General features: G+C 38.5%; 2 protein-coding genes across 4 annotated transcripts; both read left to right on the top strand.

The window, feature by feature from the left end:
- Positions 1-10,310: 10,310 nt before the first annotated feature.
- Positions 10,311-77,176, top strand: LARS1 (leucyl-tRNA synthetase 1). 3 transcript variants are annotated; one of them, XM_065875632.1, is made up of 32 exons: positions 10,311-10,454; positions 17,312-17,430; positions 19,242-19,329; positions 19,727-19,807; positions 21,951-22,088; positions 24,559-24,720; positions 25,358-25,470; positions 29,430-29,493; positions 31,449-31,516; positions 31,636-31,861; positions 34,385-34,472; positions 34,554-34,630; positions 40,151-40,204; positions 40,972-41,112; positions 42,817-42,894; positions 46,916-47,001; positions 47,090-47,155; positions 47,246-47,328; positions 47,950-48,088; positions 48,793-49,005; positions 50,632-50,689; positions 52,978-53,041; positions 56,355-56,538; positions 60,205-60,295; positions 61,534-61,674; positions 63,049-63,189; positions 63,449-63,559; positions 65,763-65,873; positions 68,151-68,255; positions 69,500-69,595; positions 71,058-71,190; positions 76,769-77,176. In XM_065875632.1, the coding sequence occupies exons 1-32, from the start codon at positions 10,449-10,451 to the stop codon at positions 76,972-76,974; spliced, it is 3,531 nt and encodes a 1,176-aa protein (XP_065731704.1). In that variant the 5' UTR covers positions 10,311-10,448; the 3' UTR covers positions 76,975-77,176. The 3 variants fall into 3 exon arrangements, with proteins under 3 accessions (XP_065731704.1, XP_065731705.1, XP_065731707.1); XM_065875633.1 differs by lacking the exons at positions 10,311-10,454; positions 19,727-19,807 and having other exon boundaries at positions 17,318-17,430; XM_065875635.1 differs by lacking the exons at positions 10,311-10,454; positions 21,951-22,088 and having other exon boundaries at positions 17,318-17,430.
- Positions 77,177-86,985: 9,809 nt separating this feature from the next.
- Positions 86,986-111,006, top strand: PLAC8L1 (PLAC8 like 1). The gene is made up of 4 exons (XM_065875439.1): positions 86,986-87,110; positions 92,141-92,277; positions 109,392-109,528; positions 110,866-111,006. Exons 1-4 carry the CDS (start codon positions 86,986-86,988, stop codon positions 111,004-111,006), a joined length of 540 nt encoding a protein of 179 aa, XP_065731511.1.
- Positions 111,007-114,021: the final 3,015 nt, after the last annotated feature.

The raw sequence follows: 114,021 nt of genomic DNA, 5'->3' as shown, positions 1-114,021 counted from the left end.
CCGAAATGACTCAGCTGTAGTAAATCTGCAACACAACGTGAAATACGTTCACGTTCGACATATCGTACAGAACGAAAAATTTTACTTTTTTTCCTCGTACACTCATTTTGCTCGGCACACATACCGGTATCTTTTGCTGCTGTGCTTAAATTATGCAAAATGCTATGGCAACCATGCCTTGGACTCCAATAATCGTCATTTTTAAAACGTGGCGCAACGGTTGTAAAACGCTGAGGCCATTTAAATTTTACCAGTATTTTAAATATATTTTTTATTTAGGAAGAAAAAGGATTCAAATTTTTACAAAAATTCTCTCTTCATTGCCTATCTAAAATTCGGTGGGAGTTTAGTGCAGGGAGGATTTTCGTCAGAAAAAAAGTTTTTAAAAATAATTTTTAAAAAATTGAAATCACTGAAATAGACAGTTTAGTCTGTACTAGATGAAAAATCCCATTTGGAGTTTTGAAATGACTGGCTTGGCACTGGTGTTAGAATGTTTACTTAACAACAAATACTGAGCACCTGCTATATACCAGCACTGTGTAAGGCGCTAGGATTCCAATGGTGAGCAAAACAGAGTCCCTCCTCTTAGAAAGCTGAACAGTATATGGGATAATGCATTATAACACTATGAAAAATACCTGATGAGCACACACCTCATGTAAAAGAGACGGGTCAACCCAAAATAAGCAGGCATGCTATATATATATGGAGCAGGTGTAGGCAAATTTTTTCTGTAAAGGGCTAGACAGCAAATATTTTTGGTTTTGTGGGCCATGAGGTCTCTGGCAACTACTCAACTCTGCCCTCTTGGCATGAAATAGGCCATAGGTAATATGTAAACAAACGATTATGGCAGTGTTCCAATAAAACTCATACGAAAATTTCAATTTTAGAGAATTTTCACAATATATCGTTCCCTTGATTTTTTTTTCAACTATTTAAAAGTGTAAAAGTTATTGTTACCTTGTAGGTGTCCAGAAACAGATGCCAATATGGTTTGGCTTGCAGGCCGCAGTTTGTGGACCCCTTACCATACAGTGATAAAAGCGAAGTGCACTTAAAAATCGTCTAGTGAAACTCCTTCACTGACACCTCCTCCCCAACTTTGCGTATGAGAAAAAAAGCCCAGAGAGACTGAGTGATTTACGCAGAATTGCACATCTGTCAATGGAGCAGAAGTAACATCCACATCCTCCAACAGCAAGCCCAGAGCGTTCCCACATTCAACTGTTGCCTCTTCTTCCCTTTCACCTCCCCTTCTTGCTTTATGCTTATCCACATTTTCCCTTTACTTCTTTCCACTACAGAGATGAAGTGTTACCCCCAAATGACAGAAATTTTAAAAAGAGAAATGTAAAAGTGATTTGATTAGGCCTAGGGCTAGGCAAGAACTTGATAGCATGATTGATATGGAATAGGAATTGCCTTTATCACAGTAAATCACTCCTCTGCAAGAATTTCAAAGTACTTTTCAAATGTATTTATAGAACAAATTTTTCAAGCCTTACTTCGGAGGTGAGGGTGTTGAGATACCAACTTCCTAGAGACCAAGGGCATTATTTAACCAAACACAGAGAGTAGAACAGACATGATTACAGTAGCAATATTTGGTTTGGAGACTCTGGATAATTTATTCCTTTCCCCCTATTTTTCAAATGTGATGTTACTACTTTTATAAACTGAATAGAATAAAATAGATAGATGGATATAAACTAGTATTTTGAATGTAGATGTTGAACTCCAAACTGTGTCTTGAGAAAGTGGCATCTATAGAAGAGTTGCTTTTCCAGAAGTGGAAGTGGGATACAATACAGGCAATCCCACTCCCATGCCCGACTCACTCCATTTGCTAAACAGTTGGTTCAGATTTGGTCAGTAGCCATGGCCCAGAATTTTCCATATACTTTATTTGTTGTATGCACAGAACTGACTCATCTGAAGTCCATGAATGAATGAGGCACTGGTCCGGGAAGATCCCACATGCCACGGAGCAACTAAGCCCGTGTGCCACAACTACTGAGCCTGTGCTCTAGAGCCCGCGAGCCACACTGAGCCTGCATGCCCTGGAGCCTGTGCACCACAACTACTGAGCCCGCATGCCACAACTACTGAAGCCCGCGCGCCTAGAGCCCGTGTTCCACAAGAGAAGCCACTGCAATGAGAAGCCCGCTCACCACAACGAAGAGTAGCCCCTGCTCGCCACAACTAGAGAAAGCCCGCACGCAGCAACAAAGACCCAACACAGCCAAAAAAAAAAAAAAAAAGAATGGCTAACATAAGCAAAACACCCAAAAATACCTGACAGTGCTGAATGCTGATAAGGAGGCAGAGAAACTGGATCACTCACACTTCACTGGTGTAATGTAAAATGGTAGCTACTCTGAAAAACACTTCGGTATTTTCTCTAAAAACTAAACATGCAACTACCATATGACCCAACAATTACACTCCTGGGCATTTATCCCAGAGAAATGGAAGCATATGTTCACACACAAAAACCTGTACACAAATGTTTAGAGCAGCTTTATTTATAATAGCCCCAAACAAGAATCAGCTCAGATGATTGGCCAACCACAGACTTGGCCAACCACAGGTGAATGGTTAAACTGTGTGACACAGCATACCATGGAATGCGATTCCACGCTTCCCTCCAACAAGGAAGGAACTATTGATACATGCAACAATTTGGATGAATTTGCTGAGTGAGGAAAAAAGCCAATCCCCAAAGGTTACATATTGTATGGTTCCATTTATATAATACTTTGAAAATGACATAATTTTAGGAGCAGAAGACAGAGATGGGGGTGTGGAGGGAAACTGGGCGTGTTTTTTAAATGGCAGCATGAGGGATCCTTGTTGAATTGGAACTGTTCTGTATCCTGAATGTGGGGGTGCGTATGGGAACTACAGAGAAGGTAACATTGTATAGAATTAGACACACAGACATGCACAAATGAATACACATAAAACATGTCAATGTCAATATTCTGATTATGATTTGCAAAATCATAAAACTAGAATTTTGCAAATGTTGCCATTGGGGGAAATTAAGAAAAGTGTGCAAAAGTTCTGTCTGCATTATTTCTTACAACTGCTTATGATTCTACAATTATCTCAATTTAAAAGAAAGTTGCTTCACACATAGAGAACAGTGTCAACAGGGAGAAAAGGTTGAAAGTGGCATCTCTGGATGTGTGTGTACCAGAAATAGTCCATGCCCCATTCTCAAAGATCTTCATAGGGACCTCAGTCTGCCATCCTTACAGATTAGAAAAGCAAACAGGAGGAATGTGCAAAGCTCCACCGCAGTAGGGACTTTTTTTTTTTTAAGCAGGAAATAGCAACAGTAGACCGACCAAACACCAGTTCCCTCTGGTTATTCCTCTGATATTAGAAGACAACTGTCCTCTCTTCCTTGGATTGAATAAGCCCCTTGGGATTGGGACACATCAAATAATAATAACTCATACTCCTTGTGTGCCAGGCACTCTGGCCAATGAATTCTGCATGGATTAGCCTCTTTCAATTCCTGCATTCAGCCTTTCTTTCTTTCAAGAAATATTGATTACAACCCTATCATAGGCAAAGCGCTCTTATAGGCCCTGGGGATACAGCAGCGAATAAAATAGGCATTCTCTTGGAGATCTATTTTAGCAGGAGGAGAGTGATGACAAATAAAGAACTATATCATATGTTGGGGGCGATACATTCTATAAAGAAAAATAAGGCAACGTGATGGGAGAGAGAGTGATGGGGAAGGACTGAGCAGTGGTCTGGAGGGTGTTAGTCATGTGGATTTCAGGAAGAAGAGCTTTTCAGGGATGTGCAAAGACGCTGAGGCAGGAATTAACTTGGCAAGTTTGAGGAAAGGAGGAAAGCAATAGGGCTGGAGCAGAGTGAGCCAGGAGGAAAGCGATGGTAGAAGAGGTTAGAGAAGTAGTAAGAAGCCAGATCATGGGGCACTTTGTTGGCCATGATAAGGACTTTGAATTTTTATTCTGAGTGAAACTGGAAGACACTGAAGGTTTTAAGCAGAGGAATAAAATTGTCTGATTTAGTTTTTTATTTTTAAACACGATAACTATGGCTGCCTCATGGTCATCAGACTGGAGGGGACAAAAGTGGAGGTAGGGAAACCAGTTAGGAAGCAATAATCCAAGCAAGAAATGATGGTAGTTTGGACTAGACCAGCACTGAAAGAGATAGTAAGAAGAAGTTGGATTCTGGATATATTTTAAAAGTAGAGTCAATGAGTTTTGCTGACAGATTAATTGTTGGTATGAAACACAAAAAGGAATCAAGGATGACACCAAGGTGTTTGGCCTGAGATGGGGAAAATGAGGGAGGAGCAGATTTAGAGACTGGCTTGTAGATCACGAATTCAGTTTGGGACATGAATTAGACATCAGACATTGTCTTAGACATTGAACACAGTGGTAGCCGGCCTCCAAGATGGCCCCCAATGATCCTTACCTTGTAGTTTTCACACCCAGGTATACTTTGCTCCCACATTGGATCAGGGCTTGTCTGTATGATCAACAGAATACACTAGAAATGACAGTCATTGACTTCCAAGACTCGGATAAAAAGCATTGTAGCTCCTATTTTGGACCTCTTGTTCTGGGGAAAGCCAGTCATCATGTCCAAAGGCACTCAGTCAACCCTTCGCAGAGTCCCACATTGAGAGGAAGTGAGGCATCTTACCAACAGACAGGACTAACTGTCTAGCCTTGTGAGTGAGCCATGTTTGAAGCAGATCTTCCAGCCTGAGTGAAACCTTCAGATGACTGCAGCCCGGGCCAGCATTTCACTGCAATTTCATGAAAGCCCCAAGCCAGGACTACCCAGACAAGCTGCTTCCAAACTCCTGACCCACAGAAATTGTGAGTGATAATTAATGGCTACTATTGTTTTAAGCCACTAAGTTCTGGGTAATTTCTTAGGCATGATAGATAATTAATATAAAACTCCAAATAGAATGCCAAGTAGACAGGTGGATCTGAGAGTCTGGAGTTCATGAGAGAGATTGGGCCTTGTGTTAAAAACTGGGGATTCATTAGCATGTAAAGTGTGTTGAAACCATGGACCTAAATAAGATCACCTAGGAAGTGAGTATATCTAGATAGAAAGGCCATTAGGGCATTCTCCTATTTAGAAGGAAGGGGAATAATATCCAGTAAACTGAGAAGACTTGGCCAATGAGGCAGGAGGAGAACAGAGAAAGAAGAAATGTGCCTCAGGAAAGATGGAGTTTTCAGCTGTGTCAGATGTAGTTCTTGCATCAAGTAAGATGAGGACATGGAATTGACCATTGGATTTGGCAGCATGAAGGTCATTGATGACCTGGACAATTCCATGAAACGGAGGAGGTGAACACATGATTGGTCAGAGTTCAGGAGAGAAAGAGAAGAGAGGAATCAGAGATAGTATGACACTTCTCTTGAAGAGTTTTACTGTAAAGGGGAGTAGAACAATGAAGGTACCAAAAGGTGTGGTGGGATAGGGAGGATTTGTTTGCATTTCATTCTGGTTTTTTTGCTTGTCTGCTTGCTTGCATTAGGTTAGAAGATATGTATGAATGTAGATTGGTATGATCTAGTAGAGAAATGAAATTTGATGATGTGGAAGGTAAAATCTCTTAGTAGGAAAAGACAATGGGAAAAGACATAGTTTAGACCAGTCTGATTTCATTGTTATTGTAAAAATAGCAATCCTAAATGTCGTAAATGCACAAAAGAAATTTAAAAAATATAGCTACTGAAATTGGAAGCTCAATGATATGTTATTGGTTGTCTTTACCTATTTATTTATTTATTTTTTTTTGTGGTACGCAGGCCTCTCACTGTGGTGGCCTCTCCCGTTGCGGAGCACAGGCTCCAGACGCACAGGCTCCAGACGCACAGGCTCAGCGGCCATGGCTCATGGGCCCAGCCGCTCCGCGGCATGTGGGATCTTCCCGGACCAGGGCACGAACCCGTGTCCTCTGCATCGGCAGGCAGACTCTCAACCACTGCGCCACCAGGGAAGCCCCTACCTATTTCTTTTTTTCTCCTCCTTTTCTTCTTTTCCATCCATCTGTCCATCCTCTCCTTCCCTCCTTGTGTTTCTTAAGAAGCCCCTACTTGTGTTTCTTAAGAAGCCACTACTTCACAATGGTGATGGAAATGCTGGTAACAATTTAGATAGGTAGGTTATTTAGGAACTCAAGTGTCACATTTCCCATATGACCCTATGACACGGCTGGCAATGCTCTGTGCAACGTTGACAAGAGCAGGCTGAAGCATATGGATCCTGAGTCTGGAGTGGCATGGTATGAGTGAGTGATTTCTAATTCCTAAGAATTACAAGTATCACCACTTTAGGAGAAATCTAGGCAACAGGGGTTTCTCAAAAATTTGGTACTTGAAAAAAAAAAAAAAATTTGGTACTTGAGAAGTGCAACTTCTCTAATTTGGTTACATTTGTCTAAATATAAAAGTCTCTCTAATTAATATGGCTACTTGTTCCTAGTTCATGTCAATCAGATTTAGAATTCCCATTAATTAAATGACTGTCTTAGTCTGTTCGGGCTGCTATAACAAAATACCACAGATTGGGTGGCTTATAAACAGCAGAAATTTATTTCTCATAGTTCTGGAGGCTAAAAGTCTGAGGATCAGGGTGCCAAGCATGGCCGGGTGAGGGGCCCATTCCAGGTCGAGCACTCCTTTTTGTATCCTCACAAAGTGCAAGGGGTTGGGGAGCTTATGGGCTCTCCTATATAAGAACATTAAACCCATTCAAAAGGGCTTCACCCTCCTGACCTAAGCTCCTCACAAATCTTAATGCCAACACCTTGGGCATTAGGATTTCAACATATGAATTTTGTGAGGCCACAAACATTCAGACCAGACCACAGCACTGATCAAACTAGCTTCCAGTATTCACCACTTCTCTTTCTTTCTCTTTAGAGTAATTTTTCTTGAGCACTTAGCCCATGAACCACACATTGGGCTAATCACCTTCCTTGGTATAGCTCATTGTATTTTCACAGCAGGCCTAGGAAGTAGGTACTATCATCACACACATTTTACATGTGAGGACCCAGAGTCCCAAGGTTGAAGGAGCAGAGCTAGCACAGGACAGAGCTTCAAGTCAGACCCCGGCATCTGACTCCAAGGCCGGTGAGCAGAGCCATTGCACACACGCTTCCTCTGCTACCCAGTAACTGTCGGAGGCTGCACATAGAGCAACCCCGGGATCAGCTAAAGTCCATAAAGCCTAGAAGGATCTCCTTCTCTTTATATTCATTGCCTAGGTCATAAAAAAAGACAAAACTGTTCACCATTCAGGAAACATAAAAGTTAAGGTAGAACACTAATGTTGGGGAAAAAACCCATTTAAAAACAAAAGGTGTCTAATAGGATAGGGAAGTGACAACTATATTCATTGAGTGCCATGTCTGTGGAACAAGTATGAAAATAAATGCCCCCAATTCCTTCCTTGAACTGTGTCATATAAAGGTTGGGAGGTTAGGTAAATATGCATGAAAAACAAATATAAAGAGACTCAGAGACAAGCCAAAGCTAGTTATAGCTTTATGCATCTGAATTTAGAAATGCTGATTCAATTGAATTGAGTAGAGTGACCGGTGGGGTGGGTTTGGAAGAAAAACAAAATAAAATAAGGCGGAAGTGAGTTCTGTTGTGGCATTTTAAAGAATGAGCACAATATGGTCTGATAGTTGGTGAAGGCATACCACACAATTATATGGTGATAACTAGCTCAGTTAGGCTAGGAAAGAGATTATTATGCGGTGCAGGTAAGCTTTTTCTATTTTAATCAGATTCAGATTAGTGTTTATAGATCAATTTTCCTAAAATAGTAATAAAAATATCTGACATTTTAAAGTGCTTACTGTATGCTGGGCATATATATACAGGGTTTATACCTAAATACATATTATTTCTTTAATCCTCTATGAGGTACTTACTATTATTACCTTTATTTTACAATGGTTAATTTAACTGCCTGAGGTCACTCAGCTAGTAAATGATGAACTTGGTCTGATTCAGAGCCTGAGCTAATATCCACTATGCTACCTTTCTAATTTCATTTATCTAGAGGGGGTAATCCACATGGCATAGCAAAGAATCAATAATTCCCAATTAAAAAGCCATATTACTAAGCTGTAATAACTTTCATTTTCTAAATACCTCTTGACTCTGTTTACCTTTCTCCACCTTTACTGTCACCACTAAAGTCTAAACTACTGTCACCTCTCACCTGGACAACTGCAACAGCCTTCTGCTTCCAGTTTTGCTCCCTTTCAACCCTTCTTCAGAAAGATCTCTATAAAACACAAATGGGACCATGTCCCTTCCTTACTTAAAACCCTTCCATGGCCTCCCATCGCTCCCATAGCTTCAGTGTTTGCCTCTTCCACTAGAAGGAGGTGACTGCACTTGTCTTGTTCAAGAGTTGTATTTCCAGCATCTAGGATAGTGCCTTGTATATAGTATAAGTGAATTAAATTTTTGTCGAATGAATGAAAACCAAGTGACCCTTGAAAAATATATGTCACTTAAATAGGAAAATTTTAAAAAATGCAGTTGGAGGCATGGAGGTAGGTTTTTCATAATTTGTTATCACACCATCACTTCTTTATTTTCTTCTTTAATGGCTCATGCACTTTAGACTGTAAGTTCCATGAGGGCAGGGGCAGTGTCTGTCTTGTTCCCTACTATACCTTACCTCTATGTCATGTTCATAGGAGGTATTTAATAGATATTGGTTGTATGAATAATTTCAATAACCAACGTGGATTGGAAGCTGATGAGTCAAAGATGACAAATAGTACTGGTTAGGGCAGAATTGTAACAGGAAAGCCTAAGCCTAGTTATAAGAGCTGTGGATGATGAGGATTCTTTCATTCATTCAATAAATACTTATAAGGCACCTACTATGTGCCAGATACTGTGCTAGGCAGCCTCTGCTATCATAGAGCTTAACTCTAATGATAAATCAACAGGCAATTAAAATTCAGTGAGATAAATTTCCCAAGGGAGGGCGGGAAGGGGGTGCTTCAGAGAATATTTAGGAACAGACATTCAACCCAGACTTGGGCTGTCAGGAAGTGATGTCTAAATGGTTAGTAGCTAAAGGTAGAGAGTGTGGAAAATGATGCAGAGTATTTGTACGTGTAAGAGCCTGGAGGCAGGAGAGCTACTGGTAGGTTCTCTATAACCTAAGGTTCATTCTTAACTTCCTTTCATTCAACAAATTTTTATTGAGCCCATACCACGTGCCAGGCATTGTGTTAGGCCATCATTAAATTTATATTTCAAAACTAATTGTTGGAAAATGTAAATACAATATATATTACACATATATAATTCAAAATTTATTTTTGTTAAAATTTTTATTAAAAATTATTTTCCCTCTATTCCATTAGGAAGACACACTTCTGGGCTGGGCACACCTCCACCCCTCCAGGTGCTTTGTAGATCCTTAATGATTATTTATTGAATTAATAAAGGAATGCATGTGAGAGTAACTAATCTGACCACCAGAAAGTGAAAGTCTCGGATCAGCACTTTTCAATACATCTTTGTTTGATGATGGAAATGTTCTATATCCGCACTGTCCAGAGATATAGTAACAACTAGGCACGTGGACTTTCCAGCACATGAAAAGTGGCTAGTGCGATTGAAGAAATAAAATTTAAACTTTACTTAATTTTAATTAATTTAAATAGCCACAATGTGGCTAGTGACTAGTACTTCAGACAGCTCAGTCTTGGTTGGTGACACGGATGAAACAGTCTGAGCTTGGCACTGGGACCAGGTGGAAGGCTTCCAGCCTCTCCTTTAATAAAATGGAGATTGTTAATAAATGGCTACAAAATGTCTAAATTCTGGACTTTTGAATGCCACCGACAGTGATAAATATCTGTGCACAACGGCAACGCATAATTAGCACCTCAGTCACTGAGGACGAATACACCTTGCATCCTGACAAGACACCCAAACCAGCTCCATACGGTGAAAAGGTTGAACGTGGGCTATCCCCTCATCAGTCAGGGCGCACTCGCGGCAGTCTGCGACACCGAACTGCATCATGGGCTTTGTAGTTCAACATGCTCATGACGTCACTACCGGTTCCCCTCTGAGTGGCTTATCGGGTACACTTCCGTAGCCTGTTGTTCTCTGGGAAGTGTAGTCAATAGATGCCTGCAGGACGTGGGGTCTACGGGTCTGGGAACTACGATTCCCAGCAGGCTATGAGATGCCCCCGGAGGTACTTAATTAGTGAGCCCGAGATTGCCTCATCGGGTGTGAAGTGTGTGCTTTAGTGTCGTGGTAGGCCTGGCTTCGCAGAGAGGGAGGGGAAAGGTTGTAACCACTCCTTTGAGGGGGATCACCGAAGTCACCGTCGTGGGTTTGCACAGTCGGACGGGCGGCGCCATGGCGGTGAGTTTTGGCGGGAAGAGGGTCCGCTAGGCCAGGCCTTGGAACCCGGCTGGTTACCTGCATTCGCCAGAGTCTAGGGGCCCCATGTGGTAGCCACTGTCCTGAAGGGAAGAAATCCTTTTCTAAAGAATGGGGAGGCCTTGCCTCCCACGTTTAAGGCTTGGCTGTTGTGAGGATGTGCCTTTTCTTGCTAGCTGATGAGCGAGGCCCTGATATCTTTAACTTTGTAGACTACTTCATGTCACGTGTGTTATTTCACCAAAGTTTCTAAAAACTGATTTGGAGAAAGAGGAGTATGTGACATTGATTTCTCCTTTCAACAAAATTTTTTTGAGCGCCTCTTTGTAAAGTAGACAAACATTTACGTGTATGTGCGCTACATTCTAAAGTATGTGGTAAAATATGTCAGGTGCCGGTAGGTGCTGTAAACAAAAAAAACAGATCAGGAAGGGGTAGATCAAGAAAGGCTTTGCTGAGGTGGCATTGTGGCAGAAGGTAAGGGAGCAAGCCATGCAGCTATACGGAGGAAAAGATTTCCGGGCAGAGCCAACAGTGTGAGTGGAGTGAAAAACAAGGAGGGTTGTACGTGCAAAGGACTGTCATCCAGGGGGAGGTGATGATGATGATGACGTGTGTGTGTGTGTGTGTGTGTGTGTGTGTGTGTGTGTTGGGGGGTAGTGGTGGTGGTGGTTGATTGGTGGGTGGATGTAGGTCATATAAAGCCTTGTAGGTCCTGTTTGAAGAGTGTGTTCAAGAATGAATGGGAAGAGAGAGACTGGAGATAATGAGTATGAACAACTCTTCTGAAGAATTCTATAAAGGAGAGCAGAGGAATGGGGTAATAGATGAAGGTTAAAAGAAGTTTTTTTTGTTTGTTTGTTTTTGGTTTTTTTTTTAAGGACAGGAGAAATTATATAGTGGTTGTATGCTTATGGAAATTGTCCTGTAGAAAGGGAAAACTGATAGAGAAAAGTGATGTTCCTGTATAGAATAGAGGGGGTGAGATCAAATCTACTAAGAAGTAGAATTTTAATTCATTTGGTCCCATTCTGGAGCTCATTCTCTTAATTATTGTACTATTTGCAATTGTAAACTATGGGGAAATTTCCTTTGCAAGCACCTTCCTGTAATGAAAGTTTTCTAACTCTGGAAGAAACCTTACCAATAGTAAAGAATATAAGATAATAAACATGGAGTAGCATGGATATAAAATTAGTTTTTATATTATAATTGAATTTGTAAAGAGCAAGCAATGTAATTTCCTTCATATCATAGGAATTTTTATTTTATAGAGGTTTTTTAAACTTTTTTTTTTTTTGTGGCACGCGGACCTCTCACTGCTGTGGCCTCTTCCCGTTAAGGAGCACAGGCTCCGGACGCGCAGGCTCAGTGGCCATGGCTCACGGGTCCAGCCGCTCCGCAGCATGTGGGATCTTCCCGGACCGGGGCACGGACCCGTGTCCCCTGCATCGGCAGGTGGACTCTCAACCACTGCGCCACCAGGGAAGCCCGGTTTTGACAGTTTTAATACCTTTTAGTTACATGTCAGACTTAGAGCTGGGGATTTGTTGTAATAAAGATAATAGTCAACTTTAAATTTTTTGTTTTAAAATTTTTCATTTGGAAAATTTAAATAGTGAGCAAAGTAGAAATAATAGTGTTATGTACTTCCACGTGCCCATCACCCAACTTCAATAATTGGCAGTTCAGGGCCAATCTCGTTTCAGTCGTACCTTCCCCAGAACCTCCTCCTCCACCTGTCAGGATTCATTTTAAACAAACTCAAGGCGCTGTATCATTTCATCCATACATATTTCAGTAAGTTTTTAAAATATAATAAGATATTCTCTTAAAACATAACCACAATGCCATTTTGATATCTGATAAAAAGCACGTGATGTCTAGTTGTCTCTCTGTGATAATGGTTAGCATTATTGAGCATTTACCATGGGGCCGGCACTATGCTAAGTCCTTCATGCATATTATCTCTTAATCCTCATAATAATAGTACAAGGTAGATATAATTATTATTCTCATTTTATAGATAGAGAAATGGAGGCTTAAAGAGGTTAAGGATCTTGTCTAAGTTCTACAGCCAGTGGTGCTAGGATATGGCCAGAGTACTAAGAGAAAGCAGAAATAAAAGTCAGAAGATGAGGGTTTTTGTCCAGCCTGACCATTTGCTGGCATAATGATCTCTGAGCTTCAGATTCATCATCTTTGTTTTGTTTTGTTTTGTTTTGTTTTGCGGTACGCGGGCCTCTCACTGTTGTGGCTTCTCCCGTTGCGGAGCACAGGCTCCAGACGCGCAGGCTCAGCGGCCATGGCTCATGGGCCTAGCTGCTCCGCGGCATGTGGGATCTTCCCGGACCGGGACATGAACTCGTGTCCCCTGCATTGGCAGGCAGACTCTCAACCACTGCGCCACCAGGGAAGCCCCAGATTCATCATCTTTGAAATGGTAATCGCTGGTCTGCCCACTTCTTAGGGCGATTGTTGCCCACCTCTTAGGGTTGTTGTTAAGATCAAATAAGTTAGTGTGCATAAAAGTTTTAAGAACTGCAGAATACTATGAATATATGGAAAAGTTTATTATCTAGTTCACTGGTTCTTTACTGGGGGTGATTTTGTCCCCCAGAGAACATGTGGTCTGGAGACTCTGGATTATCACAACTGGGGGTATGCTACTGGCAGCTAGTGGGTAGAAGCCAGGGATGTTGCTAAACATCTTGCGGTGCCCATGACAGCCCCTGAAAACAAAGAATTATTTGGCCCCAAATGTCAGTAGGGCCAAAGTTTAGGAACTTTGCTCTTGTTAAATAACCTTTTAACTAGTTAAAATGATCAATTGTTGGGAATTTCCTGGCTGTCCAGTGGTTAGGACTCTGTGCTTTCACTGCTGAGGGCATGGGTTCGATCCCTGGTCGGGGAACTAATATTGCACAAATCAAGCAGTGCGGCCCAAAACAAAACAAAATGAAACAAAATGAGACAAAACAGCAAACCAATTGATTAGTTGAGCAACCAATGAAGAAATTGAGACTCAGATTGATCAAGTGACTTGCTCAAAGTTATACAACAAGTTGATGCTGGGGCCAATATCAGATTTCATTACAATTGACCTTTGAGTTTTGAGGAACAAGTTTTTCTGAGAAGCAGAGACGTCAAAGAAGAGCTTTTGTGCATTTAGCACGCTCAGTACAGTGAAAAGAAACACATAGTTCTAAGTAACTTGTGAAGACTGTTGCTTTCATGGTGGTTGATGTCATTTTTAAGCAAAAAATATTTGTCATGTAACTTCTGTGTCTGTTAGCATTGGATGTGGTGCTGAGGTGACTATAAATGTTCTAAAAGTTGCTGTCTGCCAGGAGTTTACAACCCAGTTGGGTAAATATGAGAGATGATTTGGTTGCATGCAGTGGAAGCCAACTCAAGTTGGTTAAAGGAAAGAGGAATTTACTAATGATACAGTGGGATTTCATATGACGCATGACCTTAGCATAGGAGGTACAACAAGGCTTCATGAGGCCTTAGATAATATTGCCTTTGTGGGCTGCTTCCTCTGTAAAAAAAAATATATTAGAAATTATCTTTGACAACTGTGTTGTATAAAGACAGATATATTAATATTGTATATTAAAGATTTTTCTTCTATCCAAAAGTTTAATTTTTTCTTCTGATTCTAAAAGATATTAAAATATTTTGTTGAGCCCCTAGAAGTATTGTGGGCCCTAGGCAGTGTGCCTGTTCCACCTACAGATTAAGTTGGCTATTAGGAGTTGTACAGGCTGTTTTAAGGGCCAGGTGGAAGTGACGTACTTTCTTCTGCTCAAAACTCCTTTGCCAGAACCTAGTCACATAGCTCCAATCTGAATTCTCCTGGAACCATGGAAGAGTATGCTTAACTGCCTTTGCTGCACTACCCTAAGTAAGGTTGGGCGTCTGTTGCTGAGGAAGAAAGGGAGGGAATGGATATCGCATAGGCAAACCGTCGTCTATGCCATAGCTTTTTTTCAAATGGTAGTTCTTGCATGTGAAAATTGAAAACAGGGGTCAGCGTGTATAGGAATAGAGAGACTTACTTATAACTTACAGGTTACTTGTTAAAAAGAGGATTTTGCAGTAAGAGGGGGCCAAGGAGCTGAGGGTCTAAGTGAAGTTGGTTGGTAGCAGGAATGGAAAAGAGTGAATAGATGGAGGGCCTTATTCTTTCTTGGAAAAGGAAATTCCTTATGCAGCCACATTTAGTTTTATAGAAATTCTTGGGAAAGAGTCCAAATTGCTTAGCAACTTGACTCAAATATGCAACCCAGTTCTTAGTCTTAGGTTATTTTGTTATGGCCATGGTATGCAAAAGCTGGCAGTGTTACTCATTTCTCTTTTTAAATCTTTAAATGTTCAACACATATTTGAGAGCTGCTACAAGCTTAGACATTGAGGATATAATGAGAAATGAGGCACAGTCCCCACTGTGAACAAACGTATAGTCCTATGGGGAAGATAGACTGATACTGATACTGCGTGATTAGTGCTATCATAGAGGTAATACTGGTACGTAGGAACATATTAAGAATGGTACCTGATACACTCTTGGGGAATCAAGGCAGGTGATCAGCTGGGACCTGAAGGATGAGGTAGCCAGGCAAAGAGATTGGTGGGGTATGAGGGCGGGGAGAATAGCTTAAACAAAGGCCCAGAGGGGAGAGAGGGAGCTTGGCACACTTGGGAAAGTGCAGGTGGCTTAATAGGCCTGGAGTGGTGGTGAGAGGGAAGAGGGAGCGGCCTGGCAAAGATGAGATAAGAAGGGCCTTGAGTGCCAGGTTTAAGAGTATGGACTTTATCCAGAGAGCAGTAGAGAACCTCTGAAGAGGAATTGACTTGATCAGATTTGTGTTTTTTTTTTTTTTTTTTTTTGTGGTACGCAGGCCTCTCACTGTTGTGGCCTCTCATGTTGCAGAGCACAGGGTCGCAGGCTCAGCGGCCATGGCTCACGGGCCCAGCCGCTCCGCGGCATGTGGGATCTTCCCGGACCGGGGCACGAACCCGCGTCCCCTGCATCGGCAGGCAGACTCTCAAGCACTGCGCCACCAGGGAAGCCCAGATTTGTGTTTTGATATAAGTTCTACTCACAGCAATTACGATCTGGTCAGGATTTATAGAAATAAAAAATTTACTTGTCATTTTTATTTTCCTTTGGTACTAGAGAAACTTATGTCCATGACTTTGAAAATGTGGAATTCTTTCTTATTTCCTCTCTGCCTTTGTGGCAGGGTTCTTTTAATCCATCATTGCACCTCCCCTTGTAAGCTGACATTTCATCTTTCTGTTGCTTGTCCTCTTCTATCTTAAACTTGCTTAAAAAAATAAAAAGGAATGGTAAACTTGATTTACTAATCAAATCCTTTGATTTAAAATAAAGAAAACTAAAGGAATTCCCTGGCGGTCCAGTGGTTAGGACTCTGCGATTTCAGTGGGGAAGGGTGGAGTTCAATCCCTGGTCAGGGAACTAAGATCCCACAAGCTGTATAGCATGGCCAAAAAAAAAAAGAAAGAAAGAAAGAAAAAAAATATAAAACTGAAAATAGTAAAACAGAGTTGACAACTCTATGGTAGATTTGTACTGAATCTTACCCAACTTTAGTACTCTTATTTTTATTACATAATACACAAGGTATATTTAAGATAGTTATTGAAGAAATAGTGGTAAGTTTAGGTTTTTTTTAATTGCACAGAAGTCCCGTTTGCATAGTACTTCAAATTTGTGTAACCATTTTTAAAAATAGCTGTCTAAAAATCCAGTATATCTGTGATATGAGTAGAAAGCATGTTTTAAATAGTTGGGTGGAAGGACAGAGGGAGACATGACATGACATGGCAAGGTCACTTGCCCTGTAGGTTGTAAAGGTATTCAGTATAAGTAGAACCAGGGTATTTTCTCGTTTGAAAATGCTGCAGAATCTGGAAATGTTAGCGTGTAAGAAGGGGAAGAAAATCTAATTTCGGTTCAGATAATTTTGTACAAGAAAATAAAATTCTAGAAACTAATATTAAGTTTTCAAAACAGAATTAGATTGTGTATGGTCCATTGGTATCCAGCTTTCCCAGTTGCCAGTTACATAAGTCCCATGTTCCACCTCGGCTGTAGCACACGTGCTTTTAGTAGCTGATTCTTTTTCACAGAGTCACATACTGAGAGGGAAGTTCTAATCCTTCTAATCCTTCCTTCCAGAGTTAGAGTGATCACGTATGTTTTTTCCTTTTATTTTCATCCAAGGGTGGCATAAGGGATGATGGGAATGTTGCCAGGTAGATCCAATATGCTGGAGGCATGTTTGCCATTCTGTTTCATTTTAATTTCATATTAATAGCCTGTTAACCATTTTGGAGAGAAGTTCTTCATCAGCTTCCTTGAAAAAAAGAACACGCAGATGACTAATCCTCTCTCAGCCTCTACCCATTAGGCCTCACCATCCTCCTTTGGTGGGCATAATTGCAGCTGGGCAAGCAGGCACTGCACCATCCTATGCTTTTCTAAGTATTCATCTATTTTAACTAAATAGGAACATTTGACAACGGTGTTATATTGTAGTATCTAATTAAAAACAAGTATTTCACAGCTTTTTTATATATTTAAGTAATTCTTTAGTCATCCCTTTGACGTCTGAAGTGGATAACCCTATCAGGTCATGATAGCCCTAATTTTTAGTCTTACTCATTTAAATTTAAAGATAACCATGGAAAAATTAATTGTCAATAAACAGCTCAGTTCTGTGTGAACCCAAATTTTTTTTTCTTTTTTTTAAAGCAAGTCTGCTGAAATATAGAGTGTATTATTCTATCTCTTTTGTGTCCAATAGGAAAGAAAAAGAACAACCAAAGTGGACTTCTTGAAGAAGATTGAGAAAGAAGTCCAAGAAAAATGGGATGCCAAGAAAGTGTTTGAGGTCAATGCATCTAATTTAGAGAAACAGACTAGGTGAGTAATAGTTTGTGAAACTCTACACCTTGTGTTTCCAGAACCATTGGCTGCAGAGACTGCTCTGTGGAAGGAATAAGGCAGATTGTATTTACAATGTCTGAAACAGGAGGTAACTTCCACTTTCTCTATTTCAAATTAGCATCCTCTTTCCTATGGAATCTTAAAGAATTTCTTCCTACGTAAAGGTTTTTTTAAAAACTAATATTTTTCATAGTTAGACAAAGGAAAATGTTTTGAAGTTTTATCTTTGCTGACTGATAATAGCAAGTCATTCTGTTACAGAGATTCATATTATAGTGATAATTATCTCCAAAGGCACAGATTATAAATTTTGAAGGATTTCTGTATTTAAAGATCTTATTTTATAAATCTGTATTGCCTTGATGTTAAGAATTGTTTATTAGAAGACAGACCATAGATAATATGATATTGGGGAAAAACAAAGTAACTGCTGCAACACAGTACCACAGTAAATATATGCATCAATTATAAGATGCGTCACAATTTCAGATACGTTGGACTGTAGAAAAATGTGCTTCTTAGAGTTGAGGAAATGCACTGACAACAATAGCAGTAATAGCTAATATTGAACAGGTATTGTTCAATATGCCAAGGCAATAGGAAATAGGCCATTTTTTAACATGCATATTCTCATTTAATGTTCTTAGTAACGCTTTAAGGTTACCAATATTTTAATTTTTGTTTTATTGATGAGTATACTGAGACACAGAGAGGTTAAGTAACCAGCTTAAGATTGCATGGCTAGGAATTGACAGGGCTTGGACTTCTTATCAGGACTTTCTGATTCCAAAGTCTATCCTTGCTACTAAGCTACACTCTAATGGAATTTTTTTTTTTTTTTAAAGAGAGGAAAAGAATTTGCTCTAATACAAAGTCTCTGGTGTTATACTTTAAACTATAATTTGAAGTTTCTGTTTGGTTCTAGAACTTTGGTCAAATCTAAGGTAATTTAAAGTAATCAAAAGTGAATTAGAAAGTGCTTTTGCTCAGTGAAAGAAAATGAACTGAAGAAACTTAGAAATATAACACTGAATGAAAAAAGCTCACGAGTGAAACTAAATGATGTATTGTTTAAAGGCATAGACTTATGTGCAAACTATTCAAAAACAAAGGAATGACAAAAGTAAATTTCAAGATAATGGTTCTGTCTGGTGGGAGGGTGGGGAGTAGCACACGGGTAGCTTCAGTGAGTTCATAAGTTGGATGGTGTGTTTACAGGTGGTCACTTATGAAGCACAGGTGTGCTTTATAACTTACATATGTCTGTTAGATACACTTGATTCATAGAAAAAAGGAGTATAACATAATACATTAAGCAGCTTTAAAAAGGTGCTTTTTAAGGGAACTTACCACATATCGTGTAATTTTGAGGATGTTTTATTTTACCTGAGAGGCTTTGAATTGCTTTATATATATCTAATGAAAGCATATCTCATTTAATCAGTAAAACAGTAAATTAATTCAGTCTCCCTATTAATTTTTTTTTTTTTAGTATATCATTTTTAACTCAGTATTTTAGCTTAAGTTAAACCTCCAATATTTGCTACAAGGATATTTAGTTCTTTAATAGCCACCTATAAATATCTTAGTTTTTCTAAATCAAAAACAAGTTTCAATTTTAGAGAGCTTTTAATTTCTGGATTTACAAATTTAATTTTCAGTGTCTGTTAAATAACTAAAATTTAAACAAGTTATTTATAGTAAGTGTCCCCATGACCCCACCCTTCATTGTAAAAGGAATTTAACATTTTCTTTTTTGTACTTTCTTTTTTACGATTGTTTTGCAGCAAGGACAAGTACTTTGTAACCTTCCCATATCCATATATGAATGGGCGCCTTCACTTGGGACATACATTTTCTTTATCCAAATGTGAGGTAAAGCTTCCTCTATGTTTAATATAATGGGATGGGAGGGTCTTTAATAAATACTATTTTAAAGAAAATAGCATCTATAGAATTTATTTCCTGTTAAGGGAACTTAGAATTCCTTAATTTTAAGCATGGTTTTTATGTTAAAGTAATTTAATTTTTCTATTTTCACATGCTGTATGTGTGTGTGTGCAGGGGTCTAGGTATGTATACATGTTCATAAGTAATTTCTAGGTTGGTGAAAAGACAGAAAAAAAAGGATAACTTTGGAATGACTATAAAATCTAACTGGTATTCTAAAGGAAGACGTGAAGAGGAAAACTCATGATCTTTGTGAAAAGTCAGAATTTTGTATTCATCTAGCATTTAAATTTGTAGTTTAAATTGAATTTTTTTTCTATAGTTTGCAGTAGGGTACCAGAGATTGAAAGGAAAAACTTGTCTATTTCCCTTTGGTTTACACTGTACTGGAATGCCTGTTAAGGTAAGATTGCTTTTGGGATTGCTTTGTACTCTTTTTAGCTTAGAGCAAATTAAGCTTAAGTTAAACCTCCAATTCAAGAGCTTGAAATAGGATTTTCCAATATGTACTTCTGTATTACATTAGAGTGTTTTTTGAAGTGAACTGAATTTATTATCATGAAAATTAATTTTTAGAAAACATTTGGAAAAGTGCTTTAAGGGCACACATTAAGGTCTAAGTGATTTCTAAGTAATGCTGATATCTTTTGATTCCTTATGTATTCATATTTCTGTTTTAGAATTAGATGATAACTACTAACAAGTAAAATGGGCAGTGTTTTGTGCATTCATGGCATATATAGACTGTTGGCATAAAATAATAAACAATTCTATCATATTTTGGTTATTTTTGCAAGTGTCTTAAATTTGTCATAAATTCATAATAAAAATAATTTTCAATAAACGATGGGCAAGAAAACTACAGTTGAAAGGATTCCCTAAATCCTTGGGACTTGGGAAATATATCTCATTTCTTTTTATTCTCCAGTCTTTTATTTTGAAAAATGTCCAACCTATAGGAAAGGTAAAACGATAATGCAGTGAGCACCCATGTACCCTTCACTTACAGTTACCAAGTATTAACATTTGCCACAGTTGCTCTAGTTCTGACTCTCAACATACAATACATGCACACTTTCTTCTCCCTTTTTCTATGAATTCATTGAAAGTAAGTTGGCAGACATCATGACATGTCACCCCTAAACACTTCAGCTTGTATCTGTTGAGAACAAGGGCATTCTTCTACATTGTCATAGTCCCATTATCCACTCCACGAAATTGAGCATTGATGTATCCTTTCTGGTGGTTTTTTCCTTTTTATTTTGTGGATCACACTTTGCATTTGGTTATCACCAGTACTACATTGATGAGGTTGGAACTTCCCACTGTATCACATCAAAAGTCATATAATGGCAACTTGTGTCATTTTAGTGATATTAAGTTAATAACTGCCAGATTTCCTCATTCTAAAGGTAACTTTTTCCTAATTAAAAACTAATCTGTGGGATGATACCTTAAGAGCCTCTGAATATTTCGTTACCCAGTAACTCAGTGGTTTTAGCATCCTTTCATTATCTTTGTCTTTCAGTTATTGAATTTGTGGTTGTAAAATGATGACTTTCTAGTTGTCTCATTCTTGTTAGCTGAAATTCTTCATAGACGTGTCCTCTCCCTTTTTTTTTTTTTTTTTTTTTTTTGCGGTACACGGGCCTCTCACTGTTGTGGCCTCTCCCGTTGCGGAGCACAGGCTCTGGACGCGCAGGCTCAGCGGCCATGGCTCACGGGCCTAGCCGCTCCACGGCATGTGGGATCTTCCCGGACCAGGGCACGAACCCGCATCCCCTGCATCGGCAGGTGGACTCCCAACCACTGCACCACCAGGGAAGCCCTCCCCTCCCGTTTTTGAAATTCACAATTCTATATTTGTATTTTTCTCGTAACTTCAACACTGTCTACTTGGTGTCATCTTTGTTTGTGACAGTGGACTCATGGTACAGCTGAAAAGAGCTGGGGTTGAAAGTGCAGGTTCATGTTGTAATTCTGCAGCTTACTAGCTTTATAACCTTGGATAAATCCCTTCATCTTTCAGTATTTGTATTCTAACTTAATGTCTGTCCTATCTACCTAAATTTCAGAGTCAGGTTTTTCTTTTAAATAAATCTATTTATTTATTTATTTATTTTTGGCTGTGTTGGGTCTTCATTGCTGTGCGCGAGCTTTCTCTAGTTGTGGCGAGCGGGGGCTGCTCTTCATTGTGGTGCACAGGCTTCTCATTGCAGTGACTTCTCGTTATGGAGCACGGGCTCTAGGCATGTGGGCTTCAGTAGTTGTGGGCACGCGGGCTTTAGTAGTTGTGACACGAGGGCTCTAGAGTGCAGGCTCAGTAGTTGTGGTGCACGGGCTTAGTTGCTCCGCGGCATGTGGGATCTTTCCGGACCAGAGCTCAAACCCATGTCTCTTGCACTGGCAGGAGGATTCTTAACCACTGCACCACCAGGGAAGCCCCAGAGTCAGTTTTAGTTGGCCATAGAAGCAACAACAAAACTCAAATTGTTTCCACCTTGAATTTTTAACTTTACCATCTCTAATGTCGTGTTTTTTTGTAGGCATGTGCTGATAAATTGAAAAGAGAAATAGAGCTTTATGGTTGCCCCCCTGATTTTCCAGATGAGGAAGAGGAAGAAGAAGAAATCAGTATTAAAACAGAAGATATAATAATTAAGGATAAAGCTAAAGGAAAAAAGGTTTGGTGGTTTGATCATACTTATTTTGGTTGAAGTTTTATATTTATATTTGTCTGATTTATATGTACATTCCCAGTACTAGCATAGTACCTGACACATAAAAAATACTCAGTAATTTTTAAAAAGTAATAAAGCAGAATTATCTTTCTCACTTTTTGATTGCCTTTTTTTCCCCTTTTTACTTTATTTTGACATAATTTTAGACTTACAGAAGAATTACAGGATTGTACAGGGTTCTCTTAGAATCTTAACCGAGTTACATCTTATATAACCATGGTACAGTTCTCAAAACTAAGAAACCAACATTGAACAATACTGTTTAAGAAACTACATACTTCATTTGGATTTAACAGTTTTTCCTTAATATCCTTATTCTGTTCCAAGATCCAGTCCAAAATCCCATTTTGCATTTCCTTCTCATGTCTCTTCTTCTGTCTTCCATGATCTTGGCACTTTTGAAGAGTACTGGTCAGATAACTTATAGAATGTCCCTCATTTTGGGTTTGTCTAATGCTTTCTCATGAGTAGATTGAGAGGTGATGTGTCTTCAGTGCATCATATCAGGGAGTATAAGATATTGATATATCTTATTACTGGTGCTGTTAACCTTGGTTATTTGGTTTGGGTGGTGTCTGTTAGGTCTTTCTCCTGTGAAGATTTTATTTTTCCCTTTGTAATTCATGTATGTTTTGAGAGAGATACTTTGAGGCTATGGAAATAATACCTTGTTTCTTTTTTTGTTTTTAAACTATTGCATTGTATACTTTATATTTTAAAGATTTTTATTTATTTTGGCTGCATTGGGTGTTAGTTGTGGCACTCGGGATCTTCGTTGTGGCATGCAGGATCTTTTGGTTGTGTATGGTATGTGGACTTCTTAGTTGTGGCATGCGGGCTTCTTAGTTGTGGCATGTGGACTCTTAGTTATGACATGCAAACTCTTAGCTGTGGCATGCACGCAGGATCTAGTTCCCTGACCAGGGATCGAACCCGGGCCCCCTGTGCTGGGAGTGCAGAGTCTTACCCACTGGATCACCAGGGAAGTCCCAATATCTTGTTTCTTTTTATATATTTGCTCACTAATTTTAGCATTCATCATTGGATCTTCCCTGCAGCGGTTATTGCTGCATATTTTGTTCTAATGGTGATTTTCAGTTTCCCTCATTCCTTCTATATTTATTATCTGGAATTCTTCTGAAAGGAAATGTTGTTCTTTCTCCCTCATTTACTTATCTATTAATTTCTTTTTTATATCAGTGTGGATTCATGCATATTTATTCTTTGGGTTATAATCTAATCCTATTGGGCTTTTTTGAGTTATTGTTATTGCTCAGATTGTTCTAGCAATGGCCATTGGGGGAATCTTTTAGTGGGCTCCTGTGTCCATTTGACATGCCCCCATCTTTTTTTCTTTTTTCTATTTCTTTCTTTCTCTTTTCTTTTTTTTTTTTTTTTTTGAGCACTTCTATACATTCAGGTGCCACAAGATGCTCCAGGCTCATTTTGTATTTTCCCTGTTTTAACCCCAGAGTCAACCACTTTTCCAAGGAGTCCTCTTTCCTTTTATTGAAATATGGTATTTAGAAACTAAGTTCTGAGTGTTAGTTATGCTCATTGTTTCTAGATCCTCTCAGTAGAAAGAGCAAGGAAATATATGTATGTCTACTAACCCACTTATATGTACGTGTCTGTATTTATTTCTTTATACATTATAAAAAATTTCTTTATATTTTTTAAATGTTTTTTTAATTAATGTAAACTCTTCCTTCCTTCCTTCCTTCCTTCCTTTCCTTTCCTTTCCTTTCCTTTCCTCTCTTCCTCCCTCCCTCCCTCCCTCCTTCCTTCCCTTCCTTTCTTCCTTCCTCTCTCTCCCTCCCTCCCTCCCTTCTTCCCTCCCTCCCTCCTTTCCTCCATCTCTCTCTCACTCTTCGCAGTGTATCATTGTGTTGGTTTGACAAGTGCATGGAGTCATGTTTCTACCACCACAGTACTATACAGAACAGTTTCCTCAGCCCCCGGATTCCTTGTCCTACCTTTTTATAATTCAGCCTTTTTGCCTACCTCCAGTCCCTGGCATGTGGTTACCTTTTTGATATTGGTAAATATTGGTAAAGGAGAAAACTCTTGTTAGCAGCTTATTCATAACTAAAAAAGGTGCATGTGGTATTTGAAAAAAGGAAATAGAGAAGGTTTGGTGCTAAGATCTTATCTTTGTGATGATAACTTTTTATGGTTCCACCTCTGTATTGATAGTTATCTTTGGTGTCAGAATCCAGGTATCAGACTATATGGTTTGGCAAACAGAACAGTGCATCCAGATCCTGCACTATTCTGACATGTCAACAGTACTGTTTTAGATTTAAAAAAACTACCAAATAGGATTATTCACTTAAAATTACTGTGGTCCTGGAATTTGTTAACCAGTTGTTAGTTATTCTTTGATGGAGTTTGGTTTTGCTGTTATTTTCAGAGTAAAGCTGCTGCTAAAGCTGGATCTTCTAAATACCAGTGGGACATTATGAAATCCCTTGGTCTGTCTGATGAAGAGATAGTTAAATTTTCTGAAGCAGAATATTGGCTTGACTATTTCCCGCCACTGGCTGTTCAGGATCTGAAGAGAATGGGTTTGAAGGTATGCCCATCACCCCCAGAGTTTAAGGAAATATGAAAAATACATTATATTTGTGTGATTGAATGAGATTTGGACTACCTCTTAATTTAGAATAGTATATTCCAGTAATGGCTCAGTACTGTTATTGTCAGATTAGAACCACATGGGCCTCAATGTAAGCAATGAAGTACTTCAATATTTGTTGTTTTGGAATGTATATACATATATTAACAACTAGTAGAAAGGAATTCTATTCAAATAATATGAAGAAGCCCACAACATTGTAAATCAACTATACTTCAATAAAATTAAAAAAAAAAAAAAAGATAAGAAGAAGCCCAAGTGTAGCTTGAATATTTAGGGATACATAAAGGTGTTATGTAAATGCTCCTTCTTAATTTATTATAATTCCTGTATGTTTAATAGGTAACTGTGTGTGTTTAAAAACGTACATATTAAGCACAAATTAACATAATTATGACGTATTATATATTTAATAGGTGGAACTTGAAATTTTTTGGTTTCCTTTGATATTTTTGATATAATTCTAAGTTGGAAAATAAGGAGTAGAAGAGTAAATAATTGATTCATGGGAATTCCTGTTCATAGAGACCATATAAATTTCTCAAAAATTACCTTTTCCTTTCTCCTTCTGTAGGTAGACTGGCGTCGTTCCTTCATCACCACTGATGTTAATCCTTACTATGACTCGTTTGTCAGGTGGCAGTTTTTAACATTAAGAGAAAGAAGCAAAATTAAATTTGGGAAGCGGTGAGTTTGTTGTCCTTCAGTATAATAAAGTAAAAATCATGTAATTCCTGCATTATAATTCAGTGTACCCCAGAGCTTACTTTTTTCCATTATCTTTCTCTTTTTATAATTTCTCTTTTTGTTCTCTTGTTTCCTGTGAATTCCTTTTTGTTTGACTGGTGTCTCAGTTTCTCTGAGCTGCTTAGTGTTTGTGACAAATAGAACCAGGGAGAATAGGGGTCTCACTAAAGATGCTCTCTTACGTTCTCACTAAAGATTCTCTTAAGTATTCTAGCCAAGCAGAAAAATAATATTATTTGAGTTTTAGTTTATCTTTTTGCTCTATAAAATCTTCTATAAAGTTCTTCCTTGATTATATGGATTCATTAAAAGCTATTTGCGATTTTTAAAAAAATTTTATTTTATTAATTTTTTTATACAGCAGGTTCTTAGTAGTCATCCATTTTATACACATCAGTGTATACATGTCAATCCCAATCGCCCAATTCAGCACACCACCATCCCCAACCCCCTAGCGGCTTTCCCTCCTTGGTGTCCATACATTTGTTCTCTATATCTCTGTCTCAGCTTCTGCCCTGCAAACTGGTTCATCTGTACCATTTTTCTAGGTTCCACCTACATGCATTAATATACGATATTTGTTTTTCTTTCTGACTTAACTTCACTCTGTATGACCGTCTCTAGATCCATCCACGTCTCAACAAATGAACCAATTTCATTCCTTTTTATGGCTGAGTAATATTCCATTGTATATATGTACCACAACTTCTTTATCCATTCGTCTGTCAATGGGCATTTAGGTTGCTTCCATGACCTGGCTATTGTAAATAGTGCTGCAGTGAACATTGGGGTGCATGCATCTTTTTGAATTATGGTTTTCTCTGGGTATATGCCCAGTAGTGGGATTGCTGGATCATATGGTAATTCTATTTTTAGTTTTTTAAGGAAGCTCCATTAGTGTTCTCCATAGTGGCTGTATCAATTTACATTCCCACCAACAGTGCAAGAGGGTTCTCTTTTCTCCACACCCTCTCCAGCATTTGTTGTTTGTAGATTTTCTGATGATGCCCATTCTGACTGATGTGAGGTGATACCTCATTGTAGTTTTGATTTGCATTTTTCTAATAATTAGTGATGTTGAGCAGCTTTTCATGTGCTTCTTCGCCATCTGTATGTCTTCTTTGGAGAAATGTCTATTTAGGTCTTCTACCCACTTTTGGATTCGGTTGTTTGTTTCTTTAATATTGAGCTGCATGAGCTGTTTATATATTTTGGAGATTAATCCTTTGTCCATTGATTCGTTTGCAAATATTTTCTCCCATTCTGAGGGTTGTCTTTTTGTCTTGTTTATGGTTTGCTTTGCTGTGCAAAAGCTTTGAAGTTTCATTAGGTCCTATATGTTTATTTTTGTTTTTATTTCCATTACTCTAGGAGGTGGATCAAAAAAGATCTTGCTGTGATTTATGTCAAAGAGTGTTCTGCTTATGTTTTCCTCTAAGGGTTTTATAGTGTCCAGTCTTACATTTAGGTCTCGAATCCATTTTGAGTATATTTTTGTGTATGGTGTTAGGGAGTGTTCTAATTTCATTCTTTTACATGTAACTGTCCAGTTTTCCCAGCATCACTTATTGAAGAGACTGTCTTTTCTCCATTGTATATCCTTGCCTCCTTTGTCAGAGATTAGTTGACCATAGGTGCGTGGGTTTATCTCTGGGCTTTCTATCTTGTTTCATTGATCTGTGTTTCTGTTTTTGTGCCAGTACCATATTGTCTTCATTACTGTAGCTTTGTAGTATAGTCTGAAGTCAGGGGGTCTGATTCTTCCAGCTCCGTTTATTTCCCTAAAGACTGCTTTGGCTACTCAGGGTCTTTTGTGTCTCCATACAAATTTTAAGGTTTTTTCTAGTTCTGTAAAAAATGCCATTGGTAATTTAATAGGGATTGCATTGAATCTGTAGATTGCTTTGGCTAGTATAGTCATTTTCACAGTATTGATTCATCCAACCCAAGAACATGGTCTATCTCTCCATCAGTTGGTATCCTCTTTAATTTCTTTCATCAGTATCTTATAGTTTTCTGCATACAGGTCTTTTGTCTCCATAGGCAGGTTTATTCCTAGGTATTGTATTCTTTTTGTTGCAATGGTAAATGGGAGCATTTCCTTAATTTCTCTTTCAGATTTTTCATCATTAGTATATAGGAATGCAAGAGATTTCTGTGTATTAATTTTGTATCCTGCAACTTGACCAAATTCATTGATTAGCTCTAGTAGTTTTCTGGTGGCATCTTTAGGATTCTCTATGTATAGTGTCATGTCATCTGCAAACAATGACAGTTTTACTTCTTCTTTTCCAATTTGTATTCCTTTTATTTCTTTTTCTTCTCTGATTGCCGTGGCTAGGACTTCCAAAACTATGTTGAATAATAGTGGTGAGAATGGACATCCTTGTCTTGTCTGATCTTAGAGGAAATGCTTTCAGTTTTTCACCATTGAGAATGATGTTGGCTGTGGGTTTGTCGTATATGGCCTTTATTATGTTGAGGTAGGTTCCCTCTATGCCTGTGTCTTTTGGTTGGAGCATTTAATCCATTCACGTTTAAGGTAATTATTGATATGTATGTTCCTATGACCATTTTCTTGATTATTTTGGGTTTGTTTTTGTTGGTCCTTTTCTTTTGTGTTTCCCACTTAGTGAAGTTCCTTTAGCATTGTTTGTAGAGCTGGTTTGGTGGTGCTGAATTCTCTTAGCTTTTGCTTGTCTGTAAAGCTTTTGATTTCTCCATCGAATCTGAATGAGATCCTTGCAGGGGAGAGTAATCTTGGTTGTAGTTTCTTCCCTTTCATCACTTTAAGTATATCATGCCATTGCCTTCTGGCTTGTAGAGTTTCTGCTGAGAAATCAGTTGTTAACCTTATGGGAGTTCCCTTGTATGTTATTTGTTGTTTTTCTCTTGCTGCTTTCGATCATTTTTCTTTGTCTTTAACTTTTGCCAGTTTGATTACTGCGTGTCTTGGTGTGTTTCTCCTTGGGTTTATCCTGTATGGGACTTTCTGTGCTTCCTGGACTTGGGTGGCTCTTTCCTTACCCATGTTAGGGAAGTTTTTGACTGTAATCTCTTCCAATATTTTCTCAGGTCCTTTCTCTCTCTCTTCTCCTTCTGGGACCCCTATAATGCGAATGTTGTTGTGTTTAATGTTATCTCAGGGTCTCTTAGGTTGTCTTCATTTCTTTTGATTCTTTTTTCTTTATTCTGTTCCGCAATAGTGAATTCCACCATTCTGTCTTCCAGGTCACTTATCAGTTCTGCCTCAGTTATTCTGCTATTGATTCCTTCTAGTGTAGTTTTCATTTCATTTATTGTATTGTTCATCTCTGTTTGTTCTTTAATTCTTCTAGGTTTTTTTTAAACATTTCTTGCATCATCTTGATCTTTGCCTCCATTCTTTTTCCGAGGTCCTGGATCATCTTCACTGTCATTTTTCTGAATTCTCTTTCTGGAAGGCTGCCTATCTCCACTTCATTTAGTTGTTTTTCTGGGGTTTTATCTTGTTCCTTCATCTGGTACATAGCCCTCTGCCTTTTCATCTTGTCTGTCTTTCTGTGAATATGGTTTTTGTTCCACAGGCTGCAGGATTGTAGTTCTTCTTCTGCTGTCTGCCTTATGCTATTTTCATTTTAAAGGCAAATTTATATTTTACAGTCTTCTGTTTCATACCATAAAGCCAAGATCAGTAGATATTTTTCAGTGGTATTACCTTTGATGAAGGCAGAAAGCTTTCATTAAATAACTATGTTGGCAGTAGAGCTCGCCATAAAAGCATAAAAATGATGTAGACATTTGCTCAGTTAGAAGTTTTAGTTAGAAGAAATATTGTGATGGTTAGGTGCAACACTGGCAAATATGTTAGGATAAAACTTGTACGTTATAATAATATTTGTCACTTATTTATTTTTTAGGTATACCATTTATTCTCCAAAAGATGGACAGCCTTGTATGGATCATGACAGACAAACTGGAGAGGTAATTATTTGTGCCATAGAGTAGCTATTGTAATAATTCTTTTTTTTAATAAATTTACTTGTTTGATTATTTTTGGCTGTGTTGGGTATTCGTTGCTGCACGTGGGCTTTTCTCTAATTGCGGCGAGTGGATGCTACTCTTTGTTGTGGTGTTCAGGCTTCTCATTGCGATGGCTTCTCTTTGTTGCGGAGCATGGGCTCTAGGTGTGCGAGCTCTAGGCGCTCAGTCTTCAGTAGTTTGACATGCGGGTTCAGTAGTTGTGGCACATGGGCTTAGTTGCTCTGCGGCATGTGGGATCTTCCTGGATCAGGGCTTGAACCCGTGTCCCCTTCATTGGCTGGCGGATTCTTAACCACTGTGCCACCAGGGAAGTCCCTATTGTAATAATTCTTAATGTGGGCATAGAGTTTAAGAAATAGATTAGAAATCTAAAAATCACGTTATTTCAGTGCTGAGGTGTATAGTCATGATACTCTTGTGGCTGTTAAGCCAGAGGCAGAATGTTATCATAGGTACCTGTATCTTGTCAAGGACCTTGCTACTCCAAGAGTAGCACTAGGTTCAGCTACATCAGCTTGTGTTAGAAAAGCACATTTTTGTTTGTTCGTCTGTTTTTTGTTTTTGTTTTGTTTCTTTGGCTACTGTGCCTGGCTTGTGGGATTCCCCGACTAGGGATCGAACCCAGGCACTTGGTAGAGAACGCGCAGAGTCCTAACCACTGGACTGCCAGGGAAATCCTAGAAAAGCAGATTCTTGAACCTCACCCCCAAATTGCTGAATCAGAAGCTCTGGGGATGGGGCCTAGGAACCTGTCTTAATGTGTTCTCAGTGTGATTCATATGCCTGCTAATGTTTGAGAAGAACTGCTTGGAGGGTGCACTGCTCTAAAAGGAGAGCATGAGGAAAGATAGTGAGATATGTGGTTAACTGATGTACACAGGTTCCATTTATACTTGCTTTGGTCACATGCCTGCTTACTTATTTCCAAAGTACTTCCAGCCATGCATGACATCAGTTCATTCTACATTCCTGTAGGACACATTAGTGACATTATTCCTTGTAATACTTGAATGAAGTAAGGGTAAGTCATTTGCCTAAAGCCTTGGCACAGTAAATCAACAGCAATGGCAGGATCTAAACTTTGCAGTCTCTATGAGTGTGTCATTCTTTGTTACCACCTTTGAACACATTTGTAGTCTAGCAACTACCTTTCAAAATCAGCCTTCAATTATGATGTAACTTCTTTGACAGAAATGAGCGTTAATCAAAATTTTGAAAGATTTGAGGGCCTTCAGAGGCCCAGTTTACTATGCTAAGTTTTAATATAGTCAGTGGTAGCAGTATCCTAAATTTCAATAGTACATCATAGTTTTTCACAGCATTTTCCTATCATTATCTTAGGTTTTCCTCAGGACAGTCCTGTATGAGGCACAGCACAGTTATTTTACAGATGACGAAATGAAGGCTCAGAGTGATTGTGACTCCTTGGGTCAAGCCATAAGTGAGGGCCCAAGCTAGGTTTTGAATGCACATCATCTGACCCCTTGTCCAGTGTATGTCTGTGATGACTGCTCTGTAGGATTGATGTTGGTTGTATCTTCTAACTCCCATTTTGGCAAACCCTATTTTGGCTGATTAATCCAAGTCACTTCATTTTTTTTTTCCTGCTGTTGTTCCCTCTCAAGGGAGCTCTTAGCAAATCTTACTTAGTACAGTCTGGGCCTCCTCGATTGGTTTTGGTCTGGTGTGGGGTGGGATGGTGGTCTTCAAGTCATTTTTACACATTAGGCTTCCATGTGGTCAGCACACCACTGGCAGTCTCTTCATTGGAAGAAAGAATTATTCTAACAATGCAGGAACCCCTCTTAGAAATTTGAATCAGATCTCTCACATAGACTAGTAGGTGTAATCCAAGTGTTTCTTTCTCCCTTGAATTTTTGTTTTATTTTGTTTAGGGTGTTGGACCTCAGGAATATACTTTAATCAAGTTGAAAGTGCTTGAGCCATACCCATCCAAGTTAAGGTAGGTTTGCTACCTACCTTAATAGGTAGAAGAATTGTTGCTTCATCTTTTTGAAATATCAGATAGTTGTGATGGAATCCATAATGTTTTTTGCATAAATGTATATTTTTTCTTCTTAGTGGCTTGAAAGGGAAAAATATCTTCTTGGTAGCTGCTACTCTCAGACCTGAGACCATGTTTGGACAGACAAACTGTTGGGTTTGCCCTCATATGAAGTACATTGGATTTGAGACAGTGAATGGAGATATATTCATCTGCACCCAAAGAGCCGCAAGGAATATGTCATACCAGGGCTTTACCAAGGACAACGGAGTGGTGCCTGTTGTTAAAGAGTTAATGGGAGAGGTAAGTTGGGTAGCAGGCTTTATTTTAGTGCATGAATTTAGAGGAAAATGTCAAAAATGAAGCTTGAGAAAACATTTTAAAAAACCTTTTAATTGAGGTATACGTTAGAGTCAAATGTGTTAAGTCATATATGTGTATATTTTTGGTGTGTTTTCAAATGTGTATACAGTCATGTAAGCACCACCCAAATCAAGGTATAGAACAGTTCCAGCACTGCAGAAGGTGCTGTCATGTCCATTTCATGTCACTGCTCAGCCTGCTCCTGCAGAGGTGACCACTGCCATGACTTCAGTCACCAAAGATTAGTTGCTCTTCTTGAACTTTACACAGTGGAATTGTATAGTCTGTACTTTTTTGTGTTTAGCTTCTTTGGCTAAAAGAAGCTAAACACAAAAAAGTACAGAGTATACTTTTTCCATGTTGTGTGTAGGAGTAGTTTTTTTTTTTTTTTTTTTATTGCTGTGGCGTATTCATTGTGTGACCATATCAGTAAAATAGTATTTTTGAATCTTACATTGCAACTCAGTAACTATCTGGTTGAAAAATACAGACAGTCCTCCCCGAGAGATTTAATAGCTGTGGTAGACACTATATTACTTTTTTAATATGATTACCTGCATTCCTGGAGTGGAATTGCAGCTGCTTTTTTTCTGAAAAGGAAGTCTTGGTTGACCTTAACTAAATCTAGATGGTTACATAGCTCTTATCCTTAGAGTTTATTTACTTATCGGTATTTTTGAGTGTGTTTTATTCCCTTTAGTAAATGCTGATCGTTGGTATCTTAATAAATAATCTTTAAAAGAAAAGGATGAGTAGAATACCATCTCAATTCTCCTTTTGAATTGGAGAGTTTATTTCTTACTTATTTTGTAAACTTATTTTTTGACTAGATTACTAAATATTCATAAGACTCAAAATTCAAGATGAAAAGAGGGAATTCCCTGGCAGTCCAGTGGTTAGGACTCCATGGTTTCACTGACGAGGGCACAGGTTCAATCCCTGGTTGGGAAACTAAGATCCCGCAAGCTATGCAGAGCAGCCAAAAAAAAAAAAAAAAGACAAAAAGCTACACAAAATAGTCCCAGTCAATCAATTCTCCCTTCCATAGGCAGTCAGTAAAATCACTGTCTTGTGTATCCTTCCAGAAGTATTTCATGTGTATACAAACAAATATGTATATATATATACTTTTGCCCTCTTTTTTACACACAAATGGCAATGTATTTTATCACATTGTCTGTGTTTTACTTTCTTTTTTACTTAACTATAACTTGGTAATTATTTTATCAGTAGGTAAACATCTTTCTTGTTCTCTCTTTTCTTTTGGGTTGTGCCATGCAGCTTAAGGGATCTTAGTTCCTTGACCAGGAGTTGAACCTGGGCCCTTGGCATGAAAGCACAGAGTCCTAACCACTGGACCTCCAAGGAATTCCCTTTGTTCTTATTTTTTACTGTTACACAGCATTCTGTTGTTTGGCCGTGCCACAAATTGTTTAATGATTCTCTATAATGGGTAGTTGAATTGTTTCTTCTGTTATAAGCAGTGCTGTTACATCTTATTAGTTCCTGATGTTAGAGTTCTGTCTGAGAAGTTTTTAGGAACAGTATTAATGACACCATTTTTTTCCTGTTCTTAAATGCAACTTTTTTCCATGTTAATTTGAACAGATTCTGGAATGAGGAAAATGGGTGGTATAAATTTAAAAATAGCTTTCAACCTTTAAGGCTATTACGATATTTAGCCTTTATCCTATATGACTGTAAATTCCGTAAGCAGCTTATGTATATGAATAAAGTGGAAGGGTGGGAACTATATGGAACTATATGGAATTCCTTAGGTAAACAAGCAGCTGCAAGCTGTTTGTGTGTTTTGTTTTGTTTTTTTGGCTGTGCCGAGCGGCATGTGGGATCTTAGTTCCCTGACCAGGGATTGAACCTGAGCTCCCTGCATTGGAAGCATGGAGTCTTAACCACTGGACTGCTGGGGAAGCCCCGCAAGCTGTTTGTTGATATATGAGAATATGGGTCCAATATTATCCGACCTTCTGATTTTTTCTTTTAAGATACATCTTTTTAGTTCAGTTTGTCTTCCTAATTATCATTTAAAATAGAGATACAGTATTCTATCTTGTTGATGTTTCATATTTTATTAAGTGATTTTTTTATCATTTAAAGTTTTAGTTGTTTCCAGGTTTTGCTAACGTAGTTAACACAGCATTGGGGAGATTCTCAAAGAAAAAATAATTCTTTTTCCTGTGAGGTAAATTCCTAGGATTGGATTGCTGGGTCCAAGTTGGATTCCTATATTGTTTTCCTCAAGCAATGTATAAGTGTACTAATTTCCTCACAACCTTGCAGTATTTGGGTATTATAATTATTTTCAATTATTTTTAGTCTAGTAGGTATAAAAGAATGAGTGTTGTTGATTATTAGCTTCTCAGGGCTTAAAATGTTAACATTGTTTTAAATTTTAATGATTAGAATAAGTTACTTCTGTTTTATGCTGATCTTTTTCTTACATAGGATATTCTTGGTGCGTCACTTTCTGCGCCTTTAACATCCTATAAGGTGATCTATGTTCTCCCAATGCTCACCATCAAGGAGGATAAAGGTAAAGAGTTTATTTCTTTCTAGAAATTCTTTGCAAAACACATTCTTGTTATATTAGTTAATTCTACAGTTTCTTTTATAGGTACTGGTGTGGTCACAAGTGTTCCTTCTGACTCCCCTGATGATTTTGCTGCCTTCAGAGACTTGAAGAAAAAGCAAGTGAGTATCTGTGTTTCATGTTCCTATTTCCTCTTCATCATCTCATTGGTTAGGTACCACTGAACTAATTATTGGATTAGGCTAAAAAGCTATGCATGTATCTTTGAGATGCTACCTTTAACCTGTTTCTTGATATTTATATGTTTTTCTATGATTTGAATTTTAAATATCGATGTAAAATTTATAGAATCTTTTTTTTTTTTTTGGCTGTGCTGTGTGGCATGTGGGATCTTAGTTCCCTGACCAAGGATGGAACCCATGCCCCGCTGCAGTGTAAGCGTGGAGTCTTAACCACTGGACCGCCAGGGAAGTCCCCATAGAATCTTTAAGACTTATTTTTTTAGAGCAGTTTTAGGTTCATAATAAAAATCGAGAGGAAGGTACAGAGATTTCCCATATACCCCCTGCTTCAATGCCTGCATAGCTTCCCCCATTATTAGTATCACTCACCAGAGTGATACATTTTTTTTTTTTTTTACTGAAGATGAACCTACATTGACACATCATAATCACCCAAAGTCCATAGTTTACCTTAGGGTTTACTCTTGGTGTTGTACATTCTGTGGATTTGGATGAATATATAATGACATGTGTCCATCATTATAATACACAGGATTTTCACTGCCTTAAAAATCCTCTGTGCTCGGGCTTCCCTGGTGGCGCAGTGGTTGAGAGTCCGCCTGCTGATGCAGGGGTCATGGGTTCGTGCCCCGGTCTGGGAAGATCCCACATGCTGCGGAGCGGCTAGGCCCGTGAGCCATGGCCGCTGAGCCTGCACGTCCGGAGCCTGTGCTCCACAACGGGAGAGGCCACAACAGTGAGAGGCCTGTGTACTGCAAAAAAAAAAAAAAAAAAAAATCCTCTGTGCTCTTTTTGTTCGTCTCTCCTCCCTTCCACCCCTGGCAACCACTGATCCTTCCCTCCCTTCCTTCCTTCCTTCCTTCCTTCCTTCCTTCCTTCCTCCCTTCCTCCCTTCCTCCCTTCCTCCCTTCCTCCCTTCCTCCCTTCCTCCCTTCCTCCCTTCCTCCCTTCCTCCCTTCCTCCCTTCCTCCCTTCCTCCCTCCCTTCCTCCCTCCCTCCCTCCCTCCCTCCCTCTGGGTCTTAGTTAGGACACGTGTGATCTTCGTTGCAGCACGTGGGATCTAGTTCCCTGACCAGGGATCAAACCCTGGCCCCCTGCGTTGGGAGTGTGGAGTCTTAACCACTGGACCACCAGGGAAGTCCCCACTGATCTTTTTTTTTTTTTTTGCGATACGCGGGCCTCTCACCATTGAGGCCTCTCCCGTTGCGGAGCACAGGCTCCGGACGCACAGGCTCAGTGGCCATGGCTCACGGGCCCAGCCACTCTGCGGCACGTGAGATCCTTCCGGACTGAGGCACGAACCCATGTCCCCTGCGTTGGCAGGCGGACTCTCAACCACTGTGCCACCAGGGAAGCCCCCCACTGATCTTTTTAATTGTCACCATAGTTTTACCTTTCCATAAAGTCATATAGTTGGAATCATACAGTATGTAGCCTTCTTAGATTTTCTTTCAATTAGCAATATGTATTTAAGGTTTCTCATGTCTTTTCATAGCTTGATAGCATATTTCTTTTTAGCACTAATAATATTCTGTTGTCTGGATGTACATTTATTCATCCCTCTGATGAAGAACATCTTGGTTGCTAACAAGTGTTGGCAGTTATGAGTAAAGCTGCTGTAAACATCCGTGTGCAGGATATTGTATAGAGAACTCTTTTGTGTAAATACCAAGGAGTGCGATTGCTGTATCATATGGTAAAAGTATGTGTAATTTTGTAAGAAACCACCAAACTGTCTTCCAAAGTGGCTGTACCATTTTGCATTCTTACCAGCAATGTATGAGAGTTCCTGTTGCTCCACATCCTTGTCAGCATTTGGTATTGTCAGTTTTCCAGATTTTGACCATTGTAATTGGTGTGTAGTCATATCTCATTGTTTTTATTTTGCATTTTCTTGATGGCAGATGTTGTGGAGTGTTTTTTCATATGCTTGTTTGCCATCTGTGTATCTTTGGTGAGATTTGTCTGTTAAGGTCTTTGGCTTATTTATTTCAAATGAGTTGTTTTAATTACAGGTGGTACAGAATTCAGGATAGAACCAAGACTTAACACATTTTGGCAGGCTTCTGGGCTGGGTTTATGCAGGTCTCATAGCTAAGGTAGAAATGGCTGAGAAGAACTAAAGACAAGATGAGCCACTGTATGATTTTTTTTTTAACAAAAGTTTATTCTTAAATGTACAATAGGTTCCAAGACAACACTTCATTCTAGCTATAAGTGGCAACAGATACTATGGCAGGGAGTCCATATGTTTAAACAGGAATGGAATTAGGATCATCATTGCCTCAAACACAAGGATCAGCTTACTTTTTGCCAGATTTTTTAATAACACCTGTGGCCAGGGGGGCCTTTCCCTGTGGCCTTCGCTTTTAGCTCCTTGAGTTTCTTCTGCTCCTCCTTCTGTTTCTGCTTGAATGCCTTATCCTCCTTGTCTATCTCCTTGGCTTGCTTCTTGGCGTGCTTCAGGGGCTTCTCCTCACCACCTTCAGGGCCCAACATGGTGCCTGCCACCCCTTCCCCAGAGCCTGCTCCCGGAAGCCTTATTTTTTTTTTTTTTTTTTTGCGTTACGCGGGCCTCTCACTGTTGTGGCCTCTCCCGTTGCGGAGCACAGGCTCCGGACGCGCAGGCTCAGCGGCCATGGCTCACGGGCCCAGCCGCTCCGCGGCATATGGGATCCTCCCGGACCGGGGCACGAACCCGCGTCCCCTGCATCGGCAGGCGGACTCTCAACCACTGCGCCACCAGGGAAGCCCAAGCCTTATTTTTTAAATCAGGTTGTTTGTTTTCTTATTGTTGAGTTTTAAGAGTTCTTTGTATATTTAAGAGTCCTTTATCAGATGTGTTTTTTGAAAATATTTTTCCTCAGTGTGTGGTTTGTCTTTCAATTTTCTTGATGTTGTCTTTTGCAGAGAAGAACTTTTTAATTGTAATGAAGTCCACCTTATCAATGATTTCTTTCATAGATTATGTCTTTGGTGTTGTATCTAAAAAGGCATCATCATATGTGTGGACATTTAGGTTTTTTCCTTTGTTATCTTCTAGGAGTTTTATAGTTTTGTGTTTTACATCTAGGTCCATGATCTGTTTTGAGTTAATTTTTGTGTTGAGTGTCAGGTCTTTGTCTAAATTCATTTTTTTGCTTGTGGATGTCTAGTTCCAGTAACATTTGTTGAAGAGACTGTCTTTGCTCCATTGTATTGCCTTTGCTCCTTTGTCAAAGATCAGTTGACTTTATTTATGAGGGTCTCTTTCTGGGCTCTCTGTTATGGTCCATTGATCTATCTGTCTGTTCTTTTGCCAGCACCACACTATCTTGGTTATTATAACTTTACTATAAGTAAGTCTTGAAGTCACACAGTGTCAGTCTTCTAACTTTATTTGTCTTTTATATTGAGTTGGCTATCCTGGGGCTTATTCCTCTCCACGTAAACTTTGGAATCAGTTTGTTGATATCCATAAAGTAACTGGCTAGAATTTTGATTGAGAGTGTACTGAATCTGTTGGTTAAGTTGAAAAGAACTGACATCTTGACAACATTATGTCTTCTAATCCTTGAACATGGAATATCTCTCCATTTATTCAGTTCTTCTTTGATGCTGTTCATCAGAGTTTTGTAGTTTTCCTCATATCTTACATTTACATTGTTAGTTTTGTACCTAAGTGCAGTTGAACAACACAGGTTTGAACTGTGCAGGTCCATTTATAAGTCTTTTTTCAATAAATATGTACTACAGTACCAGGTGACCTGTTGTTGATTGAATTTGCAGATGTGGAACCACGGATACAGTGGTCTGACTGTAAAGATATATGCAGATTTTTGACTGCTTGGGGTAGCTGGCACCACTAACCCCCATGTTGTTGAAGGGGCAACTGTATTTAATTTTGGGGGTTACTAATGTAAATGGTATTGTGTTTTTAATTTCAAGTTCCACTTGTTAATTGTTGGTATATAGGAACACCATTGAATTTTGTGTTTTAGCCGTGTATCCTGCAACCTTTCTATAATTGCCTGTTAGTTCTAGGACTTTTTTTTGTTGATTCTTTTGGATTTTCTACATAGATGATCATGCTATCTGCAAACAGTGACAGTTTTGTCTTCCTTCGCAGTCTGTATACCTTTTCTTTTCTTGCCTTACTTAATTACCAAGAGCATTCGGTATGATGTTGAAAAGGAGTAGTGAGAGGGGATATGTATTGTGTCTGATCTTAGTGGGAAAGCTTTGAATTTTTTGAAAATCATCAAGTATGTTTTTAGCTGTAGGTTGATTTATTTTTTGTTTGTTTGTTTTTTTCTTTGGCCACGCTGTGTGGCTTGTGGGATCTTAGTTCCCCGACCAGGGATTGAACCCTGCCCCCTGGCATTGAAAGCGCGGAGTCCTAACCATTGGACTGCCAGGGAATTCCCTAGCTGTAGGTTTTTTATACATAGTCTTTACCAAGTTGAGAAAATCTGCTTCTATTCTAGTTTACTGAGAGTTTTTATCTTGAATAGGTATTGGATTTGGCCAAATACTTTTTTTCATCTGTTGATACGATTGTGTGATTATTCTTTTTTAACCTGCTGATGTGATGGATTTCGTAAAACTTAGAAAAAAGGTTTGAGAAAAATTTTCTGATATTCACATTTTCATTGCAACCTGGAATATGAACCTCATTTTAAGTGGTGTGTGTGTGTGTGTGTGTGTGTGTGTGTGTGCATTTTTGCTTTTGGCTGTACAGTTTCATCATTTAAGTCATTCACTCTAACTTAAACTGTTTAGTTTTTTAAAATCATATGTCCTTTCTTGAGATATTTTGTAAAATTAAAAAATTGTTCTCTGTGGAGGGAAGAACAAAAATAGTTTTAAAATGTTTGGAGGGTGCTTCTCTTAATGATTATACAGTAAGTCCCCTACATATGAACCTTCAGGTTGTGAACTTTGAAAGCTGCGAATGTGCATCTGGTTCCAGCAAGGAACCAGAACCTGTGCCATCCATGTTAGGCATGAGTGAACTTGCAGCTTGCCTTCCGTGTCCTGTTGCTGATGATTCTTCAGCTCTACCATCTCCCACCTCCTGTCCCTCCTCCAGTCAGTAACTCTTCTTGCCTGTTCACTTGATGCCAGCCCCTGTATGCCAGCTGTTGTACAGTACTATTGTAATATACTTTTCAAGGTACTGTACTGTAAGATTAAAAATATTTTCTTTATTTTTTGTGTTTGTTCGTCTTGTATGTATTTGTGTGAAAAGTATTATAAACCTGTTACAGTACAGTACTATATAGCTGATTGTGTTAGTTGGGTACCTAGGGTAACTTTGTTGGACTTACGAGCAAATTGGACTTATGAACAAATTGGACTTATGAATGTGCTCTGGGAACGGAACTCGTTCGTATGTAGGGGACTTATTGCACCAGTGAACTATTGATCATTAATATTAACTTCCAATTTTTTTGTAGGCTTTACGAGCAAAATATGGAATTAGAGATGACATGGTCTTGCCATTTGAGCCTGTGAGTACATAGATGATTCAGAATATTAATATCCATTTCTTTATTAGAGAACAAAGAGCAGCTAGCACTTTACTTGTCACAGAATTACATAATTGGTAGAGTATGAAATAAGAGGGAGTTTAAGAGTTGGTTTGCTTTAACATGATACCTGCTGTGGTGGATAAGAGCAAAAGAAAAACCAGCAATAGGCATTTTCTTAGCACCTGGCACCTGTAATTCTGAAACAAACAAATAGCCTTTTAGCATTACCAATTTTATAGTAGCTTATTTTCTAGTGTAGCCAATTTCCAGGCTTCTAAAGACAAAATTTTGCCATATTACTCATGAATCTTTATGTTTTCATATTAGTATCTGCAGAAGAAAAAAAAAAATTAAATTACTAGTGAATAATTTTCATGAAGAATCCAGAAGACTTAATATAAACCAGAAATAAGACCATCCATAAATTTAGTTGTTTACAGCGTTTTGCTAGTTTCAGCATTATTTAGTTAATTATGTGCCAGTGTGGGGTTGAGAGCTGGGGAAGTTGTGTGTGTAGTGAGGGAGGGACAGTGCGGGGGTTGGTGCAGAGAATTCGGGGGGTTCCTATGGAGAGTAGGAAGACACATTCACATCTGGATGTTAGTCCCTAATGTGTGACACTGCCCTAGTGATATATAAGATCTGAAGTTACTTCATTGGACGGTAGAGGCAAAAGGACTATGCCTTTAGGGCTGTTTTTGTGTTTATTCAATGTGAATAAGTTCTGACATTGCTCTTTTTTGCAGGTGCCAGTCATTGAAATTCCAGGTTTTGGACAGCTTTCTGCTGTAACCATGTGTGATGAGTTGAAAGTTCAGAGCCAGAATGACCGAGAAAAACTTGCAGAAGCAAAGGAGAAATTATACCTAAGAGGCTTTTATGATGGTGTAAGTAATAATTTTGTTATCATTTTTATTTGATTTACTTACTCCATGCTCTGTGATTTTCTTCTTAGTGGTTTAGAAAAAAACTATAGAAAAATTCAATATTGTTTCAGCTCTATCCTGTTTTGAGAAGGGATTACTATAAGATTGTATTCTTCTATTTCCAAATTTATTTTTTTAATCTATTTTGGTCCAATAGTATTTACGGAAATTCCATTTTTGTGCCCTCTAATCTCTGAGTGAATTTCTTGAGAAGATAAAGTTAGTTCATATTATTTTACAATAAATTCCAAAAGTTTATTGGATGGACCATACCTGGTCCCTTCTTTTGCTCTCTTAATTGTGGAGTTCATATTTTAAATAAGCAGTTTCATTCAGTTCATTAATTTACTTGTTAATGCCTATTCCATGCCATGTTAGCACAACAGACAAGTTGTGAACCTCTCTTTTCTCCTCAATTGTGCATGTTAACATGGCTTACATTTCCATGGAAAGAAGATGAGGCTAGAGAAAGTAAAAACTCAGTCAAGTTGCTAGTGACTTGAGGTTGAAATGAAGATTTTTAAGGCTGTAAGTGAGAATGTTCTTTATTTTTACCTTTACTTTCATTTCTCTGGATAACCAAGAATTGGTTGTATGTCCTTTTTAAAAGTAACGTACACGTTTTGGATGACAGTAAAAGCCAACACTTGTAGAGCATTTATATATTAACTTACTTATATCTCAAAATAACCTTGTGAAGTGGCACTTATTCCCAATTTATAGGTGAGGAAATTGAGGCACTAAGAGATTAAGTAATTTACCTAAGATCAGCCAGATAGCCAGGCAGAGGCAGAACTGGGACTCAAACTAGGCATCTTGGCTCTAAGATTTGTGCTTTTAACCCCTGTGCCATAATGATCTATAACTATAATTTCATAATGATGAATTAAGTAGATATGAAGCATCTTGGTATGTTAGAGAACTGGGGCAGAAAAAAGAACATGTGTCTTTTCCACTTAAGATAGAAACTATTAAGAATGCCCTGGTGGTCCAGTGGTTAGGACTCTGCACTCTCATTGCTGAGGGCCCAATGGCAAAAAAAAAAAAAAAAAAAAAAAAAAAGTATTTGAGAGAGTCAACAGGAGTCAGATAGATGGAGGTCAGAGTAATAGCTGGAAGGGGATTGTGGCTTTGCTCTGTGACAGCAATGGGCAAGTCATTACTTTGCCCTAGAATTAAGTCTCCCCGCTACATAAAAGGCAGAGTTGAAAAACAGTAGGCCTTCCTCTAAGAGCCAAGTTTATCACATGGGCAAGCAAAGGAGAATGCTTGCTGGCAACAGGCGGAGTTGTAAAGAGAAGCCTAAGTGGGGCTGAGCTGCATTTGCTCAGTTCCTTCTCCTAAAGCCTTCAGGAATGATGTGAGTTAGGGTAGAGGAATTCTCTTCACATGGAAACCTGAGAAGTGGGAAGGAAGTGAGCATTTCTTTCTAATTGTGTTCATAGTACTTATCCTAGTTATACTGAAAGAAAAACAAGTGTGTTGTAAATATTAGCTGTCCAAGCTGTGCCAAAATAAAAATTTATGGTTCTAAATGTGATAAATTTCACACTAAAAATATTTTGGTTGTGTGTGCAAGTAAATTTAGTTAGGGAAAGTTCTAGGGGGGGCACCCAAAGCAAATTTTAATTGTATGTGCTTTTTCCCTACTTCTCATCCTTTTAGGTAATGTTGGTGGATGGATTTAAGGGACAGAAGGTCCAAGATGTAAAGAAGACTATTAAAAACAAGATGATTGACACTGTATGTAATAGGCTATCCTCTGAAGGCTGTGTTAGGAGAAGAGCTTTCAGTTAATAGACTTTACAGTGTTACTTAGCAGTGAGTTCTGTAGTAGAACCTGGAGCTATATTAAAGATATAATTTTATTTATATATAAAACTGGAGACCTATTTAGCAATTCATTTAACTTGAACATCCCACCTGTAACGTTCTAAAGTTGGCATGTACAAATCACGCACAGAGAATTTTAGTGATGCTTCCTGGCAGTAACTATTCGAGGTACTGGTAGTTGATAGTTCTTTATGTAGTACTTTATACTTTAATCCTTTTTCCCCTCTTCATTTTTGTTGTAACTTTTTTCTGTTGAGTTACTTAACTTTTGAAATTGAATTTTTATCTTTGACAGTTGTGTATACCCATAATACAGAGAGACAATGATCTGTAAGTCTTATTAAAATAAAAAAAGCAGCAATTTCCTCTCCATCCTTCCACATTCTCTTAAATTTCTCTTCCTTGGACAGGCTTACTTGCATCTCTTTTAGTTATTTCTTTTAGTATTGACCTCTGCCTCTCTTATAGATCTCTAATCTAAATACTTGTAGTGTAATTTAAAAATTTTTCAATTTTAGCCATCAGCCATAGACTTCCTACTGTGGAAGATCAAGATTTAACTCTTCTCTAACCTGTGGCTTCCTCTCTAACCTCGCATTTGTATACACTTCTCCACCCCCCATCTTCCTAGTATAGGTATGTTATAATTTATGTTAGAGCAGTAGTCAGTGTGTACGTTTTTGAGACATGGCTGATCCATAATGTAGTATACAATGAGAACTTCTCTTCCCTAGCTTTTGGTTTTCCCTAGAGTTAATAACTGCCCTTTTTCCCCCCCACTTTTCTTACTTTTAAATACAGTTATCAATACTTCATCCCCAAACTCTGTCCCAACTGTTTATTTCTCCTCTCAGTACCTTCAAACACATGAGTATGCTGTTGTTTACATCTTAGAGAAAGTTCTCCTAGAGCCTTCTGGCGTGTTGTAATTATCCACACCGTTTGCTTACTGTAGGTGTGCACAGATGTCATCTGGGATGTTCCTCCACCATTACTTAGGATTTCCTTTGCTTCTCTTGCGTTGGATCTGTTGTTTCCTTGCTCCCATGGCTTCTTCTTTCTTATTTACTTTCTTGTTTTGGTGATGCTCTGCCTCTAGTAGTGTTCCTGAAAAACAGTGCCTGGAAGGTAAATTTTTGTGACCTTCCATGTCTGAAGTATCTTTATTCTGTCCTCATACTTGAATGCCTGGGTGTAGGATTCTGGGTTGGAAATAATTTTCCCTTAAAAATTTGAAGGCCATTACCCATGGTGTTCTGGTTCAGTGATGCTGTTGAGAAGTCCAAAACCATTCTGGTAATAATGGATCTTTTATAAGTGACCTGTGTCTCCACTGTTCCCTGCACTGCCCCCCACCATGCCAAAGCTTATAGAATCTTCTCTTTTCTTCCAGTATTTTGAAATTTCATGAAGATTTATTTTGGTGTAGGTCAGTTTTCATTCATTCTTCTGGCTGTATGCTGGGCTCCTTCCATCTGGAAACTTATGTTCTCCAATTTTGGGAAAATTTCTTGACTTTTTTGTTTAATTATTTTATCCCTTTCCATTCTTTATTTTTGCTCTCTGAATTCTTATTATTCAGATATTGGATCTCTTAGACTCTGAAAGTTCTTTTGCTCTTCTATCTGGGTGAGTCCCTCACCTTTTTCTTCCTATGAGTTTTTGTTCGTTCGTTTACTGTTTTTTTTTTTTTTTTGCGGTACGCGGGCCTCTCACTGTTGTGGCCTCTCCCATTGCGGAGCACAGGCTCTGGACGCGCAGGCTCAGCGGCCATGGCTCATGGGCCCAGCCACTCCGCGGCATGTGGGATCTTCCTGGACCGGGGCACAAACCCGTGTCCCCTGCATCGACAGGCGGACTCTCAGCCACTGTGCCACCAGGGAAGCCCTTCTGTGTTTTTTATGTCTGCTACTTGTGTGCTTGTGTGTGTGTGTATAAATAAATGTTTCTAAGAATTCATTAAAATTTTTTTCTTTGTGTGGAAAATTTCAAATTTATGAAAAAATGGAGTAGTATAATGAATTCTTGTGTACCTTTTACCCAGCTTCAGCATTTACCAACTCAGAGCCAGTTTAAGAGCTTATTCTTGTTATCTGATCCTTTTTTTATAGGATGCCGCTATTCTTGTTTCAGGGGTATGAAACTTTAATCTCTTATTAATCTGAGGAAGACTATTGATATTTAAGAGTGGGTACAAAAAGATGATTGGAACCTTTTTGGATATGGGTAGGGCTTGTCTCTGGGCTTCACTGGGAGAGATCTGGAAGGTCCATTTGGACCTTAGGGAGACCCTGATGTTAGCCTTGATGTTAATTAGGACTTCTTGGTTTGTTAGATTCCCCTCAGAAGATTCTTCAGTTTCTGGTTTAAAGGGTCTAAACTAACTGAACATTCTGGGAGCTAAATGGTGGAAGATTACTAGGTTGGGTTCCAACACCCAGTGTGCTGACTTTCACTTAATCCCTCTTTTTCACTATGATACCCATACCCTCAACTTCGTCCTCTGGTTGACTCTCTTTTGTCCTCTCCAGAGAGTAAACCTTCACTGTTCTGCTGGCATAGGAAGGGGCAGTTGCCTGTCTGCATGGTGTGGGATTAGGGTGTCTGGGGTTCTAATTTCTTGAAAAGACTTCAGTTAGTCCCCCTGTTTCCAGTCTCATGTTACCTCCTCTTCCAGAACTATCTTGTGCCACAAATCCTGAGTCTTTTTGGAGGTTCTGTAATGCAGACTGAATTGCTTTTCAGCCTTCTCTTCTGTCGGCTTAGGATTCAGCTAGCTTCCTTTGATCTGCTAATACAATTGTCACTCATTCTGCTTTTTAGTTTCCAAAATTTGGTTGATATTATTTCTTCTCCCATTCTTGTTGTCTTTGTAGCTTCATACCATTAAGACAAAAAAAGCCTCTTTGTTGTTATTTTGTTAGAATTTTGAGAGGGAGCAGAGTTAATTGTCTGTTTTTAATTTACCATCTTTAAACCAAAGTCCTACCTATTTAAATTCAGTGTGAAGAACTTGCATTAAGAACACAGAGCAATGAATCATTTTTCGAATAATAATGCTGAATTTTATTTTAAAAAATTATCCTAGCTTAATAAGTTTGGGATTATAATACATTAAAAGATATTTGCATTTTTTTCTAAAAGTAAAATTTACGGTCAGTTTTCTAGTGGGAATTTTTTCATGATGCTATAAATCTTTAGTAAAAGTATTTTCTGTGTTTAATTTTTGTGCATCTCTTTTTTTTTAAAGGCAGTGGTTCTGTGCATCTATTTTCTTTATATATATATATATATATTTAACATCTTTATTGGGGTATAATTGCTTTACAATGGTGTGTTAGTTTCTGCTTTATAACAAAGTGAATCAGTTATACATATACATATGTTCCCATATCTCTTGCATCTCCATCCCTCCCACCCTCCCTATCCCCCCCTTCCAGGCGGTCACAAAGTACCGAGCTGACCTCCCTGTGCTATGTGGCTGCTTCCCACTAGCTATCTACCTTACGTTTGGTAGTGTATATATGTCCATGCCTCTCTCTCGCTTTGTCACAGCTCACCCTTTCCCCTCCCCATATCCTCCTCTTTATATTTTTATTTTAACAAGAATAAAAGGCTGCCATAGGCAGCCTAACCTTCAAACCATAGCATTAGAAACTGTTAAACATCTTTCACTCTGAAAAGGATTAAGCTGTACCTAGAGAAGGTGATCCATTTGATGAAGGTGCATGCCTTTTCAGAAGCAAGTGTTATACAGAAAGAAAAGCAGATAACTTCTACCCTGGGAAGAGGGAAGATATAATGAAAACCTGGGGTTTTGGTTATGGGTGGTAGAGCATTTTTTTTTTCTAAAATGTTACTTTTCTTTTCCTTGAGGAGTAGAGATTGCCTTGACATAATATCTGATATATTTTTATTTACTTTCGTTTAGGGAGATGCATATATTTACATGGAACCAGAGAAACAAGTTATGTCCAGGTCTTCAGATGAATGCGTCGTGGCCCTGTGTGACCAGTGGTTAGTTTTTCTTATAGCAAGAAGAAATTTCCTCCTGTCACTTTGCTTATCCTTGATTTCTTTTTTTAATCAATTCGTCCACCCCCAGGTACTTGGATTATGGAGAAGAGAAGTGGAAAAAACAGACATCCCAGTGCTTGAAGAACCTGGAAACGTAAGATGGGAGAAAGTGATAGGGAAGGAGATGAGAAACATGGAAGACAATGAAGGTGAAGAGAGATACTTTATCTTCTACTCTCTCCAGGTTCTGTGAGGAGACCAGGAGGAATTTTGAAGCTACCTTAGATTGGCTGCAAGAGCATGCTTGCTCAAGAACTTACGGCTTAGGTAAGCAAACTTCAAAATTTTCTGTTTGAATGACTTTGCCAGTTACACAGCAAATTAAAACTTCACCTTTTTTTCTTCTCTTCTAGTGTGTTTCTGAATTGGAAGTGAGAGGTTTTGGTTAGAGGGTGAAGGAAACTAGGATGTGGTCCCTTACCATCTACCTGGTGGTAGAAGCATCTAATGCCCATGTAGCTTTTTTTTTGCGGTATGCGGGCCTTTCACTATTGTGGCCTCTCCCGTTGTGGAGCACAGGCTCCGGACGCGCAGGCTCAGCGGCCATGGCTCACGGGCCCAGCCGCTCTGCGGCACGTGGGATCTTCCCAGACCAGGGCACGAACCCGTGTCCCCTGCATCGGCAGGCGGACTCTCAACCACTGCGCCACCAGGGAATCCCCTATATAGGTTTTATGATGCAGTTTTTTTTAATAGAAAGTTTCTAGTGCTTCAACCATTTTGTTTTTTTAATTTACTGGTTTATTTATATTAATTATTCAAGTAAATTTAAGAACCTAAATAAGTAGCTTTGTCAGTGCTATAGACCTGCTCTTAAAAATGTGAATTTTGTAGATGAAGTGTCTCTTAGGTTCCTCATGCATTAATTATCTTCTTTTTATCTCACAGGTACTCGTCTGCCGTGGGATGAGCAGTGGCTGATTGAATCACTCTCTGACTCCACTATTTACATGGCATTTTACACAGTTGCACATCTGTTGCAGGGAGGTAACTTGCGTGGACAGACAGAGTCTCCACTGGGCATCAGGTTGGTAAATGGATAAGGGGAAGGAATGTAATTTGTTAGCATGAGGTGATCTTTTGATTTATGTATTGAAAATTCTCTTTTTTTTTAAAAAATTTGTTTTATTTTTATTTATTTTTGGCTGTGTTGGGTCTTTGTTGCTGCACTTGGGCTTTCTCTAGTTGTGGTGAGCGGGAGCTGCTCTTCATTGCATTGCGCAGGCTTCTCATTGCGGTGGCTTCTCTTGTTGCGGAGCATGGGCTCTAGGCGCACGGGCTTCAGTAGTTGTGGCTCACGGGCTCTAGAGCACAGGTTCAGTAGTTGTGGCTCACGGGCTTAGTTGTTCTGTGGCACGTGGGATCTTCCTGGACCAGGGCTCAAAACTGTGTCCCCTGCTTTGGCAGGCGGACTCTTAACCACTGCGCCACCAGGGAAGCCAGAAAATTCTTTCTAATAATTAGTTTTTATAAGAATTCATTTAGTGGAATTTTGTCATGATGTTTTTGCTTTTTTTGCATTGAACTGAGAAAGAAAGTAATAAATAGCCCCTTCTCTTTTATCCATTCTTCATTCTTATGGGAGTCTGTTGTCCTCATTTGTTACTGTAAAACATTAAGAAAGTATTTTCTACTTCATGGTTGGATTAGAATGCTGATTCTTTCAAAGAAATTATATATATATATATATGTTGTTGTTGTTGTTTGTTTGTTTCTTTTATTTTAATACAGACCACAGCAGATGACCAAGGAAGTTTGGGATTATGTTTTCTTCAAGGAGGCTCCATTTCCTAAAACTCAGATCCCAAAGGAAAAATTAGATCAGTTAAAACAGGAATTTGAGTTCTGGTATCCTGTGGATCTTCGAGCCTCTGGCAAGGATCTTATTCCAAATCATCTTTCATATTTCCTTTATAATCATGTGGCTATGTGGCCAGAAGAAAGGTGAGTGCTGAAAAAGATGCAGACTAAATTTATTGGTTATTGACAAGGGTGCCTTGTGGCTTCAAATATATAGATGTTATTGTGGGGGGGTATAGTTAGATTTAACAGTTACATTCTTTTTCTTATCTTAAATGTACTGAAGGAGAAAGCACACCTCCTCCTATCTGTTATATCCAGAAATCTTCATACCTACCTTGGGCCACCAAAGCATGTCACATTTCAGGTACTCTGTCAGTAATTCCCTTGACCTGTTACATGACTCATTTGACCTGTTAGATGCTGGAATAAAGGCGATTTCAGACAGAGCCTAGGACATTAGAATGGGAAGGAAACATCCCTTTAGAGCTGACAGCCCCAAGGTTCCAGCATTAAGTAGTGATGTTCTGACTAGAATCTGGGTCAAAGATGCGTTTTTTAATACCATGTGCTCAAGAGTAATCGTTCTATCATCTTCCCTCTTGATCTAGACATGTCTCTGTGCCTTTTCCTCCTGTCCTCAAGTAGCTGAAGAAACAAACCCCTTCCACTGTTCAAATTTTATTTTGTAAAACCAAAGCGATCTCATGGGACTTTCTGTATTTAGGATGAGATTGCATTTAGAATGAGATTACATTTTCTTTCTCAAGAATAAAAGGGAGATTTTGAAGGAGAGGAATAAAATAAATACGATGTGGTTCTTGTCATCCAGTTATTTTTCTCTATTGGTTAAAATGTGTTTTTGGAGATATCAGGTGTCTCAGAAGTACTTGTTAGTAATATAGTTGAATATTTATCCCCTTGCATCAAGTTTTGGACATGTATTAGGGTTTTAAAAATTAAAGATAAGTAGTAGCTTCAAGTGCTTTTGTCAGACACTCTTCTAATCACTTTTAGTAACTCGTGTAATTTTCACTACAACTTTTCGGGGAAGGTCTGTAATATCCTCGTTTTTACGGACAAGGAACCTTCGTGAGGCATAGAGAGCTCAAAATGACTCACCCAGAGTTACCCAGCAATGGCAGAACCGGGATGCAGAACCCAGCAGTCTGGCTCCAGAACTCTTGCTCTTAACATTACCCTCTACATGATCTCATTGTTAGAATGAATGAATGATATGTACATATTTTGAAAATTCAAACAGCTCATAAAGGTACAAAGTTAAAAGTGAACTTTCACCCTTTTCCCTATACTAGTCTATTTCCCAAAGCTCATCACTGCTACTGCTTTCTTGTGATTTATTCTGGAAAATGTATGTATGCATATACCAGCAGCAGATATCTATACTTGTTTATTTTTTAATTTATACAAAGATGCCACATTATAGACAGTATTCTGTCTGTTTTTTTCCTTGTAATAGTATATTTCTAAGATCTTTTTATATATATAGCTGTGCCTGTATTTTAAAAATAGTTACGTAGTATTTCATTGTATTCCTGTACCATAGTTTATATCAATATAACCAGTCCTTTACTAATGGATACTTTCCTTGCTTTCATTGGTTTCCTGTTATGAACAGGACTCAATTAATATCCTTGCACATTTGCCTTAGCAATCTTTTATGAATCTTTTAGCATTTACCTCAAATTTTTAAGCCTAAACCATAATCATTAAGTTTTATTTTCTATCTTTAAACATTTTCCTGTCAAGTGATAAATGGCCTGTAGCTGTGAGAGCAAACGGACATCTCCTCCTCAACTCTGAGAAGGTAAGGCTCATTGCCTCTTGAAAGGTTAAAATGCTACAGAAAAGTTTTTCAGATTTAGGATGTTGTACTTTTTAAAGAAATAAAGAATGTGAAAATCAGAGAGTTAAATATCTTCCATTTAAAATGTTTAGGACTACCAGCGTAAATGAGAAGTTTATTTTAAAATTGAGTGAGTGGAGTAGATAGTATTAATTGAGAGGCGGGATGGGGAAAACTTCCTATTATAACATTTGTATTAGAGTGGCAAAGGGTGACACAAATTTTTACGGGAGGAGAGAGAGAAAGCGACAGGAAATGTAAAGATCCTAGCATGGTGACCCAACAATATCTTTCTCATTAAGTTGAGAAAATAATTTGGTGGTTTTTGCTTTATACTGTGACTGGCCACTAAATTAGAATAATAGAATTTTGGAGTTTATAGGATTTTAAAATGTCATTTAATGCTTCTTTCCAGATGGTATCTCTCTCCCCATACTACTGCAACTTCCCTTTTTCATTACCACTACTAAAATATTCAATATATGATTTTTTTTATGCTACATAGGACTTCACCTAATTATTCAATATCCTCACCAGGAGTTATGCCAACCTCTTGACAAGCCCTTGTTTCCCCCATGATGCTTTTGTGTACATTAGAAAGGGGCACCCTTCCTCAACTAAACAAAAAAATTAAGTTACAATATTATTTATTTCTCATTAATAACAATTTCAACAAGTTGGATTTGTTCCAACCAGTGAATCTTGCTACATCTGATGGAATATTAATGGTAAAAGAATATTCATTGCTATAGGTATGTCATAATGAAAATAGTTATAGATTTAAACATAGCAGATGATATGAATTGCAAAATGAGATGTTATTTTTTACCAGTGTCCTAATATTGAAAGGGAATAAAAAAGTTCATGTAAGGTAATCTGTACATTAGGCTGAAAAATAGCTATTTTATAGATTTTGTTAAATCAACAAGGACTTCGGGCCTCTCACTGTTGTGGCCTCTCCCGTTGCGGAGCACAGGCTCCGGACGCGCAGGCTCAGCGGCCATGGCTCACACACCCAGCTGCTCCACGGCATGTGGGATCTTCCCGGACCGGGGCACGAATCCATGTCCCCTGCATCAGCAGGCAGACTCCCAACCACTGCACCACCAGGGGAGCCCCAACAAGGACTTTTGATTATCAAACTCATTTGTTCTTTGTAGGTCAAAGTGAACCATATATGTATTTATATGTATGTGTGTATATGGGTGTATGTATATGTGAGTATATAAATAGGAATCCTGTTATAACATGACATTTCCTTTGGCCTCCACATTGTCGTGCTATATGTACATTATACTCATTTTATTAGAACAAAGTATTTTACTGCCATATAGTAGAAAATTGATAGAATGACCACCTCTCTTTGGTATCAGCAAAGTTACAAAAACATAAACATTTTTTAAATAGTAAAGATTGCTAGGCTGGGCACAGTTCCTCCTTAGTTGTGCTGCCTTCAGGCAGAGCACAGCTTGAATAGCCAGTTGTGACCCTAATGACAGGAGGTTCCCTAAAACCCTAATTTTGACCTCATGAGCTTGTCCATTCATTACTGAATGACTCTAATTGCTATAAAGCTCTTCTGTGTTTTTTTTTTTTTTTAATTTTTCTTTCATTTATTTATTTTGGCTGCGTTTGGTCTTCGTTGCTGTGCGCGGACTTTCTCTAGTTATAGCAAGTGGGGCTTTCTCTAGTTGCAGCAACTCTTGGTTGAGGCGCAAGCTTCTCATTGCGGTGGCTTCTCTTGTTGCAGAGTACAGGCTCTAGGCGCGCGGGCTCCGTAGTTGTGGCGCACGGGCTTAGTTGCTCTGCGGCATGTGGGAATCTTCCTGGACCAGGGCTCGAACCTATGTCCCCTGCATTGGCAGGTGGATTCTTAACCACTGCACCACCAGGGAAGCCCTAAAGCTCTTCTTTATGACCAGCTGAATATTCCAGAGTTATAGTAGAATCATCCATGTGTGTAAACCAATTCCTAAGGGACAGTATTGGTTAATGGAAAGAGCCGTGGACTGAGTATCAGACTGGAGATGCTGTCCTAGCTTTGTCACTGACTAGATTAGTGACTCAGACAAGTCACTTCAGTTTTCTCCTCTGTAAAGTTAATATAAGGTATCTTTTCCTTTCCATGCTTCTGATCCTTTTGGTTTTTATCTGATTGTGGCCAACCCATTTAATTTGATGTGGCTGATTTCGTTTATTTTATTTATATATACTCTTACTAATGCCTGATCATTGACTTTCTCTTTCAGATGTCAAAATCCACAGGCAACTTCCTCACTTTGACCCAAGCTCTTGACAAATATTCAGCCGATGGTGAGTATGCTTTTTTGTTATTGCAGTTGCATAGTGTCCAGTTCTCCTCAGTTTACAGAAGGCAAGTTAGCATTGTTTCAGTTTCATTGCTTTTCTCTTTCGCTTTTACCGATACTTTAAAATATTCATGTTTTCTGTGTACAGGAACGTAATTTTTAAAACATAAGAATTGCTGATCTGATCTTTTTAGGAACAGATTTAAGCTAAGATTATTAGTCTTCTTTCAAAGGAAACTCACTGTAAGTGCTACCTGGTTTGTTCCTAATTTCATGCTACTTCTAAGATTAAAGAGTTGGTTTGTAGGGGGACTTCCCTGGAGGTCCAGTGGTTAGGACTTCGCCTTCCAATGCAGGGGGTGTGGGTTCGATCCCTGGTTGGGGAGCTAAGATCCCACATGCCTTGCGGCCAAAAAACCAAAACATAGAAGAGAAGCAACGTTGTAAAAATTCAATAAAGACTTTAAAAATGGTCCACATCAAAAAAAAAAATCTTAAAAAAAAATAGTTGGTTTGTAGAGATCTTAAGTATGTAGGAACCTTTTTCAAAGTATTTCCTCCATATTTGGTATACATATAAGTGACTTGAACCTAGGAGCATTCATTTCTTCAAAAAATATGTTTTCTCTGGCCTCATTACTCTTCCATTTAACTGTTACTTTGTCAAGAGAAGAAATGCACTGTCTAACCTGAAAGAACCAGTTATTTCTTATGTAATCCAGTCTTTGGTCATCATGGCTGATCATTTGCTGATCATGGCTACTATAGTTTGAGAGTGCACTGAAGGGGATGGGGAAGAACTAACCTAAGTTACTTAGAAAAACAGTATTTTGACTGAACACAGTAAGGCAAAAAGAACTGTGCACAAATACTGTAGTTATTTTCTTTTAAAGAGGTGTAGATTAACAATTCTGAAACTTTTATGGGTTTACTGGGATTTAACAAATAAATATATTATAGATGAGAGCTCATTGTCAGAAGCTATAAATAGGTCAAGAGGAAATGCTAGAATGAACCCTGTGGTGTTGGATTGAAATTGGCAACATCAGTATGAACTCACAGGTTTTATTTTACATACAGACAGATATAAAAATAAACATAGATTTATGTGTGGGTTAGTATACATGCATTTATTTTTCTAGTTCTTTCTGCTGAGAGAGCCCATGGGTAATGAAACACCTGGCATTCAGATCTTGGTTTCCAAACACCATTCTCCAATAAAAGGAGCTAGGGTTCCTAGGAGAAGGGTTGATTTGAGGGCTGGAGTAGGGAACATACAAGATGAGCATGGAACATTTTATGATGCCAGAAAGTAAGGAAATGTTTAAAAAAGAATGGGGACAGTTTGAAAGGGCACAGGAGCCAACCTGATGGGGCTCCCAATTGTCCACGCTAGAGCAGTTTAGGAAACAAAGTAAATAATGATAGTATTGAATTATAACCCAGTGAATAAATTAAATATTTATGAATCCATATGAATGTATAGTAATAATTGAATAAATAAATAAGTGGAGTAGAGACTGTTCTTCCTTTCAGAAGAATTTCAAGTAATAAAGTAGAAGGACTGAGTGAAATATAAAATCACCATTAGACAAACATCATAGTAATATTGTCACAGACAGGATCCATCAGTGGTTGCCAAAATGAATGGGTGAAAGTTAAAAAAAAAAGAAGATTATTTGCATATTCTCAGAGTCTCTCTCCTAAGATATTTCTTAATCACAAAGGGAAAAACAATAACTTTACAGTGGAGGAACTTGGCAGGCAGTCTACCTGACCAAGTGAGGAAGGTTTGCACTTTAGAGTTGCTTAGGTTTGTACTTTAGAGTTGCTTAGTCCTGGTGTATTTTTAAGTTTTTTTCCTCATTACCTACCTCCCTGATAATGATGCACTGAGAAAGGCACACAGCATCACTTTTGTGATATTCTTGCCAGAGGTTCATAACATCAGTTTAATCATGAGAAAACATCAGACAAACCCAAGTTGGGAGAAATTCTATTAAATACCTGACTACTGTTCATCAGAAGTCAAGGTCCAGGACAGACTGAGAAACTGTCACAGATTTGAAGAGACCAAGGAGATACGACAGTCAAATGCGAGGTGGGATTCTGGATTGGATCCTAGAACAGAGAAGGATATTAGAGGAAGCACTGGTGAAATTTGAATAAAGTCTGTAGTTCAGTTAATAGTATCATACTAATGTTAACTTCCTGCTTTTGAAACTGGTTATGTAAGCTGTTAACATTAAGAGAGTCTGGTAAATGGTATATGTTTATTCTCATCTTTGGCATCTTTTCTGTAACTGTAAAATTATTTCAATATAAAAAGTTAAAAAAATGTGTTCAGCTTCTTGTGTATTGTTTAATGCATACATAACTTGATGTTACATATTCTCATCTCCTCCTTTAAGGCGCAGATGGTAGCATATACCCTACATACTGTTTTGAAATTTGCCTTCTTCACTTAGTTCATATTTGAGACCACTTCATGTTGATACACAAGAGTTACCTCACTCTTTTACAGCAATATAGTCTTCCATTGTAAGGATGTCCTGTAATTTACTTAGACTCTTATTGATGATTTTTTTCAATATTTTAGAATGGAAGATTTTGGTTGAAAAGTCATATTTCGTTTGTAGGAAAGTTGGAAGAATCTGCTTTTAGGACTAAGAAAATCTGTATTTGTGCACATAAGGCACTTCTGTGTGTTCTTTTTTTTTTTTTTTGTGGTACGCAGGCCTCCCACTGTTGTGGCCTCTCCTGTTGCGGAGCACAGGCTCCGGACACGCAGGCTCAGCAGCCATGGCTGACAGGCCCAGCCGCTCTGCGGCATGTGGGATCTTCCTGGTCTGGGGCACGAACCCGTATCCCCTGCATCGGCAGGTGGACTCTCAACCACTGCGCCACCAGGGGAGCCCACTTCTGTGTGTTCTTAATGCATTAAAATACAATAATATTTTGCTACCTATAAATGAGGCTGAGATGTTGATAGGGATATCTTTCCCCAGTTTAGCATTTTTTCCCTCTGCCTCATTAAAGATCACTTTATCTCATTAACTCAACATGCCTGAGAAGAAACACATATTGATGCTAAATGTATGCAAATCAATAGAGAAAATTCAAATATTTTAGCAACATCATTATGGATTCTACTTTTGGTGATCTTTATTTTTGCTGTTGATATATGCAGTCCTTTAAAGCACTTGTTATTTCTTAATTTATATGTAGGCTTGGCAGTGTAGTCAACTGGATATGTAGTTGATATGCAGTAACCTCATTTTTAAATCATCGATTGATTTTTTTTTTTCTTCTTCCAGGAATGCGCTTGGCTCTAGCTGATGCTGGTGACACTGTTGAAGATGCTAACTTTGTGGAAACCATGGCAGATGCAGGTATTCTCCGTCTGTACACCTGGGTGGAATGGGTGAAAGAAATGGTTGCCAACTGGGATAGCCTAAGAAGTGGTCCTGCCAACACCTTCAATGATAGAGTTTTCGCCAGGTAATCTATGGACCTCAACCACTTTGTACTTCAGAGTAGCTTAGTCCTGCTGTATTTTTAAGTTTTCTTTTTCTTCCTCATTAAATAAATTAGATGTTAATAATAACTACTATTCACTGAAAGCTTACTTGTGCCAGGTACTATGCTAATTACTTTGCATCCATTATCTGATTTTAGCCTTCTAGCAATTTTATATGATAAAGATATTATTAGCTCTATTTTATAGTTAAAGAAATTGAAGCTTAGAAAAATTAAGTATTTCATTAAATGTCTCAAAGCTGGTAATTTCAGACTTGGGATATGAATTTGTTTCTGTCTCCAAAGCCCATTCTCATGACCATTTTACCATGCTGTCTTGCATTAGAGGAGGGTGGAATGGTTAAAGGAAAAGCAGGTTAAAGGAAAAGAATTGTCTTTTCTTTTTTCCTTCAAAAAACATTTATCAGTCTTTTTGTATCAGAAACATCCGAAGCACTGGTATTACAAAGATGAATAAGACTTGATCCTTCATTGTAGTCTAGCAGGAGAGAAAAACACTTACCCAACCAATTATAAGTGCAATAGTAGGGATAGAGGGAAATTAGAGGAGATGGCATGTGAGTTCTGGGTTTCTTGAAAAGTAAACCTAATTTTTGAAGGAGAGGAGAAAGCCATGGAAAGAGTATGGTATTTATTTGAAGTGTACAGTATGTGGAGGGCAGAAGTAGGAGATCAAACAAGTTGGGGCCATATTAGGCCAAATTATGAAGGGCCTGAGGTAGTGTAAGGAATATATATTTAATCCAATGTCAGTTGTTTAAAATGCAACAATTAAACCTGACTACAGCCTTAGTAAAGCTATTTTCATGTTGCATTTTGGGCTTCTTAATAAAGTTTCCATCAAGGAATTTTTTTGTTTGTTTTTTAAATTTTATTTTATTTATTTTTTTATATAGCAGGTTCTTAATAGTCATCAATTTTATACACATCAGTGTATACATGTCAATCCCAATCTCCCAGGTCAGCACACCACCACCCCATCCCCGCCACTTTCCTCCTTGGTGTCCATACATTTGTTCTCTACATCTGTGTCTCAACTTCTGCCCTGCAAACTGGTTCATCTGTACCATTTTTCTAGGCTCCACATATATGTGTTAATATACGATATTTATTTTTCTCTTTCTGACTTAACTTCACTCTGTATGACAGTCTCTAGATCCATTCACGTCTCAACAAATGACCCAATTTCGTTCCTTTTTATGGCTGAGTAATATTCCATTGTATATATGTACCACAACTTCTTTATCCATTCGTCTGTCGATGGGCATTTAGGTGGCTTCCATGACCTGGCTATTGTAAATAGTGCTGCAATACATATTGGGGTGCATGTGTGTTTTTGAATTATGGTTTTCTTTGGGTATATGCCCAGTAGTGGGATTGCTGGATCATATGCTAATTCTATTTTTAGTTTTTTAAGGAACCTCCATACTGTTCTCCATAGTGGCTGTATCAATTTACATTCCCACCAACAGTGCAAGAGGGTTCCCTTTTCTCCACACCCTCTCCAGCATTTGTTGTTTGTAGATTTTCTGATGATGCCCATTCTAACTGGTGTGAGGTGATACCTCATTGTACTTTTGATTTGCTTTTCTCTAATCATTAGTGATGTTGAGCAGCTTTTCATGTGCTTCTTGGCCATCTGTATGTCTTCTTTGGAGAAATGTCTATTTAGGTCTTCTGCCCATTTTTGGATTGGGTTGTTTGTTTTTTTAATATTGAGCTGTATGAGCTGTTTGTATATTTTGGAAATTAATCCTTTGTCTATTGATTCGTTTGCAAATATTTTCTCCCATCCTGAGGGTTGTCTTTTTGTCTTTATGGTTTGCTTTGCTGTGCAAAAGTTTTGAAGTTTCATTAGGTCCCATTTGTTTATTTTTGTTTTTATTTCCATTACTCTAGGAGGTGGATCAGAAAAGATCTTGCTGTGATTTATGTCAAAGAGTGTTCTGCCTATGTTTTCCTCTAAGAGTTTTGTAGTGTCCAGTCTTACATTTAGGTCTCTAATGCATTTTGAGTTTATTTTTGTGTGTGTTGTTAGGGATTGTTCTAATTTCATTCTTTTACATGCAGCTGTCCAGTTTTCCCAACACCACTTATTGAAGAGACTGTCTTTTCTCCATTGTATATCCTTGCCTCCTTTGTCATAGATTAGTTGACCATAGGTGCGTGGGTTTATCTCTGGGCTTTCTGTCTTGTTCCATTGATCTATGTTTCTGTTTTTGTGCCAGTACCGTATTGTCTTGATTATTGTAGCTTTGTAGTATAGTCTGAAGTCAGGGAGTCTGATTCCTCCAGCTCCATTTATTTCCCTCAAGACTGCTTTGGCTATTCTGGGTCTTTTGTGTCTCCATACAAGTTTTAATATTTTTTGTTTTAGTTCTGTAAAAAATGCCATTGATAATTTGGTAGGGATTGCATCGAATCTGTAGATTGCTTTGGCTAGTATAGTCATTTTCACAGTATTGATTCTTCCAGTTCAAAAACATGGTATATCTCTCCATCAGTTGGTATCCTCTTTAATTTCTTTCATCAGTGTCTTACAGTTTTCTGCATACAGGTCTTTTGTCTCCCTAGGTAGGTTTATTCCTAGGTATTGTATTGTTTTTGTTGCACTGGTAAATGGGAGCGTTTCCTTAATTTCTCTTTCAGATTTTTCATCATTAGTGTATAGGAATGCAAGAGATTTCTGTGCATTAATTTTGTATCCTGCAACTTTACCAAATTCATTGATTAGCTCTAGTAGTTTTCTGGTGGCATCTTTAGGATTCTCTATGTATAGTATCATGTCATCTGCAAGTAGTGACAGTTTTACTTCTTCTTTTCCAATTTGTATTCCTTTTATTTCTTTTTCTTCTCTGATTGCCGTGGCTAGGACTTCCAAGACTATGTTGAATAATAGTGGTGAGAGTGGACATCCTTGTCTTCTTGTTCCTGATCTTAGAGGAAATGCTTTCAATTTTTCACCATTGAGAATGATGTTGACTGTGGGTTTGTCATATATTGCCTTTATTATGTTGAGGTAGGTTCCCTCTATGGCCACTTTCTGGAGTTTTTTGGTTATAAACGGGTGTTGAATTTTGTCAAAAGCTTTTTCTGCATCTATTGACATGATCATATGGTTTTTCTTCTTAAATTTGTTAATATGGTGTATCACATTGATTTGCGTATATTGAAGAATCCTTGCATCCCTGGGATAAATCCCACTTGATCATAGTGTATGATCCTTTTAATGTGTTGTTGGATTGTGTTTGCTAGTATTTTGTTGAGGAATTTTGCATCTGTATTCATCAGTGATATTAACCTGTAATTTTCTTTTTTTTGTAGTATCTTTTCTGGTTTTGGTATCAGGGTGACCATCAAGGAATTTTTAAACAAGCATGTGGTTAACTGTGTTGTCATAAACAGGAGCCCTAAGTAGTGTTACAACAATACTCAAGAGTGGATAGACAGTGTGAGGCTGCAGTGGTTAGTTTTGAGGAATACAAAGATGGTTTTGTGGTTGAGCAGTCTTAAATGTTTCATGCATTGTTCTCATTTTAATGTTTATTAGTGTGTGTGGAAGTTTTTTATACCTATATATATGTACTTGCCTTTAAACTCAATTACCTTTTTTTTCCTATTCAATAGTGAAATGAATGCAGGCATTATAAAAACAGATCAAAACTATGAAAAGATGATGTTTAAAGAAGCTTTGAAAACAGGGTTTTTTGAGTTTCAGGTAGGCTATTCTTTTCGTAGCTATAAAATACGTCAGTGTCAATATGATGTATTTCTTGTTTTTTCTCCTCCTGCTGTAGCATTATAACTCATCTTAAGTGGAGACTGAAAATTTGTAAAATATTCAATACATTGTGATTTTAAATAGTTTTCTTGGGTACTTTTTATATTATGTCTCTTTAATGTAAGTAATTCTATTCCTAGTTGAGCTGTGGGTTAATAAAGAGGTTAAATCTAAAAATTAGACACGTTTTCCAGGAAAACATTTTAAAGTTGATGAAAAACAAAGGCATAATTGTAACTAATTGCTATTAGTTTGAAAGCAAACATTTTCTGAGGTTTTCCACAAGGTGTCAGCATATCCTCAAGTTTGGCAGTTCAAGTGCTTAAAGTAAAAATGTAGCTTTCCTCAGTCAGTTTTGTAAAATATCACATTGGGATTTATGTAACTTGGTTTTCAGAGATGTGATTAAATAAGGATAAGTGCTGAGCATAGCAGTGTGTCATATTTACAGCCTTTTTGATTTGATGCTATTAATGCATGCTACTGAGCATTCACCCTTAGTACACAGTTTAAATTGTTCATCTTTTATGTCCATTGCAAAATGTCTTTTTCAGATTTTCTTGAGAATCAGTATAAAACTGCATTATCCTTTTGTTAGGATTGATTTACTTTTTTTTTTTCTGAAAAACAGGGCTAAGTGAACATTTATTTGATTTTAGAATTGAAAAAAGATTTCCTAATCATAAAAACAAAAGAAAGGAATAACCATAAAAGTTCTGATGAATTTGCCAACATAGATAAGAAAATCATAACTGAAATCATCTTAAAAATACACAGTTAACTGGAAAATTATTTACAGTCTGTATTTCAGGATTTTGACAAGCCCATCAAAAAAATACTAATGGTCCAAAGAACAATTACCAAAGGACATGAACAAACAGCGGCCCCCAAAGAACCCTGAATGGCTAAGAAGTGCTTAAAAAGAAATGCTTAATAGCAAAGATTATCAAAGATGTATAAATTTAAACAATTTATTGTTTTTAACCTAAGGATTGATACACATTTATTTTCAGGTTGTTAAAAATAAAGTAAAACCTTTAGTAAAGTTTATTATGGAATTTTAAAAGACTAAATACTTAAAAATGCATTAAAATAGAGATACTGAGTTTTTTTTCCTATAATTTTATTTTAAAGAAGTGGGGGAGAGAAATGGTAAATAACTCCAAATTTTGTAGGCTGCGAAAGATAAGTACCGTGAATTGGCCATAGAAGGGATGCACCGAGACCTCGTGTTCCGGTTTATTGAAGTTCAGACACTTCTCTTGGCTCCATTCTGTCCTCATTTGTGTGAGCACATCTGGACACTCCTGGGAAAGGTAGCTTTATGCATTTAAGATGTTCTGGGTGGTTTTGATTGTGGCCTCATTAAATAAATACTGGGATAATAATGTTACTTAAGAGAGAAAGACTGAAAATGAGTATTTCAAGAATAATATTGGGTTCATTATCTCATAATTATTACAGCAGCTTAAATTGAAGCTACATCGGGTATATATGCCTTAATTTATACACGGTGTATATATTTTATCTTATTAAAAAATTTTAAAAAATATATTTATTTATTTTTGGCTGTGTTGGGTCTTCGTTGCTGTGCATGGGCTTTCTCTAGTTGCGGCGAGCGGGGGCTACCCTTCATTACGGTGTGTGGGCTTCTCATTGCGGTGGCTTGTCTCGTTGCAGAGCCTGGGCTCTGGGCACGCGGGCTTCAGTAGTGGCACATGGGCTCAGTAGTTGTGGCTCACAGGCTCAGTAGTTGTGGCACACAGGCTTAGTTGCTCCGTGGCATGTGGGGTCTTCCCAGACCAGGGCTCAAACCCGTGTCCTCTGCATTGGCAGGTGGATTCTTACCCACTGCGCCACCAGGGAGGCCCCCCCTTTTTTTAATTTTTAAAAAATTTATTTATTTATTTTTATTGTATATTTTAATAATGTGACTTTGTGCGTATTGTTTATCACCTAATTCTTATTAGGAAATGTTATAATGTATTTGAATACATGTATAACTAATACTGTTTTCTCAACTGTTTGTTTAGAAAGGTGAAATTATTGAGAAAGATGTAAATAACTGTTATGAGCTGCTTATAAACAAAGATAGAAGTATATACTTGCATACATATTCTTGTTTTATATAAAATTCCTGGCATATATAGGGCTGCATACTCAGGGATTTTATATTAGCCTTCTTACTGTGAAGATAAATTTATTTCTCCCAGGCTTACAGAAAAACAGATTGGCTGGTTTAATAACTCCTTTCCAGCGTTATTAGCCAAGCTCTTTTGTATTTTTCAGTGTGTGAACAATGCAAAAATGTGCTCATGATATATATTCCAAATAGCCATACTTTCAGTACTGGATGTATTAGTAGGATAAAAGCTGAGAGTATGCATAATTTATATAACAAAGATTAAATTTAGGCCAATTAGCATTACATAATTTTCTTTGAAAGTGAGCATATGTGTGTGGGTATCAATATGCTTGTACAAATGGGTGCTAATTAAGAATGTAGAGTCAGACTTCACAGCTTGGATTCTAGGGAACATTAGATCAGGGTCTGTGGACGCGTGTTATATGTAGTCAGGTTTGAACTTTGAGCACACAGTTACACACCATGTCTTGGTATGAAACTGTAACCAAGAATCATAAAATAGTTGTGTTGTCTAATCTCACTGAACCTTTTTTTTTTTTTAAAGCCCGACTCAGTTATGAATGCTTCATGGCCTCTGGCAGGTCCTGTGGATGAAAGCTTGATACGCTCCTCACAGTATCTCATGGAAGTAGCACACGACCTTAGATTGCGACTCAAGAACTATATGATACCAGCTAAAGGGAAGGTGAAGTCTTTTTTTTTTTTTTAATGTCATTCCTTAAAAGTTATTGGTCAAATAACATTTAATAGTAATGAAAATAAAGACAACTTTCCTTAGGGCCATTTTCATTGCTAATGTAGGGCTATTTTCATTTCTAATGCAGTTCTATTGTATGCATAGTTTTTAACGTTAAAGGCAGTAGTGCTATATACTGGCAGAGGGTTCTTTCATTTTTGGTGTATATGAAAGTGATTAAATGTTTTTTCTTTCTTCTGCCCTGTAGAAGACTGACAAGCAGCTCCCTCAGAAACCTTCACATTGCACCATCTATGTGGCGAAGAACTATCCGTCTTGGCAACATATCACCCTGTCAGTTCTGCGTCATCACTTTGAGGTGACGTTCTCAATAGACTCCCCCCCCACCTCACCCCAGCAGTGTCGTGTTCTCCCTATGCTGTTTTTGTTTTTAGGATGTTGGCAACGTTTAGGGGAAGAAAGACAGGCAGCTTTGTTTAATTACCTTTATGCATGGAGTGCCATTTGTTATCCTTGGTGGCTCTTAAATGGATGCCGAGGGAAAAGCTGTTTTTCATCATTTCTGAAACTTTCATAAAAAAATACTAGATCTAGTTGTATGTAATCAAAAGGTGTGGGACTTTTTCATATGTGTGGTTAAAATTATGAAGCAAAAGGACTGAGTTTGCCTTTTGCATTTGTTGTGCCTTGAACACTGGCATTCATGAAGCCTTAACATTATTATGTTTGAAAAAATTTGAAGCTTGGCTCTTGAGTAATTTAAAAGAAAATGTCCAATTTGATAATTACCCATAGAAATGGAGAGTTTGATGTTGTGTTTTTGATTGTCAGGTAAATAGCTATTAAATATGATAGTTGTATTTAAAGGGAACTCAATATTTAAACTTAGTTCTAGGTTTTCCTAGAGAAAAAAATTCACCTTCCTTTTTCCTTTCACATTCAAAATATGGAAACAAAGTATATGTTGTAGAATTTTTGCTCAGGTTATAAGCAACAGTTATTGGTGGACAGAAACCATTAAGGCGCACTTTAAAAAGAGAAAGAAAGAGACCAAATAGGGATTATGGCCAAAGCATAAAGCGGTAATATAAAGGAAAAATCCTTAGCTTTGATTTTCTAGACCTTTATTGGAATTTTGTCTCAGTACTTTTCATGGTTAACCAAGAAATACTCAGAAGAACTTTTATATTTGTAAGATTTAATGGAAAGAGAAGAGCAAGTATTTTTGTATTCTACAATATGTGAACCTGTTTTTATGGAGAACTACCTCTTCCTTTGATTGCGTTTGATAGAAATGGAGTGTAGCTTTTAGAATCTGCTTGCAGAGTTTTGACTTATGGTAAGTAAAAGAGTAAAAGCTACTTTGGTAGTTAGAAAAATGAAATTTTGCCTCAGTGGCATATATATTCATACCAGCATTTTCAAGGAAGCAGAAGAACCGAATATGGCATGTAATGTCCCAGATATTAAAAAATTAATCACCACTGTTCTTTTAGAAGTTATATTTTTACTTAATATTTATTGACTAGATTGCATAGTTTGAAATCAACATCATCTATTGGCATTATTTGGAATGACCAGCTTCCTTTAAAATTTTCATTTGTTTTCATCCAAAAGAACTAAAAGAATGTCAGCTTATAATCAAGAAGAATGTTCTTATGTTCAATATGGCACCTTTTTGGTGACATAAGGAAAAAAGAGTGTGTTCCACCCTCTCCTTTTTCTTATGTAATTCAAAGCAACGTATTGGCAAGTGGAGAAAATATTTTTTCCTATGTACTCTAGTAAAGGTTAGAATTGAAAGTAAATAGATTATTGGAAATCTTACTGTATGTTACTTTTCTTTTAGATTTATTCCCAACCCTTGGCTTTGGTGTGATTCTTTTACAATAAGGAGAAAATAGGTCACCCAAAAGTCTGGAAAGGCCGCTTACTTTATTTCTCCTCTATTGATGTTCACAGGAGTGAATTTGAATTCAGGCAGCTCATTTGGGACTGTGCATATTAATGCTTATGATATAGATATTTATTTTTGGTAGATAGAAATTATATTATTTTTAACAGGTTGATAGCTAGAGATTCTTTTTTCACATTTGTGGTAACAATTTATAAGGCAGAGTGTTCAAAAGCAGACATTATAATACATCTTATATGATAGTTGTATAGTTTTCATTTTGATATGACTAATGAAATGCTTTGAGAAGTTTTAAGTTTGAAGACAAATAGGATTTTTATAAGACCATTTTATCACTAGATAAGATCTAATGTTACAATCCTAGAGGTATCATTAGTGTAAGGGAAAATTAAATATTTCAGCATCATGCACATGCTCTTCTCCTTTACCCGAAAAAACATGTGTCCTTTGAATTTAGAGGAAAGAGGAGACTCCTTTCTGTATTATTCATTTACCTTTCACTTCCCCGTGATGCTAGAGGCTGCACCCTCTTGTGCTGCTCTCTAGCAGATTGGTAGAGGCCACCATTTCATGTCTGGCTACATCTACTATCCTATATTATCTTTAAAATATTTTTCTTCACATTCGTCTCCCACTCTTTTTTTAGACCAACAGTGGAAAATTGCCTGATAACAAGGTCATTGCTAGTGAACTAGTCAATTTGCCAGAATTGAAGAAATACATGAAGAAAGTGATGCCATTTGTCGCCATGATTAAGGTAAGCTGTGGACCTTGTGCAGCTGTGACCACATGGGTAATGGTTAGATAGGATAGTAGAAGTAAGAGGAACACTTTGGGCACAGTCTCCCCCAAGAAATCTGCTAAAATAGCACTTTTCAATCAGTGGTTGTGGAAATGATCAGATTTGGGATTTACCTGTGGAATTGCTGAATGTGTGAAAAATATGTATTGTGGAAGAAAAATTGGTTGAGAATTACTGCACTAAATGATTCTCTTCATATTCTACCTTCCCTTCTTTTCACTTTAAGGAGGAAGCATAGTCTTTTGGCTTACATTGGGGTATTTTTACTAGATCCTATTACTGGAACAAGATTCTACATTTTTATAGGTTTAGCTTAACGGTTTAAACGTTGTTTATAGTGGTTAGATCAGGGTTTCTCAACTGGCTCTATGTGTATTTTAGGCTGGATAGTTCTTGGTTGTGGGAGGCTGTCCTGTGCACTATAGGGTGTTTAGCAGTGTCCTTGGCTTCTATCCACTGGATGACAGTAGAATTTCTCCCTCCCCTACTCAAGTTATGACAACCAAAAATGCCTCCATACATTGCCAAATATCTCCTGGTAGCAAAATCAGTCCCCCACCATAGCTCCCCCATTGAGAATCTTTGGGTTAAACTCTTAGTCTTTTTCATATATATAACTGATCTGGTGGATTTCCTGACAAAGAGAAACAGAAAGAAGACTGTATATTGCTTAAGATCTCAAACTCTGGGGGCAGACAAATCTTGGCCCAAATCCTGTTTTCTGTCACTTTTTAGTTTGGAGGACTTAGACAAATCACTTAAATTCTGTGGGCCACAATGTTTTTCATCTATAAAATAGGAAATTAATAGAACCTACCTTTTAGGAGTGCTGTGAGGAGTAAATGAATTAATACACATAATACATTTTAATACTACCTGTCAAAAAGTAGGCTCAGTACATTTTTAAGAAAATGTATATCAGTGTCTTCCAGCCTGCTAAGCATGTAATAGTTATTCTTACACTTTAGATTAATTATTGAATCTTGTGGGCTACAGATACCTGCCTGATAAGAGACCAAAACTCTTAGCTTGTCTTGTATTGGAATAGATTGTGTTCTTAGGAAAGCCTTTTAATTCTCCTAGAACCAGAGTCAACTATCTGAGCCTTATGGTATTTGAAGTTTCAGAAATAATTTAAAATCATGGCTTGACCTACAAAAATAAGTTATATTTGCTGGTATGCTCATAATTCATTGGTTCCCAGCTAGTGCCATTGGTCATAATGTCAGATCCATTGTCAATATGGGGAAATGAACAAAATATCCCATTGTTGGTTGCAGAGGCAATTAATTTTGGTGGCATGCTTTGTAGAATCCAGTGAAACTGATTTTAAATGATGTTAGATTCAAAGGTTGGCTTTTTGAAAAACCAGTGTTAGATTTTTTGAGTAGTAAAATATTTTTTCAGTAATATTGGTATTACTTGGTATTATGAGGCAAATTAGTGGTTTGAAACTTTGAAAAGTGTTTAATAAATCTGGGAATAAGAAAAGGGTTTTCTAGCACCTCATGGGAAAAGAAACAACTTGGATGGTAAATGAAGGTAGTGAATATTAAGAATCATGTCAGGTCACTTTCATGTAAGTGAAACATGTTCTAGGCAGTTAGCTGTATTTGTGCATATGAACTTAGGTCTTGAAGGTTACATCTTGAGCAGCAAATACTGATATTTAATGTTAAAATTAAGAATAAGAAATGGTTTTTTATATGTCGTAGGATTATCTGAGTAACCATATAATCTGACTTTTTAAAAATTTTTTAAATTTATAGGAATGTTTTGTTTGGTTATTATTAATTCACTGTTTCTTGAAATAGCTTTACAGATGTGGTATCTTGGAAACATTTAATTTATTTTATTTTATTTGTTACCTGAAGGGGTATTTTAAGACATTTGTTTGATTCCTTGTCAAAGTGAGTTCTTTGAGTTTGCATTATAAAGTCAGGGTAAATTAACAATGATGAAATCATATTTCTTTTATAAATCTGAAAACCTTGTCCTAGTCTTTTCAGTGCTGTCTTAATCTTATCATACTTTAAATGACAATTACTCTCAGCGAGTAATTTCATTAGCGAGCAAACATAGATAAGGGAAACCATGAGTCCAAGGCCTTTCCTTTAACTGTTCAAATTTGAAGATATTATCACTTGAGAGACTGATTGCTTTGGGAGAAATACGTTCTTTTCATCATATTCTTAATGTGATTTTGTTTTTCAAAACCATTTTGGCTGCTAGGAAAATCTGGAGAAGATGGGACCTCGTGTTCTGGATTTGCAATTAGAATTTGACGAACAGGCAGTGCTCATGGAGAATATAGTCTATCTGACCAATTCCCTTGAGGTAAGAGGGGCCTGGGATTATCCAGTTCTTTAGTTTTATAATAAACCTTTTTATAAATTTCATCTTCTATGTTTAGTACCTTTGCCAAATATATTTTGGGGGGAAAGAGAATGGGTGGTATAGAAGTTACAGGAAGAGGAAATGATCTGTTCTCTTACTTCACTTATCAGTTATTCTATTCCTAAAATACTAACTGTATATGCCTGGATTTCCTCTCAAAATTATCCGTAAAAAGAAATGAGGAGAGGCCTTATATTCAAATGCTTTCAGAATCTCTCATATTATGGGGTATTCTGGATTGCTTTTCCCCCCCCCTCCCTTTAAGACCTCAGAATCACAGATTTGGATTAATTAGAATCCTTGATTCATTATATATTATCAGTGGTCCATGTTTGGCCCCGTTTTTTTTTTCTTGATTAGTAAGATAATCACCATCCATGAATCTACTGCCCAACTCAGGAACTAGAACATTACCAGTAGCTTTCACATATCTGAGTTTCTCCCCATTCCATCTTCCTGCCCCAGTGACAATTTAATATATAGATTCTAAAAATGCTGTCTCTCATTCACCTTAGGCAGAAGGAAAGATAATTTTCTATAGGAAATTGTGTTAGAGGATTCAAAAAGTGGTTCTAGTAATAATGAAAACACTAATAAATAAAAAAGTGCAGGTTTAGAGTTTGAATAAAATTGTTTTATGAAATACAGGAATGGAAGAAATACGCATTTCTAAATAAGCATTTTATGTCATGTAATTATAAATGGGTTAATAAAGTATTAGTAGACATCTATTTTATGTATATTTCTAAATGTTCATATATACTCATGGAGGTCAAAAAACTTCTTGGATATTTACATTGGGACAATGGGGACACTTTATTTAGGGTCATCTTGTATTCAGGTATATGCAATTTGCTACATTTCTGAGTTTTTCCATTTATTTGAGTGAAAGCCTTTTATACTGATTTTTGTTTTCTCTTAGGCAGCAGGTAGATGCCAGATTTCCTGATAGAAGATGGTAAACATGACTCTGTAAATAACATACTATGTATGAGGCATCTAACATGAGTGTTAAATACTTGATGATAGGTTTCATATAATGTTTATATGGAAAATAATAAAACTGCACAGGCCATTTTATGATAAGTGGAGAACTTGGTTTTGCTCTTTGGTGAAATGAGGTGATGACTAATTCCAATCATATTAAGTGATACTAATGACTTCCATCTTTCCCCTCTACTTAGCTAGAACACATAGAAGTCAAGTTTGCCTCTGAAGCAGAAGATAAAGTCAGGGAAGATTGCTGTCCTGGGAAACCACTTAATGTTTTTAGAACAGAAGTAAGTTGAAAGAATCTCACTGAATCGTTGCATTTTAGAGCTAGAAGAGACCTTAGAGAGCTTTACATCTAAAACCATCATTTTAACGATGGAAAGAAGTGAGGTCCAGAGAAGTTAAATGATTAGCTTGGCTTAGGCCACTTAGTTGGTTAGTAGTGGGTCTGGATTTGAGGTCCTCTAATTCCCTGGTTAATGCAACCCTCACTTTTCCTTACTCTACTATCACAGGTAGCATCAGACGTTGATTGTGATTTTAAAAATAAGAATATGGTTTTCAAAACCTGACTTAAAAAAAAAGATAGTGGACATTGAAATGTGAAACTTTTTTAAACAGTGAAAAGGAGCTTTCATATTTCAGATGAGTTTTGGTTTAGTAATGGTATTCAAGACTTTTGGTTTCTGGCATAAAACAGATTGATGCATCATTTCCCATTATACTGGAGATGCTTTTTTAATTTCTTATTCTTTGACCGTTACTGGTGAAGATAAATAGGTTTTGAAGTTTGGGGAGATTTTATTTATTAACTCTTAAAGAATCCATTCAGAATGGCAGCATTTGGTAAAGTTCACTGGAGTGCCATTGTGAGAGTCCATAAAATGCCCTACTTTTCTTGATAAACAGAGGACTTACATATATCCTGCCACTTTTACCACATTTAATTGAAAATGCAGCAAGCAGAAGAAGTCTATTTTGAAAGAATGAAGTAATCATGATCATGCAGACCTCCTAAATTTATCATCAGATTATAAATAGTCTCATTACATTAAGATATGGTGGCTTTTAAAAGTACAGTCATTTGGGCCATGAATATAGGTACATGAAATAGTTTTCCCCATACAAATATGTTTATTTCAAGCTTCTTTCAAGCATTCCATTAAGCTACTATGTATTTAAGTTTCATAAGGCTCAGTTGACTTTTTCCACTTAAAATAATGAGCAAGTTCTTTAACTATATTGTTTATATTATGTGGGAGTTAGTATGTCATAGAAATGAGTTTATTCTCAGTAAAGGTGAGGCTCTGCCTCTTACTAGCTATGTGACCTTGGGCTACTTCGTTAATCTTTCTGGTTCTCAGCTTTTCATCTGTGAAAAAGGGTCTTAAGGAACTGCCTTTCAGGATACAGGAATAATGTCTATAAAGTGCTTCGTACAGTGTCTGGTACATAGTAGGAATTCAATAAATGGTGGTAGTTTTAGAAGAGAAAATAGAATTATTGTTTTTATTCATCATCAGTATTGATATGTGTACTCATAGTCATTTTTACCTAGGCATTTGGTTATAAGCATGAGCTTTTGTACATTTTTTCTTTCATATTTGAGTATCCCTTGGTCTTGATTTTAGAATACCAGAATTAAATCTGTCTTTCATTGGGCATTAAAAATCTAGCAGAGATTCCTTCTCCCTCAGCAGTATTCAAGTTTGATTTCTTATAACAGTCATTTTCTCTTTATTTTCTTAGCCTGGTGTATCAGTTTCCCTAGTGAATTCTCAGCCATTCAATGGCCACTTCTCAACCAAAATTGAAATCAGGCAAGGAGATAACCGTGATTCTATAATCCGGCGTTTAATGAAGGTGGACCGAGGAATCAAAGGTAAATGGTTTCCTTGAAGTGCACATTTGGCAGTAGCTTGTGGATTTGATGAGTTCTAAGCAGAGGGGTGAAAGAAAAGTAACTGTCCTGCTTAGGGACAGTCATGTAATGTTGTGGAAGAGTGTTGGACCCAGAATCAGGACACCTATATTTTCTTTTGGGACATTGTGACTTGGTAGCTTGGTGGCTTGGCCATGTCACTTAAGCTCTAAACTGATTTCTCTTTTAGTGAAATGAGGACACTGGATTAGATATTTTTCCAGGATTCCATCTAGCTTTAAAATTGTAATAAGCAATTTCCAACGCTCAGAAGTATTCAGAATGAAGGAACATATTCCCTTAATTCCAAACTAACCTGCTTGACTGAATCTGTTCCTGGGGAAGGAAGAGAAACAGAGTAAAAGTTATTGAGTGTCTGCCATGTATTGGCCATTTAATCCTTTTACAACCCTGTAACATTTAGGCTATTATTTCCCTTTTGCAGATGATGAAATGGAGGTTAGAAAGGCTAAATAACTTGCAAAGTTCATACAGCTAGTAAATCCTGGAGCTGGAATTCAAACTTAGATATATTTGACTCCAAAGCTCATATTCTTTCTTTTTTTTTTGTTTTTTTTTTGTTTTTTTTTTTTTTTTTGCGGTACACAGACCACTCACTGTTGTGGCCTCTCTCATTGCAGAGCACAGGCTCCGGACATGCAGGCTCAGCGGCCATGGCTCACGGGCCCAGCCGCTCGGCAGCATGTGGGATCTTCCCGGATCGGGGCATGAACCTGCGTCCCCTGCATTGGCAGGCGGACTCTCAAACACTGTGCCACCAGGGAAGCCCTCATATTCTTTCTTTTAGACAGCGTGCCTCCGGGTAAAATATGTAAATAATCTTAATTTCTTAGCAAGATTAAGTCTAGATCTCCTATGATTAGATTTGATATAACAACTTACAGCTTTTTTTTTTTTTTTAACATCTTTATTGGAGTATAATTGCTTTACAGTGTTGTGTTAGTTTCTGTGGTATGACAAAGTGAATCAGCTATACATATGCATATATCCCCATATCTCCTCCCTCTTGCATCTCCCTCCCACCCTCCTTATCCCACCCCTCTAGGTGGCCACAAAGCACCGAGCTGATCTCCCTGTGCTATGCAGCTGCTTCCCACTAGCTATCCATTTTACATTTGGTAGTGTATATATGTCAGTGTTACTCTCTCACTTCGTCCCAGCTTCCCCTTCCCCCTCCCCTTGTCCTAAGTCCATTCTGTAGTCTGCATCTTTACTCCTCTCCTGCCCTTAGGCTCATCAGACCTGTTTTTTTTTTTTTTTTTTTAGATTCAATATATATGTGTTAGCATACGGTATTTGTTTTTCCCTTTCTGACTTACTTTGTGTGACAGACTCTAGGTCCATCCACCTCACTACAAATAACTCAATTTTGTTTCTTTTTATGGCTGAGTAATATTCCATTGTATATATGTGCCACATCTCCTTTATCCACTCATCTGTCAATGGACACTTAGGTTGCTTCCATGTCCCGGCTGTTGAAAATAGTGCTGTAGTGAACATTGTGGTACATGACTCTTTTTGAGTTATGGTTTTCTCAGGGTATATGCCCAGTAGTGGGATTGTATAGTTTCTTTTTTTAATTACTCAGCTGGTCTTACGCTGAGAAGAGCGTGAAGGGAATTAGTTTGTTTCTGTATTATTTTTCTTCCAAATTATGAAGACAAATTAATGTTGAGATTCCCTATTTTACATAATCTCTCTCTTCTCTTCTTATGGCAATCAAGAGTTGATTGGGCCAAATACCATCAGTATAAAATTTTCTGAAAAGATTTACAAATCCTATACAGTGACCAATTTATGGAATTATATTCAGGGTAACAACATTCCATTTACATAGAAGACTTAAAATAGCCCTTTGGAATTCATTCTACCATGTATTTTTTGTTCTCTTGAAGTCATTCGTGTACCTTCTGTTGTCATTTCTTGAGAGAATATCATGTGTAGTGTGTGTAGAGACAACTGTGTATGCAGAGACTCCTTTGTAGGTACTAGGGGCTTTGGGGAGTCCACAAAGTACTGTTCATTAGGAGGCTGCATCTAGTGAAGGAGTAGGGGACTAAGCTATTGAAGTACATAATCATAATCTAAGGAGAAACTGCTGAGTACAGTAAGAGAGATATAGTAAAATTTACACACAGAAAAAGGTGAGATTATTTCCAGCTGTGGTGATCAGACATGATTTTATGGAGAAAACATTGTTTGATAGGGCCTTGAGAATTATACCTGTGAGGGTGAAGGGAAAATGTGTATTAGCATGAGGGAAACACTGATACATTTTTTTTTTTTGCGGTATGTGGGCCTCTCACTGCTGTGGCCTCTCCCATTGTGGAGCACAGGCTCCGGACACGCAGGCTCAGCGGCCATGGTTCACGGGCCCAGCCGCTCCGCGGCATGTGGGATCTTCCCGGACCAGGGCACGAACCCGTGTCCCCTGCATCGGCAGGCGGACTCTCTACCACCGCGCCACCAGGGAAGCCCACACTGATACTTTTTTCACTGTGTACCAGCAATATGTTAGGACTAGGAATATTTTTGTTTGCAGACATTTAAAAAAATTGTGGTAAAATATACATAACATAAAGTTGACCATTTTAGTCATTGTTTAAGTGTACAGTTCGGTAGCATTAAGTACATTCACACTGATATGCAGCCACCACACTATCCATTTCTAGAACTTTTTCATCATCCCAAACTGAAACTCTTTACCCATTGAATAATAACTCCCCATTCTTCCTCCCTGTAGTCGCTGGTAACTACTCTTCTACTCTATGTATTTGACTGTTCTAGGTACCTGTATAGTGGAATCATACAATATTGTTCTTTTGTATGTCTTATTTCATTTAGCAAAATGTTTTCAAGGTTCATCCATTTTGTTGTAGACATTTAGCGTGTTCCTTCAATAAACCAGGTACTGTAGAATGATAATGCCATCCTTAGAACTTATAGGCCACAAAAAGCAGAACTTGAAAATTTTGAAGTGTGAACATATAGGAAGCCATTTTGTGGCCTTCCTTTTGGCTGTTTTATATTGCATATATTCAGTCATGAGAAATGTTTGTAATAGGAAGAACTCTTAACTTTGAAGAACAATATGGTGGCTTCTAAAGAAAACAGATATTTGTGTGGACATGCTGGATAGGATTATTATGAGGTTATAGTGCATAAGAGGTTTTATTCCTGTATTGGAAATTGTATTATATAATATAATGTTAAACCTGACTCCCTTTTAAATACACTCAGATGCAGCACTCACTAGGTTCTTTAGAACTGTACTGATGTGTTTTCTTTAGCTCGTCTCTTCTCACTGAGCCTCTGGCATAATTCTTACATCCTTTGTCATTCTAGCTGTGAATAATATTATCATGAAGTGCTTTAAGTTTGGTATTAGTGGCTACTGTGAATTTGGAAAATAGAAATATTAGGGGGAGTTTGCAGTTGATATTCCTCCAAGTATCTACAGAAGAGCTCTAAACTTAAGACTTTTCCAGAAGCCCTCAGAACACTTTGATATCTAAGGGGACTGAGTATATTGAGTATATGAGATGGGAAAGGAGTGAAATTCAATAACATATTTCTCAGTCTGTCTGCTGTGATAGCCAGCAAGTCATCCAGTTAGTGCCAATTGTATTGAGGGTGATTATGATCTAGGTCCAGGAGGCACTAGCTAAAATCATCATTCAGTCCACAAAGGCCATGGAGCAACTATTTGACGATAATGACTTTAAATCACTTACCACCCATGCCACATGTGAACTAATAATTTGGAGGTGAAAAGCTCCATTCCACATTATCAATCCCTAGGGACTCTCAATCACTCTCATCTTTAAGTGCCTTAAATCTTGTGTAGTTGCAGACTTAAATTTCAACATTTTCAATGATAAGAGAGGTCTGGGATAAGAAAAGATAGTAAAACCACTAAGAAAGCACCAATAATTTTATTGGCAGTAATAACTACATGGTGAAACATCAAAGCAGATGTGTTTTGTCACTTAGAAGCCTGGTTGGGTATTAAGGCTTCTTTGAAATAGTTTGATTCAGCATTGCTTGGAATGATGAGGGAGGTCTGTTTCAGAGAGAGTGAGAGAGGGAGACAGAGGCAGATCTGCAGTAAAAGGCTTTGTGCATAAAATCTGCCGGTAGGACTTGTCACTACTTCCATAAGAAAATAATTTGCTATCACTGATGTGCATGTTGAATTGCAGTAGCTGTTAAAATGAATTGTGTTCTTCCCCCCAAATAAGACCATGGCTGTCAAGAAGACTGTAAGTGCTCCTTTCCCATTTTAATTTTCAGGGCTTGTGCTGTATATGGGGATAGATTGTATGGCCTCTGCAGAGACTCTACAAAGACTCTTAGGCAGGGTTTGCCTTCATGGTAGTTGCAGATAATTGCTCTATAAGCCCCAGGATCCCTACCCTAAACTTGTAGTCCTTTAGTCTTTGTTTCCCAAGGAGAATAGAATGTATAACCTGTACTCCTGGCATAGCTGCCAGCTGCATTAATGTTTCCTTTTATCTTTTTTTTTAAACCTTATCCCTCTCATGCTGAGTTTCATACTCTCAAGGCAACATGAGGGAGTGTAGCTCATGGACCACCCAGCAATCTACTTTAGAAAGGGGTGGGAAGTAATTCAGAAAATATCTTCAGTTTCTGTGGATCAGGTTAAGTATAAACTAGCCATGCTACACTTAGAATGAGCTGTAAATCCAGAATCAGCATTTGTAGTCATTTATGGTGTTTTTCTACCATATAAAATAAAACCATTTGATGTTGAAAAGTCTCAGAATTGCTGAAATAAATAAATTTCTTTTGGGTTCAGTTGTTGGCAGGATTGTTGGATCATAAATTTGTTCAAGGGACAAGTGCTGTCTTTACCAGGAGCCATCTTATCAGCTTGCATAAGAGCAGATCAGGAAAATCTCAAGCAAGGGAGGGTTGGAACTCATCCAAAAGCTCAAAATTCTAAAACCTGCGCCCTTTCCCCCAGCCATTCCCCTTCTTTCCTTGTCTCTCATCAGCTTGTTAATACACTTTCATCCTTTGAGCAAAACAAGAAACTGGTAATGCTATTTCTTAGAGTAGTAATTCTTTTTCCAAAATTATCTTTCCCCAAAAGCCACAATTCTTGAACTTTTAAGTATTCCAGGAAGCAAGACAAGCAAGATAACTAAGTTTTAGGCTTTTTAATATTCTGAAAAATGGTTAACTGAAGTGTATTAAAAGTGATTTGAGAGACCATATAGGATAATACTCAAAAGTATAATCAGTCCCTCCCCTTGGTTTGTAATTCAGGAGATGTGTTATCCAGAATCTCTGCTGGTCTTTGATCTGGGTAAAAGTTGACAGAAGATGAAGATTTGTTAGATTCAGCTTTGCTTTCTGACATCGGGTCCTATTTAGTAATCTGATGAAAATATTGTTTTAGATATAACAACCAGTGTGAATTATCAGGCTCAGGCATGGGTTTGAGTCAGAGACTGTAATTAAATGTTCATATTGATACTTTCTTTTGCTGTAGACCTTTCCAAAGTGAAACTGATGAGATTTGATGATCCACTGTTGGGGCCTCGGCGAGTTCCCGTCCTGGGAAAAGAGCACGCTGAGAAGACCCCCATTTCTGAGCATGCTGTTTTCCACGTGGACCTCACGAGCAAGAAAATTCATCTTACTGAAAATGGGCTATGGGCAGATATTGGTGATACAATGATCTATCTGGTTCATTAAATTCAGGCACATTGGAGATTTATCCTGGTTTCTGGGGTTATTACTACTATGATTGTGCCTATAGATGGGCTATGAGAATCTTAGGCTGGACCTAAATAGATTTCATTTCTAACCATCGAATTCTGCATGTACTTGTAAATACACCAAGTTTTCTTGGATTGCTGGACCTAATAAATTTTTTTTCCTTATTGAGGGCTTGAAGAGAAGTAGTTGTACCATACTTTGTTTTTGTTTTTTAACAAATTATTTCCATTTCCCAGAAGCTTCTAGTATTTCAGATTATTACAAAAGTGTCAGTATGCTTCTTGTATGAGGTATACTTCATATTATTTATGAGACTAAGGAGCATCTAACAACTTTTTATATTATATCCATTGTGGAGTTAGCTGTTTTTCTTCTAAAAGAGTAAATTAGGCAGCTAGTTTTGCTTTTTAAAAAGAACTCTCATGATGATTTTAAAAGAACAAATGAGAATATTTTGACTTGATTATGATCACTCAGTATTTTGTATAAAGAACAAATAGGTCTTATGTTTATAAGAATTTTTTTTAGCTTTAATATATTCAATTAACCACCAATAATATTTTTTCAAGGCTAATTATCAATAGTTTATAAACAGTTTATTTGATTTTCACTAAATTTAGGTGAAATTTTAGGATTTAGGATTTCCCCCAGAAATCTGCATCTATCAGATTTGTCTTGAGTCCAATTGTGTTTAAAGATGAAGCCAATGGGGACTTCCCTGGTGGCACAGTGATTAAGAATCCGCCTGCCAATGCAGGGGACACGGGTTCGAACTCTGGTCTGGGAAGATCCCACATGCCACGGAGCAACTAAACCTGTGCGCCACAGCTACTGAGCCCTTGTCCCACAACTGCTGAAGCCCATGTGCCTAGAGCCTGTGCTCCACAATAAAGAGAAGCCACTGCAGCGAGAAGCCTGAGCAGCACCGCAACAAAGAGTAGCCCCCGCTTGCCGCAACTAGAGAGAAAGCCTGCACCCAACAACGAAGACCTAATGCAGCCAAAAATAAATAAATAAAACAAAAAACAAAACAAAAAGGATCAAGCCAACAGCATTGCAAATTCTCTTATTCTTTCTGGAATGTCATTTGATATTGTCTGTGCCATTTGTTTTCATATGAGGAAAAAATATTAGGTATTGATTGACAGACAAGAAAAACATTTCTATTTCTTGAAGGGTTTAATATGGGGAAAGTCCAACTCTGATAATCCTAAGGAACCTGAATTCTAACTTTTCAGGTGATGTAAAGAGATTTTATTGAGCTTCCTTATTTTGCTTTATACAGTTTGAGATTACTGGGCCTAGTTGAATGCTCGAATATAGAATCATTAAAGCAAATCATAGAACGTTAGAACTGAAATATTCCTTAGAGATCATTAAGTGCAAATCATTTCATTGTTTATCTGCTAGGAACAGGCTGTATAGCAGAGTGGATAAGGTTACATTCTCTGAAGTCAGGCTAGCTATGTTAGATTTCCATTTCTTACACTTGCTACTTGGGTGGTTTTGGCCAGTTACTCAGCCTATTTCTTCATCTGTAAAATGGAACTAGTAATTTACCTACTCTCTGGGCTTACTGTGAGATGTTTAGATGAAACAATCTAGGAAAATCTTATATATAGCACAGTGCCTGGCAGGTGGTAGACCTTTAGAAATGTTACTGATGATATGGTGATGATGAGCCTTCAGTATATGTTACTGAATACTCCTTCTTCTATTACTACTACTACTATATCAGGATTAAGATATAAAGATTATATTAAGATTACTATGGGCCATAATCATGTCATGTTTGTTTGGTTCTTCTGGGGCAGCTGTTTTGTTTTCCCTCCATTAGATTCTTTTCTGCTCCCTCAGTCTGCATAGCCTTAGTTATTCCCAACATCAAAGTAATCCTTCCTGGGGCCTAAAGCCTACTTAATGTTTAACTTAGGCAAATTAAATGAAATGAGCTTGGCCAAAAAAAAGAAAGGTGAAAGGAAAATAATTTTACTCTTGTAAGTGATTGTGCCTATTTTATTAACTGAGCCTATGAACCTATACTTTCTTGGATTAAGTGTGAGCTGGGATTCATGGATTCTCTGTTCCCTCAGTCTCAATTCCTATGTGTCTCTCTTAAGAATAAATGTCTTGCTGGGCTGAATATATTTTTTATGTTTAAAGATATGTAAGTTTTGTATAAGGAAGCCTCTAAGCATAAGCCTATTACTTCATCATGTGTGAAACAAAAACCAGCAACTAGTTGAAATGCTGAAGGAAAAATAAGCTGCATTGGGCTTATTGTTTTATGGGAGATGGTTACCTTCCTAAAGGATTCTAACTCTTTTTAAGTTATAAAATGTAATGCACATAAACTGAACAACCATAAGAAATATATAATATACACACAAATTTATAAAATACATACAAAAAATGAACTACAAAACAGAATTTATCAACAAAGCAAAAACCTATGTAATCACCACCCTGTCAAGGAATATCACAATGCCAGCACCTTGGAAGCCTGCCTTACGCCTCCTCCCGTAAAGACAAGCTTATTGCCCAGTGTATGAACATTCTTTATACATGTTCCATGTGAGCTTTTAAAGAATGTTTGTTCTGCAGTTGTGGAATTCTACATACGTGCATTAGGTCATACTTGCAGATTGAATTGTTCAAATCTGTATCCTACCGTTTTGTTTTCTTGGTGTACTCTTTGTTTTGGAGACGTACTGAAATCTCTTATGACCCTGGATATACATATTTCTCCTTCTAGTTCAGACAATTTTTGTTTTATAAATTTTGATGCTGTGTGATTAGGTGCATATAAATTTAGATTCTGTTGTCTTTCTTGTAAATTGAACTTTTCTAATGAGGAAGTTTTCCTTTATTTTTTCCTAAAGGCTACTTTGTCTAACATTAGTATAATAACATCAGTCTTCTTTTGGTTAGTGTTCATGTAGAATATCTTTTTCCATTCTTTTGCTTTTAACCTTCTGTCACTTTATTTTCTTTTCACATTTTGACAAATTTTAAACCTACAGAAAAGTTAAAATAATTGGCTAGTAAACATCCATATACCTGTCAACTGAGATTTACCAGTTATTAACATTTTGCTCCATTTGCTTTCTCTCTCTTTAAACATACATTTTTAAAAATGCACTTTTTATTTTGGAATAGTTTAGCTTTATAGAAAAGTTGCATCTAATGTATGGAGAGTTCTGGTACACCCTTCACTCAGTTTCCCCTAATGTTATTATTTTATGTAACCTTGGTTCAGTTGTCAAAACTAATTAATACTGGTACGCTGCCATTAACTAAAGGCTTCATTAGGATTTCACCAGTTTTTCTTTTTTTTAATATGCCTGTATTTTTATAAATTTTTATTTATCTTTTGCTGTGTTGGATCTTCGTTGCTGCACGCAGGCTTTCTCTAGTTGCAGCTGGCGGGGGCTACTCTTTGTTGCGGTGCGCGGGCTTCTCATTGCAGTGGCTTCTCTTGCTGCAGAGTGCGGGCTCTAGGCGCGCAGGCTTCAGTAGTTGCGACACGCGGGCTCTAGGGCGCAGGCTTCAGTAGCTGTGGTGCATGGGCTTAGTTGCTCCGTGGCGTGTGAGATCTTCCCAGACCAGGGATAGAATCCGTGTCCCCTGCATTGGCAGGCAGATTCTTAACCACTGCGCCACCAGGGAAGTCCCACTAGTTTTTCCGCTAATGTCTTTTTGCTATTACAAGATCCTATCCACGATACCGCCTTGCATTTAGAATATAGTTTTTAAAAATTTTGAACCATTTAACAGTAAGTTGCAAACACCATGACAATTTACCTTTCAATACTTTAGCATGTAACCCCTAAGAACTAGGACATTATCTTGTATAATATATATATATCTTGCCAAAGAAATGTAACATTGGGCATATAAAATATAGTTTAGCAATAATATTAGGTTTTTTTTTTCAGGGTCTATTCAGAGATTAAGCATTACATTTTGTGGTCATGTCTCTTGATCTCCTTCACACTAGAACAGTTTCTCAGCTTTTCTTTTTCAGTCTTTCATCACAGTAACATTTTTGATGACTCCATGCCGGTTGCTAGTAAGTTTGCTTCACAATCTGGATTTGTCTGTTTTCTCATGGTTGGATTCAGGTTTTAAAATCTTGGCAAGACTACTACAGGGTGATATTTCCCACTGCATCATGTATTGATGATTGTCAGATTCATATATTGTTGGTGTGTTCCCATTACTGATGATACTAAGTTTGATCACTTGGTTAAAGTAGTATCTTCAGATTTCTCCATTGAAAAAGGAATCTTTCTCTTTTGTAATTAGTAAGGAGCCTGTAAGGTGATATTTTAAAATTTATGTGAATATCCTGTTTACCAGCAAACTTTCAGGTAATGGTAGCATTCATCGATCATCTTTCTGCCAGTAACTACATGGGTAGTTGTAATAGGGTGAGTTCTTAATTTTATCATTTCTTCTACATGTATTAGGTATCATTCTTCTGTAAAGAAGAGGTTTCCCCTTTGCTTCCATTTTTTGCCTTTCACCATTCTTTACAAACCACTATGGACTGATGGGTTCTTTTTTTCATATATGCTATAATCTGTTACCATTGTTATACTTTGCTCAGATTTTCTGGAGTTATCCAGTGGGGGCCCCGTTCAAGCTAGTTCCTGTGTGCTTTTGCTATCTCCCCATAAGTCTTGGAACATTTCTTTGCTTAATGGCACAAGCAGTTTCCTGTTCACCTTGTATTTTCCTGTCCCCAGAACAGGAATCAGTTTTTTCTCCAAGGACCTCTGCTTCATTTTAATGGAGAGTGGTATTAAGAAAGCAAGATCTGGGTGTTTTGTGTGCTCATTGCTACTAAGTTGTAGGGTTTTTATAGGCTTTTCCAACAGGCAGAGCTAAGAAATATGTATATATAAAAATCATAATTTTATCTAATACCACAATTCTTTCTTGCATTTTCCCTGAAAATATTTGTATCTTTCTTCTCACACAGTGAAAATTCTGGTTCCCAAGAACCTCAGTATATTTACTGCTTTGCTCTGTTAGTAATTTCAGACTTGCCAATGCAGTGCTACTATGAACAACAAATTTACTAAGTAGAGTTCAATATATATTTTTTGAAAAACAAATTTGCAGTTCTTTGTGTCCTTAAGGTGTTTCTCACTAAGGGAAATAGTCAAAGCACTGTGTTTAAATGTTACTTGAATGAATTCCTTTTCATTTGTGGTTTTAATATAAAGTCATTTGTTTCTCTTACTCAATTTTATGAGTTTGTCCCCTTTTTATTTATTTTTTGAAAAAGTAAAGTACTTACACTGTTTGAAAGTCAAAACTACATCCATTCAGAGAATTTTTACTCTGGCACCACATTCCCATGTTCTATAGCTAACCATTTCGCTAGTTTCTAGATTATCTTTCCTGTGTCTCTTTCTAAAAATAAGCAAATATTTATTTATATGTACTTTACTTCCTCCTTTCTCATGTAAAAAGTAGATGTTATAATTATTTTATACGTTGCTTTTTTAAGTTAAATTTATTTTTTGATAAATATATGTACTTGTTTTTTTACTTTAGGTCATGGAGATCTCTTTCTTTGTCCTTCTCCTTTTCCTCCCTTGCCCCCTTCTGTCCCTCCTCTTCTCTCCTCTGTGTTATACTTTTGTAAAGGTGTACCATAACTCATTCAATTAGTTTCCTATGGATGGGCATTTAGGTGTTTCTAAGTTTCTGATATTTTATAGAACCTGTATAGAATTATATGGTGAGTAACTTTGTGGATATGTGGTTTTGTATTTGTGGAAGTGTATCTTAAATTTATGGAAGTTGGCTTGTAGGTCCAAGGGTAAATGCATATATAGTTTTGTTAGCAGATAATCTGGGTAAAAAAGCATATTAGGCAGAGGGTACAGCAGGTGTAAAAGCTCTGAGGCAGGAGCGTGTAGCTGGTGTGCTGAGGGGGTAGCAAAGAGGCCACATGAAGAAACAGGTCTAGAGAGGACAAGTGACCTGTCCAAATCCTATACATCAGTGGCAGAGATGTGTTAGAGCCCTGGCTTCCATAGCTCCAGTCCATTGCAGCATACTTATTAAACAAGGAATGCATGCATGGGGAACAAAATGTATTTGACCAAGGCCAGCGATGTCAGGGCTGTTAGGTCAGAAGAGGGAGAAGTTTCTATGGACTTGAGTCAGATAAGACTTCACAGATGCGGTGCGCCGTGAAGGTTGATTAGGATTGGAGCAGCAGCTAGGAGAGCAGGGCCGCATTCCAAGCTTTTAGAACCAGGTGTGGATAAGGGCTAGGAGGTGAAAGCAAATGCATGGCTTGTTTGGGAGATAATGCTGGGAATGGAATGTTTATCTTGGAGGAATGAGAGAGAAATTGGAAACAGGTAAGTAAATTGGGCCTTATTATAACAATTCTTGGATTCCAGGTAGAAATTCGAAGTTGATTTAATTACCCAGAGAGTCACTGCAAATTTTTAGGTGGGAATGAGATGATATGTTCCTTCATGTCTTTTATAGTTTGTAGTAGTTTTGTCTTTCTGTTTTTCACTTGAAAAATTCATTCACTTAGTCATTCTGATGACTATTTGCTAGATACTTATGTGCCTGGCTCAGGTAAGTTCTCAGTGTTAGCTGATACTTTGTTATGCTATTTTCTCTCCTTAATATCTTTGGACATAACTTCACATCTGTATTAGAAACTACTTAGATGCCACCCAAGACTTACAGCATCAATTAAGTTTTCTAACTGCTCACTGCTATCCTTAAAGCTTAATTGATTATAAGGTAGGGAACACCCCCCCCCCCCACACACACACACACATGAAAAACAAACAGGATAGGACACGGTCCTTACTCCTAAGGGCTTAAGGGATGTGACAAAGGAGTAGTTAACTGCATTTTCACTTTGGAGGACTAAGTGGTGATTTGTTGTATCCCTTGTTTTCCTTGTACTGGAGTTAGGTCTAGAGCTGTGCTGTCCAATAATTTAGCCACTTAACCACATGTGTCTGTAGAGGACTTGAAACGTGAGTAGTCTGCATTGACGTGTGCTGTAAAAGCGTAGAATAAAGACTTATGACAAAGAGAACGTAAAATACCTCAATTTTATGTTGATTACATGCTGAAATAATATTTTGAATAAATTGGATTAAATAAAATATATTAAAGTTAATTTCATCGGTTTCTTTTTACTTTTTAAACAGTAGCTTCTGGAAAATTTTAAATTGCATATGTGACTCGCATTTTATTTCTGTTGGACAGCATGGTCTACAGACAAAGAGATTTAGGTTAAACATTACTTCCTGTTGTACCACATCAAGAGATACGTAATATCAGTTTGTCCCACTCTTAGTGATGCTAAATTTGATAATTTCTCAAACTCTCCCTTTTAAAGATACATTTTGATCACTTGCAGAACTTTCCATTATAAAGATACGTATTTTTAATCACTTTCAGAGTTTTTGTTGTAAAGATACATTAAAAAAAAACACTCTCAGGACTTTCCATTGTAAAGATACATTTTGAGTATTTCTCCAGAGTTAAGATCCGTTATTTCTTTTACAATTAGAAATCTGTAGAGGATGTTTTAGCACCTTGCAAATGTCCTATTCCCAATTTTTTACCTAATGGTTTTATTACCCCCGATCCTTTCCTGAATAAATTATGTTGGAAACTGTGCAAAATGGTGATTTTCTAATGCGAAAATTATTACCAAACCAGACTTGGGTTTGCTTACCTGCTGCACAGCAAAGCCAAGCTACTGACCCTGGGTTGTGGTGAAGGAAAGTGCAGCATTTATTTGCGGGGTGCCAAGCAAGGATAATGGACAGGCAGCTTGTGCTCAAAAGACCGTAACTCCCTGATGGCTTTCAAGTACGAGTTTTTAAAGGCAACATTTGGGGTGAGGGTTGTAGCTCCTGGACTTTCTTCTGATTGGTTGGTGGTGAGGTAACAGGCTAATGTTTTGGGAATCTTAATCATCAACTTTCTGGTTCCAGCTAGTCTGAGGTTTCTGTGCTTATGGTCAGCAGATCGTCACCATCTTCTACCAGGTTGGCGGTCTTAGTTTCTGCAGAACAACTCGAAGATATGCATCAGATTGTGTGTATATCCCTTTAGGAGGAGCTCGGCCTCTGTTTTATTGCTGAACTATTTGCTTTTCCTTTATTTTTGCATTCCATCACTTCCCTAATTAGTAATTGCCTTAGTCTTAGCCCTTTAGAACTTAGGGGGAAGGCCTAGGAGACTAAAGCCATTTTCTACAAATAAGAAACAGGGAACATGGAGGGACTTTTGTACCTGAGAGGGCCCTGCAAGGTCCTGCTCGACTTCAGTCTCCCCTTTTCTTTGACACTACTCAGTCCTGAGGGGAAGAGGGGCTGGACAAGAAAGAGAAAGTTTTAGATAGAGTGGTTAATCATAAACTCATCAGGGGACTCTGTTTCAGGGGACTGGGTTTCAGTTACCATTTCTTTTCCATAAATAGTTGTCATTCTTCTATAAAGAAGAACATTTCTTTTTCTTCTTTCTCTTTTTCATTTATTTTTAGGTGAAAGAGCTGTGTGGCATGTGGATTGGTCACTTCATACAATAGATGTTTGATTAGAAAAGTTGGCACAAATGAAATTTTAAAATATGGAATCAGCTTACATGTGCAATGGTTGCTCATTCTTCAGAGGAATCTTATTGTAAATCTTTTTGCAAAGCTAGTAATCACTTAATTTCTGTTATTCTTATAAACTTGAATTTTCATATATAGCACAGTTATTCAACAACTTCTTGAGTGCTTATTAATAGTGTTTCAAACACTGTGTTAAGCACTTGGAATAGAGTGGTAAGCAGAAGAAACATGGCTGTCCTTCATGTGGGATGCTTCCTTACAGTTAAGAAGACAATGGGAATTGTCCAGAACCTAGTGAGTGAAGGCAATTATGAAGCTGTATCTGAAGGATCTTGATTTGGGTGGTATTATATAGGCTTTTGCTAACAACCCTGTTCAAGTAAATGCTTTGAAGTTCAGAACCGTACACAATCATTCTCTATGGGTCTGATGAGAATATATAGTAGAGTTGGCAATTTCCGCCTGTTGTCTTTCTAGTATAAATAACATTGAATTTTTATTACAGACCCCTCCCCTCAATGTGCAATTTTCTCTAATTTTATTCCTCTCGGAACATTTTCCCAGTGTTTCTGGTGTCCGTGCCTCTATAAGACATGCTCTAGAGACATACTTCAGAGGCTCCTAAGACCCTGAAGATTCAGAGCAGTAGGGAGGCGATCACCAGCCAAGCCCTGCTTTGTTCACCAGATTCCATTTGGGCTGTGTAGGGAAGAAGTAGCAACACTTTCCCGGCATGTTCAATGAAGTCCATGGAAGAGTAGGAGATTTCTAGAAGTTGTAAAAATCCTTAGAGACTTGGGACAACTTAGCGTAGCTTAAACTTTAGGAAACCATCTTTTATTAGGTGGTCTCAAGCACGATATCTGTGCTGCGAGACCTTTCTTTCTGTCTCTGTTTTCAGGTTATTTGTGGGACTCATACCCTCTTGCTGAATTGGACCAGCAGCCCTGGGGATGATGAGAGGCCCCCACTACTTCTCAGTTACAAGGCATGGCGGAAATCTGTAGCCTTTTGAGTCCCCTAAGGAAAGGTCAAGTGACACTTAGCTAGATAAATGTTTGCTAGCGTTATCTCTTAAAGGGATTTTTCCACCAAAGAGTAGTTTTCTTTTTATTTAACTTACACTATATCTTCAGCAGTATCTCCCTTCAGGTTAGTAAGACGGACATGCCCACAGTTAACTGTGTACCTGTCTTTAAAGAAATAAGATGTCTGCCAGTTACACTGCTATGACCTCAGGTTCCAGAATATCAAGGCAACATTCTTTAGATGTTTCATTTTGGATTGAACCTAAGTTTAGAATCAGTCAGCTTATTGTTGAAGGGAAAAGGATATCCCAAGTGACAAGAAAATACCTATTAACTATGAACTGGTTTGGAAATTACTTCTCTGAGTTTCCTGAGGATATTTCCTTCCTCAACACACACTCACCTCTATTGCTTTCACTCATATCATCTGAAGATGAACAGCATTTTATTTCCAGCTTGAGGTAGGGAGTAGGGTGATTTTACCCCCAGCTTTTGCTCTTTGGTTGGAATATCAAATCAATATCCTCCTATAAGGAGCCAGGAAAAAGAAAACTGGGCTCAGGAAGAAAGCTGCTATCATTTCCCATGTGTGCTTGAAAAGGAGGCAACTGATTATTTCCTTCTGGCCTTGCTTGGCTGGTGAAAAGAGAAGAGCTGGCTTGGATGGAAAGGTGTCTCTATTCTTAACTGAAAATGTTGCACCCTGACCAAGTGAAACTTTATTTCTGGTGGCTGCCATTAATTTCCACCCTTTTGAAACCAAAACTCAAGAGTTTTGACTTCAGTTAAGAGTTTGAAATGGTTCATCAAGGAGGCCTCAGTGGAAGGCAGAACAAACTCTTAGTACTGCAAGTTTCATTAAAGTAGAGGGTGACATGAAACCCCCCCAGGCTGAAGCACCAGGTGTGTGGGAACATGCAGTGGGGAATGTGTTTAGCTGCTAGAAGAGGTGAAGGTTAGGGTAAGGCTGAAAAAGGGGAAGGCTGTGTGTCCCATCCGTTGTTTGGTAGGAGCTGATAACTAGAATGACTGCAGTGAGTCCTCTGCCTCCCACCAGTAGAAGCCTCTCTCTGCTTCTCTCCTTTATGGTGACCAACCCTCTTGGTTTGTCTGGGACTGTTCTAATTTTAACACTGAAAGTTTTCCATCCTGGAAAATCCCTTAGGCCAGGGAAAACTGGGATGATCAGTCACCCTGATTGAATTTTAAGGTATTTGGGTAGCACATATGACAACTGAGAAACTGCCCCCAATCTCCTCCCTCTGTTCTTTGTTTCTGAGAAAAGTGGTCAGGATGCCCTAGGGTATGTGCAAGATCCTTAATTTAAATAATAACGGTAGCTGCCATCAACTGCATGCCTACTATATGCCAAGTACATAATCTTGTTTAATCCTCAGGGCGACTATGGGGGCACGATAGTTTAAATCCAATTTTATGGAAGAGGAGACCAGAGCTGAGGACTGGGACAAGTTGTATTTTACAGGGTCAAACAACTAGAATGCAGCTGAGCCACATTTGTACTTTAGTGTGCCTGAATCGAAGCTCTGTCCTCTTTACACTAAATGAAGAAGTTGCTGAATTTGATGGCAAATGGATAGCTACTCTGATTTAGAAACTGTGTGACCATCAGCTTCACCCACTGCTTCCACTCATTCTTATTACTGGTAGTGTAAGATTCTATCTATCTAGAGTAATATACAGAGCTAAAAGCTATGTAGGAAGCTGCAATAGCTACTTTAGTCTGACACCTGTAGCAGCCCCTGAATAATTATTCAGTTCTTAAAGGAACTACTAAGTGCCTGGCACATAGCAGGTACTCGGTGAAGGGTAGCTGTGCTTGTTATTTTAATTTTGACACATGAGCTATAATCTTGAACTGAAATGTTTTAGCTAATGAATGTCAATTCAAACATTTTAATATAAAAATCACCAAAGATTCAGAGTATTAAGGAAAGAAAATAATACAGTTCTTGAGTTCAAAATTAGGCAAACACACACACAAAACCCCCTTTTTTTCCCCCACCAAGGAAAAGCTACCCTCTTAGTTATTTGATTTGCAATAGCTAGAGGACAGGCTTCCTTGCCATAATAGGTGTTACACATATAATACTGAGATAGAAGCAGAAAATTCTCTTCTAGGGCTCCAAGCTATAAGTGCGTTTCAGGGGAAAATCTAATCTAGGGGCTCAGCGCTAAGAAACTCCTTTACTAAAATTGCTGGAAACTCTTAGTGTAATAATAAAAGTCCCAGCTTGCAGGGATCACGTTGAGAGGTAAATGCCCTGGGTTATGTGGAGGCATGCAAGAAGATTTTAGGCTACTCTCAATAAAAACTCTTGATGTTTTTATGTAATCAATTCACACCTGAGAGTTGTGCCTTTACTAGAGAATGAAACATGGTTAAGGTCACATAATCTGTAGCTAGATTTGAGGAGGACTCAGATATAATGGAAGAGATGTGTGAATTGAGTTTAATCCAATTCAACAGTTGTTGTGCACCCACTAGTTTTCAAGGAGTGCACTGGATTCTGGGGATACAGGGAGAAGCAGCAGGTGCCCCCTGACCTCAAGGAGTTCACATGGAAGTAGAGGAGAGAAGATATGTACAGAGGTAGTTTCTTCAGGACCAATCTGAAGTCTTCATAGGTGTCTTAGTCTGCCCAGAATTTCATAAAAAAATACCACAGACAGTGTAGCTTACAGAAGACATACTTATTTTCTCACAGTTCTGGAGGCTGGAAGTCCAAAATCAGGGTGCCATCATGGTCCAGTTCTGGTGAGGACTCTTCTTGGTTTGCAGCCTTCTCTCTGAGTGTTTACATGGCCTTTCCCTTCTTATAAGGCCAACAGTCCTATTGGACCAGGATCCTACCCCTATTCTATTTTTTTTTTCCTATTCTTTATTTAACCTTAATTATCTCCTTGAAGCCCTACCTCCAAATACAGTCACATTGGGAGCTAGATCTTCAACATATGAATTTGGGGAGACACAATTCAATCCATAGCAGTAAGCTTTAGCCCACATCATAGCAAATATATTAACATGTACCCATACCTATGTTATATCCTTTTTCTTTTCTGTATACTAAGTGAAAGGATTTTAATAATTTTGCTTTTGAAATTATTTGGCTTTGAGTAATTTAATTTATGATTACCTGCTGCTTCTCAGCAGTCATTCATTCTTGGTTTTTTTTTTGTTTTTTCAAAATGAGAGAATTGTAATTTGTTTTCAAATGTAATAAAATATGTGTGAATTCCAAATTGGACATTCATGTGACAGGTATCATGCTAGGTTTTTGTGTTTAATTGAGCATTAACTAATTTCAACTTTGCAGTTTTTTTTTTTTTTGGCGGTATGCGGGCCTCTCACTGTTGTGGCCTCTCCTGTTGCGGAGCACAGGCTCCAGACGCACAGTCTCAGTGGCCATGGCTCACGGGCCCAGCCGCTCCGCGGCATGTGGGATTTTCCCAGACCAGGACACGAACCCATGTCCCCTGCATCGGCAGGCGGACTCTCAACCACTGCGCCACCAGGGAAGCCCCACTTTGCAGTTTTTATATTTTGTAGCCAATACTTTATTCCAGGTCTCAAACGCTTTGATAGGTTCTTGAAAAGCTTGTTAGACCCTACGTATTGTCTATAATGCCAAATGGATAAAAGGGTGGGGATGTTTCATAGCTCTACTTTCACACTTCTGGATAGGTCACTCCCAACTCTACTCGCTCTTCCAAGCTCTTGTGCAGCATTCCCAGCTGTTGGCTGGGATGCCCCTCATGTCTCACTGGCACTGTAGCTTGGCTGTGCTCCCAGCATCCTCTTCCCTTCTGCCTTACCTCCTATTCTATTTTCCTTGCCATCTCTGTTACATTGACATCACCACCTACCTGGTAGGAGATGCAGAAGCCATTGCAGTGATCATCAGTGGTCTCCAAGTCCACCCGTATCAGGTTTCAGGCTGTTATCAGGATGACTACGTGGGCATTGCCTTGGAACTTTATTATGGACACTGATTTCTATACCTCATCCCTGGAGTCCTGTACAGTGGTCTGGGGTGAGGCTTGGGAATTTGTTTTTTTAACAAGCCAATGTGCTGTCAGGTTTGGGAGGGTGTGGGTAGTATTGGTGGAATGAAAAAGAGATGTGATCCTAATAACAAGAACAGAGCTCCCCATATTATGATAACTTGAAATTCCATTGGATTTAATGTCCCAAATCAGAGGTTCTCAAAGGGCTCCACAGCTGTTTCCAAGATGCCCACAGGGTGTTGCCTTAAGGATGCTCAGGAGTATTCTACTCTGGCCTCTAGGTTTTGTGTCCCAGGTGCAGAACTTTGGTGACTATTACTGTAACAACAGCTGTTACAGGAAGAAATACTGCTGTCTTTTTATTTTCTCTCAAGTATGAGGCAAGCTCTTTATTTCCTCATAACACATCAAAGACCAGGTACAAAACTCTTAATGAAGCTTGCTAAAAGGGTAGCCCCAAACAGAATAACTGCTACTATGTACAGGCTGAGACTCATTCTCATTCTCGGGCCCCTCTATCCCACTCTTGACATGCCCCTTCCATGAGGCTAGATAACAGCTTACCCTTCACTATAGGACTCACTCCAGGTATCCCCATGGTAGGCATTCAGGCAAATCTAACTTTCAGCCCCAGAAAGAGAAGGAAGTTTTTTTCTCACCTCACTTTTGAAGCCCACCCCCTGGGCCTGTATTTCTATTTCAGAATGACTGAGTGGAATATCTATGCCCTTCAGGGAAAATCGAACCAGAGTTGTACTATGTGGCTGCACGAGGACAACCATATAGTGGTTTGATATCAAGATATATTCTGAAGTCTGGGTTATTCATTTAAATGATACTACCTGTCCCACTTCAGTAGCCTCGTCCAGATTTAGATGTACCATTCAGTCCAATTCCTTATTTGTCTTTTCAACAAAGTTTCAAAATCCTTGCATACAGCCTCACTCAGGGTCACATTGTTACACAGGCTGTGTGCACAGTAAACAAGTTACCTGTCCTTCAGTCCACATAATAACCCTGTGAGGTAGTTTTTTCATCTTAAATTTGAACAAACAAAATGCTGTGCTCCCAGCATCCTCTTCCCTTCTGCTTAACCAAGGTTAAGCCGCTTAACCAAGGTCAGGCTTCCAGGAAGTGGCATGCTGGGGCTTGAACTGAGCACTCTTGGTTCCAAATTTGTGAATTTATTATTAAACACTGAGAAACACTGAGGAAGTAGACTGGACATTGAGTCTGAGGGACAGAACTTGGAATAATAATGCCACTAATAGAAATGGGGCAAAAAATCAGAGGAGGTACGATGGAGGAGGAGGGAGGGAGATGGTGAAGTCAGCTTGGGCTATGAAATAAGAGCCACTGGGCATCACTGGGTCCCTATCTCTTTATCACTGTGTCTTGGCTTGATGATTATCCTTCTGAACCATCTTCTTTGTTTCCAAGTTAATCACCATCCTTGACTCTCCAGGAGCCATGCACCAGCCCAGGCTGTGGTGAAGCAGCCTGTCCGGGGAGCCAGTGGCAGGACCACAGTCACAACGATTGTCCAGACTGGTGGGGACTGGAGCACCGGCCTCTTCAGTGTCTGCAGAGATAGGAGAATTTGTATGTTTTTTCTCTTCCTTTAAGTTCTCCTTTACTATTTTCTTTCCTAAGACACCAGTGGGTAGAAAAGCTGCGTCAGGCACAAGGACAGAAATTAAATGGTTTCAGACTAACTAGACTAATATTCTAGTGACTCAAATACACTCCTTGGCAGGAATGATCTTGCTTTTTAGGGATGTGGCTGTTTTTATAAAATAAGTGATGACTTCAAAGGTTTTTTTAAATGACAAAATCCATTGCATGTAAAGACACACAAAATGGGCTCCCTTATCTGCAGCTGATGGAGTATAAATTGGTACAAGCTTCCTAGTGAATGGTTAGTAACACCTATAAAAAGGACCTCAAGTGTTATGTAGTCTTCGACCCAGTAATTACAGTTTTAGGCATTTAGTCGAAGGGAATAAATCATGTGCAAAGATTTAGCAACATCATTAAATGTTGCAGCGTTGGTTATTGTAGCAACAATCTGGAACAACTTAAATGTTCAGTGGGGGCTTCAATACAATGAATTATACAGCCATGAAAAGTCGTGTTGTAGAATAATACTTCCTGAGATGGAAAAATGTTGGGATACAATTTTAAGTTAAAGAATCAGATTGTAAAACCATGTACATTAGACATTAATTTGGGGGAATATTTAGAAAAATATCTGGAAGGATATAAATACAAATGTTTACACCAAGTGTCTCCAGATGGTACGCTAATGAATAATTTTTCTTTTTGCTTATCTCTAGTTTCTGTGAGGGAAGTGTAGCACTTTCCTCACAGAATAGTGAGGAAGACCAATCATTGAATAAGACCAATCATAAAAAGATGCTCCCTTTGTTTTTTTTAAATTAAGTTTTATTGGAGTACAGTTGTTTTACAATGTTGTGTTAGTTTCTGCTGTACAGCAAAGTGAATCAGCTATACGTGTACATGTATCCCCTCTTTTCTGGATTTCCTTTCCGTTTAGGTCACTGCAGGGCATTGAGTAGAGTTCCCCATGCTATACAGTAGGTTCTCATTAGTTATCTATTTTATACATAGTATCAATAGTGTATATATGTCAATCCCAGTCTCCCAATTCATCCCTTCCCCCCTCCCCGCCTTTTATCCATAAGTCCATTCTCTATGTCTGTGTCTCTATTTCTGCTTTGCAACTAAATTCATCTGTATCGTTTTTCTAGATTCCACATATAAATGATGTTATATATTTGTTTTTCTGACTTCACTCTGTATGAGTCTCTAGGTCTATGCACGTCTCTGCAAATTGCACAATTTTCGTTCCTTTTTATTATGGCTGAGTAATATTCCAATGTATATATGTACCACATCTTCTTTATCCATTCTTCTGTTGATGGACATTTAGGTTGAATAGCTTGCTTTGTTGATTGAAATCTTTTCAGACACTGGTTTAGATGTAAAGAAGTACCAACAACACTGCCCTCTAGCTGCATGATTTTCCACTGGGTTTGAAGTTCAAAGCACATTGATTCTATTTTTACCTTAGGACATTCTGACCCATCTCTGGTACCACATGTCAGTATCCTTTTCCAGGACCTGATGTTCTTGCCCTAGGGAGTAACTCGGTCACAGAATCTTTTTTTTTTTTTTTTGCCGGGGGGTGGGGGTGGGGTGGGTGGGGGACTGTCCTTTTTGATGGATGAGGGCCAGTCTCTTAAGTTCAACAGACTCTGGATCCACTATTTTTGAAGAATATGGCTCCCCCACCCTTTAGAGGGTCTGGCAAGACCTGGATTTATCCTAAAGCCTCACAAGATGGATCAGCCAGAGAGCTCTGAGCTGCTACCTGATCCACGTCCTTATTCAGCTGAGTCTTGGCTGAGGCAGAAACTCTTAACAAAATTTTTGGTGCTCTGATCATCCAAGCCTGAGCCTTCACTGTTTGCCTGGGCCTCACAGAGAAGAGACCGCCCAGCACCAAACACTACCCTCCATCACTGTCCCTTTGACCATCTGACCCAGAGCTCAGCAGATTTCTTCCTGCCACAGCTACCCATGTGTACTTCTGACCAGACAATTATGGCAGCTGTTCTCTGAATCACTCAGGATTCTTCCTGGTTCTTGTCCACATTCTCTGACTTTGGTTGTCACCCAGTACTGTGGTACAGAGAAGGCAGAATAGCCACGTGGAGATGTGGAGACCTAGCCCCAGTTTGGGGAGTGGACCATTTTCCTTTCATAGCTTATAGGTCGTGGTTGGAGGGGTGAGGGTATCAGTGCATTTCCAAGTAGAGCAAAGCCTGGAACATAACGTAGTGGTTAGGAGAGCACATTTGTATTGGATATAGACCTTGCCTTGAATCTTAACTCTGCTTCTTACTGGCCATTTGACCTTGAACAAATTCTCAGGGCCTTCATTTTTCCAGCTCTGAAATGGGGGTAAATAAAGGTGCCCACCTTAAAGATTGTCAAGATTAAAGCAGATAATGCATAGAACCCACTCTAAAACACTGGCTTGGAACATAACTGGATCAGAGTTTTTTTTGGTTGCATGCTATATATTGGGTTAAATAGTGTCCCCTCAAAATTCATGTCCACCTGGAGCCTCTGAATGTGACCTTATTTGGAAATAGGTTCTTTGCATTGTTGTCAAGTTACAAAGAGGTTATAATGGATTAGGGTGGGCCCTAAGCCAGTGGCTGGTGTTCTTGTAAGAAGAGGGAAATTTGGACGCACACACAGAAAAGATGGCCATGTGAAGACAGGCACAAATTAGAATAATGCATCTATAAGCCATGGAATGCCAAGGATTGCCAGCAACCACCAAAAATTTGGAGAGAGGCATGGAACAGACTTTCCCCCAGAGCTTCCAGAAGGACGAAGCCTGCCAACACGCCAATTTCAGACTTCTAGCCTCCAGAATTCTCCAATGAGAGAATACTTTCTATTGTTTTAAGATGTCCAGTTTGTGGTATTTTGTTATGTCAGCCCTAGGAAATTAATACACAAGCAAATATAGGATTTCATTAGAAGGTTATGGGGTAGCTCACAAAATCAGGAAATCAACTAAAAGCTAAGCTTAGGAGGGACAAGATGCATTATCAGGAGATAGCTGAAAGTCTGGTCAACTCCAAACATTTTAATCCTTTTGCTTTTCTGTCTGAGAATTGCTGTTTCAGCAATGGAGCCCAATCTGCCTAGCCTAGGTCATGACTGCTGCTTGACTAGGCCAGGGCATTTTGAATGACAGTTCTCTTATTTCCCACAATAGGGAAGGGATAAATTCCTAAATTTACTATTGGGGTGTGTTACTATGAAAATTCCAACAAATATACAATAATGCACTTAGTAAATCATAGGTATTAATGTCATTGTTGTTATAAATTTTTATTTTCCAGAGTGTTGAGAGCAAAGAATAGAATCAGGAGACTTAGATTGGTTGCTGCCCAATCCCAAGAGTACCTAAAAAGTTGACCAAAGAAAGGACCACATGCCACCCCCTCAGCCTTAAACATTGTTTCACTGCTTAGTTCTGCACTCCACCCCCATCAGTGTTCAGGAAACCAACCACACGGGTCTTCTGGGTCCCTGCTTGTCCATTGGAGAGCCCATTCTAGGGGCAAGAAGGAATGACATGTGGAGAATACAATATTCTTTACAGCTGGACGTGATCTGTGGAGGAGAGGCCATGAATATACAGTACCGGCTGATCTCAAATGTACTGTGTCCTAATTGTTGTTCCCTGGATGGGCCTCCATTTTGTAACTGCTCATAGTATCTCTAAGCTAATGGTCTCACAAGAAAAAATTTATAGGCAGTATCAATTTATACACTGGTGATCTGCACCATGATTCCCAGGATGCAGCTGGAGTATGAGTGCTATGAGTCTTAGGTTTTTTTCCTTCCTTGTTTAAAAGGACAACGTCATCCACAAAGTTTTATTTTAATCACATCACTGTGACAATACTTGTGACAAAATTGGAAACAAAAGGGACATCTTCTTTCCATGACTGTTTCACGTCAGATTCCCATCTTGGGATAGTTTACCATTAAATGTTGAGAATTACTGCTACAATTTGTCATCCATTAAGCAAAGGGTACATTATGAAGAGTGATAATTTCCATTTATTTTTGACATTTTGCTTCTTCATTTAATTGCTCTTCTGGTTTTTAAACTGCCTCCCTCTTTCCACCTCTGTGCTTTCTTCTGAATTCACACTGCCCTGGGATGAGAAAATGGATGCTTTTGTGTCCTTTGAGGATGTGGTTTCTGAAAGCTCAGATGTGAAGCTGAAGTGGAGGTGAAATAAGTGGCTGTGAAATGGCCTTGTGGGTGAAAGGCTGGCTGTTCCAGCTGGGGATGTTTGTGATATTGCCCCAGAGGAGGTTTATGTGGAAGGTATAATCAACACTGGTTTGTAATTCAGCCAGCCTTTACTGAGTTCCTACCTATGTATGGTCATGTGATAGGCGCTACAGATATAATAGTGACGAAGATAGAGACGGTCTCTTTGAGTACATAAGCAATAAGCAAATAGACAAAATAATTGCAGTGGTGCTGAGTGCCGTGGAGGAAGTAAACAAGGTGTTTTGAAAGGAAATTACAGGGGGCAAAGGATGGCCTCTCTGAGGAACTGACTTAAGCTGATACCTGAGAGATGCGAAAGAACCAGCCACTAAAATCACTTTTCCTGTGGAGGCACCACAAGCACCAGGCAGTAAAGGGCTTTGTGTGGACAAGAAGCCATCAGAGGCCCAACGTGGGTGGGGTGAAGCAGTCTAAGAATTTCTTTGGTTTTCTGGAAGAGGAAGGAGGCATGAAAAGGCCTCAGACTGGGATTTGTGTCCTTGAACTGTATCTTGGGTAAACTGTACACTGTACACTGCAGTCTGAAAGCAGGGACCACTGGTCCTGCTCATTGGTCTTGGCCAGCGGAGCACCTGACCAATAGAAGGCGCTAATGAATATTTCCTGAATGACACATCTATGAATGAATTTTAACCTGTATTCTCACTTGCTTCCTTCTTTCCTGCACTTCATTGAAACAATCACAAAGACTTAGATTCAGAAGGGATATTGGGGTCAGCTGGTCTGGCCCCTCACCAGCTTGTCTAAGTCCCCTCTGTAGCAAGCCTGGTAAGGACCTGACAGGCTTGGCTTTCTGAACATTTCTGGAGAGGAGGGCTCCTCTCCCTTGGAGCCATCTCAGTGCTTTAAAAAAAAAAAAAAAAGATTTTTAATAGGTTACCAGGTACGTGATGCAAAATTCAAAAGTACCTACCCCTTAGGTATATGAAAAGCAGCAACTCCATCCTTGCCCTCCTGCCCTGCCCAGTTCTCCTCAGAGGCCACCACTCTTACCTGAGCCCCAATATAGTCTATATGCTTATAAATATATAAAAAATTTTAATGAAAATAGATTAATCTTTTTATTATAAAAGTACCATATAATCATGGTAAAAAAGAAAAATGCAAAAGGCTATAAAAGAAGAAAGCAGTATCCTGTAATCCCAGTGTCGTAGATATACATTGTTAATATTTTGGTATCTATCCTTCCAGATTTTTTCTGTATATGTGGTATATATAATTGACACAAATAATAGAATTGTAAACACACACAGTTCTGCATCTTTATTTTGTTTTAATTTAACAATATAGGTGACCATATTGTGCAGACCATATCAGCACTTCTGAAGCTAATATTTTAAATTGCTGCATAGATTCCATTGTATGAATGTACCATAATTTATTTATCCAAAAATTCTTATTTGTGGATCTTTATGTGGTTTCCAGACTTTTTGCTATTCAAACCAATGCTTTGTGAGTATTCTTGTATTGGTGCCATTTTGTATGTGCGTGAGTTATCTGTTGGACAATTGCTGAGGGTAAACCTACTGGTCAGATAGTACGTACCTTTTTAAATCTTGATAGATGTTTCCAAATGGCTCTCCATTTAGAAGTTGTACTAATTTACACTCCCACCCACAATGTATGAGCATGCCCCATTCCTTATTTATCTATTTATTTATTCTTGGCTGAGTTGGGTCTTCATTGCTGCATGTGGGCTTTCTCTAGTTGCAGTGAGTGGGGGCTACTCTTCCTTGCAGTGCATGGGCTTCTCATTGCGGTGGCTTCTCTTGTTGCAGAGCACGGCTCTAGGCGCACGGACTTCAGTAGTTGTGGCTCGTGGGCTTTAGAGTGCAGGCTCAGTAGTTGTGGTGCACGGGCTTAGTTTCTCCACAGCATGTGGGATCTTCCCTGACCAGGGCTCGAATCCGTGTCCACTGCATTGGCAGGCGGATTCATAACCACTGTGCCACTGGGGAAGCCCCACATTCCTTTTTTTTTTTTTTTTTTTTTTTTTTGCGGTACACGGGGCTCTCACTCTTGTGGCCTCTCCCGTTGCAGAGCACAGGCTCCGGACGCTCAGGCTCAGCGGCCATGGCTCACGGGCCTAGCTGCTCTGCGGCATGTGGGATCTTCCCGGACCGGGGCACGAACCCGTGTCCCCTGCATCGGCAGGCAGACTCTCAACCACTGCGCCACCAGGGAAGCCCCCCACCATTCCTTTTTTAAGCATCTCTTATTGTTAGATTCTGCCTCTTTGTGATAATTGACCTGAAATGTGCCTTGCTGCAATTTCCACACACCTTTCCTACTTATGTTCTTTGGGGCTCCACACTGTGGTTTTGTGTAGCCTTCTTCTTTTTATCTCGACTCCCCCTGTGAGTTAGAAGGATGAATGATGAACCACATTCCATGCTTGAGGGTGGAGTTCATGTTAGAGAATAGGCCAGGAATGTTTAGGCTGTGGGAGCTGACATGACCACTAGGCCTTTGGGGGGAAGAGGAAGAGGCTGAATTTATGGCATGGATCTCTCTTGAGCCTGAGCTTCTTTTTTAAAAATAGTACACACACATACACACACACACACACACACACACACACGTGCACACACATACTTGCATATATATATATATTTTTTTACTTCACAAATAACATATGAATATGTTCACTTTATTAAAGAAATGAAACATTACAGAAAAGGGAACCATGTCACTCTTTTTTATTAAATCAATTTGGAGTGTTTTCTTCCAGATCATTTTCTCTGTATTTACATGTGCATCTATTAGTAACATATACTATTGCTTTGTAACTTTTTAAACAAAGCATAAATGGTATTATGCTGTAATATCATTATGCAATTTGATTTTTTTAACTCAAAATATGTCTCAGAGATTTATCTCTGTTGGTACTTAATTGATCTTTCATTGTATTCTTAATTATTCCCTAGTATGATCTGCACCATCATGGTTTATTTACACGTTTGTCTATTAATGTACTCTTTTTAAATTTGAAGCCACAAATAATGCTGCAGTGGATATCCTTGTACCAGCCTCTTTGTGTGCATGTGTAAGCATTACTCTAGGGTAGATGCTAACAAGTGGAGTTACTGAATCCCAGAGTATTTAAAATTTTACGAGATTCAGCCAAGTTGCTTTCCAAAGTGACTGTGCCAGTTTCCATCTCCATCAGTGTATGGAGCACCTATTTCTCTGTGGTGCCCCACAGCATTTGACATGCTCTAAAAACCTTAAAGTGTGGCCAGCCCTGAACCAAGATGGCAGAGTAGAAGGACATGCTCTCACTCCCTCTTGTGAGAACACCAGAATCACAACTAGCTGCTGGACAGTCATCAACAGGAAGACACTGGAACTCACCAAAAAAGGTACCCCACATCCAAAGACAAAGGAGAAGCCACAATGAGATGGTAGGAGGGGCGCAATCGCAGTAAAATCAAATCCCATAACTGGTGGCTGGGTGACTCACAGACTGGAAAACACTTATACCATAGAAATCCACGCACTGGAGTGAAGGTTCTGAGCCCCACATCAGGATTCTGAACCTGGGGGTCCAACAACGGGAGGAGGAATTCCTAGAGAATCAGGCTTTGAAGGCTAGTGGGATTTGACTGCAGGACTTCGACAGGACTGGGGGAAACAGAGACTCCACTCTTGGAGGGCACACACAAAGTAGTGTGCACATCGGGACCCAGGGGAAGGAGCAGTGATCCCAAGGGAGACTGAACCCAACCTAGCTGCTAGTGTTGGAGGGTCTCCTGCAGAGGCGGGGGTGGCTGTGGCTCACTGTGGGGACAAAGACACTGGCAGCAGAAGTTCTGGGAAGTACTCCTTGGTGTGAGCCCTCCCAGAGTCTGCCATTAGCCCCACCAAAGAGCCCAGGTAGGCTCCAGTGTTGGGTTACCTCAGGCCAAACAACCAACAGGGAGGGAACCCAGCCCCACCCATCAGCAGTCAAGCCAATTAAAATTTTACTGAGCTCTGCCCACCAGAGCAACAGTCAGCTCTACCCACCACCAGTCCCTCCCATCAGGAAACTTGCACAAGCCTCTTAGGTAGCCTCATCCACAAGAGGGCAGACAGCAGAAGCAAGAAGAACTACAGTCCTACAGCCTGCGGAACAAAAACCACATTCACAGAAAGATAGACAAGATGAAAAGGCAGAGGGCTATGTACCAGATGAAAGAACAAGATAAAACCCCAGAAAAACAACTAAATGAAGTGGACATAGGCAACCTCCCAGAAGGAGAATTCAGAATAATGATAGTGAAGATGATCCAGGACCTCGGAAAAAGAATGGAGGCAAAGATCGGGAAGATGCAAGAAATGTTTAACAAAGACCTAGAAGAATTAAAGAACAAACAAACAGAGATGAACAATACAATAACTGAAATGAAAACTACACTAGAAGGAATCAATAGCATAATAACTGAGGCAGAAGAACGGATAAGTGACCTGGAAGACAGAATGGTGGAATTCACTGCTGTGGAACAGAATAAAGAAAAAAGGATGAAAAGAAATGAAGACAGCCTTAAAGACCTCTGGGATAACATTAAATGCAACAACATTCGCATTATAGGGGTCCCAGAAGGAGAAGAGAGAGAGAAAGGACCTGAGAAAATATTTGAAGAGATTATAGTCAAAAACTTCCCTAACATGGGAGAGGAAATAGCCACCCAAGTCCAGGAAATGCAGAGAGTCCCAGGCAGGATAAACCCAACGAGAAACATGCCGAGATACATAGTAATCTAATTGACAAAAATTAAGGACAAAAAAAATTATTAAAAGCAACAAGGGAAAAAAGACAACATACAAGGGAACTCCCATAAGGTTAACAGCTGATTTCTCAGCAGAAAGACTACAAGCCAGAGTGGAGTGGCACAATATATTTAAAGTGATGAAAGGGAAGAACCTACAACCAACATTACTCTACCTGGCAAGGATCTCATCAGATTCGACAGAGAAATCAAAAGCTTTACAGACAAGCAAAAGGTAAGAGAATTCAGCACCACCAAACCAGCTCTACAACAAATGCTAAAGGAACTTCTCTAAGTGGGAAACACAAGAGAAGAAAATGGCCCACAAAAGCAAACCCAAAACAATTAAGAAAATGGTCATAGGAACTTACATATTGATAATTACCTTAAACATGAATGGATTAAATGCTCCAATCAAAAGACACAGGCTTGCTGAATGGATACAAAAACAACACCCATATATATGCTGTCTACAAGAGACCCACTTCAGACCTAGGGACACATACAGACTGAAAGTTAGGGGATGGAAAAAGATATTCCATGCAAATGGAAATCAAAAGAAAGCTGGAGTAACAATACTCATATCAGATAAAATAGACTTTAAAATAAAGAATGTTACAAGAGACAAGGAAGGACATTACATAATGATCAAGGGATCAATCCAAGAAGGAGATATAACAATTTTAAATATATATGCACCCAACATAGGAGCACCTCAATACATAAGACAACTGCTAACAGCTCTAAAAGAGGAAATTGACAGTAACACAATAATAGTGGGAGACTTTAACACCTCACTTACACCAATGGACAGATCATCCAAAATGAAAATAAATAAGGAAACAGAAGCTTTAAATGACACAACAGACCAGATAGATTTAATTGATATTTATAGGACATTCCATCTAAAAACAGCAGATTACACATTCTTCTCAAGTGTGCACAGAACTTTCTCCAGGATAGATCACATCTTGGGTCACAAATCAAGCCTCAGTAAATTTAAGAAATTTGAAATCATATCAAGCATCTTTTCTGACCACAACACTATTAGATTAGAAATGAATTGCAGGGAAAAAAATGTAAAAAACACAAACACATGGAGGCTAAACAATATGTTACTAAATAACCAAGAGATCACTGAAGAAACCAAAGAGGAAATAAAATACCTAGAGACAAATGACAATGAAAATAAAAATACGAGGATCCAAAACCTATGGGATGCAGCAAAAGCAGTTCTAAGAGGAAAGTTTATAGCTATACAAGCCTACCTCAAGAAACAAGAAAAATCTTAAATAAGCAATCTAACCTTACACCTAAAGGAGCTAAAGAAGAACAAACAAAACCCAAATTTAGCAGAAGGAAAGAAATCATAAAGATCAGAGCAGAAATAAATGAAATAGAAATAAAGAAAACAATAGCAATGATCAATAAAACTAAAAGCCAGTTCTTTGAGAAGATAAACAAAATTGATAACCCATTAGCCAGACTCATCAAGAAAAAGAGGGAGAGGACTCAAATCAAGAAAATTAGAAATGAAAAAGAAGTTACAACAGACACTGCAGAAAAACAAAGCATCCTAAGAGATTACTACAAGCAACTCTATGCCAATCAAATGGACAACCTGGAAGAAATGCACAAATTTTTTGGAAAGTATAACCTCAAAGACTGAACCAGGAAGAAATAGAAAATATGAACAGACCAATCACAAGTAATGAAATTGAAACTGTGATTAAAAATCTTCCAACAAACAAAAGTCCAGGACCAGATGGCTTCACAGGTGAATTCTATCAAACATTTAGAGAAGAGCTGATATCCATCCTTCTCAAACTCTTCCAAAAAATTGCAGAGGAAGGAACACTCCCAAACTCATTCTGTGAGGCCACCATCACCCTGATATCAAAACCAAAGATACTACAAAAAAAGAAAATTACAGACCAATATCACTGATGAATATAGATGCAAAAATCCTCACCAAATACTAGCAAACAGAATCCAGCAACACATTAAAAGGGTCATACACCATGATCAAGTTGGATTTATCCCAGGGATGCAAGGATTCTTCAATATGCACAAATCAATCAATGTGATACACCATATTAAGAAACTGAAGAAGAAAAACCATATGCTCATTTCAATAGATGCAGAAAAAGCTTTTGACAAAGTTTAACACCCATTTATGATAAAAACTCTCCAGAACGTGGGCATAGCGGGAACCTACCTCAACATAATAAAAGCTATATATGACAAACCCACATCAAACATCATTCTCAATGGTGAAAAACTGAAAGCATTTCCTCTAAGATCAGGAACAAGACAAGGATGTCCACTCTCACCACTGTTATTCAACATAGTTTTGGCATTCCTAGCCACAGCAATCAGAGAAGAAAAAGAAATAAAAGGAATACAAATTGGAAAAGAAAAAGTAAAATTGTCACTGTTTGCAGGTGACATGATACTATACATAGAGAATCCTAAAGATGCCACCAGAAAACTACTAGAGCTAATCAATGAATCTGGTAAAGCTGCAGTATACAAAATTAATGCGCAGAAATCTCTTGCATCCCTATACACTAATGATGAAAAATCTGAGAGAGAAATTAAGGAAACTCTCCCATTTACCATTGCAATAAAAAGAATAAAATACCTAGGAATAAACCTACCTAGGGAGACAATAGACCTGTATGCAGAAAATTATAAGACACTGGTGAAAGAAATTAAAGATGATACCAACAAATGGAGAGGTAATCCATGTTCTTGGATTGGAAGAATCAACATTGTGAAAAGGACTATACTACCCAAAGCAATCTACAGATTCAATGCAATCCCTATCAAATTACCAATGACATTTTTTACGGAACTAAAACAAAAAATCTTAAAATTTGTATGGAGACACAAAAGACCCCAAATATCCAAAGCAGTCTTGAGGGAAATAAACGGAGTTGGAGGAATCAGACTCCCTGACTTCAGACCATATTACAAAGCTACAGTAATCAAGACAATATGGTACTGGTACAAAAACAGAAACAAAGATCAATGGAACAAGATAGAAAGCCCAGAGATAAACCCACACACCTATGGTCAACTAACCTATGACAAAGGAGGCCAGGTAATACAATGGAGAAAAGACAATCTCTTCAATAAGTGGTGCTGGGAAAACTGGACAGCTACATGTAAAAGAATGAAATTAGAACAGTCCCTAACACCATACACAAAAATAAACTCAAAGTGGATTAGAGACCTAAATGTAAGGCTGGACACTATAAAACTCTTAGAGGAAAACATAAGCAGAACACTCTTTGACATAAATCACAGGAAGATATTTTTTGATCCATCTCCTAGAGTAATGGAAATAAAAACAAAAATAAACAAATGGGACCTAATGAAACTTCAAAGCTTTTGCACAGCAAAGGAAACCATAAACAAGACGAAAAGACAACCCTCAGAATGGGAGAAAATATTTGCAAATGAATCAATGGACAAAGGATTAATCTCCAAAATTTATAAGCAGCTCACACAGCTCAATATTAAAAAAACAAACAACCCAGGCTTCCCAGGTGGCACAGTGGTGCGAGTCTGCCTGCTGATGCAGGGGACATGGGTTCGTGCCCCAGTCCTGCAAGATCCCACATGCCACGGAGCGGCTGGGCCCGTGAGCAATGGCCACTGAGTCTGCGCGTCCGGAGCCTGTGCTCCGCAACGGGAGAGGCCACAACAGTGAGAGGCCCGCATACCGCAGGAAAAAACAGAAAAAACCCAATCCAGAAATGGGCAGAAGACCTAAATAGACATTTCTCCAAAGAAGACATACAGATGGCCAAGAAGCACATGAAAAGCTGCTCAACATCACTAATGATTAGAGAAATGCAAATCAAAACTACAAGGAGGTATCACCTCACACCGGTTAGAATGGGCATCATCAGAAAATCTATAAACAACAAATGCTGGAGAGGAGTGGAGAAAAGGGAACCCTCTTGCACTGTTGGTGGGAATGTAAATTGATACAACCACTATGGAGAACAGTATGGAGGTTCCTTAGAAAACTAAAAATAGAATTACCATATGATCCAGCAATCCCACTACTGGGCATATACCCAGTGAAAACCGTAATTCAAAGAGAAACATGCACCCCAATGTTCATTGCAGCACTATTTACAATAGCCAGGTCACGGAAGCAACCTAAATGCCCATCGACAGACAAATGGATAAAGAAGATGTGGTACATATATACAATAGAATATTACTCAACCATAAAAAGGAACGAAATTGGGTCATTTGTTGAGACGTGGATGGATCTAGAGACTGTCATACAGAGTGAAGTAAGTCAGAAAGAGAAAAACAAATATCTAATATTAACACATATATGTGGAAACTAGAAAAATTGTACAGATGAACGGGTTTGCAGGGCAGAAGGTGAGACACAGATGTAGAGAACAAACTTACGGACACCGAGGCGGGTTAGCGGCAGGGGGGTGGTGGTGGTGGTGGGATGAATTGGGCGATTGGGATTGACATGTATACACTGATGTATATAAAATTGATGACTAATAAGAAACTGCTGTATTAAAAAGTAAATAAAACAAAATTCAAAAATAAAAACACCTTAGAAAAATTTGGCATTCTTATAGGTAATAAATGGTTTCTGATCGTCTTAGTATGCAATTCCCTGATTACTAACGACATTGAGCAGCTTTTCGTGTTTTTTCTTGGTCATTTGTATTTGTTCTTTACCTGTTCATGTCTTGTGTTCATTTTCTTCTTCTGTTTAATCCTTGATGTATTGATTTTCAGGAATTCTTTGTATGTTCTGGATACTTATCCTTGGTCTGTGATTTATTTAGCGAAATTTCCTCCTAGCGCCCCCTGAAGACAAAGGATTCCATCATCCTACCCTTGTGCATCTCTTGTTGAGCACAGTGTTTATCCCACAGCACTCCATCTCGGTACATCTGACCCAAGGATCTTTCCTAAAGAAGTTGCATGATTTCAGACTCTCCACAGGAATAAATACCAAACAGTGGTAGTGAGGGCACTGTCTTAGAACACACAAATCCACAATTGTTTACTAATTAAATACATAAAACATGAGAACATTTGGGCATATGTGGTATGTGTAGTAGTTAAGACTTTGGAGCCAGACTATTTGAGTTTAAACGTGACCTCTGCCCCTTCTTAACAAATGTATGAACTTGGGCAAATGGTTTAAGTCCTCTGGGCATTCGTTTGCTCATCTGTAAAATGGGCCTAATAATAGTAAATTTTATAGGATTGTTGTGAGAATTAAATGAGTTACTAAATGTAAAGTACTTTTAGCGGGGCTTGGCACATGGTGAAATCTGTATAAATATTATCTATTATATAATAAAACTTCGGCTTTTATAGTTTTTTTTTTTTTTATCATGTCTGACTTCTGTCCCAAGGTAATTGAATTTTGGGTGTGTTTCCTCAGTATCTAGTACTCCCTCATAATGAACACTTAGATAACCTGGATATACAAATGGAAAGGCTTAAAAATAAAATTAACAGCGTGTGTTATATGAGTCATAAAAATAAGGTACAGGAGTTTCAGTGCACAAAACAACTTCTTTACAATCTGCTTATTGAGGATGGTGGGTATTTCTCTCTGCCAGTTAAAGTGGTGTAGCTCAGGCAATTGGGTAAAGACAATTTATTACTCACTTAGCTTGCTAGCTGTATAATTATGCAACTTTTGATTAATTTTTTATCTGCAGGGATATACACTACAGTATTTTGTAATTCATGCATAAGTTTTGATTGATTTTTATGTGCCATGATTTCAAAGTCCTCTAATTCAGGGTTGCATACAGTATTACCACTCTGAACTCACTGCACGTTCATGGGCCATTTGCTGTCCTCTGACCTGTTTATACCAGTTGTCAGTGCTGAGTGGGACCTGCTGATCTCGCTAGGAGTAATGATTTTTTTTTAAATGTGGGACAAAACATCTCAGACTTAATCAAGGATGAATTTAGTGTTTGCTTTGGGCCAAGTGATGCCTATAATACATGATTTCGTGATTTTCTTAAGATTCCTGACGAAATAGATGTTCTGTTTCTCAGATAGGCTGCTCCTTGTCCCCCTCCCCACTCCAGTCCTCATGCCCTCCATGCACATGTTCTACCTCACCTCTTATATGAAACTGGAGAAGTCCAGAGTCCAGGTACATCTCTTGGAGGTTCTAAGATAAAACAGCATTCCTAGATTTCTGCTTCTTTGTCACTGAATTTGGGAGTGGGACTCTGCACTCCTCACTGTTGAAGAGGGAGGGAGGGATGAGGCAACAGAGACAGGTGTTTGACAAGGAATTCTTCTAGTATGCTAGTGACATGGCATGTGAGCCTTTGTGTCTGGTGCACTAGAAGGCTATGAACACTACCATTTCACACTCATTAGAATGGATAAAATAAAAAAGGCTGACAATAGCAAATGTTGGTGAGGATGTGGAACAACAAACTCTCATACATTGCTGGTGGGAGGCTAAAATGGTACAAATACTTTGGAGAACTCTTTGTAAATTTCTGGTAAAATTAAACATCAATCTACCCCATGACCTAGCAATTCCATTTCCAGGAATCCACCCAAGTGAAATGAAAATATTTGTCCACGTAAAGACTTGTATATGAATATTCATAGTGCTTATTCATAATAGCAAAAAATGGAATAAACAGTGGGAGAGTGGACAATTTGTAGAACATTTATACATTGGTAATGCTACTCAACAATAAAAGGAACAAACTGCAGATATACATAACAACATAGATGAATCTCAAGAAACGTGATGTTGAACAAAAGAAGTCAGATACAAAAGTAAACATGATTCCACTTATACGAAGTCCAAATCGAGGTAAAACTCATCTATGGGAATAGAAATCAGAATAGTGATATGTCTGGAGTGGGGGTGGGAGGACTGGGATTGTCTGGGAAGGGGCACACGGGAACTCCCTGGCGTGATGGCAGTGTTCTACACGTTTGGTTACGTGGGTGAATATGATTGTCAGAATTCATCCAACTGAACATTTATGATTTGTGCATTTTCTTGTTTATAAATTATGCCTCAATAACATTTATTGAATACATTTTTAAAGGTTATGGTTAGTTTTTTTGCTCTTTCATAGTTCAAATTATTTGTATTCGTCAAGGTTGTTATCTTTTGCAATGATATAGCATCTTAATCGTTTACTGGGGGTTCTTAACCTGTGGTCCAGTGATAGTTTTCAATGGATCCTTGAACCCCGTGAAACTGAATGCACAATTTTGCATGTCTGTGTTCATGTACTTTTCTCTCCCCTTCAGGAGCAAGTTCATACCTATCACCATATTCTCAAAAGGTTCCGTGACCCAAAACGTATTTAAAAGAGAACCTCTGTGTTAATGGTTCATGCAGGATGTGTAGGAAACAATATCAGTAGTTAAAGATGAATGAATGAATAAATGACCAACTGTTTCCAGCTGATGTTCAAGGAACCAAGCCTGTACTAGTTTACAGATTAGAACTGGCAGATGTCAGTGGCTCCATGCAACTGCAAACGTTAGAGAAACCTTCTGGCCTGAGAAATAGAATAAAGTCCTTATAAGAATAGTAGGCAGAATCAGTGTACCATATAAGAGCTTTCAATCACATTTATAGAAGAAGACGCCTGCTGTTCAAAAGTATCTTATACTGTGTCTATTTTAAATATTGAAATTAGATAGATGAACATAAGAGAAGCAACAGTTATGTTTCAACTATAAAAAATTATTTAATGCTTTTCTCTTGACAGAAAAAACAGTTACTGTAGTGAATGTTATCAGAATTGTAGCAGGTTCAGCTTTGCCAGTGTTTAACAAAAGAAGACAATTTTGGTGTGGCTCAGTTACGGCAATTCTCATATAGTGAGTTTTGCAAATTGGTTATTCATTCTCAGTCCCTGATTGCAGGGGGACAATGCAGTATTAAATTGATGGCATAGGGCTACAAATGCTCTTTGAGATGTGAAGTTGCTCCAAGCACAACTGAGAACCTGAGCTTGCTTTTATGTGGTTATTGACAGGTTTCTGTGGTCTCATTTGTCCCATGTGTCTTGAGTGTGACATCGCCAGGCATTATGGAGAGTGTTTTTGTTGGCCATTGTTACCTGGGTCCACCTTTGCACTAAGAATTGGCACCAGAGAGAGACATAGAATACGGGTAAGTGTGTTTGGATATATATGTGAAGCTGGATCTGTATGAGAACCTGGATGCCTTTCAAACCTGTGATTTTTTTAAAAAAATGAGGTGTGGGTGAGGATGTTTAAAAACACCACACTTAGTGGAATACTTTGAGAAAGGAAAGGGAAGAAATTTCTGACTTCATTTGTTACTAGGATGTATATTAACGAAAATGCCACATCGTGAAGGGTATTTCCAAGGGGGACCTATTATAATGTAGATCGTTGGCCACTTCTGTTTCTCTGTCTCTTATTACATCCAGAGAAGATGATAGGTAGAAGTGCACCAAATTTGGAGGATACACTTGGGATAATCTCACTTAAAATGTAGCCCATCAGCATATACAGAATTCACTTTGGGGGTTCCCTGGGGACCCTTCAAAGAGCCAATGTCCAGTGCAGCTGAGACTGAGGTACAATGAGAGATTGAGGACAGACATGTCATACCTACTAAGATGTGGACAGATAAAAAGGCATCTTTTTATTTTATTTGTTTTTTTATTGGAGTATAGTTGCTTTACACTGCTGTGTCAGTTTCTGCTGTACAGCAAAGTCAATCAGCCACACATATACATGTATCCCCTCTTTTTTGTATTTCCTTCCCATTTAGGTCACCACAGAGCACTGAGTAGAGTTCCCTGTGCTGTACAGTAGGTTCTCATCAGTTAAAGGCATCTTTTTATATATTCATGTGAAATGATCCCTAAGATATATTTTTAAGTGAACAAAAGAGTAAGGCGTATAAGTATGTAATGATTTACTTAAAAAGACTATATATATGTAGGTAAAATGTAATGTGTATATATCTGTATGTATCTATATATTTGCCTAGACATAGAATTTATTTGGAAGTGTATATAAGAACTACCAACAACGGTAGCCCCCGACAGGTAACTGGGTGGCTGGTGAGAGCTGTAGAAGAGGGGGGATTTACTTTTTATTTCCTATCCCTTCTTACTGTGGGGATTTTGGACCATGTGCATTTATTACTCCAAAAAAGTAAATAAAATAATTATAAACATTAAGTTCTAAGAGGAAATAAAAAGATGTTGACAGAGAATTTTCTGTCAGTGAGACAGTGGTTTCAGGTATGAAGTCTTGAGGGCAGGTCTCTGAATTGCAAGGATTGATTAGCAGTCGAGCTGCTTGGCACTTGGGTAACGCGGTGGAGTTGTGTCCCTGGGCGATGACTTCAGGGTGGTGGTGGATCTTGGGGGCAGTGGGTGGGATGGGCCATGAGGTAATACTGCAGAGGTTCCTGGGAAAGGGAACTGAGCCTGTACGATTGAGCCAGAACAGAGACCCGGTCTCCCCTAGGGCACGCTGTGCGAGGACTGGCTGGCAGTGCACTGCTGCTGGCCTTTTTCCATCTGCCAAGTGGCCCGGGAACTCAAGTTGAGGACCTCCCAACTGTATGAAATCTATGCGGCCCCTTCGACTAAGGAAAATCTTATCTGACAGCAAGAAATCTCCTCCTCACTTTCCTGCACCCTCCTCTCAAATCCCTCTTAGTAGAGAGATTGTTCTTAAGGTTTCACTGAAATAATATGAAAATAAATGATTTCCCACTACTGTCTTTACTGTTGTCCTTTCTTTACACGTACCCCCGATGAAGACTCTGTTATTTGTCTGAATTTGCTATCCCAGCCCAGCCATATTAGGCAGATTCGAGAGGTGAGTTTTTTACCCTCCATCACCCTGCCTGGAGTTTTGGAAGGCTGCATTTTCCCCCATCTTCCCCTTTTCACAAGAGATGTCTGGGAAGCTGGAAGAACTATTATATGGCTAAGCTAAGCCTCTTTTCCCAAAGTACCAATGATGGGGCAGAAGACGGTTTATTTTATTTTTTTATTATTTTTAAAAACTTTTATTGGATTATAGTTGATTTACAATGTTGGGTTAGTTTCAGGTGTACAGCAAAGTGAATCAGTTAGCACCTGGACTGGGCCCTAAATATCACTGTAATGCAGGAACATTGTCCTTCCCTTGTCCTGACTCCTTCAGTCCTGACTGGCATAAAGGAGAAAGTCTCAGCTTGTTGCTGATCATGAACAGCTCTCCAGCATTTGTAAATTTTCAGCCCCAAATTCAAAGCCATAGGTGGGCCACTGTTACAGGTTGAACTATGCCCCCCCAACCCCTTCCCACAAAAGAACTACTGAAATCCTAATTCCTCATGTATGTGAATGTGACCTTATTTGGAAATAGTCTTGCAGATGTCATTAAGGTGAAGTCATTAGGGTGGGCCCTAATCCAACATGACTGCTGTCCTTACAAGAAGAGGAGAAGAGACACAGAGGTAGACACACAGAGGGAAGACAGCCATGTGAAGATGGGGGCAGAGATTGGGGTGATGCTGCCACAAACCAAGGAATGCCAGGGCTACCTGAAGCTGCAAGAGACAAGGGAAGATCCTCTCCTAGAGGTTTTGGAGGGAGCACTACCCTGCCAGCATCTTGACTTTGGACTTCTGACCTACAGAACTGTGAGAGAATAAGTTTCTGTTGTTTTAAGCCACCCAGTTTGTGGTACTTTGTTACCACAGCAGCCCTAGGAAGCTAATTCACCAACCATCTACCATGGGAATAGAATACTTTTGTTCTTGTTAACATGGCAGCACAGAGCAATGCTGAGGAGCTTGGGGTCTGAAGCTGAACTTCCTCCTTCATTTACTAATTGTGTAACTACAGGAAAATTTGCTAATCTGTTAGTACCTCAGTTTCCTCCTCTGTAAAATGACAGTACTGTCCTCATAGGGTTGTGAGTATTTTAACAAGTCAAGACACTTAGCACAATGGCTGGGAAGGAGCAAGGACTTGGTAAATATCAGCTATTATTACTATTTACTGTTACCTTATATTTGCTGCAAATGATATAATTTTCCATTTACAGTTGGGATATAAAGTTTTCTATCAAGTTTTAGGTTAAAATTGAGTTAATTAAAAGAAGAACATTAGGTAAATAATAATATAATTGGTTGGTGGATAGAGCAAACATTATGAAGGTGGTAAAACATGAATTGTATTGAGTGCTTGTATTGCCAGGCACTGTTCAAAGCACTCTACTTGTTTTAAGACATTTCATCCTTAACATCCCTCAGGAAGGAGGTATTACAGCTCCATTTTCCAGACAAGAACCTGAGTCACAGAGAGGTTAAGTAACTTGCCCAAGGCCACACAGCTGGTAAGTGACAGGCAGTCAGGCTATTGAGGCTGTGCTACTAACTCCTGCACTAAGTAAGCAGAGAAAGTTTCTGGCTAAGAGGCCTTCTTGGGCCCTCGTGGTTGCACAAACCGGAGTTTGCTCTAGGGAGGTGAACTCAGCCTGGTGAGTGTTGAGGGGAAGTGTCACTCACCCCTGCGCTCAGCCATCCCCACTGAAACTAAGCCATTCCTGTCTGACGAAGGACTCCTCTCAGCCCTCCTTTTGGATGTCCAGGGCAGCTGCCAGGGGCCAAAGCTCTTTGGGAACAATAAAATGCGCAATGTTGACGTTTAATACATGATAAAGTACTCCCTGCTCCAAGCCAGCTACTGAAAACACCAGGCCTGAGGGACGGGTCTATTAAGTGAAAATAAACCTCTTTTATTGTTTCATGCAAAAACACATATTGTGCTTCACAAGCTTACAGCTGGGAACAATATGCATTTTTGGCAAAAGAGACTTGGGTGACCTCTCCACTCTCACACGATGACCCCTCACTGTGTGAAGAGTAGATGGCATTTCACACACCGGCTACTGGCCCAGTGCTTCTCTTGGCTGTGGTCAGAGGTGGTCAGAGGTGCAAGTGAACCTCTCCAGCAAGGGAGCTCCCTTTTCCCCTTTGCTTCTTCTGATCAGTCTCGGTGGTAGAGCAAACTTAACACTTCTTTAGAGCCACAAACCCAAACAAATAAAACTCTGGGCTCTGAAAGCATTGAGTTTGCCAATGAATCACGGAACATCAGAGAATTAATATGTGGATGGTTCTTTGAAAACAGGATGGTGGAGAGTAGTCCTGAAGAAAGGTGGCTCAGGGCCATGACTTCTAGTTTCCCCTAGAACACGTCAAGTCCATGAAGAAAGAACTTAACAAAAATATGTACTTGCTTCCCAGCAGAAAAGTTATCCAACGCCCAGTGCTTAAGTGAGAGACAACACATTTGATCTTAAACTTCCCATTTCCTCAGACTTACAAGAAGCTGTCAGAGGTACAATTTTGAGTTACCCAACAGTGGAGGCTTCTCTGTGTTTTTCTTCTCACTAGAAAGTTCCTTTTGATTTTCCAGGATGCAAAATGTGGGACGGATCTCTGATGACTCCGTGTGGGCAAACAATACCAACACATATGCAACAGACATTTCAAAGTAATCCATTCAGATTATTATAAATTACAAAACCAGGAAGCAAACAAATGAAACCCCACCAAACCTTTTGGCTTTACAGTGCAGTATACTAATGAAGAATAAGATGCCAGCCCTGGAACTCTCTATT

Source organism: Phocoena phocoena, chromosome 3, assembly GCF_963924675.1.
Source record: "Phocoena phocoena chromosome 3, mPhoPho1.1, whole genome shotgun sequence".
NCBI classification, from domain to species: domain Eukaryota; kingdom Metazoa; phylum Chordata; class Mammalia; order Artiodactyla; family Phocoenidae; genus Phocoena; species Phocoena phocoena.
The sequence above is the reverse complement of the archived record's forward strand: the minus strand, read 5'-3'. Positions and strand labels throughout refer to the sequence as shown.

Coding starts and splice junctions, on each gene's coding strand:
- PLAC8L1 (XM_065875439.1), top strand. CDS start 86,986: ATGAACTGGTTTGGAAATTACTTCTCTGAGTTTCCTGAGGATATTTCC. Junction 87,111..92,140: donor CATTTTATTTCCAGCTTGAG/GTAGGGAGTAGG, acceptor TTGACTCTCCAG/GAGCCATGCACCAGCCCAGG. Junction 92,278..109,391: donor CTGCAGAGATAGGAGAATTT/GTATGTTTTTTC, acceptor GGTTATTGACAG/GTTTCTGTGGTCTCATTTGT.
- LARS1 (XM_065875632.1), top strand. Junction 19,808..21,950: donor GTACTGGAATGCCTGTTAAG/GTAAGATTGCTT, acceptor GTTTTTTTGTAG/GCATGTGCTGATAAATTGAA. Junction 69,596..71,057: donor TTAATGTTTTTAGAACAGAA/GTAAGTTGAAAG, acceptor TTATTTTCTTAG/CCTGGTGTATCAGTTTCCCT.